Source organism: Metarhizium album (genome assembly GCF_000804445.1).
Source record: "Metarhizium album ARSEF 1941 chromosome Unknown scaffold_4, whole genome shotgun sequence".
Lineage (NCBI taxonomy): Eukaryota > Fungi > Ascomycota > Sordariomycetes > Hypocreales > Clavicipitaceae > Metarhizium > Metarhizium album.
This window is the reverse complement of record NW_024467578.1, coordinates 1,312,924-1,441,847: the sequence shown is the minus strand read 5'-3', so window position 1 is coordinate 1,441,847 and position 128,924 is coordinate 1,312,924. Positions and strand designations below refer to the sequence as shown.

At 51.9% G+C, this 128,924-nt stretch overlaps 31 protein-coding genes across 31 annotated transcripts; 19 read left to right on the top strand and 12 right to left on the bottom strand.

Moving 5' to 3' along the window:
- Nucleotides 1-606: 606 nt before the first annotated feature.
- Nucleotides 607-1,044, top strand: MAM_02706 (uncharacterized protein; the record flags this gene model as incomplete). The annotated part of the gene is made up of 1 exon (XM_040821505.1): nucleotides 607-1,044. One exon carries the CDS (start codon nucleotides 607-609, stop codon nucleotides 1,042-1,044), a length of 438 nt encoding a protein of 145 aa, XP_040680919.1.
- A 298-nt stretch (nucleotides 1,045-1,342) lies between these two features.
- Nucleotides 1,343-3,153, bottom strand: MAM_02705 (Calcium/calmodulin-dependent protein kinase type IV; the record flags this gene model as incomplete). The annotated part of the gene is made up of 2 exons (XM_040821504.1): nucleotides 1,343-2,251; nucleotides 2,332-3,153. The coding sequence occupies 2 exons, from the start codon at nucleotides 3,151-3,153 to the stop codon at nucleotides 1,343-1,345; spliced, it is 1,731 nt and encodes a 576-aa protein (XP_040680918.1).
- Nucleotides 3,154-23,612: 20,459 nt separating this feature from the next.
- Nucleotides 23,613-25,262, bottom strand: MAM_02704 (proline-specific permease; the record flags this gene model as incomplete). Its single annotated transcript, XM_040821503.1, has 1 exon — nucleotides 23,613-25,262. The coding sequence occupies one exon, from the start codon at nucleotides 25,260-25,262 to the stop codon at nucleotides 23,613-23,615; it is 1,650 nt and encodes a 549-aa protein (XP_040680917.1).
- Nucleotides 25,263-26,650: 1,388 nt separating this feature from the next.
- Nucleotides 26,651-27,910, top strand: MAM_02703 (flavohemoglobin; the record flags this gene model as incomplete). Its single annotated transcript, XM_040821502.1, has 1 exon — nucleotides 26,651-27,910. The coding sequence occupies one exon, from the start codon at nucleotides 26,651-26,653 to the stop codon at nucleotides 27,908-27,910; it is 1,260 nt and encodes a 419-aa protein (XP_040680916.1).
- Nucleotides 27,911-28,423: 513 nt separating this feature from the next.
- Nucleotides 28,424-30,264, top strand: MAM_02702 (Major facilitator superfamily domain, general substrate transporter; the record flags this gene model as incomplete). The annotated part of the gene is made up of 2 exons (XM_040821501.1): nucleotides 28,424-29,923; nucleotides 30,001-30,264. 2 exons carry the CDS (start codon nucleotides 28,424-28,426, stop codon nucleotides 30,262-30,264), a joined length of 1,764 nt encoding a protein of 587 aa, XP_040680915.1.
- Nucleotides 30,265-37,111: 6,847 nt separating this feature from the next.
- On the top strand, nucleotides 37,112-37,909 carry MAM_02701 (cell wall protein; the record flags this gene model as incomplete). The annotated part of the gene is made up of 1 exon (XM_040821500.1): nucleotides 37,112-37,909. The coding sequence occupies one exon, from the start codon at nucleotides 37,112-37,114 to the stop codon at nucleotides 37,907-37,909; it is 798 nt and encodes a 265-aa protein (XP_040680914.1).
- An 817-nt stretch (nucleotides 37,910-38,726) lies between these two features.
- MAM_02700 (Pyridine nucleotide-disulfide oxidoreductase, FAD/NAD(P)-binding domain protein) lies at nucleotides 38,727-40,709 on the bottom strand (the record flags this gene model as incomplete). The annotated part of the gene is made up of 3 exons (XM_040821499.1): nucleotides 38,727-38,864; nucleotides 38,936-40,041; nucleotides 40,112-40,709. 3 exons carry the CDS (start codon nucleotides 40,707-40,709, stop codon nucleotides 38,727-38,729), a joined length of 1,842 nt encoding a protein of 613 aa, XP_040680913.1.
- A 3,858-nt stretch (nucleotides 40,710-44,567) lies between these two features.
- MAM_02699 (GDP-mannose transporter) lies at nucleotides 44,568-45,888 on the top strand (the record flags this gene model as incomplete). The annotated part of the gene is made up of 4 exons (XM_040821498.1): nucleotides 44,568-44,858; nucleotides 44,918-45,008; nucleotides 45,072-45,428; nucleotides 45,488-45,888. 4 exons carry the CDS (start codon nucleotides 44,568-44,570, stop codon nucleotides 45,886-45,888), a joined length of 1,140 nt encoding a protein of 379 aa, XP_040680912.1.
- Nucleotides 45,889-46,541: 653 nt separating this feature from the next.
- MAM_02698 (mitochondrial 40S ribosomal protein MRP2) lies at nucleotides 46,542-47,074 on the top strand (the record flags this gene model as incomplete). The annotated part of the gene is made up of 3 exons (XM_040821497.1): nucleotides 46,542-46,648; nucleotides 46,773-46,944; nucleotides 47,012-47,074. The coding sequence occupies 3 exons, from the start codon at nucleotides 46,542-46,544 to the stop codon at nucleotides 47,072-47,074; spliced, it is 342 nt and encodes a 113-aa protein (XP_040680911.1).
- Nucleotides 47,075-47,545: 471 nt separating this feature from the next.
- MAM_02697 (pre-mRNA-splicing factor CWC25) lies at nucleotides 47,546-48,856 on the top strand (the record flags this gene model as incomplete). The annotated part of the gene is made up of 3 exons (XM_040821496.1): nucleotides 47,546-48,146; nucleotides 48,229-48,346; nucleotides 48,412-48,856. 3 exons carry the CDS (start codon nucleotides 47,546-47,548, stop codon nucleotides 48,854-48,856), a joined length of 1,164 nt encoding a protein of 387 aa, XP_040680910.1.
- A 1,372-nt stretch (nucleotides 48,857-50,228) lies between these two features.
- Nucleotides 50,229-51,227, top strand: MAM_02696 (rho3 protein; the record flags this gene model as incomplete). The annotated part of the gene is made up of 5 exons (XM_040821495.1): nucleotides 50,229-50,278; nucleotides 50,360-50,410; nucleotides 50,500-50,549; nucleotides 50,645-50,734; nucleotides 50,818-51,227. The coding sequence occupies 5 exons, from the start codon at nucleotides 50,229-50,231 to the stop codon at nucleotides 51,225-51,227; spliced, it is 651 nt and encodes a 216-aa protein (XP_040680909.1).
- A 3,165-nt stretch (nucleotides 51,228-54,392) lies between these two features.
- MAM_02695 (Concanavalin A-like lectin/glucanase, subgroup) lies at nucleotides 54,393-55,976 on the top strand (the record flags this gene model as incomplete). The annotated part of the gene is made up of 1 exon (XM_040821494.1): nucleotides 54,393-55,976. One exon carries the CDS (start codon nucleotides 54,393-54,395, stop codon nucleotides 55,974-55,976), a length of 1,584 nt encoding a protein of 527 aa, XP_040680908.1.
- A 1,992-nt stretch (nucleotides 55,977-57,968) lies between these two features.
- MAM_02694 (Glycosyl transferase, family 2) lies at nucleotides 57,969-60,458 on the bottom strand (the record flags this gene model as incomplete). The annotated part of the gene is made up of 3 exons (XM_040821493.1): nucleotides 57,969-59,225; nucleotides 59,299-60,000; nucleotides 60,078-60,458. 3 exons carry the CDS (start codon nucleotides 60,456-60,458, stop codon nucleotides 57,969-57,971), a joined length of 2,340 nt encoding a protein of 779 aa, XP_040680907.1.
- A 4,533-nt stretch (nucleotides 60,459-64,991) lies between these two features.
- MAM_02693 (Concanavalin A-like lectin/glucanase) lies at nucleotides 64,992-66,263 on the top strand (the record flags this gene model as incomplete). Its single annotated transcript, XM_040821492.1, has 3 exons — nucleotides 64,992-65,229; nucleotides 65,401-65,896; nucleotides 66,014-66,263. 3 exons carry the CDS (start codon nucleotides 64,992-64,994, stop codon nucleotides 66,261-66,263), a joined length of 984 nt encoding a protein of 327 aa, XP_040680906.1.
- Nucleotides 66,264-67,651: 1,388 nt separating this feature from the next.
- On the bottom strand, nucleotides 67,652-68,023 carry MAM_02692 (uncharacterized protein; the record flags this gene model as incomplete). Its single annotated transcript, XM_040821491.1, has 1 exon — nucleotides 67,652-68,023. One exon carries the CDS (start codon nucleotides 68,021-68,023, stop codon nucleotides 67,652-67,654), a length of 372 nt encoding a protein of 123 aa, XP_040680905.1.
- Nucleotides 68,024-69,690: 1,667 nt separating this feature from the next.
- On the bottom strand, nucleotides 69,691-72,206 carry MAM_02691 (Phosphoesterase; the record flags this gene model as incomplete). Its single annotated transcript, XM_040821490.1, has 7 exons — nucleotides 69,691-70,385; nucleotides 70,434-70,640; nucleotides 70,736-70,846; nucleotides 70,946-71,332; nucleotides 71,478-71,847; nucleotides 71,952-72,002; nucleotides 72,084-72,206. 7 exons carry the CDS (start codon nucleotides 72,204-72,206, stop codon nucleotides 69,691-69,693), a joined length of 1,944 nt encoding a protein of 647 aa, XP_040680904.1.
- A 1,764-nt stretch (nucleotides 72,207-73,970) lies between these two features.
- Nucleotides 73,971-76,402, top strand: MAM_02690 (Multicopper oxidase family protein; the record flags this gene model as incomplete). Its single annotated transcript, XM_040821489.1, has 7 exons — nucleotides 73,971-74,379; nucleotides 74,457-74,582; nucleotides 74,636-74,744; nucleotides 74,799-75,003; nucleotides 75,051-75,211; nucleotides 75,266-75,484; nucleotides 75,556-76,402. The coding sequence occupies 7 exons, from the start codon at nucleotides 73,971-73,973 to the stop codon at nucleotides 76,400-76,402; spliced, it is 2,076 nt and encodes a 691-aa protein (XP_040680903.1).
- Nucleotides 76,403-77,598: 1,196 nt separating this feature from the next.
- MAM_02689 (hexose transporter-like protein) lies at nucleotides 77,599-79,598 on the bottom strand (the record flags this gene model as incomplete). The annotated part of the gene is made up of 4 exons (XM_040821488.1): nucleotides 77,599-77,851; nucleotides 78,022-78,240; nucleotides 78,343-79,299; nucleotides 79,426-79,598. The coding sequence occupies 4 exons, from the start codon at nucleotides 79,596-79,598 to the stop codon at nucleotides 77,599-77,601; spliced, it is 1,602 nt and encodes a 533-aa protein (XP_040680902.1).
- Nucleotides 79,599-81,592: 1,994 nt separating this feature from the next.
- MAM_02688 (Glycosyltransferase, DXD sugar-binding motif protein) lies at nucleotides 81,593-82,609 on the top strand (the record flags this gene model as incomplete). Its single annotated transcript, XM_040821487.1, has 1 exon — nucleotides 81,593-82,609. One exon carries the CDS (start codon nucleotides 81,593-81,595, stop codon nucleotides 82,607-82,609), a length of 1,017 nt encoding a protein of 338 aa, XP_040680901.1.
- A 117-nt stretch (nucleotides 82,610-82,726) lies between these two features.
- On the bottom strand, nucleotides 82,727-83,566 carry MAM_02687 (Thioredoxin-like fold protein; the record flags this gene model as incomplete). The annotated part of the gene is made up of 1 exon (XM_040821486.1): nucleotides 82,727-83,566. One exon carries the CDS (start codon nucleotides 83,564-83,566, stop codon nucleotides 82,727-82,729), a length of 840 nt encoding a protein of 279 aa, XP_040680900.1.
- A 2,832-nt stretch (nucleotides 83,567-86,398) lies between these two features.
- MAM_02686 (peptidase S1 and S6, chymotrypsin/Hap) lies at nucleotides 86,399-87,835 on the top strand (the record flags this gene model as incomplete). The annotated part of the gene is made up of 1 exon (XM_040821485.1): nucleotides 86,399-87,835. One exon carries the CDS (start codon nucleotides 86,399-86,401, stop codon nucleotides 87,833-87,835), a length of 1,437 nt encoding a protein of 478 aa, XP_040680899.1.
- Nucleotides 87,836-88,198: 363 nt separating this feature from the next.
- On the bottom strand, nucleotides 88,199-89,452 carry MAM_02685 (UPF0261 domain protein; the record flags this gene model as incomplete). Its single annotated transcript, XM_040821484.1, has 1 exon — nucleotides 88,199-89,452. One exon carries the CDS (start codon nucleotides 89,450-89,452, stop codon nucleotides 88,199-88,201), a length of 1,254 nt encoding a protein of 417 aa, XP_040680898.1.
- A 345-nt stretch (nucleotides 89,453-89,797) lies between these two features.
- On the top strand, nucleotides 89,798-90,712 carry MAM_02684 (uncharacterized protein; the record flags this gene model as incomplete). The annotated part of the gene is made up of 2 exons (XM_040821483.1): nucleotides 89,798-90,031; nucleotides 90,113-90,712. 2 exons carry the CDS (start codon nucleotides 89,798-89,800, stop codon nucleotides 90,710-90,712), a joined length of 834 nt encoding a protein of 277 aa, XP_040680897.1.
- A 1,275-nt stretch (nucleotides 90,713-91,987) lies between these two features.
- MAM_02683 (chitinase) lies at nucleotides 91,988-93,479 on the bottom strand (the record flags this gene model as incomplete). Its single annotated transcript, XM_040821482.1, has 5 exons — nucleotides 91,988-92,924; nucleotides 92,997-93,112; nucleotides 93,170-93,183; nucleotides 93,246-93,311; nucleotides 93,371-93,479. 5 exons carry the CDS (start codon nucleotides 93,477-93,479, stop codon nucleotides 91,988-91,990), a joined length of 1,242 nt encoding a protein of 413 aa, XP_040680896.1.
- A 2,020-nt stretch (nucleotides 93,480-95,499) lies between these two features.
- Nucleotides 95,500-97,840, bottom strand: MAM_02682 (Tryptophan halogenase; the record flags this gene model as incomplete). Its single annotated transcript, XM_040821481.1, has 5 exons — nucleotides 95,500-95,644; nucleotides 95,716-96,202; nucleotides 96,278-96,817; nucleotides 96,891-97,618; nucleotides 97,716-97,840. The coding sequence occupies 5 exons, from the start codon at nucleotides 97,838-97,840 to the stop codon at nucleotides 95,500-95,502; spliced, it is 2,025 nt and encodes a 674-aa protein (XP_040680895.1).
- A 1,894-nt stretch (nucleotides 97,841-99,734) lies between these two features.
- Nucleotides 99,735-100,172, top strand: MAM_02681 (uncharacterized protein; the record flags this gene model as incomplete). Its single annotated transcript, XM_040821480.1, has 1 exon — nucleotides 99,735-100,172. The coding sequence occupies one exon, from the start codon at nucleotides 99,735-99,737 to the stop codon at nucleotides 100,170-100,172; it is 438 nt and encodes a 145-aa protein (XP_040680894.1).
- A 2,057-nt stretch (nucleotides 100,173-102,229) lies between these two features.
- On the top strand, nucleotides 102,230-104,332 carry MAM_02680 (nuc153; the record flags this gene model as incomplete). Its single annotated transcript, XM_040821479.1, has 1 exon — nucleotides 102,230-104,332. The coding sequence occupies one exon, from the start codon at nucleotides 102,230-102,232 to the stop codon at nucleotides 104,330-104,332; it is 2,103 nt and encodes a 700-aa protein (XP_040680893.1).
- Nucleotides 104,333-105,599: 1,267 nt separating this feature from the next.
- Nucleotides 105,600-106,199, top strand: MAM_02679 (uncharacterized protein; the record flags this gene model as incomplete). Its single annotated transcript, XM_040821478.1, has 1 exon — nucleotides 105,600-106,199. One exon carries the CDS (start codon nucleotides 105,600-105,602, stop codon nucleotides 106,197-106,199), a length of 600 nt encoding a protein of 199 aa, XP_040680892.1.
- A 5,193-nt stretch (nucleotides 106,200-111,392) lies between these two features.
- On the top strand, nucleotides 111,393-113,277 carry MAM_02678 (Regulator of G protein signaling superfamily; the record flags this gene model as incomplete). Its single annotated transcript, XM_040821477.1, has 5 exons — nucleotides 111,393-111,884; nucleotides 111,953-112,077; nucleotides 112,143-112,268; nucleotides 112,338-112,421; nucleotides 112,476-113,277. The coding sequence occupies 5 exons, from the start codon at nucleotides 111,393-111,395 to the stop codon at nucleotides 113,275-113,277; spliced, it is 1,629 nt and encodes a 542-aa protein (XP_040680891.1).
- Nucleotides 113,278-118,719: 5,442 nt separating this feature from the next.
- MAM_02677 (uncharacterized protein) lies at nucleotides 118,720-119,158 on the bottom strand (the record flags this gene model as incomplete). Its single annotated transcript, XM_040821476.1, has 2 exons — nucleotides 118,720-118,835; nucleotides 118,984-119,158. 2 exons carry the CDS (start codon nucleotides 119,156-119,158, stop codon nucleotides 118,720-118,722), a joined length of 291 nt encoding a protein of 96 aa, XP_040680890.1.
- Nucleotides 119,159-124,866: 5,708 nt separating this feature from the next.
- On the top strand, nucleotides 124,867-128,317 carry MAM_02676 (Amino acid adenylation; the record flags this gene model as incomplete). Its single annotated transcript, XM_040821475.1, has 6 exons — nucleotides 124,867-125,434; nucleotides 125,511-125,645; nucleotides 125,745-125,818; nucleotides 125,865-126,301; nucleotides 126,410-126,503; nucleotides 126,602-128,317. 6 exons carry the CDS (start codon nucleotides 124,867-124,869, stop codon nucleotides 128,315-128,317), a joined length of 3,024 nt encoding a protein of 1,007 aa, XP_040680889.1.
- Nucleotides 128,318-128,924: the final 607 nt, after the last annotated feature.

The window sequence follows — 128,924 nt, the reverse complement described above, 5'->3', positions numbered from 1 at the left end:
GTTTAAATTCCGTCTGTAAAATCCCTCATGGTCGGTCGGTCATTGGCAAGTTTGAGTTTGATAATAAATAAATAACTCGCTGTTGCTATATATAATAAATGCATTGACTAATATATTAGATTATTAGGCGTAGCATGAGTCGTGCTTGTACGCAGCATCTAGTAGTATAATAACGTCGCACAAGTTGATTCATTAAGAATTTCAATCTGAGTCAGAATACGGAGTAGTCTCGAGCTCTATAGTTTCATGTTTACAATTTTAACCCTTACCGCCAGCTCAAGTCCAAGGCCTTGCGATAACGCAGCCCCTATACACGCGTCGGGTACCACTTCCAAGGCATCGAATGCTTCAGTATAGTATTAGGTATTCTTGGCAACATTCTAGTCAGTTGGAGCTATGCATAACAAGTCAGGTGATTTAGTGGAAACGCAGCTCTAACCACAATACGGCGTCGTGTATAAATAACAAGTCTTGCTCCAACGTTGGTATTGAGATTCAAATCACACCACAAAGTCTATTCAGCTAAACACTCAGTATCCTGCCTACTTAGTTCCTCTTACATTTCCTCTTACAAAGAAAAAAGCCTTTTCACACTACCTACCAACAATGAAGTACTCTATTACTCTCGTTTCTACTTTTATTGCCGCCGCTCTCGCGGGACCTCTTGAGACACCGACAGCTGGGTGTCCGGGGGCCAACCGACTCGAGCTACTCACGCGTTTTCGAAATTTGGAAGGCGAGCTCTGTAATGGCAAAAACAATAAATTTGGGATATCAGACTCTTCTTGCAAGAACGAGGCTCGTCATTGTGTTAGGAAGATAACCCGCGTATGCTCAGTCCAAGATGGCGCTAGTCAGGTGGTAAACTGCATGGGCGATAAGAAGAAGGCCCATGATGAACTTGAAAATTCGAAAGGTGGGAAGACTCCCGGGCGTGCTAGTGGGGAGCTGCCCGAGGATGCCGGTGGAATCACGTTTGATGATGCCGCCCTCCCTCCCACTAATTTCGGCATGGACAAGGCTCCCTCTGGGTTTGAGAATTAAGCCCCCCCTTCCACCTTTCGGGATAATGTTGCCTGGCCTGGTTTCAAGAGGGATTATTTATATAGCCTAGGTACTAGACAAGAGCCAAGTAGCGGAGGGTTAAGATTAGGTCTATGTAGCTATCTGCTATATTAAAGACGGAATATATCAAGTGTGGCAGCTGTCGTGGTAACTACAGCCATCAACAAATAAAAAATCAGCCAGCCAATGCTTCGCATGTCCTGCATTGTAAGTTGTGGCATCCTCAGGAATTACCCTCCTTGTTTCGGTACGCAGTGTAAATTCCAACCAACTCTTATTATTCTGGCCAATCCTTCTCAAATCCAGACTCATCACCCGAACTGTCATCGTCTACACCACTCTCGCTAGCATCAGAAATTTCGTCATCTACGCGAGGAGTCGTCGCAGCTGAGAGTATCTCGGGTGATGCTGACCTCACCGATAATGTATCAGGGAGACTGACACCATCGCCAGAATGCTGCAGGGCGACACGACTGGTAGACGGCGAAGGATTTGGGCTGCGTAGGTGCCTTTTATAGCGCTCTGTTTCAAGGCCGCTAGACGCTGGGCGCTTACTACCCGTGCCATTCCTGACAGAACCATCCAGTTCCTGTTTACAAAGCCACTCCAGGCATCTTCTGGCACTCCATCTCTTCTCTGCACCTTTCCGCAGTAGGCCCTTTAACATGGGCCGGACTTTTTCTGGTGCCTTCGCGATGCATGGAGAAACTACCGTCCGTATCCATTTTCCAAAGTCGCTGGGGTCCCATATTTCGTCCACATCAGGTTCCCAACTTGTGAATATTTCCAGCTCAATGAGGCCAAAGGCCCACATGTCGACTTTGTTTGTATACGATCGGGGTTGGATGAATAGTTCAGGGGCCATGTAGATCTCCGTACCAGTGAAAGTTTCCATTTTTGATGAGAGGTTATGCTTCGATGTACCAAAGTCAGCCAACTTTAAAATCACTACGCCATCTTGCGTTTGTATCAAGGCGTTATCTGGCCGCAGATCCCGATGGGTAATGCCAGTCTCGTGCATGTAATGCAAAGCGCTGACAAGCTGAGTACTGATTGCAAGTCGTTGAAGTGAGTCTAATTTGGGGAGGGTGTCGCGGAGAGTACAAGGGACGTATTCGACTATCATCCAAGGCGGCAGGGTCAACTCATCGGCCAGGACTAACTCGTACGCCCTAACTATATGCGGCTGGTCGAGATACAAGTTACAGTTATTACCAAACTCGGTTCCTTCCTCGAACGGTGGGGAGAGTCGCGTCATCTACTTACATGTTGTAGGCGCATAATGAGTTTGTACTCGGCTTCCAACGTCTCAAAACGTTTCCTCGCGTAATCAGAATTGTCGCTTGATTTGTAGTAAGGTTCTTTAGCGCCAAAGATCTCCCCAGTTACAATATTCTTCACCCTCATCACAGAGGCATGCATCCCACGGCCGTGCATCTGCTCGACAACATACACGGCATCATTCTTGCCATAGCGGACCGATTCAGCCGATGTTGACTCGCGGCTCTTGGTAGAAGGAAGGCTTTTGGGATATGCAGCCATAATGTCAAGACCGTATGATCGAGCCAGTTCCTTGTATCGTTGAGTTTCCACCAATGTGCGTTCCGGGAACCAAGCCCAACAACGCACCGCTCCCCAGTCAATCACGCAAGGGCGTGGCAGTTCAACAGGAATGCCGGGTTTGCACTTCTCAACATCAGCACCCTCGCGAATGCGAACTCTCTGATCAGATAGCAGTGTCACCCTGGGGTAGTGCGTAATCGGGCTGATATCGACCCTTACTGATCTTCTGCTTATACGGCTTTGATTATCGCCAGCAATCTGAAAATCGCACACTTCGGAATCACCGTGAGAGCCCAGAATCCAGCCCGTCGGATCGAACAAGTGTTCCCCGATAGTCAGACAGAAAAAAGGGGGCTTAAGATGTGCATCCGATTGTCCGCCCCTCCACGCTGCATCGTCGCTGTTGTTTGGCGGCAGAAACAGATATCTTTTGTTATCAGATAACTCAGGGATCTCGTCAACACCCTCGAAGGATCCTAGAATCAGCACGATTCTGCACAGGTCAATATCCTGGGGACTCGTCATATTGACGATGCAAGTGAGCAAGGCTGGATTTTTAACGTGGAGCGGGTGAAGAGGAACCAGACTGAAAAGCAGCAAGTACGAGGCCCTCGAAGTGGTGAATATGGAGCCTGAGTTAATATGTTGATGTGAACGCTCGTGTGCCTATCCTAGGCTGCAGAGCGACCAGGATCCATACCCCTCTTTTGGCGCCTAGCTGCAGCTCTGGCACCAACCACAGCGCATCTTGTCTTGTGCTTGATTATGCGACCGTCTGTTGTTGTCCGTGATCTTGTCCGGTTCGCAACGCAGCTGCTTGGTTGGTTCGATGGTCGTGTAGCTAATGTAGACGATGTTGATATCGCTCCACTCGACTCCAGACACCGCTGGACGCGCGCTTGGCGTTTGCGCTGGATTCGATTCCTTTTCTCCTGAGCCGCCTCTCGCATATCATGCTCTTTTAAGGCGGCACGTTGTTGAAGAACCTCTGCCTCAGGCCGCCAATACTTGTTATCCATAATCGAGTACCGCAGTTTCGTAGTCTGCTCCGAGGATTGCCCACACTGCTGCAGAAAATTCTTGCATAATGCCGCGGCATCGCGCCAGTGTTGGGCTGTGGCTTCGCCGTCCTGTGAAGTATCTTGTCCGTACAGACTCGTTATCAAGGAAGATAGATAGTGCTCGAATTCCATCTTCCAGTAGTGCCGCTCAGAGATTACTCTCCGACATTGATCTATTTCGTGCTCAGTGAAATGATCATGCCATACTTTGCACTGCGACTTGTAATTCTCGAGGGTATCGTCGTCGCCGGATGAGGAACATTCCGGAGTTGCTTGTTGTCTTTCTCGAGTCTCATCATTTAACAGTTGGCAAAGGTACTCTTGCCCGACTTTCGAGGAGAACACATCTCTGGCGCATTTGTTGGAATCCTGTCTGGAAGGGTCGTGCTTCTCAGACCATTGTGGACTTTCTGCCATGGAAGTGTTGCTTTTGGACATTGGGGAAAGGTGGTAAGAAGGAGATGAACGGTCTTTCAAATGGTGCATAGTGAGCCACGAGACAAAAGGGTCAGTCGACTCGTCCTGGATCACGTGAGTGCCAATAAGAAAAGAAGTGGCCAATACTCCGTACAAGGCGCTGTTCCGGTGGTGGGACTATGTCAGAACCAGTGTCGTGGCCACGAATCCCAGCCATGGTGGCCACAGGGTTACCGCAACGGTCCGCTCACATCAAACAGGGGACTTCCTCGAGCGCTGCGGCTCAGAAAATTTTGGCGGAGCCTGAAAGCCATCAAGGGTCAATGGTAGCTGTGTTGTCTTGGGTCTGGGCACATGCAGTTATACTAAATTTGTGCCGCACTTGCTCCCGCCAACTAAAGTCGACCTCAACTCATGGCTCACAAACGCCATGGTGAAGCCCGTCCATCGTATAAGTTATAACACACCGAGTACTGCTGCGTGGTACAGTATTGTTCTGTGCAGAAACATCTTCCCCTTCTCTACACTCTTTTCAAAATTTGGCTGGAAAGTGTGCTTTTAACTGCTTCTCAATACTTGACTGCGGACCGTGCAGCTAGAAATAATGGCTGTATTACCTTACGGCGACTTCCCTAGAAGAGCAGAAGTAGAGGGTTTTGCGGCTGGTTCCTCAAAGTGGACTCAGGCAAGCAGCGTTTCCTTAGACTTAGTATTGCAAATAACTGTTGAAATGGATCGTGCCTCTATATAGCGGCTGCGTTAAATCTAATATAGAAAATTACGTGTAACGTGCCGCTCTACAAGATCGCCAGCTCTTTATTTTTATTAGAGTTTTACACTAAAATACTATATTTTTAAAAAAATTATATAATTATAAATGCAATATAATATAATTAACTTTTATAATATTAATAAATTATAATATATATTTATTACTCTAGATAGCTGTAGAGCTATATAACTAGTATATTAACTGTTATTTTAAGCAGGAAAACTCTCTAGAAAAGAAAAACCTACTTACCTCTATATATAAGCCTCTAAGCTTGTTATAGTCTGAGCTATACTCAACCTTAAAGATGTAATGCAATAGATATAATAGGCACTGCACGCATAGATAACTAGATTAGGGACAAGCCTATGCTGCGTAACTTATATAGTGCTAGATTAAGCAAGCTGTAGGCAGCTTGTTTAATACATACTCTTTTAACTTAATAGTTAAGAGCTCTAGTATTACTAGAATAACTATAGCTAGCACTTACTATAGCTTAATAAAGCTAGTCTATTATATTTAAATAAGCTTCCTAGAGTTATAAGTTTAAGCTGCATAGAGTGCAAGAGATACTTAACCTAGGCTTACAAGAGCTACTACTACTCTTAGGGGGTGCAAGGTTTAGAAGGCACAGAAGGAGGCTATATTATAGTCTAAGCTATACTTTACCTTAAAGATATAATGCAATAGATGCAATAGGCACTATATATATAGATAACTAAATTAGAGACAAGCCTATACTGTATAACTTATATAGTGCTAAATTAAGCAAGCTGTAGACAGCTTATTTAATATATACTCTTTTAACTTAATAGTTAAGAGCTCTAGTATTACTAGAATAACTATAGCTAGCACTTACTATAGGTTAATAGAGCTAGTCTATTATATTTAAATAAGCTTCTTAGAGTTATAAGTTTAAGCTGTATAGAGTGCAAGAGATACTTAACCTAGGCTTACAAGAGCTACTGCTACCCTTAGGGGGTGCAAGGTTTAGAAGGCACAGAAGGGGGCTATATTATAGTCTAAGCTATACTTTACCTTAAAGATGTAATGCAATAGATGCAATAGGCACTATATATATAGATAACTAAATTAGGGACAAGCCTGTGCTGCGTAACCTATATAGTGCTAGATTAAGCAAGCTGTAGGCAGTGTTATAGTCTGAGCTATGCTCGACCTTAAAGAAGAAGCAATGCAATAAATGCAATAGGCACTACACGTAATAGAGACATAAGCTTGTGAAGAGACCTATATAGTGCTAAATTAAGTAAGCTGTAGATAGCTTATTTAATATATACTTTTTTAACTTAATAGTTAAGAAGTTTAGTATACTACTAGGATAACTATAGCTAGTACTTACTATAGCTTAATAAAGCTAGTTTATTATATTTAAATAAGCTTTCTAAAGTTATAAGTTTAAGCTATATAAAAAGAAAGTATAAAAAATACTTAACTTAAGCTTATAAAAGCTACTACTACTCTTAAGAAGTATAAAGTATAGAAAGCATAGAAGAAAGCTATATTATAGTTTAAGCTATACTTAACTTTAAAGAAGAAGTAATATAATAAATATAATAAGTACTATATATAATAAGAAATATAAGCTTATATAAAGACTTATATAGAACTAAATTAAGTAAGCTATAAATAGCTTATTTAATATATACTTTTTTAACTTAATAGTTAAGAAGTTTAATATACTACTAAGATAACTATAGCTAGTACTTACTATAGCTTAATAAAGCTAGTTTATTATAAGTAGCTTATTTAATATAAACTTTTTTAACTTAATAGTTAAGAGCTTTAGTATTACTAAAATAACTATAGCTAGTACTTACTATAGCTTAATAAAGCTAGTTTATTATAAAAATTTATATTATATTATAATATAAAGTATTTTCTTTTTATAAGTAGTACTAAACTACTTTATATATATCTCTACTTATTTATTCTTAACTTTATTACTTTAGTACAATATATAGTAGCTATATTATATAGTAGCTTAATTTTCTCTAGCTCTAAAGAGCTCTAAGCTCTACTAGCTATTTTTTAAGGTAGACTTAGCTTAATTCTACTTTTTAATTATATAATAAAGTATATAAGTTAACTATTATAATTTAAGCTATATTTAACTTTAAAGATATAATATAAAGTAATAAATATATTATATTATAATATATAATAAGAGATATAAGCTTACATAGAACTTATATAATACTAAAATAAGTAAGCTAAAGTAGCTTATTTAATATATACTTTTTTAACTTAATAGTTAAGTTAAAAGCTTTAGTATTACTAAGATAACTATAGTTAGTACTTACTGTAGCTTAATAAAGCTAGTTTATTATATTAACTAAATTTCTAGGTAATTAAGCTAAAAATTAAAGTACTTTTAGCTAAGTTTAAACTAGCTCTTTATAAAGTAGAATAAAGCTTTATAGTACTTAACTATTATATTATAAAGACTATAAATTATAATAGTTAAATTAATTAAAATTAAAGTATTATTATTATAATAAACTTAAGCTAAACTTAAGCTATAAGCTTAAGTAAAAAGTACTATATTAGTACTTTATTAAATACTCTTTAAATATATATTAAACTTATATATATATAATAAGTAGAAATAGAAGAAATAAAGAGCTTTCTCTTTCTCTCTTTTCTCTCCTTAAGTTTATAGTTAATACTAGCAATACTTATATATAGTTGCCTATAAAGCTAGTTCTTAATAGTTATAGTTTAAGCTATACTTAACTTTAAAGAAGTAATATAATAAATACAATAGGCACTACACGCAATAGAGAACATAAGCCTATATAGAGACCTATATAGTGCTAAATTAAGCAAGCTGTAGGCAGCTTGTTTAATACGTACTCTTTTAGCTTAATAGCTAAGAGCTTTAGTATTGCTAAGATAACTGCGGCTGGCACTTGCTATAGCTTAATAGAGCTAGTTTATTACAACTTTATTTAAGTATAAGCTTCTCTACTTTTTTACCTCTAGTTTATATTAACTTTATTAATACTTATTATTAGTATATTTTTATTTTAAATTTAACTACTTACTAAAAAAGTTTAGCTTTTATTATACTAATTATAAAGTTTCTTCTTTAAGTAGTATAACTTAAAATTTATAGTAAAATATTATAGCTTTATAATTATTAATTAGTATAAAGTATAAAAAATATTTTAGCTAAGAATTACTTTATATATATCTTTACTTAAAGCTTAATAAAGCTTTACTAACTTAATTATATTAATTTAGTTTATACTTTTTATTACTAGCTTAACTATATTAGTCTAGTTTATACTTTCTATTAGTACTATTTTATTCTTAAACTAAATAAAGAAGTTTATAAATATTTTATTTAAGTATTACTATATTTAGTTTAATTTAATAAAAGCTATTTTTTATTAATAAAAGTTAAAATATATAATAGCTAAGTAGTTAAGAAATATAGTTAAGTTATAATTTATAAAGACTTTAACTTTATAATAAAAAGTAACTTATTTCTAGACTTTTATAAAGAAGTTTTAAAAAACTAAATTCTACTAATTATAAGTATTATTAATAAATACTTTATTAGCTTTTAATTTATATAATAAAGCTTTATTATATAGTAAATATAGACTTATTTTTCTTAAAAAAAAGCTTTATTTTAATTAGCTTTTATTTTAGCTTATATAGTAATATTAGCTATATATTTAAATAAAGAAAGTATAAAGAATTATTTAATATATTAAGTACTAATTTAAAGAATATAATATATTATTATATTAATTTATAAATTTATTATACTTAATTATTAATAGTTTTCTAAAAAGTAGCTATTTTAGCTTAAGTACTTAATAATATTACTTTACTAATTAATAGTAAGTTACTTTTTATAAAGCTTAAAAAGTATTTATTTATTATAGTAAAGTGTAATAAACTTAAGCTGTAGGCTCGAGTGGGTACAAGGCACTGTGTCGGTGCCTTGTCGAGTACGCTTCGGATGCACATTAGACCTACGTGTATATAATAGAAGGAAAAGAGGGGACAGAGAGCTTCTCCATTCCCTCTTTTCTCTTCTTAAGTTTATAGTTAATACTAGTAACGCTTACACACAGTCGCCTGTAAGGCTAGTCCTTAACATAAAGTAAAGTTTATAATATATTAAAAACTAGCTTTATAAGTAACTATATATAAGTATTATTAATATTAACTATAAACTTAAGAAGACAAAAAAAAGAAAGAGAAAGCTTTTTATTTTCTCTTTTCTACTAATTATATATATATAAATTTAATATATATTTAAAAAGTATTTAATAAAGTACTAATATAGTACTTTATACCTACTTAAGCTTATAGCTTAAGTTTATTATAAATACTAATAATACTTATATATAGTTGCTTATAAAGCTAGTTCTTAATAAAAACCCTACTATAAAAGTTAAATTTCCTTATAGTAAAGCTAAATTTTGCTGCCTTTAATAATAATCTCTTAATATATATTTAATACTAGTAATTTCTAAGAGGAGGTATAAGCTCTATAATAGTTGCATGTAATAAACTAGCCCTATTGGGCTATAGCGGGTGCTAGCCGCAGTTATCCCAGTAGTTTGCCGGACCCCTTAACTATTAAGCTAAAAGAGTACGTATTAAACAAGCTGTTTACAGCTTGCTTAATCTAGCACTATATAGGTCTCTCTCTAGCACAGGCTTGTCCCTCTATCGCGCATCGCAGTGCAGTACATCTATTGCTTTGCATTGCATCTTTAAGGTTGAGCTATAGCTCAGACTATAATATAGCCCCCTTCTGTGCCTCCTATACCTCGCACCCCCTAAGGGTGGCGGTGGCTCTTGTAAGCCTAGGTTGAGTATCCCTCGCACTCTCTCTTTTTGTACAGCTTAAACCTGTGACTCTAGGAAGCTTGTTTAAATGTAATAAACTAGCTCTATTAGGCTATAGCAGGTGCCAGCTGCAGTTATCCTAGTAGTTTGCCGGACCCCTTGACTGTTAAGTTAAAAGAGTACGTATTAAACAAGCTGTCTACAGCTTGCTTAATCTGGCACTATATAGGTCTCTCTCTAGCACGGGCTTGTCCCCCTATCGCGCATCGCAGTGCAGTGCATTTATTGCTTCGCATCGCATCTTTAAGGTCGAGCTATAGCTCAGACCATGACATTGCATCTTAATAATAGTTGCTATATAACAATAAAAAAAGCTTCACAAAGGATATTATTATAGACCTAGTTTACTGTAATGCCCCTTATTTCTCTAGGTTATATAACTGTCTCCACTTTCCCCCTTAACAGGCGGCACGTTACTTAGTCGACTGTACCCCGCTTTTCTTATCTCCTCTTTCCTGCTGCTGTCGCTAACGCAAATCCTCTTCTTGCCTATACATACCTTCATTATGCATCGTGTTAAATGACTGACGACAAACTTTATCAAGAGCGAGTTGAATGCATCGGCAACTGGCTCCGTAACGTGAACAGAGCTAGAAAGCGCGACTACTCCGATTACCACGAGACCGAGAGCACAGACGCCGGTGCATTCAACAGAATGCCAACTGAAGAATTATCTTCGTCTCTATCTTTTGCCAGACAACGAAATCAACAACGGGCCCAGTCACCGCCTAAGAAACGAAAGGTCGTGCAAGACAAAACGGGGAAACACGACAGCGAAGAAAACCTTGGCGATAGTGATACCTCACAGACGCCACGACTGCAGAGAATTTCTGTACGAACAAGTCAGCGAGGTCTGCCGCCTTCCTCCACATCCTCTGCTGGATTGTCAAGATCATCAAGACGCGCAAGCCCCGTGAAAAAGAAGCAGGCCTTGATAGAACTTGAAAAGCCAGTGCTGTTCAACGAACTTTACGCGCCAAAAGATCAACTTCCATCAGACGTGCAATTCTTGTACCAACGCATTCGTAACATCGCCTACTTCCGCTCTAATTATTTGCCCCCCTCTGACCGTGCACAAATTTGCTCTGCGGTCGGAGAGGAAATACCAGATTATTCATTCGACAAAGACATCAAAGAAAACAGTACAAGGGCTGCGAATAGCGATTTCAATGAACTCCAAGAGATCCTGTGGGAATCACACGAGTGCCAAAAGCTAGGCCGGGCAGAGCTTGCGAAAAACATGTTAGTCCACGGACCATTGTTGAAATTAGCTTTAAAGGACTACCATTACGTTGATGAGGAGTTGATACAGTCGGCAAGGATATGTTCTCCGTTCATGCCGCCTCTCGCTGATATCGGAGGCCAGGACGGCAAAGTTACTGAAGGCAAGATGGTTGATTTAGCGCTTGTTCTAACGCCTGCGGAAGATGGCTCTCGCGCTCTAGGTAGAATGCATAAAGGGAGCAAGCACGACACAGCTTTGGATAAGAGGCTATTACGGGCGATCCAGACCCATGTGCTACGGCGAGAGCCAATAGAGACGCAAAGTGTCAACCAAACGACGTACACACCAGTCATGTTCCGGCCTATCGCTACAAGTATCGAGACCAAGGCTGAAGGCGGGGCTGAGGAAGGGAAGTTGCAGCTGGGTATCTGGACTTCAGCGTGGCATCGCCGTATGGCATCATTGATCAGTGTGCTTAAGCGGCATGGTGAGGCAGACAGTCAGCCTCTATGGGCATCCGAAGCTCGTGAAGTGGAATTTAAAATTATTACGTTGCCTTTGATTCTTATTCTAGGCAATCAATGGACGCTTTTATTTGCTTGTGACAGAGGAGACAGCTTGGAGCTTTTAGGAGACGTGCCTATTGGCGATACCTCTACACTGCTTGGCTTATATACTATCGTCGCAGTGTTGCATCAGTTGGCGGATTGGATTGAGGGCCCATTTCGCCAATGGATAATGAATGTTTTTATGATTCACGCAGATAACGAAAACGAAGAAGAGACAACTAGTGTCAACAAATAACTATAGTGTAGTAAATATAGCATGTCGTTCTTTCCTAGCAGCTACAACTAACGTTGCATTATAGTAAACTTTTACTGGCTGTTAAAACTTCAGAGCTGTTCCACGGAAAAGCCTCAACTACATAACTAGCTGCACTGCACAAACGTTGCAGCTATCACGATGCCCTCATAGGCTACTATTAGGCTTAGGCACTAAGGCGATAAGGCATAAAGGGAATTACCCCTTGGCTGCCTAGTCAGGTTACACACAATGAGTCTGTCTTGTATATACAACTCTTTTTGGTTGGACCTGTTAGATCGAAGAACTAAGGACCTCTAGGACTATCCGATATTTTTTGCGAATATGAGTAATTTGCTCCCTAATCTCTATGACTAGCCCGTGTTACACCTCTCGCCGAGTGACATATCATAGAGCAATTGCAGCTCAGCTACCGCCCCGGACTATGTGGACCTTTAACATCAGGGAAATAGTTTGGAATGATGGCAAGGTCTTCTTTTGTGGATAGGCAGACTTGGATCCAATGAGGCTTAGCAGCGGACTAGTGAGCAGTCGGTTAAATGTTCCAGGTTGAAAGAAACCCGCGCAGACACACCTGGGGTCTGCAACCTCCCCCTTGCAATGCTAGTTGGTAGGCATTAGGTGTATTAATGCTTATCTTCTCTAAGTTTTTATAATTAAGTCTACTCTATAATTATGCCCCTTATTTTCCTAGGTTATATAACTTATCCTACTTTTCCCTCTAATAATCTAGGGGGGAGAGAAACTAGTATTAACTCTAACACTAATTTTCCTTAACTATTACTATTTCTATTATTATTATTACTACTACTACTATTATTAACTTTTAATAGCTCTAAATTTTAATTAGCTATATTTTAATAATTAAGTCTAGGTAGTTTTAGTCTTTTTTATTAGGGAATAAATTACTTTAAGTTATTAATATAGACTTTTTGTGTTATTTCTCCTTCTATAGATTTAATTTTATATAATACTAATAATACTACTTTAATAACCTTTAAAAGGTTTCTTTATATTCTTTAGAATTTCTCTTTAAGCTTATTTTCTTTATTCAGTTTTTCCTAAATAATATTTTCTATATAAAATATCTAAGAAGTTTTTTATAGAATTTTATTATTTATAGCTTTTATCTTTTAGGTATAAACTTATTCTCTTCTTTCCTTCTAAGAATTAATCTGCATTAAATTTATTTCTTATTTTAACTTCTTAATATAGTTTATTTAGTTCTTAATAACTTTATCTTTTATATTTTTATATTATAAGTATAGTTTAAATCTTAATATTACTATTACTAAGCTAGTTCTAATAGTTAATATATATTTATTATTAAGGTTTATTACTACTATTAGAATTATTTAATTCTATGTATTTAATAAGTCTCTATCTCTCTTTATTGCTTATTTTATTAGTTAGTTTTTAATAAGTTATATATTGCGTTCTACTAATTCTATAGTTAATAAGTAGAAGATTAAGCTAAATGTAATTTTTATCTTATGCTTCTATATTATTACTTTAAAGTTTAAGTTCTTAAAATAGAATTTATTATTATAATAAATCTTCTTTAGCTATTTTATAATTAAACCTTAAGATTTATTCTAAGTTTTTATAACTATATTTCTAGTTGCCTTATAATAGAATTAAGCTATAATAAACTAAGTTATATAGTTAATAATTACTAGTATATAAGTATCTTTATTCTAAGCTACTAAAGTAATTAGTTCTAAATAATTTATAGCTACTAGAGCTTATAGTTCTAAGATAGTAATTATTTTTAAATCTACTCTTAGCAAATGTCTCTCTATTTATTAATACACTAGATATAATAAATAATATACTTCTATATCTTTTATTTAGTCTAGCTAGAAGAATCTACCTTATAGTTTCTATATAGTAATTTCTAGTTTAAAATAGCTAGATATATTATAAACCTTTTGTATCTTTAATAGTATATTCTCTACTAAAATATATTCTGCTAAGAATTTATTTTATTCTAAATAACAAAGTATTTAGCAGAAAACTCTATACTTTAATAAATAGTATTTAATAAGTTTTTATTATTCTACTAGTATAACTTAGTATCTATAAATTATAGCTATAAGCACCTCTCTATACTATTAGGATTTAAACTACTTCTTAAGCTTGTCTGCTAGTTTCTATATTATATTCTAGTTCTATAGGCTTCTCTCTAGTAGTATTTATTTATTTATTAGATTTCCTTCTAGTAGTCTCTGCTTTCTATTATTCTTAATATTTATTAAAACTTATACTAAATATTTTATTATAGCTAAAGTAACTTTTACTTTTATTCTTCTTTTTACTAAGAGAGGTTCTAACTTTAAGTTGTCTAGTATTCTTAATATTCTATCTATAATTTTTATAATCTTAGTAGTATTAGTATAATAAATATACTCTACGTTTAACTTCTATAAAATATTAATTTATTGCGCTATCTTTCTATATACTTCTATAAAGTTAGCTATAAAGTTAATAATACCTTTATAGTTAGTATATACTTTTAAGGCAAATAGTAATCTCTCTACTAGCTATTATATCTCTTTTAATTCTACTATAATTATATATATCTTCTTCTTAAGTATAGTATATCTCTTCTCTATATTAGTTAACTTATAAGATATCTATATAATAATTCTAACTCTTAAAAAGTTAGCATTTATAACTAGTATGCTAAGTTCTATATTTTTTAATTAAAATAAAACTTCTTCTATCTCTATATTAAAAGCATTAGTTGCTATATAGAATTATATTTTAAGTTGCGCTCTAAATATTATATTTATTTAAATACTATTATAAATTTTTAGAAGTATAGCTTAAGCCTCTAGCGTCTATATTAAGTTATTCTAAGAGACTTCTTAATATTATATTAATTCTCTTTCTAGTTTTATAGTCTTTAGTACTTTATAGAAAAATACTCTCTTAATTACTAAAACTAAGTCTGCCTAGCTTAATATAAACTTTCTTAGAAATAGTATTAAGTAAATAAAAACTAAAATCTTATTTTATAATTTTAGTAGTCTTTAACTAAAATATTCTGCTAGTAAAGCAAAATATTCTCTATATTTATAAGTAGGCCTAATTTTCCTATCTTCTAGAGAGTAACTAATATAGTTTATACTTAATAAAAAGAGTTTTGTCTTTTGTCTGCTAAGACTAATTAGTGCTTATACTACTCTTAGAAGGTATTTCTTCTATAGAAAATTAAAATAATTCTCTTAATTCTTAGATTCTAAATAATAGTTATCTATATAGATAGAAAATAAAGTGTAAATATCTTCTATATATCTTAGTATAGACTTTATCTCTATTTTATCTTTAAAGAATAAGTATCTAAATGCTATATCTTTAAACTTAGCATAAGTAGCTAGAGATTCTATTAACTCTTAGAGTATATTATTATATTAATATATACTATTTAGTTCTATAAATACTATCTTATATTTATTTATAAGTTTAATCTCTATAGCTTAAAACTTATTTAAGGCGTTAGCCTAAGAGAAAATTAATAAATATCTATAATACACTAAGTTTAAATCTACTTCTATATTGTAATATAAATATTCTATCTTAATAGTTTTGCTGTTAATATTATAGTAGCTATATACTACTTAAAGTTCCTTTAAACTAGGTTTATCTATAAATAATATTAGTGCAACTTATAAAGAATCTCTCTGCTAGATAATTCTAGCTTTTTCTATAGCAGGGAAAACTTTATATATTAATTCCTAATATAGACTACTATACTAATATCGCTTACTAGAGAGCGCACTAGAAATTAATAGAATACAGTATTATAATAAATCTATTATATAAATATCTTTAAGACTAGCAATAAAACAATCTTAGTAGGTATAATATAGCCTTATAATTATATAGTATTAGTTGTTGTCTTCTGCTAGGTCTTTAAGTGTAATATAGAAGTTTTTAAACTATAAAACTATAGTTTTATAGTGTTAGCTAGTTAATAAGTAGTTTATATATAAATTTTAGAATCTTAAGAGGTAGGCCTTAATTTCTAGTTTTTCTATATAAATTAAAGTAGAGCTGCGTCTATATATATTTATAAGTTCTCTACTTTCCCCTTATGCGCTATATTCTATACTATAGTTAAAGCCCTACTACTTATTATTATAACTACTATTATAACTATTAATACTTATATTAGAAAAATAATATCTACTAAATAAAATACTATATTGCTATATTCTATATATATAAGCTTCTTTAATTAATGTTTTAAATTGCAATTAAGTTTGTTCTACCTTATTTATTCTAAGTACTATTAAACAAAACATTTTATTTCTATGTAACTATAAGCTTATATTAATATTCTATCTTAATATATTTATATTTATAGTATTACTATAGACTCCCTAGAATTCTATTAAGTAGCTTTAACTAGACTTTATCCTCTTAGTTAAGTTAGAGAAATTAGTATTTATATAGAGTTTTTCCTTTTCCTAGGAGTTATTCTTAATTTTTAGTTTTCTTATATAAATTAGCTCTCTATTATGTCTAGTTATATTTATTTAGTATTTATCTATTTATTTTAATTCTATGTTCTCTAAATAAGCAATACTATATTTATCTCCTCTTATAAAGAGGTTTGTTAGTTAATTTATATAGTAATTCTGTCTAGTTAAAAGAGACCCCTTAATTTCCTAATTCTCTATATAAATCTATTAATCTCTATATTATAATATATCTTCTAATAGTTTGTCTAGTTTCTTTATATTAGTTCTGCCCCTTAGTATGTTTAGTAAGTTTAGCATTAATTTCTTGCTAGAAGAATTATTAAAGTTCTCTCTATTACTTATATCCTCTTCTTCTAGTAGATAGGCTTTAATTTAAGCTTTTATTCTTACTATATTATAGTTGCGTCTTTCTATATAGTATTAATGCCTCTTATTATTATACTAACTAATTTATCTAGAATATCTATTAGTTTGTTTTATCTTTATCTCTAGAATTAAGTATTAGTCTAAGACATTCAAGTAATAATATATTCCTAGGCTTAAAGTTCTTCTATTTTAATCTGCTATATATTATTTTACCTAATTTTATATAATACTTTAAACTATATTTACTTGTTTTCTAGGCTTTTTATATAAATAAAGTAATAATAGTTTTATTTCTATTTAATTATTTAAAGATAGTTTATAAGTATTTATATTCTAAAGAATAGCTTGCGAATTTTTCTTATCTATGAATTATAACTATTTAGTATATACTATTCTTATTTTATCTATAAATTATAATTATTTAGTTCTTGCTATTTAATTGTAATAATTCTATAAGTTATCTATATTAGTTTAGTTAATATTTTATTTTAGTAGGTTTTACTTTATATCTAGCTTTAATTAGTTTATAGTTATTTTATTCTCTCTATATAATTCCTTATATTTATTTTGTTTTAATTCTAACCTTTATTGTTTTCTATATAAACTGTAACTTCTAACTATAACTAATAACTTCTATAAATAGTTGCTAGCATTACTACTTATAGTAGTTAATTTTTTTAATTTTAAAGATCTAGATTTTAATTTATTTACTTGTCTGTATACTTTACTATTAAGTCCTTTTAAAATCTATTCTACTTCTTTAATAATCTCTTAGTTGTCTTCTATAAACTCTATATTTTTGTCTAGTTTAGTTCTTATAGAAAGTTATTCTACATAAGTCTATATAAATATATCTAGATATAGATATAATAGAATAGTCTGTATTTATTCTCTAGCTCTAGTAATAGTTAGTTTCTCTTCTCTATAGTATTCTACTATATATATATAATGTAACTATATCTTTTCTAGAAGAACCTTTTAATTTTATTAAGCATTTATAATATAGAACTTTACTAGTGCTAAAATTCCTCTTACTATAGTATTAATATATATATATACTATAATATAGTATTTAGTATTATTTGCTATTTAAATTAGTTTACTTTCTTTTAATTGCACTAATAGAATTTTATGCTTTATTATAAAATAATAGCTAATTAGTTCTATACTTAATTCTCTATTTACTAAGACTAACTTTAATTAGTATTTTTCTAAGTATATAATAATATATTCTAGAGTAAATACAACTTATCCCTCTAGTTTTACTATATTATTATAAGCTATTAAATTAGTATATTCTAAGACTACTAGCGCTTTTATTAAATATTTAGGTTTTATAATATTCTAGAAAGGTATAATAAAGCTATTTACTACTGCTTTTGCTGTATTACTCTTTAATTTCTTGTAATACTATATTAAATAAGTTATTTATTATTATAAAATAGAAGCAAGTTAAAGAAGTTATAAAATGCTAATACTAAGCTTTATGTCTTTTATTTGCCTTTCTAGATTAAAGGCTAGAACTTAGTATTCTTTAGTTGCTTTAATTTTTTCTAATTCTAACCTTCTCTTTATAAGTGTTTTTATTAGTAGTGCTTCTTTTATCTAGATCTTCTTTAATAGTAGAATAATTAGAGCTAGTCTAGGCAGAAAGTCTAGAAACTATTTATAGAATTTATCTCTAACTTTCTCTAGGTATAATTACATTATTAGTCTAAGTTGCTTAAACTCTTCTAAAGTTATTTTCTAGAGCAGCAGTATTAGTTATAGTAATTAGAACAATATAGTATTTATTCTAGACTATCTCTTTAATATTTCTAAGTCTAGAAGTTCTCTTATTCTCTTCTAAGTCTAGTTATTAAAATAAACTCTAGGTTATTAAGATAGTTTGATTACTTTTCCTAATAGTCTATATAAGTTAGAAGCTTCCCTAGCTTTACTTTTATTTCTTATAGCTATATTAGTAGAATTTATTATATTTAATATATTATCTAACTTCTTAATATATAGTGTTTTATAACTAGGAAAATTTATTATATAAGTTTAAAGTAGAGTCTTAAGTATATATCTAAGTAGTAGAATAGTATTTTATTAGTTCTATTCTATATTACTAATATAGTTAGACTAGATTCTTACATTAAGTTCTTAATATTTATCTCTCTTTATCTGCAATAAATTCTATTGCTATTATTTGCGTTATTTCTTAAACTTCTCTAGAGGGCATTTGTCTTAACTTCTATAACTATACTCTATATATCTCTATTTACTACATAAGAAACACTAAAAGAAGTCTAGATCTCTCTAGATGTTATTTCTTAGTTCTAGGAGATTTCCTAGAGCTAGTAATAATAGGACTTCTTTTCTAGAATTATTATTATTATAGAAGTTTATGTAATTTCCTTCTTCTATTTATTAATTTATATTCTAGTTATTATAACTAGACCTTCTATATTGTCTGTATAGTCTAGTTAATTTAGAGGAGTTATTTTATGCAACTTAGAAAGCTTCTAACTATTTAATTAACTTATATATCTTTTTATCTCTCTTTACTTATTGTTCTGCTTATTATTTATTCTATTTTATTTAGTAGTTTATTAATGCCTATATTAAGTCTATACTAACAGCTAGAATTAGTTCTCTATACTATCTTGCAATCTTCTTTAAAGTAGATAACTAATAATTATATAAAATAATCTTAAGGTCTGCTATTATTAAACTTTTTGCTGCTATTCTCTGCGTCTATTTATCTAAAGTAAATAAGTAATTAAATACTTATTTTTATAACTTACTATTTATTTCTCTATTAGCTAAATAAGTAATAAAGTTTATAAGTAAAATTTATTTTATATTTATCTTTACCTTTAATGCTAGGTTTTCTGCTCTTTAAATATATACTATTAATAATTTACTTTTTTCTTTAGCAAAACAGAAAACCTCTTATCTTATTGCAACTTCTATATATAAGTCTAGGTTAGAAAACTTTTTAATAAACTTAGCTAAAAGAACATTCTATCTTTATTCTTTATAGTTTAAATCTTTATACTATACTACTACTCTCTCTTTTAACTTATAAGTAAAGTATACTTTTACTAAAGTTTCTATATATTCTAGTACTCTTACTAGAGCTGCTATAGTATTATAGTAGTTAATATAATTTTATGCTAGTCTATTCTTAGAGTATTTAGCAAAAGAAATTCTACCTATACTTTCTATTAAATAAAAACATAAAGTATTTATAGTTTCTATAGATAAAGATAATAACTATCTTTCTCACTTAATTAATAGTAGTAAAAATATTAGTAAGACTTCTTCTAATAAATATATTAAGCTAGAGAAAAGGTCTTTTGTAAAAATCTATATTAAAGAATAGTCAGAACTTAAGTCTAACTTTAATAATTCTATATTTAACTAGCGTAATATAGAAAAGAGTTATATCTTAAAGTCTTTTAAATATTTCTAAGTAGACATTTATCTTTATTAAATAAAAGAGAATTAAATTAAAGGTGTCTTCTAAGAAGAGTTAAAACAACCTAAATAAGTCTATCTAGAGCTAGTAGATAGTATGCAAACTAAAAGAAGTTATAGAATAGAAATAATATTACTATAATTCTTAGAATTATAATAGTCTCTATTATATCTATATTAATATAGGCAAAGTAGGTTTATTATTAGTTAGGTTGTCTGTCTTATTTAGTTAAGAAGAAGAAAAATCTAAGTATAAGTTTTTTAAAAGAATAAAGGTTAAAAAAACTATACTTATTTATCTTCCTAATTACTATTTCCTAGAATTACTAACTATTCTTTTCTATCTCTATTTAATTTACTAACTTCTTTCTAAGTTCTATTATAATTAAGTCTATTTTATTACTTACTAAATTAAACACTAATTAAATATTTCTAACTAGTTAAAGGTAGAGTAACTATAACGCAAAGTAGTCTATATACTTATTAGTTAAGTAGGGTTTTTTTGTGCATAAAAACTATTGCTTCTAGTTCTAGAGTAGGTCTATAAAGAGGTCTCTAGAGCTATAAGTTTAAACTCTAGTTTGTTAGTGTTTAGTAGCTCTTCTAACTGCCCCTCTAGATTTATAACTTTAGTGCTTATTGCTAGAACTCTAGCAGTTGCAACTACTAACTAGAATTCTAGCAGCTATAACTATTTATACTAGCAATATATAAATAATTGCAATTAAATAGAATAGTAATTTATTCTCTCTAAACTCTTTATTATAATTAATTCCTCTTGTTCTTATAAATTTATTATATATTATTTATTATATCTCTTATATATTTATATATATTATATAAATTATATATTCTATATATTTTGTTACTTTATTTATTTATTAACTTTATATCTAAAGTTATTTAACAGCTTTAATAAGCCTAAGTCTTTAATAGTAATAGCTGCTATACTATTTCTTTATATTTATTATAGCTCTTAAATTATCCTTAAAGTTAAATAAAGTAGTATTTTATTACAGTATATCTAGCTATCATCTATATATTTTCTTAGATTCTATAGTTTATTTAGTATTAATAGTTTATTTTAACTATTATTTTCTCTAACTTTAAAGAGTGTTTATAAACTTTATTTTAAACTAAGAGTTCTAGTTATATATCTGCAAATATCTAATTCTTATTTTAATTAGTTTCTAGTTCTAGTTTGTCTTAGTAGTATTATTCCTAGCAGTCTTCTATTAAGACTATTTTTGCCTAATTTCTCTTACATTCTGCAGTATATATAATTCTTTAGTATTCTAATTCTATAGTCTTATATTTCTATATATTATCTCTACGCTTTAAGTCTATTTATATTCTTTTGTAATTTTAATTCTATAGTCTTATAATTCTATATATTAACTCTAGAAGTCTATTCTTACGTTTAAAGTCTTATATATATAAAAAGTCCTAGTTTCTCTTATTATAATTCTAACTCTATAGTTTTAAAATTCTATATTATTTATAATTTCCCTTATCTTTCCTCTTCTGTTCTTAATTCTATAGTTTTAAGGTTCTAGAGATAATCTATCTATATATTTATATTAACTAAGTTTTAAGTATTTATAAATTAATTCTATTTAATTTGCTATTTCTTAATTATTTTATTATAAGTCTAGTTTCTATTTATTCTTATTATATTATATATATCTTTATTTTTGCTTCTATTAATTTATATATATTAATATATATATACATACTATTTATTCTAGGGGTTTACGTTTGTTTATAGTATTTCTTAACTTTATCTATATTAAGTAGCAGTAATAAAGCAATTAACAACAAAAAGAAGTCCTAGTCTTATTACTAAAATATAATGCTAGTTAGTAGGCATTAGGTATATTAATGCTTGTCTTCTCTAAGTTTTTATAATTAAGTCCACTCTGTAATTATGCCCCTTATTTTCCTAGGTTATATGACTTGTCCCACTTTTCCCCCTAACACCCTCAAGAATTAGAATCACACTCTAAACGACTAGGACATTCTCTAGTGGCACGGGAATCACGTCGGTTGAATTGCCCGAAATCCTCGTCAGAAAATTTGCGCAGGTCAGAGAGATACCCTGGTCTGCCGTAGCGCGCTTTATTGCGGTCAGGTTCCCACCTCTGGTCTCTTTCACCCTCCTGGCTTGGACACTTTGCGTTGTCGAGACATTGTCGACGGACTACGTCTCTGCTTCCAACTTCCCCGCAGCCCTTCAGCCCCAGACCCGACTGATCCTTGGAGTGGTATTGCATTGAATCATCTTGGGTTGTCAATATCGGCTGTGGGCGGCCTTCTACACTAACTCCGTCTTTTGTTTAGGATGCGCGTCTCGACTCGCTGGTCTCGGCGCCAGAGGGAGGCGACTGCCATCTTCCATTTGCGGAGCCGTTGGAGACACATATACGAGGTTCGTGTAGACTTATCTCTGACTTGTTTAACGGTTGGCCAACACAGCGTTGTTATTGACGGCTGGCTGCGCGACGCACATCCCCTATCAGTCTCTCCGTCAAGATGGTCGATACCTCCGTCCAAACAAAGCGTCAAAGGATCCAAATGTTGCCCAACTGCCATATCGCAGAACCATACAACCCTGAGAATCTCCGTCATCCTTAAATAGTTCTCCGTCTTGGGATCCGCGTCTCTAACCACAGACATCCGTGGAGGCTCGCAAGTTGTAGGCGATGATGATGTTGCTAGTCCCATCACCCTTGCCATGTTCATGGACATGCCAGTCGAAGATGCACGCCAAAACATGGCCTACTTCCGTACTTCCTGCCCCGTAGGAAGTAATAGATGCGCCGTCAGCGGCAAGGGGCGAGGACGGTGTGCCAGCTCAGCGGACCGGGCGTGCAAGCATGTCACGTCGTGCCCCGGCAACACTATCACGATATCCTGAAGCCTTCAGCAGTGAGCACAAATACAGTAATCGCTGCCTTGATGAGGCTTGGCGCCGCACATGGTTGGCTAAAAACGGCAAATTTCTGTCAAAGACTCTTCGTGAGCTGTCCGACCTTCGACTGATCTCCATCCATCTAGATACGCTGCGAGTCGGTATTTTTGTTCTATTCGATTTCTTGGAAGAATATCACGGCCGCACTGCCCAGCTACCACCGAACGTGGATCGCAGCGCTTTACGCCATCGCGAGGCCTCAACCTTTGTGCAAGTGCAGCCATTTGGCGGTGAAGGGAAAAGGGGCTCCGTTTACGTGTAACAACTACGTCGGCAGGAAGTGAGGGGCCGAGACGGCAGCGCTGGTGGAAACGCCTCGACTAGAAATAAATTCAGCATCTAGGCCGATTCGAAGGATCGTCTGAGGGTTTATGCTGTCAAACTGAGGTGCCAGCTACCCTTTCAACGTATGGGTCGACGTAATTTCTGATGCTAAAATATTCAAATCTCCTAGCCTTACTTGTAAAAGATGTGAAGCCTGTCCAAGCCCACCTCCACGGTTACCCTAAGCAATCCAGAACCATATCCTCTCAAGCCAGTTCCTCGGCTTATTCACCTCCCACGTCCCCTCCAAACGATCAATTTCCGCCTTTCCCGACCAAAGATCCATCTCGGCCAAGCTGACGAGCCGCGTCCCCACGACAGACTTGTACCCTAAAAATAGAGCCAAGAAGATGGGAATATCAATGTAGGGCGGCACCAACGTCTTTGCGGAGAATTTACCGGGGAAAAACGCATCAAACCCATTGAACAAGGCAACTGCGAGACAAAACACTAGGGCGAAATACGCGAGAAACGGCTGGAGCGGCGCCTTGTAGGGCAGCATGGCCCTCGAGACGCCCTGTTGGCGCAGGCCGTGATAGAAGCGGAGGTAGGTGTAGCAGACGCTAGCCCAGACGATCAGGGTACTCACGGCGCTGAGGTTGCTGATCCAGAAGAAGACTTCTGCGGAGCGATTGTTCGCGTTCAGGTACACGAGGCAGCTCAACGCCGTCGTGGCAGCAACGCAGCCGTAGGGCACGCCAAACCGCTCCCACTTGAGCACGGAGGGCGCCTTGTCGTCCAACGCGGCGGCGTAGAGCACGCGTGTGGAAGCGTAGAAGAAGGAGTTCCCCGCCGACCAGGCAGACGTCAGGATGACGGCGTTGATGACGGAGGGCAGCGTCCTGATGCCGGCGTTTTGGATGGCAATCACAAAGGGGGACTGCGCGGCGCCAGGGGCAGAATTCGTGATGGCGTTGAGGAGCTCGGGGTCCGCCGACGACACGCACAGGCCGACGAGGAAGACGGACAAGACGTAGAAGACGGCGATGCGCCAGAAGACGCGGCGGATAGCCCTGGGGATGTTGCGGCGTGGGTTCTTCGTCTCGCCCGACGCCACGACCACCATTTCGCTCCCGCCATACGCAAAGGTCGCCTGGACAAAGACCTTGCAGAAGGCGAGGAGGCGGCCCAGCGCCCCGTCCTGGAGGTACGTGTTCATGGGCCCCGGGTGACGCCAGTAGCGGAAGCCGATGGCGCGGCCGGCGGGCGAGCCGCCCAGGGTGATGATGAACATGAGCAGGATGAGGCCGACAATGGTGACGAGCTTGAGGGCGCCAAAGACGAACTCGGCTTCGGCGTAGACACGCACGGGCAGACAATTCACCAGCACCATGGCGGCGAGGAGGGCCGTCATCAGGGCGGCCTTGGGCACGGCGTTGGGCCAGTAGTCGACGACGACGCCGCACACCGTCACCTCAACGGTCACGCCAATGGCAAACTGGTACCAGTAGTTCCAGCCGAGGGTGAAGCCGAGGGCGGCGTCGACGTAGCGCGCGGCGAAGATGGGCACGGCGCCGGGGACGGGAAGCCAGGCGGCCATTTCGCCGAGGCTGTTGATGACGCAGTAAAGGTTGAAGCCCGTCACGGCATAGCATATCAATGCCGACAGGGGACCAGCGAGCGACAGCACTTGGCCGGTGCCGACGAAGAGGCCGGTGCCGATGGCGCCCGAGAGCGCGAGAAACTGCACATGGCGGGACTCGAGCCGTCGGTCGAGCTTGCCGATGTGCTGTTGGCGCCGTCGGAGGGGAGGTTCAGCCTCGGGCAAGGTTTCTGAATGGCCCGGTACTGTCGGGGACGTCGGCTGTATTGGGTCGGCGGGAAGGGCCATGACGGGACCTCTTATTATACAATACTTGGACGGCTGGTGGATGAGGGTACTCGAAGCGTGGCCATGATGGAACCCCCCGCACTGGTGATCTGCAGCTTGTAGTTGCACGGGGCTCGAATTCGGACGAGCTGATGCATGGTTGGAAAGGGGACTGAGTTGGTCCGTGTTGCTGCTGCAGCGCTGCTTGCCTTGTTCCCCGGCGCATCAACACCTGGGCGTGTTTGGCCATGATGAAGCCGTCGACGATGGAAGCTGGTTTGACAGTCTTTGTGTCAGCGAGTCATGGGCCAACAACCGCCGGGTCGAATTTGGCTAAAACATCAACGACGGTCACGTTTGGGTCTCGTTGGTCCCTCCCGATGGCCGACCAAGCCAGCATGGTAGGGACTGTGGTGGTTGGATACATGAACAAGGAACGTCTACTAGTTTCGCACCTTCTGGGTAGGTGATGGATCAAGGGTGCCGATTCGGCCCTCTTTGAAGCCGTATCAGGCCACGGCAATTTTCTTGCCATTGCGTAGGGCTTGGCCTGCTCGAGCTCTCCTGGTGGAATTTCTCTGAATACCGATCCGCTGCATCGCTCCTTTGGTCGTGCATTCGTGCGCCCAGGAAGCAGTACGCAGCGGCTTAGTAATACAGACTGGTCGTGACCGTCAACGTGACTCGCGGCGCGGAGATGGGAATGCGTTGGCCGGAGATGTGCATACACATGTGGAGGTGCGAAAATCTCGCGAGTCAGGCAGGACTCGGGACTCAGCTTGGAATCAAGGCAAAAAAAATAGACAAGAAAACAACCCAATGCGCAAGAACACGTGTGTCCTCCGTGCGCGCGCTGCGCTTTGCAAAACGTGTCGAATTGAGTTTTGGTTTACAGAGTAGTCTACGCCACAACTAGGCTTGGCATTTCTTGTCCAAGTGGCTTTGCGAGTCTGTTCATTGGCTGCGTTCTGCTGACTCATGGGGACGTTCCGATTTATTCCCCTTGTATGGTTTCTGCTCCCGCAAGGCTTCCGCGTCGTCGCCATCAGCCCACTTTCGACATCATGCCAAATCGCCGTTGTGACTACCCTTTTTTTTTCTCCCGCGTGATTTGCAACCTGAGAAGGAATCAGCCGCAAATCTAGCATCTCCGCATCTCCGTTGCTTGCAAAGTTGATTCTATTGCAACAGTCTGCAGCATATATAAAGCCCCTGGGCTTGCTTGCGTTGCGCACTTACAAGATGGTGTCCTCAATGAAGGATTGGAATCGGCCCCCGGCAAGCCAATCACATACTCACTTTTACTAAACCATAGTCCTCTTCCCGTCTTTGTCTTCGTCTTCGTCTTCGTCTTCGTCTTCGTCTCCCTCGACAAAAAATCTGGCTGTATGCGCCCCTCGCTGGTCAGAATGGCCCTCACAGCCCAGCAGATAGCCACGGTCAAATCGACTGTCCCCATCGTCCGGCAGTATGGCAAGACCATCACCGACACCTTCTACAGGAACCTGCTTGGTGCACACCCCGAGCTGAAAAATTACTTTTCTCTCAAGAACCAACAGAGCGGTGCGCAGTCAGCAGCCCTTGCCAACGCCGTCTTTGCCTACGCCTCCCACATTGACGACTTGCCCAAGCTGAGCGACGCCGTCGAGCGCATCGCCCAAAAGCACGCCTCTCTTTTCGTCAAGCCCGACCAGTATCCCGTTGTAGGCAAATACCTGTTGGGCGCCTTTGCAGAGGTTCTGGGGAATGCCTTGACGCCAGAGATTGCCGAGGCTTGGGTCGCCGCCTACGGCCAGCTGGCCGATGTCTTCATCCAGCGGGAGAGGCAGCTCTACAGCGACGCCGGCGAGTGGCAGGGCTGGCGCGAGTTCAGGGTTGCCGCCAAACGAGCCGAGACGGAACACATCATCAGTGTTTATCTAGAGCCTGTTGACGGGAAGCCACTGCCGGCGTTTCGGCCGGGCCAGTACGTGTCGGTGCAGATCCCGCTGCCCGAGCTTGGTGGGCTGTTGCAAAATCGACAGTTTAGCTTGAGCGTTGCTCCCGAGGACAAGATGAAGCAGTATCGTGTGTCTGTCAAGAAGGAAGCCGTGGAGCCTTACACCAGACGGGACCTCTCCGAGGGCAAGGTTTCAGGCATCGTCTGCAACAGGCTACATGACCGGTACGACGTTGGCGACGTGGTCAACGTCAGCCCCCCTCGCGGCGAGTTCTTCTTTGACGACGCTGCCGTGGCGCCCGCTGCTCCTGTTGTCTTGTTGTCGGCCGGTGTGGGTGCCACGCCCTTGGTCTCCATTCTCGACTGGGTTCTAAAGTCGCCCAACGCCTCGAGACGTGTGACCTGGGCGCATGCCGCGAGAAATTCTCACTCTGTTTGCTTCAGCAAGCACATTCGCGATGTTTGCGAATCCAATCGCAACGTCAAGTCTGCCTTGTTCGTCAAGAACATCGCGGACGTTGACGAGCAGGGCCGACATTATGACTTTGCCGGCTCCATGGACATTGACAAGCTTGCAGAAGAGGGCGCCTTGTATTTGGACAACAAGACGACCGAGTATTACACCTGCGGCCCCGAGGAGTGGATGATCAAGATGAGAGAGGCGCTGACGAGCAAGGGGGTGGCTGTGGGCAAGGTGCACCTCGAGGTGTTCAGGACAGGAGACGTCTGAGTGAGTGCAACCGCGTGCATTTTTGGGCGTTTTGGCATTGCATGTAGAATGCACAAGTAGAATACAGGCAAATTATGCATTGTCCCAATGGGTTGACAAAAAAATTGTTTCATTGGCTCTTGTACAGTCACCGTGGCCTGGGTGCGCGTCAAAATACTCCGTACAAAAGTACGTTATGCACGTTATGCGCAAAGTTTATTTGTGACAAATCCTCGCTCGCCCAGTAAGCGCGTCCAGCTCCACCGCCCACCGTGCACCACGCATTCCGAAGCACGACTGGTGACGTCGTCCAAACTCCATGGGCTGGTTCTCCATCCACCTAGTAATCCTGCAAACCAAGTGCAGCATTCATTCGAACCCAAGCCCCTCCGCTACCATGCATTTGACTGCGTAATCGACCTCTCCTCCCAGCATGCCGACGCCATCTGCGGCTGCGCGTCATCCCAGTCACTAGTCCCCGCCAGGAAACATCAGAGAATTCGGCATCCAGCAACTTTCTCTCCCGCGCACATCATGACCAAAGATCCGAGTCGGCCCCAACTGGTCACCCTCCAGAAGCAAAATGTCGGCAGCCGGACGGCGTCCTCCGGCTCGTTCCACGCCGGTGCTCCCATTCCCACGTTGAGCTCGTTCCGCCGATCGTCGTCGACGCACAAATACCATACTTTCCCCGTTCAGTCGCCAAAAACGCCACGAGGGCTTCCTGTGCCCGTCCAGGATGCAATCTCCGAGTCCTCGGGCCAGTCGTCCTCCAGCGGCGAGGGTGACGAGACCCCTCTGCCCGTGCGACAGCTGCTGCTGCTGGCCTTCCTGTCCATGTCGGAGCAAACAGCCCTCAATTCCATCGGCCCCTATCTGCCAGAGATGGTCGCTTCTATGCCCGGTGTGCCCAGCTCCCAGAGCGGGTTATACGTCGGCCTGCTGGCAAGCGCCTTTGCACTCGCCCAACTGTCTACCAATTTCCTGTGGGGGTACGCTTCTGACATCGTGGGTCGCAAACCGGTCCTGATAGCGGGCACCTTCTCTCTCATGGGCTGCTTCTGTGTGTTTGGCCTCTGCAAGGAGTACTGGCAGATGGTGGTTGTACACGCGCTCATGGGCATGCTCAATGGCAACGCGGCCTGTGTTCCAGCCGTCCTGGGCGAAGTTACTGACCGGTCGAATCAGACCAGGGCATTCACCTATTTGCCTGTCATATACTCGCTGGGCAGCATTACCGGTCCCGCGCTGGGGGGTATTCTGGTCAACAAGATGGGGTCAGAATATCCCTATCTCGGGCCCAACCTTGTCGGTGCAGCGATGCTCGCTGCGAGCATCGTCGTCGTTGGCATCTGGTTCGAGGAGACGCTCGACGAGTCAGGCAGGAGCCCCTGGAGGCCGGCTTGGATCAGCCGTCTTGTTGCGTGCGTCGACGGCTCCAATAAGCCCTCTGACCGTAGAGAATCTTGGAGTTCGCGCTTGGCAGAGGCTTCAGCATCACAGCAGCCGCTTCTGTCGTCAAGCTCATCGACGTCATCGTCAATTGACCAAGAACGTACCGAAAATGATGGCAACGGCGTCAAGGACAATGGTTTCAATGGCCGTCCTGTCTGGAAAGACCTACTCAACCGTACCACCGTCATCCTTCTCGCCACATACCTCGTTTTCCAACTCTCCAACATTAGTTTCAACAGTCTTTATCCCATCTTTGCGTCCGCCCCCGCACCAGCCGGTCGCGATTTGAGTCCTCAAAAAATCGGCTTCAGCCTTAGCGCCGCTGGCCTCGCAACCATTGCGTTTCAAGCGTTCCTCTTCCAGCCAATCAAGTCCAAGATTGGAAACTTGGGCTCTTACCGCTATGCTTTGCTGGGGCTCGGCATCAGTATGATTCTGACGCCCTGGGTGGGCTACCTCGATGACGATCCGCCGTTGAACATTGGCAGTGGTCGACTGTGGTTGTTCTCTGAGTTGGCTTTGGTCCTGATCTTGAAGAACATTTGCGCAGTGGGCGGGCTGTCAAGCGTAATGCTGCTTGTAAGTTTTATTTGACCCATCCCCCCCCCCCTTTTTTTTTCACACCCCTTAAATCCTCAAATCTAAACAACAAGCAGATTACCAATTCTGCGCCGTCACACGCCAGCCTAGGCACGCTCAATGGCGTCGCGCAGACGTTGTCGGCTCTAGGGCGTAGTTTCGGCCCGTTTGCGTCTGGCGGTCTCTTCACCCTCTCAGTCAACATTAGACCCAAGGGGGAGGCTCTGGCGTGGAGCTTGTTTGGTGGTCTGGCATTAGTAGGCTGGGTCGTCTCAATGTTCATAGTGGGGGAAGGACTCGAGAGCGAAGACTGGTCGGATGATGAAGCCGAGGCGGCTTAGAGAGGGGTGGAAGAGCCAGGCAACAATTCTTTTTTCTCTGCACCATTACGGGCTACGGCAACCGTGACTGGTACATATTCAACGATGCGTGAGAAGCTCGCAAGGCGCTGGACAAGACAGTCCAAGGGATTGTTCGGTCAAGATGTACACAAGAAAATGTCAACGCCTAAAGGAATGACATGTTCAAACCCCGATTTCGACGTCATTGTTCCGTTCTTCTTGTGGGGGCCATGCAGGGTTTCTAAACACCAATTCTTCGCTGCGACCAAGGCTCAAACCACCGACACGATACACGCAAACAGTTGGCCAGCTGGGCAACATCGGCTGCAGAGGGCATCTCGTTCGCCCTCATCGGTTTGCTCACTCCGATTCCAGACGTGCGGCCCCGGTGGCGTGTTGCTATTGATGACGACGATGATGGTGGTGGTGGTGGTCTCGGCCTTGCTGAATATCAATTTCTCGCTAGGACCCGGTGCGCGACATTCGCTGGCTTTCTGTACTTTCTATCGTAAGCCACTTATTATGTAGAAATACAAGGCTCGTTGCATAGAAATCACGTCGTGCCAACTCGGATCTTTTCTTGTCCTCCAGACAAGGGCCAGACCAAGGGGAATCCGAGCTACATGAGTAAATGATGGGAGCAAAGAGGAAGGATCATGAACGCCCTTGGCTCCTTTTTCCAGGGAAATTGAACGGGTTTGGCCAAGATGGTTCGCCCGAGTGTATTGGATGCATCTCCCTATGGCCAGCAAGGAGAAAACATGCATGTAGTCCTATCCTAGTTCGTTGAACGTGCCGAGGTGCTGTATTCTATGCGGTAATGCCTGGGGGAGACTTGCTAGATACTTGGGCGTCCCTAAGCTTCCTCTCTGGATGCTTGCTTTTACCGGCCGGGCCACGCTTATGCGCGTCTCGGCGAGCCCATATACGTCATGAATCATGATGCTTGCATAGTAGGGGGCTGCGGCTCTCTTCTGCCAGACGAAGCGAGCTCGACTCAGAATCTTGAGCATCCGCGCCATTCTCTCACGACAAAGTGGATGTCTTCGGACAAGGAGAGCATCTGCCCGGCCGGCAGCAAAGAATAACGTCAACCCCTCGTCATCCCGGTCCCAGGCCTGGTCCAACCCAATACCCGGCGCTGCCTCGACTTGTTCTGACAATGGCCTTGGGGGAATGGGGTGGCGGGGTGCAAAGGGACGACTCCGCGAGCAAAGCAAGCAAAAGTCGAAAAGGATGCTCGTCCCACGGCTGTGGGATGGGTTGAAGGATTTATTGGTGCCTCCGCGCGAAGCGGATCTGCATCCTTGCCGCACATTTAAGCGCCCGGCGCCTGCGTGACCAATTGGAGACACCGATCAAGACGGGACGGCGTGGCGTTTGTGCTGGGGGCGGAAGAACCGCAAGCAATTTCGCGTCCCAACTTTATCGTCCTCGCAGCAAAATGCCCCCCCATGGGCGGGAAGACGCCACGCAAGCTATGTGTAACAAGGGCTGGTCTTGTAGATCAGAGCTTGGAGCAAAAAGACTCATATTGCATATAATATCGTATCGTCTCAACGGTCCTTGGTTATCCCAATTTGAAGGACCTGACTAACGAGGGCTTTATATATATGATGGTGCCTGTGTGTGTAACCTGACCAGGCAACAAAGGGGTGATGCCATTTGTGCCTTATTGCCTTGGTGCCCGAGCCCACTGGTGGTCAATGAGGCCATCGTGATAGCTGCAACCTTTGTGCATTGCAGCTAGTCATGTGGTTGAGGACCTTTTCCATGTAACAGGGAGGCAACAAGCCAAATAAAATCCTGCACTAGCTGCTCATCAGGGCGGGTGTCGGGTCTTGGGTCAGTCTTCTCGGCCGAAAGCGTACTTGAGTAGTGTGCTTAGACGACTCCGGGAGAAAGCCATGTGCCGGATTCAACGTCTCGGGTCGACCAAGGACGCCGAGGGCGCTGCTAGTTGCTCGCCTGGCGTTTTCCGTCTCGTGTCCCGGGCAGAGGAAGGCGGTGTCTCGTCGGGCCTCTTGGTGTCTTGAACAGGATTCGAGAAGACATGTCCCACGTAGGAGCCTAGCGAGCAACTAGCCCGCATGCCAACTTGTGTCCGGGCAAGGCTTGGACGTTCTTTCCCCTCTCGTCTCGTGCTGGTGTTGCACATTGCTTCTACGGAGGGTTAAGCCTAACCCTCTTGCCTTGTTTTCCACGCTCCACATTCCACGCCGTGCGTGATGGCCGCACGCGCATGCTCTGATGCATAATCAGAACATGGAGAAGTCACAACTAGTACTCCCAGCAGGGGGTACGGTCTATTTCGGGGCCATCTTTGTACATAGCGGGTGGCCAGTCAGACGTTGTAGTGCCACCTCTTTATCTGGAGGCGCACTGATGGCGCGGCTTTCTTTGCGGGCTACATGATAGTTTATTCCGTATATGAGAGCAATATCCGTGGCGGAGTAGTGTACGGATCCCTGGGCCGTGCTTGGGCAGGCCATGAGAGTGATTGAGAGGATAACCTGTTGCGTAGCTTATCAACCGCACTATTGTCAAGCGTTTAAGGGCAGAATCAGGGTGTAATTCCCGACTTGTCAAGTACAGATATAGAGTAGTCCCCCGTGCAAAGTCCTTGGGAACCACAACATTGGACTTGGACAAACGATGAGGTCAGTTGCGTTTCATCGTGGCCACGACAGTTTCCTGCACGGCAACTTTGAACGGCCACAGCGAGGCAGCCCCAGGCAGGACGCGCACTTGGCCAACGGATCAATCCGAATCTGTGTGCTCGGGGTATAGTTTGGAAGATGGCGATGAACGACGGGGCTTGACACTTGATGCGTGGCGTGCATACTGCTGCCGCGCTGGGCAGTGCACTGCAACACCAGGTTCAATGGATGATGGGTATGTATGGAATGGAAATACGAGATGGCTGTGATGAAAGCCATGTTCGTGCCTCGATCCACTCCAGCCTTTCACAAGCAATGCGCTGCATGAACCTCGGACAGGCGAAGGCGTTCAGCAATGTGATTACTATATGGCAGCGTCATGTAGAGACTGAGCCAGCAAGGTCAGAGACAAGCAGAGAGGTTGAGGGATCATCAGTCTGCTGGCGAGCATTCCAGCAAGCGCAACCCATGCATATAACAAACACACATACATGGCCAGGCCAGTCCGGTGGGACCCCTGCACTTGCAGCAGCGGATGCAATGGTGATTTTGAAAGGGAAAAAAAAAGAAAAAGGCAACTCTGGAGGATGCACGCCAAAGGGGCACTGGAGAGCCAGGCTGCAAATGCCCGTAAACCGAGACGAAGCACAGCAGTTAGTCGGTACGCCGTCGCCATTGCATAGCGCCCGTGGGTTGGATTGGATTGGATTGGATCGGATTGGGTTGGATTCTTTGGACCATGGTCTTATTTTATTAGCCTTACCAGTCCACCCCGAAGAAAAGTTTTCCAAGGGGAGGGGCCAGCCCACGTCTGGTCTCTGCTTCCATTACTCGGAATCACCCTATTTCGATGCAACTACCCCAATCAGGAGCACAGCGAATCCCTCAAACATGCCATCCACTACCTGACTGACCATGGGTCGGAGAGTGAAACTGGACGCCGTGTCGTGTGTGTCGTCAATTGCCCCGACGGCAACAAGTCGATGGCGGCATACGAGCTTCTACTGCGGTGTCGAGGAGGGCGGCGGCGGTGGCGGCGGCGGCACGGCAATTTCCAAGTTGCGTCATGAGGCAGCGAGCGCGAGCGGCAGCACAAATCGTCGGCGCCCTTGTTCATCTCGCTTCCAGATGGACTGCCTGCCAGCAGCCAGCAGGCCTGTGCAACGTTACATGCCTCGCACCTGCCATGTCTGATGTGCGCCAGGCATTGTCGTCACTTGTTGGGCACTTGAGTAGGTACTCTGTCTCTGTACGGCACCACGCCGTTCTTTCCTTGGCTGCGGCTCTGCCAACTTGTTTGTCCACGACTCAAGACAGTCAGGACTCGGGAATCTACGAGTAGCGAGTAGTTGGGGACCGGGCAGCACGCAGCACATCATCTACCTCGGAACAGCTCGGCATTTTTTCCAAGCACCTCGCGACGACTCAGGCGCCCAACACGTCAGTCATGGCCTGGTAGTTGTGCCTGCGAGCAAACACCATGATGACCCCCTCTGGCCGGTTGCAAAATCCTGGTATTACGTGCAGCGGTTTGATGGCGATCCTGGCCCACGATTGGCTGGTTCTGGGGCGAACCTGTGCCCAGGCGAACAGGCGTTTCCGAGGCCGAGGGGCCGCGCCTTCTGCATTCTCCCCGACATGGAAACCTGGACATGGAAGCGTGGACATGGAGACATGGAGACAACTCCCCCCCTCCCTTCCTCCCAACAAACCCAAACTCTGGCGGACCAGGCTAGTCGATTCGCGGAGACTGTGCCTGCTGCTCATCTTCAGTCAACTGGCAGGCGCGACTCGATGTTGTCCAGCCTCTCCTTCCTTGTCTGGGCAGGGTTAGGTTTCCATTTCCGTGGCGGTGGAGCGCCTGGCCCCGGCAGACCAAACCAAGGTTACCAAGGTTCAGTCAGACGACGGTCAGGTCACTGGAGAATGCGGGGGGAGGTTGAGCTGACGGGCCAACAGCGGAGATGACGGGGCAACCGGGGTGTCGGCCACGATGCGCTATGTTTTCCATGATGGATGATGGGCTCCTTCCTGAGGTGGCGCCCCTCGCAACTCCGCAATCCTCTCCTTCCTGCGCACGCCCGTCCAGGCTGGCTGGGATCTTTTCTGGGGCTCTGGCTCGGACAAGACGCCAGAAATGGACATGATGAGCCACAACATGCAAGCGCGATTTCGTCAACGAGATGAGACAAGGGTCAGGGCTCGCGGGCAGAGACGATCGACGGACAATCCAGTCCAGCATTGTGTCTCTGTCTCTCGTCTACTCCGAACTTGCACGGCGCGACACCTATTGCGACCAACCACCCGTCTGCGTGGCGCAGTCACTCCAGCAATTCGTGCAGCAGTTGTCGCATTGGCAAAGCGGCTGGCCACCGGGAGGCATCATGCATCATCACGTCCATGATGCATGCACCGCATGTCCAGTGATTTTCTGGTCACGGAAACACCAGCAGAAGGAAGAGAAGGCGGAAAAAACAACACCAAGGCTTGTCCTCGCCTCGCCTCCTGTTTTGCGGGCGGCTGCATCTTTTTAGCGGCCCGAGATGGAGCGCTCCAGAAACAGACGCCAAATGGCATTGTCCCTTTGCACGTGCCGGTGGCTCGTGTGCCACTGAAATCTTGTTTCTCCCATACGTATCTTATTCCACGATTAGCACTGAACCCGTGTGGCGCACTCCGCCTCTCCTTATTTTCATGTCTTGTTGACAAAGCCCGCAGGGGTCTCCGTCGCCACAACCAGAAGAAGAGGAAAAGGCAAAAATAGCCAAGACAGCATTGGACTGGACAACCAACCCAATCCGTAGGTTCGGCGGCTGGATTCCACGCACATGCAGCCGTCACTGAAAATATCCCAGGTTTCACAAATCACCAGACAGCCCCGACACCCGCCTTGGGTGTGTATTTGGAACCTGCATCGGCCGGCAGCCCCGGACCAAGAATCGGGGCCGCGAACCGTGGCAAGCTTCGACCTCCTGGACGGTTATGGCAACTCGATTGGGCCTGCCCCATAACGCCGCTTCGTACGCCGCTCTGGACTGGGAATAAACATGCAAGCCAACGCCGCTCAGGCGTCATGGGAAAGAGTCCTTCTTGCGGCGCCGCCTTCTGGATCCAAGCAGAGCAAACCCCACAAGATCGTCCGCAGCAATCTTGTCAGGAACCCCAAACTCAAACCCCGGCTGCAGAGTTTTATTAGTCGACACCGATTCGAAGACCGGTCTCGCGCCGCCCCTGAATTGGTCGTGTGGACGACTTCATTACCGCCCCCATCGGCCAGGAAACAGAATACGCCGGACATACGGAGCAACACGCCAAGGCACTTTACTTGTATGTCCAGGACGGCCGTTTTCGGCCTCTTCTGTCATCCAGTCGTCAGTCGTGGTGTCGTGAAAGACGACGACGACTACTACTGGTGCATACCGCATACTTGCTGCCACTCTTGCGTGGGTACATACGTACATGCGCCCATGCGTCCACACATCACACATACATACATGTACGGACCACGGAAACAGAGTAGTATCAACTAATCCTAATACTAATACTACACGGAGTAACCAACCTGGTGTCCACACACACCATTTCCACTCCACCTGCGGAACAACTGTGGGCCATTCATTATGTTTGTTTTTATACAACCTACCCGACTAGACCCCGTACTCCGTCTTGTCCACATCGCGGGATGCGGTGGCAAGCCCCTGGTGTGCGTGCTGGATGTGACCTAGCTTGGCTCCCCATGCCGTAAAGGCCTCCTGTCGAGCGCCGGCCTTGGTTTAGGTGCTTGTTGGACCGAGTATGGAGTAGTGCATGGGCTAGATCGTCCCCCCCGTTTCCCCATCCCCAAACTCACCCCAGACGAGTCCTTGTCATTACGGCTTCGACCAGTCCATTGTCCAGGTCATGGTTGCGGAGCAGCCTCGGCAGGCCCGCACATGAAGGAATTCAGCATCCACCTGGAGCCTGTGAAGGGTTTTTTTTTCCCTCCAAGGACCGCAACAGCCATGACGGCAAGCGAGCAAAAAGGTATAAACACCCTTCCCCCCCCCCTCCTGCTCCCTCTTATTCCCCTTCAACCCGCCATTCTGTTTTCAACCGCACAAAAACCACAATCGTTTCTGTCCCGGTCTAGCAGACTTACATTCGTTCTCACCCACAGCCACTTGTTCACTCAAGCTTCAACCGACAAGATGAAGTTCTCCAGCGCCGTTGTCGTGGCTGCCGCCACTGCCTCCTACGCCCAGATCGATGTCATCCAGGGTGTTCTCTCTTCCGTTTCGTCCGGAATTGACCAGCTTAACTCTGCTGCCAATGGGTTCAACGGCAACGTTGATGCCGTCAAGACCAAGGCTGACGCTCTCGTCTCTGCCATTAAGTCGGGCAAGACCAAGGTCGATGGCTCCAAGGAACTGTCCCTCAACGAAGCACTTCAGTTGACCGACCCCGTTCATTCCTTGACCAAGAAGGGCCAGTCTCTTGCGGACAACTTCAAGTCCAAGATTCCTCAAGTCGAGAAGGCCGGTGCTTGCGGCACCGTCCGTGCCGAACTCAAAGACATCAACGACAACTCCCAGACTCTCATCAAGTCTGTTGTCAGCAAGGTCCCCAAGGATGCCCAGAGCATTGCCCAGAACCTCGCCAGCGGCCTGACCAAGGTCCTCACCCAGGCTCAGGAGGACTTCTCCGAGGCCAACTGCAAGAACTCGGGCGGCTCCGGCAGCTCGAGCCAGAGCGGCGGCGCTTCTCAGACCTCTGCCCCCGCCTCCGCCTCCGCCTCCGCCTCCTCCGCTGCCCCCTCGTCTGCTGCTACCGAGAGCGGCGCCACGTCGGCCCCTACCGCCGTCACTCCCCCTTCCTCTGAGACTTCTGCCCCCGCCTCCGGCGGCAACTCCACCAGCTCTGTCCCTCCCCCTGCCGTCACCGCCGGCGCCTCCTTCCTGGCCCCCGCCGGTGCCCTCGTCATGGCTGTTGCCGCCGCTCTGTTGTAAATTCACCAAGTCGATCCGAAGAGAGGCGCGTGGCTCGGCGGCGCCTCCAAGGTGCGGATAATTACTTTGCCGGGACACCGGGCTGCTGTTGCTCTGACGGATGCTGATACTGTCCCAACGAGCGAAGCCAGCCATCCGTGTCAAGGGTTCTCGTGTAACATGATGGTATAAAAGATGGGAGATTTTTTCTTGCTTTTTGAAACACGTCTTTTCACTGTTATAATGGGATGTGGCGTGGTTTTTCGATGGAGGGCACTGTTCGAGGGTGCGGTTCACTACATGGTCGTTTCGATGTCGGACTTGCTAGATAGCGTCAGTTCGGTTACCTAATACACATGTCGTTTGACATTGGCAGTAAGAATTATCCAGGGTGCAAGTCAAGTTACTCGGTACCGCGTGAGTGACAAAATCTGAGCAAGAATAGTCGCCACGAGAATAGACGCGCAGAGTTGACACCGGCACAATCAATGCCCTCTCGCCGCATTGGAAGGCTCTTTTCGCACGCAGGGTGGCGTTGGCGTGGCTTGCCATTTCCGATTGGCTTCCAATGCCACTCTGAACGTCGTACTCTTGAAGCTGGCTGAATAGAACAGTTGGCGGGAAGGCGTGATTTTAGGACATGCCACAACGCCCGAGAAGCCATGGAAATCAACTCCCAAAACCTTCAATTTTCCGGCGAGGAATTCCCCCGGGACCATTATCGACGGCTCGAGATGCAACTCGACAACACCCGCGTCACAGATTGTACAAAGTTATCGGTATCGGTACGTCGCCACAAAAGCTCATTGCTCCGCCCCCCCCTTCCCGTTATATCCACCTACACCGCATAATACTGGTCATTGTATCCCCTTTCGACGGCGTCAATCTGCAAAGCGAGTACCTTCGAAAACTGCCTAGCCGAGCTGATGGCGCCAGACATGCACCAAATGCCCGAAACGCCACTGGGCCGCCACCACTACAGGGCAGCAAGTGTTAGCATGTCACAGCACGAGACGGGCTGGCGGCTGATGGCGGAAAAGCACTTACCCCTTTGCGCTCGGATTCTTCATCAAGATGTCCCCATTCCCGCGAGTTGACTTGGTTGGCCAAATCCTTGCCAAGGAGCCGTTCGACGACGTTGCCGTTGCGCTCCCAGCCTGTGGCCAGAACAATCACATCCGACTCGAGCTTTCTGCCGTCTGCAAGCTCAATGCCGCGGTCGTAAAACGATTCAAGTCCCTTGCTGGACCTGTGGACCTTGATTCTCCCGTCCACAACCATCTGGGCCGCGCCGTGGTCAATGTATAGGTGGCCGGACTTTAGGAGCAGATGATCCAGCAAGCTGATGCCATCTTCGCCCTTCCTGATGGCCATGCCCGCCTCTTCTAAACCCTTGATGAGATCTCTGTCGAATTGTGCGCAGAGAGGCGTCATTCCAGCGGCCAAGGTAAGCGCGAGCACGTTGGGCATGGAAGTATCGATGAGGTCCGCGTCCTCGGTGCTTACGTTTCGAGTAGTCCAGAGACGTAGGATGAACTTCTCCAAAGAATCCGGCGTGACGAAGACGTTGGGGCTGCGCTGGATCATGGACACGCTTCCAGCGCCGCTGGTGACAAAGTCGTGGGCTATGTCGTGGGCGCTAGGTCCTACGCCGACGATGGTGACGCTCTTGTTGGCGAGGTTGGACACCTCGGATGCCGATTTGTGCTGACATGTGTGGTATATCTGTCCCCGGAAGGCTTCCTGGCCCGGTATGTCTAGCCGAACCGGCTGGTCACTGTGTAGGCCTGTCGACAGGACGACATGCTTGGCCTTGATCGTGTACAGAGTGCCATTTGTCTCCAGCTCAATTCGATGGCACCTCGTCCCGTCCTCGCGCACCACTCTCCTGACTGTGGTGTTGGTGCGTATCTTGAGGTTCATGATTCTGCTGTAGCACTCCATCCATTCGCCATACTGGTGTTTAGTCATGTATCTAGGCCAGCTGGTAGGAAACCGCAAGAACGGGAAGCTGTTCATGGAGGAGGGCGTATGAATCTTGAGAGTCTCATATCGGTTTCGCCACGAGTCACCAACCCTAGGATTCTTGTCTACCAGCAAGTACGAAAGGCCCATGTGCTCAAGATGAGCAGCGAGAAACACGCCGCATTGCCCTGAAACGGTCTATAGCGTCACCAACACGCACTGACTGAGAGGGAGCAGTTGGGGGGCGGACGAACTCACCACCGCCGACGACCAGAACCTGCAGCTCGTCCAACATTGGCTCTTTCTGTCCATTTTCAAGGCAATTTACGCGCCGGGATCCGTCCTCATTCGCCTCTTGGGCCTCTTTTAGATGTTCCAGCTCCGTGGAAGCGGTCCACGCCTTCCACTCATTAGGTCCGACGTTGGCCAAGCGAACCATGCCTCGTCCAGAGCCAAACTTGGTCGTGAAGGCGAATGCCGCCTGGATGAATGTTGCAGACCCCAACTGCTGTAGACTTGGGGCTAAGGAGGGCGTTTTTATCACAGTGATGCCTCCAAACCCGGAAACTGACCCCAGCACGTAGGCGCTGATGGCCGACGGGCCGTTCTTGGAGGTTATGTTCCAGGTCAGAGCCACAAGGTCGCGCCACCACGATTCCTGCACAAACAGACCTTCAAAAACTGCGACGTCGTTCTTGTCTATAGCCCGGCTCAGAGCTGCAATCCATCGGCTCACCACCTCGCCTGCGTTGATGCTTTCACGGGAGATTGAGGCGTCGAGACAAAGAGGCGGGACAGCAGTCCGTGGGGGGTATTCGGGAAACCCCTCGGCGGTAAGAAGGATCGGAGAAGACATCTTTCTGGTGTCAAGAAGCAAGAAGTAAAGATTGAGCTACGTCTGGTTTCAATGCAAGTTGCGAAGAGTCGTGTAGATGTGTGTATCAGCAGCTGTTACATGGAAATTTACGGTCAACAAAGCCTCAACCACATGCACAAAGGTTGCTGCCGTCACGATACCCTCATTGGCCGCCCATACGATGTTATATGTGAGTTTGCGTCTTTTGCCTCAAGCCCTGATCCCTGTGACCAGCCCTTGTTACGACGACTACGAATTTGCTTGATACCGGGCGCGACGAACCAGCGACCGCTTCTGTCAGACGCACAGAAAGCCAAATTCGACGCCATACAAGGGGGTCTATTGATACCCGGCAGTTGATAGCTCTGTATAGGGCTGGCACCCAGGGGTGACGGTTGAGCGACGATTTCGGGCTTGCTTGCATAGTAATATGGAGAAGAGGCCGAGCTTGACGTGAATTGGCACTCCACTGGAGCTCTACTACATCGGAGATTTGGAGACGCCTGACCAGACGGAAACTCGCGAGTTCACAGTGATGACGACGGCTGATACGAGTTCCAGCTGTGTTGTACCCTGGTTCTTCAATAGTTTGTAAACTTACGTCTTTGGACGTACGACTGCGGACCTAAATAACGACAGTCAACAATAAGTCAAGATGCAAGGTCTGCGAGAAACATGGCATGTCGTGCAGGCGGTAGCAACGTGAACAGACTGCGGCGGAGAGCTGACATGTACTTTGTCTTGATACACAGACACCAAGATACCTGCCCGGTCTGTAGGCAAGGCCGTGGACTCGCATTGAAAGGTGCATGGAGGTCGGCGACGGCAATACTGCTGTGCTACGCTGGTTGCGACCTTATTTCAGGGCACTATTAGAGGGGGTTATGGTAAGTATCGAAGCATGTTTTCGGTAGCAGCAATATCATCTCATTTCCTAATGTGTTCCCCTACCTTGTGTCCCCCCTTTCGTCCAACCATGGAGAGACACGACGCAGATGCTAAGGGCGGGTGGCCCATCTCCAATGTCACGAAGAAGACGTACTCTGTCCCGAATCGGGAGGCAATTTTTTCCGCGTGTTATTAATCTGCTTTCTATTTTCTAGGTATCTACCTTATACAAAGGCCATGGTCAACATTTCCATGTTTGACTACCCCGTCTGATAACGTGCCAGGTTACCGAGCCCAGGCCAGTCAAACCATTGCCGATCAGGCCTTTTCGTCTCTAGACGTACAGTTATGATTTCTGATGAAGGAGAAGCCACTATCAACGAGCAGCAGCTTAGGACTTAGTAATGCCCACCAACGGGCTGCTCACAAACATATACTTAAAACCTTTGTTTCCCGTCCGCAATCTTGGAGTTATCTACCCAACCAAACACTGCCAAGGGTTAATTCACGCTTCAAATCCGAGGAGCCGACTTTCTCAGTCCCTGCAACAGCTTCGTCTTTGTGGCATAGAGGTCCATGACCTAGGCAGATTCTCTGCCACCCAACGCGCGGATGCACGACAAAGCGGTTACTGTTGGTGCTATTCTCGCGTCACACAGAGGCGAATAGGAAATTCGACGCAATGCTACCAAGATGACAAGCGGTTTGAAGCTGTCATGCATTCACCCACGCGTGAAAGGACGTACACCCTCCTTCCTTATCTCTGGGGACGGCACGAGTCCAAGACGGTAGCGAGACTGCGCCAGCCAGGTGCGGGATTTTACTGTGTCCACGATCAGTACGAACACTGCTTCGGATTTCTTTAGATTGACGGCTAGTGTCCCGGACGTTGCGTTCTCATGGAGGCGCCGGCTTTGGTAGGCCTTACCCAGGCGATATCGAAGACAGGATCAGGCAGATGGCAACGACAATGTCTTGCATCGCATTCCAAGACATTATGATAAGCGAGACCACTGGCTGCGCGTCTCGATTTATAAAATCATGAATGATGCAGAATGCCAAGACGTGGCTCGCCATGCCGTCATAATGCTGGCCATCGCACGACTGCGCGCAGCGATGAGTGATTTGCCATAAGTCACAGCCTCAGTAATGGAAGCTTCTTACTGCTGGTTACGTCGGCTTTTCTTGTCCGCGGAACGCAATGATGGAACTACGGCTGTCCCTCACCCTCATTTTGTCTGGGCCCAGCAACAACTCAACTCGATTGTGTCAGCTCTCCGGTAGAGTTGGTATATGATTTTTCTATTGACCGCAACACTACAGGGTGGCATTGTTTCAACATTCAATCAGACTTGCTGACGACCTTCGAATACAGCATCAAACTGCTGCAAAATATCTTTCCAAGACGACACGACAGTCACAACTCCCAAGGCGGCACCACTAGAGATGGTTCACATATTTCACGAAGACTCTGCGGGCCGCCTTCAAGCAGCTTACGGCTCTTTTTGGGGCTGGGAAGTCAAATTGTATGTACACAAGTAACGTCCCCCAAACTAGATATTGGGCTAAGAAGCCCCCCTTGTGATATAAGGTTGACAAGTAGTCAAGGTGTTCAGTAACCAACAAAAGGGCCTCTTAGGGTTGTCTCTCTTTCCCCGGGTTTCGTAAAAGGTGACGGCGTTGTGGACTGCTCCTTTTCCTAGAAACATGTTGTACCTACCGCGGTGTTGGAACAGTCGACTACATCTATACCAAGAGGGATATTATCAGAACGGATCAGTTACCCCTGCCCGGTAGCTAAGCCGCCACGGCCGGGATTGTCGCTGCTCCTGATGCTTGCCATGAAAATCAGCTTGCTACGCTTGCGTATAGGTTTTACCCACCCAAGATGCTCGCGGACATGGCTGCTATCTAACCCGGATTTTCGAACCTCAACGTGGCTTTGACACACTTGGCATTAATCTTTCCACTTCTAGACATGTCTCTTCCGGGGGGGTAATTGTCTTACCCTGGCGGCTGGGACGAGATGTCCTCTGTCGCGGCCGTTTGAAATACAGCAGACGACAAGAACGACAATCAAGGGTCGTGAGAGCACTGATATATACCTGACATGAGGCTGACTGCCTATCTTGAGTAGTTGCATACAGTCAACGGTGGGGGCCCAGCTGTGAGACTTGATCTTCATCGGCGGCATCAGCTAGACATCGAATACTCCATTCGTGACTTGGATGGCTTTTGGATGTTTTGAAAAGCAGCAAAACGTACTGCAGAATTTGCTCATCTGCTTTCGGCCCAGCACCGACTTCACTACAAGCTTGTGACTGGGGCTGCGTAACGGGACATGGCGCAATAACGCAATTCAACATGACGCGCTTTCGTGTTCAAGGTTCTTGATTTCCCTTGTTCAAGTCTGCTAGTGCCCAAAGTCTTTTTTTTCGTGCAGTGGCCTTCTCTCGCCATCATAGCACTTCTCTGCCGAAGGAGGCACGAGGTAAAAATATGCGTAGATACCTTCTTGAGTAGACTCTTAAGTGAGTGGGCAAGTACCTAGGTAGTTTGTCACACCAAAAAACGGGCGTGGCCACGCCACATTAGTTGGTGTACTTAATGCCCCCTATATACATACTGCGACATAGTTAAGTACCTAGGTACCTAGGTAGGTACTTAGGTACTGTGGCTTGTGGCTGTGGCCGTGGCTGTGGCTATGCATGGAAATGTGGCGACGACTCCTCCCTTTTCATCGCGTACCTCCTTAAGTCCCATGTATGGCCAAATCCAAATTCCTGCCTTGCAAGGTTTTGCACTCTTCACTCGTTTTCGCTTGATGCGCATCTCCCCGTCTTTCGCTTCGACTTCGCTCCCTCCACTCGTTTCATCTGCATTGACGTACTCGTGACGCTTCCTGTGCTCGAGTCGGCGCCTTGCTTGTCCCATCGGCCACATCCTCAATTCCATTCAACTCGGCCCACCATGTCGGACAAGAAATCCGACGACACGGTCCTCATGTCCAATGGCCATGGAGACGGCATCGCCAACGGCCGCGACGGCGACGCCCGCAAGCAGCCCTTTGCGAGCTTCTCGCCCGCCCAGGCAAAGACGGATGCGCTCAAGGAGTTGGGACCGTCCATGGCATCGCTGGACAATAGCCGCGGCGCGTCCGTCTTGGCCTACTGTCTGAGTTCCATGAGCATGACCATTGTGAACAAGTACGTTGTCTCGGGCTCTGACTGGAACATGAATCTGTTGTATCTCGCCGTTCAGGTATGTATGCTCGTATTCATTTGAGAGAGTGAAAGTTGCTGCTAACCCGTACCGGCCAGTCCATTGTCGGAACCGTGGCGATTCTCATGTGCAAGCAGGCTGGCATGGTCAAAGACCTAGGTGCATTCGACGCGCAAAAGGCAAAGACTTGTGAGCCTTCTCTTGTCCACTTTTGCCCCTTCTCCGTTCTCGCGCGCCACTGACAAATGGTAGGGTTTCCTATTGCTCTGCTACTCGTCGCCATGATTTACACGGGCAACAAGGCCCTCCAGTACCTCTCTGTTCCCGTGTACACCATCTTCAAGAACTTGACCATTATTGCCATTGCCTACGGAGAGGTCCTCTTGTTCGGGAGTAGCCTCACTCCGTTGACACTCGTCTCGTTCATCATGATGGTGTTTAGTTCGGTTGTGGCCGCGTGGGCGGATGCCAAGAGTGCCGCCACGGCTGCCGCCATGGCCACCTTGAACCTGGGCTACGGATGGATGGGCATCAATGTTTGCTGTGCCGCCATGTATGCCCTCAGCGTGCGCAAGGTTATCAAGAAGACGGGCTTCAACAACTGGGAAGGTTGGTCGCACGCCCTGCACTCGGCCTAAATACGCAGCCTGCTGAGATGACAATTGCAGTCATGTATTACAACAACCTACTTACCATTCCTGTCCTCCTCATCTCATCTCTCCTTGTCGAGGACTGGTCCTCTGCCAACCTCAGCATCAACTTCCCCGCCAGTTCTCGCTACAGCATGTGCACCGGCATGGTCTACTCGGGTCTCGGTGCCATCTTCATCTCCTACTCAACCGCCTGGTGTATCCGCGCCACTTCTTCCACCACATATGCCATGGTCGGTGCGCTGAATAAGTTGCCCGTCGCAATTTTGGGCATCGTTTTCTTCGCCGCACCAGTCACCTTTGGCAGCGTCGCCGCCATCATCTTGGGCTTTGTAAGCGGTATCGTGTATACTGTTGCCAAGCTTCAGAAGGGCAAGGAAAAGCCTCAGCCTGCACTGCCGCTGACCAACAAGCGATAGACAGTCGTTATGCTGCGCTGTTGGTTCGATCGACGTTGGGAGCTTTGGCGCCCAGCATTGCAGGCTGCTGAAGCCTGGCTTCACGCAGAGGTTCACGTTTCTGGTGTCTCGTCCAAGATTTGTGCATTTTAAGGGGCAGCATCTAGTCGACTGGCGTTTTTCGGTCACGGAAGGGAACAGAAAAGAAAACGTCTCCCTCGCGATTACTCGGCAACACCTAATTGTTGAAACATGCATTATTTAATGGTTCTCTGATATGCAAATTTGAGTTGTTTTAGAATAGACCACTTCAAGTCAAGGCAACGACTTACGATTGCATCAATATACATACTAGCGCTGGGACTAGTTTTCAAGGTCGGAAGCCAAGCTGCCTCGGAAGCAATGAAGATGTCCAACGTTGCACTACCCAGCAAAATGACCAAAATGCATTTCCAGAGGCTCCTCGGTATCGTCATGTACTCTAATAAACCCAGCTTTGGCTGCTTGTGTTCCCTGACCATTCACCGTGGCGCGACGAGTGGAGGCGGGTCGCGGGTCGCGGGTCGCGGGCACGGCAAAATATCGGCATCTCGAAAACCATGCTTGCTCCCGACGCTCGTCAGAGACTTGCGACGAGCCTTTTGCAGCACACACCAGCAACTTGACCGCCCGCCATGTCCATGTTCCGAGCGAAGAAGCTCGACCTGGGCTGCTTCGTCAAGGCCCGGACGATCAGGGACCACACCAAGCGCAAGGTCTTTGAGCAGTTCGAGACGGAGAGGTACGCAGCATCCCTCTCATCCGTACGCTGCGACAGCGACGCATCGAAACATCGAAAAAATTCTCCACGCGACGCAACTGATCTATGCGACAGCCGGTTATAACCGGCACTGACTCATAAACAGGCAAGCCCTGCGATACATTATCCGCAACACGACCCTCTCGCCTCGTATCCGCGCCGAGGCGCAGCTGCAACTCACCCAGATGCACGCGTATACCCGCCCCACGCAGATTCGCAATAGGTGTATCATGGGAGGCCAGGGTCGTGGCGTACTGCGCGACTTTAAAATGACGAGAGTAAGTAGAGTCGTGACGGTGCCACGTCGACGTTGAGAGGTCTGTACGGGGCGCTAATCTCGTGCAGTTCAACTTTAGAATGGAGGCAATGGCTGGAAACTTGCCGGGCGTGAAGCGAGCAAGCTGGTAAAGGACGCTCTGTGGGTTCCTTTGGGCTGAGATTAATACTGTACGATATGAATGGCACGACGGCCGGGTACCATGGATTTGGTATTTGGAGTGTTCAGGTTAGACTAGGCGTATTTTTGTACGACCAATCATCTCCTCCGACAGTGTTTGATAGACTCATGGCCTGATTTTGAGCTGGTTCCAGCAGTTTATTTCGCAGGGTTTGTGTGTTCCATCGGCCGGATTCGCCGCATTGCTCCAACTTCTGGACACGCTTCGCCGCTTGGCCCGAGTACGTAGTGAGTCTGACGAACTTTCGGAGAAACAGCAAGGCCGAAGGGCGAATAGCAAGTTGCACCGGCCAAAGAAAAGCGGGCCCGGAGCTTCGACATGCTGCCAGCCTCGCCACTTGAGGGACCTTCTCCAGCGCCATCACTCATCCAACACCTGCGCGTCTAGGACTCCTCAGAGGATATCAAGAAGACACATCATCATGGGCGGCGGCGATCTCAACCTCAAGAAATCTTTCCACCCGACACTACGGCGAAACCAGCAGGCCGTCTACGAGGAGGAACAAAAGGCGCTCGCAGAGCGCAAACGGACCCAGCAACGCATCAATGAAATTAAGGAAGAGCGCGCAAAGGAGGAGCTGCAGCGGCAGCTCGAAGCTGCCGGCGGCAAGAAGAGAGAAGACCGAGTCGACTGGATGTATCAAGGCCCTACCGATGGCCAGGTTGGTACAAGCGAAGAGACCGAGGCGTATCTTCTGGGCAAGCGGCGAATCGACAACCTTATCAAGGGCACGGAGCACAAGAAGCTGGAGAGGAGCGCAGGAGAAGAAAGCTTCATGGCGCTTCAGAATGCGAACAATGCACGAGACACAGCATCCAAGATTCGAGACGATCCTCTGCTCGCCATCAAGCGACAGGAGCAGGCGGCGTACGAAGCCATGATGAACGATCCCATCAGACGGCGGCAATTACTGGCCTCGATGGGGATGGGGGATGAAAAGAAGAAGGAGAGGTCGCGGGACAAGGAGCACAGGCACAGGCACAGGCATCGGCGACACCGCAGCAGGAGCAGGGACGCAGAGGGTGAGAGGCGACATAAACGACCAAGATCATATTCACGGTCTCGGAGTCCTGTGCGCCGGCACGACGATGGCGACGGCGAAAGGCGAAGACAAAGACACGAGAGACCAAGGAAGCTTGGCGAGGATGGAAGCCCGCGGCGGGCACGATATGATTCAGCGGACAGAAGATATGGGAGTAGCCACAAAGGGGGTGCTTATCGGGTAAGTCACGGCCGACCAAGGTCCAGCAGTCCGAACTCGGGTGATGATGGACGGTGGCGTCGCAGCCCGTCCGCCGAGCGACATGGAAGACGGCGCAGCGGTGATTTTACCCGACGCGATGAGCATGATAATCGGCGTCGGGAATTTAGTAGAGACGAGGATCGGGGCCCATGGAACGGAAATGGGTCTCGTCATAACGGCAACAGACACGCTTACGGCAACGGGCGAGCAAGGATGCAGCCCCGAGGCAATGACGATGATGGAGAGGCAGAAAAGGCTCGCAAACTGGCTGCCATGCAGTCGGCAGCATCTGACATGGACGTGGACCGCGAGAAACGGCTTGCTTTCCTAGAAAAGCAAGACCGGGCGGCACAGGAGGCAGACGACAGAGCGAGAGAGCGAGGAGGTGAACGCGGCTTTGTCAATGGGCTACACCAGCAGGCCGGCAAGCTTGATCTGGGAGAGAGAATGGGACGAAACCGGCAAGGATATCAACGGGATGACGACTAGACTAGGGTTGAGAGAATTCAAAAAATGCGTACATATAGTATTTGTGGCGGGTCAAGCGATTTTGGGGACCTGGGAGGATAGACTGAACATGAGCATTGCAGGATTCATTACTGTCAAAACGGACTGATGTATCATTTTTGAGATTCTAGGGACCCAAGCACGAGGAGCACGAGGACCTGGTTTGGAGTGTCAAAAGGGATGCTGTCCTGCTGTCGGGATGTGGATTGGATGCCGACTTGTTGGTGCCAGGCTGCGTGTTTCAGGAACTGACTTTTGGCTGGATTGTAGATAAATTAGAGCGACGCCTGTGGCGAGGCTAGCACGATCCTCTATGCCAGTACTTAGTATTTGCGCCGGCGACAAGTGGTTGATTTGGTTTATTGGCTACGTGCGATGAAGCGCAGTGGCGCAAGCGATGAATTGATCAATCTGGCACTCGCGGGGGGCAAGGAACCAAAGAATCTTGGCTTGTACGCAATCCGAGCTCGAGTACTTCAGTGCTCAGTACTTGAGTGCCTACTTACTACCTACCCGGTACGTAAGGTCAGTAAGTAACTACTAAGTAGATGCCTGGCTGCTACTTGGGTAAGCAGGTACCCTAAAGCAAAGGGCTGGTACGGAGCACTTCCAATTTGAATATGTTGCTAGGGGAGTAGCTGGGTACCTACCTGTTACTCAAGTACTTAGTAAGTAGGTAAGTTCTTAAGTACTCAAGTAAGTACTGTCTAGGTACTTGTTCTAGATACCAGACCAGTCCGCTGGAAGAGCAGCACGTGTGCGCGGGCTGGTCCACAGTCAAGTCGTATCCATCAAGCCAATGTACACCGGCTTGTGGCTAATTTTGTTCACGTCGACTCGAGGCGCGGATGCGGATTGTCGTCGTTCGCCAGGCGCATTCGCACCAGCCATCTTTCGTCCCTCCCGACATCCGGAGCCTCGACTCGCTCCTTTTCCCATTCCCATTCCACTCCGAGTCCATTTCCATTCCCGCCCGCCTTGGAGAGCCTGCTGCCGACATTGAACCAGTTGACCCCGTCGCCCTCATCGTCGCCCTCATCCTCACCCCCAGCCCCAGCTCTCAGGCTCCGCCGACCAGCTTCAGGGCCGCCGACGCACCGCCGACGCACCGCCGACGACTCCTCGAGCTTCCCGCATGCATAAGCGTGCGGTCTGGCCCTCGTAATACCGCTCCTCCTCCGTATCCACCTCAAATGCCGACACCTTTCGAGTCGGCCACCAGACCAGACGTCTCTTGAATCCCACGTCGCCAGAACCATCCTGCCGACGACGAGACGCGCGCTGCCTCGCCCGCCAATTCCTCCCTCATCTCCGACTCTCGACATTGCCAATTGAACGATCTGGTCGCTTCACAATGCCTCTCTGCGGTGGGTCCAAGACGGTTCAGCGCAAGCTGGTGCTGCTGTACGTGCTTGCCCGTCACCAACGTCACGAGAAGAACCGAGTCGACACGTGTCGGCCAATGCTAACACGGCTTCATGGCAGAGGCGACGGTGCCTGTGGTAAGACGTCACTGCTCAATGTCTTTACGAGAGGGTACGTCTTGACACTCGAGTCGCCATTCTCCTCGCCAGCTCTGACACGCTCCGAGGGCGGATTCGACGTCGACTAACGTACATGGCTAGCTACTTTCCGACGGTGTACGAGCCTACAGTCTTTGAAAACTACGTCCACGGTATGGTACCTCCAAGCCTCCTCTGTGCACACGCCACACCGCGACTGGCCCGGTTGTTTGGAGTCACGAGTTTGCGCGCTGACGATTGCCAATAGACATATTTGTAGACAATGTGCACATCGAGCTTTCGCTCTGGGATACCGCCGGCCAAGAAGAATTCGACCGGTTGCGCTCGCTATCGTATGGTACGACTCTTCTCCCTAGCATGAGTGAAAGTCTCCGAGGTCGCAAACGTCCCTCCCTGTAACTAATATCCTCCTCCCTCTAGATGACACCGACCTGATTATGCTCTGCTACTCCGTTGACAGCAAGGACTCCCTCGAAAATGTGGAATCAAAATGGGTCGGCGAAATCGCCGACAATTGCCCTGGTGTCAAGCTGGTCCTGGTTGCGCTCAAGTGCGATCTCCGCGAAGCCAGCGCCGAGGACGAACAAGGCGATGAAGCAGCCACATCCGCTGCGAGACACGCCGACGGAACTGTCAACACGGAGCGACCCAAAGGGCCCCTAATCGAATACGACAAAGGCCTAGACGTGGCCAAGCGAATAGGAGCCTCACGGTACCTCGAGTGCTCAGCTATGAAGAACCGTGGTGTCAACGAGGCCTTTACCGAAGCAGCACGGGTTGCTTTGAGTGTCAAGAAGGAGAGGGAGGAGAACAAGTGCACAGTAATGTGATGAGGCGAAATCAAGCATGCGAAAACAAGAAGAGAAAAAAAAACAAAAAGAACACCGTCACAACCGCATACAAAACAAGACGCCTCCCATGATTCAGATACCCCTACCTTTGACGATTTCGTCTTTTTTTTTTTTTTTCAAATTTCCTCAACACTTTATTCTCGTGCTGCATGTCAAATTTCAGCTTCACAAGGTCAGTCTCGTGCCGACCTTGGTTCGACTTTAATTTCCCTGCCGCTGTCAGATCGCTCCCTATTTTTATTTTATTTTATTCTTTTTTGCTTTTTTCCCCGTCACAGCATGACGCTATCTGGAGTCGCTCGTTCATCCCGTGTTTGTACATACAGCTGCAGTGGGAATGTATCACGGACGACACAGTACGCGAGATGGAAACGATCGCCGGTATCTTCTTCTCATATGTTTCTTTTTTTCAACTCATTCCTTTTGTGTCCTTTGATTTATCATTTATATACATATATATCTTATTTGTCTGGGTGAGGGTCACATTAGCCCTGGCGTACCTTGTGGGCTGTTAGCACGGAGGATGATGGTGCGTTTGCACGGGCCACGGGTTAGAAATGCTGAATTTGTGTCACTACCGCTCTTTGCATTTGCTTGACTGAGTCTGTTTCTTCATTGCTCTCGCGTTGGGGGGTTTCCTCTTCCCCTGCTGTGATTTGTGATGCCGTGCGCCAGACGAGCGGGTGCTTGACACCTTTCGATGAGGAATGACAGCTCTTTGATGTATTCCCGATTCTGCCGCCATCTTGTCCGGCTCTCGACATGGCCTCGCCCCCCGGGTATTGTCTGTGGAAAGCTCGCCGGGTTCTCAAGACTCGAGATGGGATGACCCTTGGTGTCACCTTCTTGTTAGAGGGGAAATGGTCAGGTCATGGCAACCGACTACCCTACAGCAGCAATTTCTTTGGTGGGCGTCGCCCGGTTTGTGAGGACGCGAATCAGGTTTCCAGCGACAGCATCATGAATCATGATACGACCCATTTCTCGGATGGGGTTGCGAGAATTCAAACAGCCATGCAGAAACGTGGGTTGATCCCATCCCTCTTGACGTTGGACCTGTAGCAATGTAGTTCAAGGTCTACCACAAATCGTGCCTGGCACACTTGCCGACTGCACCATCCATCAGTCTCATTGTCCTCGCTGGTGCATTGTCCTTTTTCGTGTCCTCCTTCTCTCGCTCTCTCGTTACAATGCCTCAGCCAAGGTTCCCGCCACAACTCCTCGCCAGCTTACGGTCTGCAGTCACGTCGGCCGATAGCGCTCCCGCTGTGAGCTCTCGACACGACACGGAATAGAGAGGGGCGGCGGTGCTTTCTGCTGCCGCCTTCATCCACGCGCTTTAATGGCTGATTTTGCCAATACCATACATACCTGACGCCCACGGACAGGCGTCGCTGGAAGACAATGAGAAGCTACATTCCAGCGTCTGGCACCGAGCATGCATTGCATGTGCGTAGTACTAGTGGTTCACTAAAGCCAAGACCAGACGACGACGACGTCCATTTTGGCTAGGAACGAGTCCGCCTTGCCATGTCTCACTTTGGTGCTTTCACACACACGCGCACGTACCAAGTACTCGTTACTAGTTCCGCAACATGCAGCTCGTCAGTAGAGGCTGTGAGAGAGACGCAATGCTTTTTCTGTTGGTGCGGAATGCGGTGGGAGGCGACCAAAGGGTCCGGTCTGGCTCCAATCAAGCGCGGGAGGCCATCACTTTGCTGTTAATTAATCACGACTGGCGGGCCACAGTTCGCCTGCCTGATAAGGCGAGATAAACGGCAACGAACCCTGGAGAAACGGGTGCTTGAGGGCGGACAAGGAGGTGTCTGGTCTAGTTGGTGGGCGGTGTCTCGGGCTGTCGATCTGGTATTCTCACTGACCTAAAAGTGTCTGGTAGTAGGTACTTAAGAACTTAGTTACTTGAGTACTTGAGAACTTTAACCTTGCGCACTTGGGCTCTTAAGTCCTCTATACTCTGTCTGCTTACTTGGTAGTACGTGATCGTCGGTAACCGGTACGTACTGCCACGACGATCTCTCCACTTCGACTCGAGGCTTCCTGTTCGTCAGTCAGGCTTCAAACCCCTGACAATAATGCACCCGGGCCGGGCCAAGAAGCCACAACTAATGCAGTATTCGGTGGGTGCGTGTGTTTTTTCTTTCCTTTCCTTTCCTTTCCTTTCCTTTCCTTTCCTTTCCCTTCCTCTCCTTTCCTTTCACGTTTTTCCTTCGATTATATACCTACCGAGTGCCTAGGCGTGTACAACCTCTGCCTCGGAGGGAAAAGGAAAAAGGGGATAGATAGGAGATAGGATACTCCGGAGGGGCAGGAGGGTGGGTCGCTCAGCAGGGTGGGGGCGTCCTTGCGGCGGCCGATTGGCTGCTGTGTCGCTCCTTCCCTGCTTTTCACTGCCGCTAGCAGTACCGCTTGCCGCTGCCCCTGAGTCAAGGAGTCCCGGCGATAGTTGTTTCTCCTCCCACCGTCGTCAACGACACTCACGACCAGGGAAACTTAACATGGATGGCAAATTGGTCCAGCTTTGCCCGACTCCAGCGTGGGCCCCTGAATTGGTTTGCGACCACGTCCATGCTACGCAAGCATGCAGAGCGTTTCTTGGCCGAACCACACCGCCACCCGGCTTCCAATTGCCGAACGCCAATCCGTTGTCTGTTCTCAATGCTCACCACCAAGCCGTGACGACCTGAATCTGCTTTTGCCCTCGCCGTTCCTTTGCCGTCTTTTCGTCTGCCAACGACGTTCGCTCCTTGCCTCGCCTGCCTCAGCCCGACACTCCTTCACCAACCGACACTCGAGTTGCTTCACTTCACCCTAGCTTCGCACCCTCGACGGCATTGTTGTCACGATTGCCCTTTTCGCCCCTTCTCCTGCGCGTTCGTCTGCGCGTCTACGATTCCAATTGACCCGAGTTGTTGGAGCATCAGAGGTCCTCAGTCCTCGTTCCTTGAGATACTAGCACAAGACCACAGGCCTCTGCCGGATCAGAGGAGGAGGAGGAGGACGACGACCACCTTGCAGTCTCATCCAAGAATTGCCCCAGACCGTTTTGGCCTGTGATCAATCGCACCCTCCTCGCGGCGTCCCCATATACGCACAAAGTCACATGAGTCGAATCTAGACGACAACATGCTCTGCAAGTCAATTTTTGCCGCAGCGGCCCTTCTTGGCCTGGTGGCGGCTCAGGTGCATACCGACTGCAATCCCATGGAACGCGATTGTCCAGCAGATCCAGCATTCGGAACTGATCACAACTTCAATTTCAACGTCACCCCGAGCGGCGACCTCTGGGAGACCACTGCCGGCACCGTCACCTACGATGCTCAAACTGGCGCCGCCTTCACCATCAACAAACAAGGCGACTCCCCAACGATACGCACCAAATTCTACTTCTTTTTTGGCCGCACTGAAATCCACCTCAAGGTCGCCCCTGGCCGAGGCATTGTCAGTTCCATGATGTGGCTTAGTGACGACCTTGACGAGGTCGATTGGGAGTTCCTGGGCTCCAACAAGACCTTCGCCACGACCAATTACTTTGGCAAGGGCCGCCAGGATTTCAAGAACGGCGGTTCTCACCCCATGACCGGTATGCAGGACGACTATCACAACTACACCACCGTGTGGACCAAGGAATCCATCGAATGGTTCATCGACGGAAACCGTGTCCGCACCCTGAATGCCAAGGATGCCAACAACACGCTCAACTATCCTCAGACTCCCATGCGTATGAGCGTCGGCATCTGGGCTGGTGGTGACCCGTCTCTTCCCGAAGGGACCCGTCAGTGGGCCGGCGGCGATACAGACTATGCCAATGGGCCCTACACCATGTACCTCAAGAGTGCTCAGGTCGCCGACTACAGCAGCGGCAAGGAGTATACCTATGGTGATCGTTCCGGCAGCTGGGAAAGCATCAAGATTGCGAGCGGAAACTCTACCGCCCTCGCCGCCCTGAACAAACAGCCCGACAAGTCACTCGGCGAGAAATGGAACGACCTTCCCTCTGGAGCCAAGGCTGCTGTTTACGCCGGAGGCGCTGTGGTTGCTGCTTTGGCCGTGGGGACTCTGCTTTGGTACTACATCCGACAGCGTCGAATTGGAGCCGCAGAGGCCAAGGCCGCGGCCCAGCGCGAGGATGAGGAGCGACGCGAGAATGCAAGGTTCCTCAAGGACGGCGTCAATCCCGACGGCTTCACTGCCCATGGCCAAGAGTACAACGCTAGCGAGCTCCGGGCTGGTGGCGTGGCCGATAAAAACACTTACCACGTACTTGAATCGAGTCCGTTTGACGGGCCCTTTGACGAAAAGTCTCGCCTTGGAAGCAGCGCTAGCAACGTTAGCAGCCTTGGTGGTGCTGCCGGTGCTGGCGTCGTGGCCGCCGGAGCCATGCGAGGCCAACCCGGCCGAACGGCCAGTCCCGCGCCTTCAAGCCATCGTGGTTTTGATTTTGGTGTTCCTCCCAGTCCCGGCCACCCACCGCGCTCTCAGAGCCCCGGGATGCCTCAAAGCGCTCGTCAGCACCAGATGCGTGGCGACTCGTCTCCCGACCCATACTCACGAACGGGGTCCCCTGGACCTCGTCAGCAAGGCTATGGACTGCAGAGAATGCAAAGCCCAGGAGCCATGGGTCCCCAAAGAAGCTTCACCGACGACCAACAGCCAGGCTACGGATACCGGGGACCTGTGTCTCCCAGACGAAAAAACAATGGCTGGTAAGAGGGTTGCTGCGTCGAGATGGGTGCTTATAGGGATAATGAAACAAGCTGAAGAAATAGTTGCTCTCAGGGGTCAGTTTGGTGTCCTTTGGGTACAAAGGGCGATTTTGTTTTTTCGTGTTTATGTCTTTGTTGTAATCTCCCACGCTTTCTTTCACCACGCCATTTTCTTCTTTGTCTTTGCAGGCGGGGTTGGCCATATCTTTCTCTTCTCTTTCCTTTTATACAGGCGTCAACGGCGGCGTTTCACGTCGACTGGTGGCCGAGGCCGTCTCGTCGACGAGGTAGATAGACATTGGATCAACAGATCAAAAGTACACTCACCTGTTCAGTTTGGGCGCAGTTCATGGCTCCTCTTGGCGATGGTGCGTGTCTTTGGATTTCCTTTTGCGAGACTCGGTCCGTTGTCGCTTGTTCCAGTCTGGCCATATCCATGGTTCGTTTGTCACGTCAAAGACGGCCCTTCGCTCGAGCAGAAGACGGAGTGAAGAGGGACAAGAAACGACGCCCCTCGACGACAATCAAGTCCAAACGTATACAAGTGCGTCCTTGGCCGGCGAGAGGGTTTTCTGTCCCACTTGTCGTCAACTCACCTACGATTCGTCTTGCGGCCGATAGCTACTGCTTCGTCCACGCAGCAAGTTGCCTCGCCTGTCGCGCTCCAAGTAAACCCACTACCCCGTCTCACGGAAAGACCACGAGCACGAGCACGAGCACGACCGAGACCATCGTTCGTCATGGACGGCCGGCTCGCAAACACGGGCCAACGAGTGACCCTGCAGGAAGCGGGCAATAAAGTCATAGAAATGAACAGGCAAAGGATCAGGGAAACGAAGAAGTGGCAGGATCTGGTGCGGCAAGTTTTGCACGAGAACAAGAAGAAGATACCCGAGGCGCTGCGGGTGCCTGATCCGGAAGAGAGGCCGCCGACTTCATCGCCGCTGCAGGCGACTCACCCCTCGCACTTGTCCATCTCGGACATGTTCTAATGGCCCTTTGTCGAGCTTCTGCGTCAAGCCCAGCGGTGCTTGTGCTTGCGCCGTGCGATTGGCGTCCCGAGGGTCGGAGGACCTTGGTTTCTCTTTCTTCTTCTTCCTCTTTTTTTTTGGTGTTTGTCTAGAGGGTCCTTTCTCTGGGGGGGTTGCAACACCGTCTGATGACGCCGAGGGCGTTTCTTCGCTTGTCTATATTGCTTTTTTGCCCTTTCGCAGGGTGCTGGTCTGGCGGTACGCACGACGACACACTCCCTCACGCTTCACGTATGGCTAGTCTACAATGTTGAATACATTTCGCAGTACGACGGGCTTCATGTTCCGGCGTGCGTGCAGACCGACACACTACGTGTTCCTCGTGTCCATCCCGTGCTGTATCATGCAGCAAAACCCGAGTAACCACTTCGCGCCGAAACCGTCCGCCAGGTGCCTTCCAGCCAACGATACAACAAACACTCACATCTTTTGCAGCACACATCTTCTACGTCGGTCGTCTGATGATTCGTGACACACTACCCATGGAGTCCTGGCTCACGCGGCCATAGTTGTACTCAATCTCAATTCTGTCCTGGCGGCCTCTCACACCCCCACGGGCCCTACCTCTGTGGAAATATTACACTACTACACCATCTTCATCACTGACGCTCTGCCGACAATGTAGTCACAAATTCATGTACCCTTGACACTGAAATCAGAATAACCAATACAAATCTTCGCTGAGCACGTGCCAGTTTCATCGTCTGGACATGCGGGGTCTTCATGTGGTTTCCTCAACAGACTGCAGTATACTGTCTTTGTATCGTCTAAAAATATCCATCATTAATAATGCCCTCCGTGTTGCGCATACGTAATATGTAAAAGTCGCTTGGCTTTTCGCCGCTTCCCCCCCGGGGCGACAACGGCCTCCTGTGTCGACTGTGTCTTCCATCTTGATATCTGCATCCCTCAGGTCAGTGTACTTTTGGCTGATTCGTCCATTTCCCGCGCCTCCGACACGGGGTTTAGACTCGTACAAAGGAGAGCGCAAAAATCAGACCCGTATAAATGGTGGACGTGGTCAGCTCAAACTCGAACCAAGCAGCCTGGCCGCCAAAGGCAATCTTCTTGCTCTTGGCGGTAGGATGGGCAACCATGGTCTTAGGGTCGCGGACGAGGAGGTGCTCGCGCTCTTCTATCTGCGGCGGGTCGATGGCATAGGCGACTGGTGTCCACGCAGAGCTGCACAAAAACATAAAGGTCAATGGCGGCCAAAAGGCATGCGTCACCAGGCAGAGCAAAAGCGAACGTGTGCTGTCTGTGCGAACGAAGCATCGGTACGAGGTCAGCACCACGCCAACAAGAGTCGTGTAAACAAATGCCAGGTGGAAGAATCCCATGTAGTTGACGAGAATGGTCCAGAGGCGGCGGACCATGTTCTTCTTGAGTGCGGGGTGACGCTCGTTCAAAGCCGAGGCCAAGGAACCCGTAGGTTTGAAGGCTTGCACCTGGCCTCCCAGCCACTTGGGTAGCAGAAAGGAACGGATGAGACACAGAGCGATGTAGGGCGACATCCAAAGCTGGTATCGGGATTCACGCTGGCCGGTGTGGTAGCCGGCAGGCGCGAAGAGGACAAAATCCCATAGACGGTTGCTGATGGTGGAAACAAAGCACGCGCGAATGAGCCAACGGAGCTGCTCCTCCGTGGCGTAGGCAACCAAAGCTTTGCCCATGATCAGAATGACGGGAATGCCAAACATCGAGATGGAGACGAGTATCGTGTGTAAGCTGAGCGTGGCGTAGAGGAATCCCGAGAATCGCTGGGCAGCCGTCATTTTGCGAACCTTTTCACCCCACAAACAAAAATTGAGCTTGAATGATGTGTCTACGGTCCCAATGGCCCAACGAGTGCGCTGCTTCAAGTGACTTCCGAAATCTCCGGGGACGGTACCGAATTGAAGCGGTTCGTGAACGTAGGCAGTCTTCCAGCCCTTGCCCAGCATGAGAGAGGAAGTGGCGACATCTTCGGCCAACGATCCGAGAGGAAAATTGCCAATTTCGTCGAGGGCTTCACGTCGCACGACATAGCCGGAGCCGGTGCACCAGGCAACACCAAGCGAGTCCTTGATGGGCTCGATGACGTGAACAAAGAAATTGAGACTTTGCGAGAGAGGGTCGGACGGCGGCGTGTTATAGAACAGCTGGGGAGGGCACGCGAGAGCCATCTTGCTATCAATGAGGAGGTGAGGAAGAGTTGCTCGGAGCCATTCACGCTCGGGAATCTTTGGACGCTTGTCAGTCTTGCTGCGCGCACGACAAAATGTCGCCACGTTGTTGGGAAACTAAACAACATACCATGTCGGCGTCCAGGGCGGCCATAAACTGCCCAGCACCGCCGGGAAGCAGCCGGCTTTGCTCGAGGCCGTAGTTGAGATTACCAGCTTTGAAGTGGTGAGGCCTTCCGGGAATCTTCTCACGAGCCATGTAGTAGAGGTTACAATGAGACGTGGCCAGGCGGGAGATGGCAGCCTCGAGGGTCTCTGACTTGCCGTCATCCAGGACAATGACACGGAACTTGTCGTAAGGGTAGTCGACGTCGCACGCGCCTCGGACAGTGTCCATGACAAGATCATCGTCCTCGCCACAGCAAGTGACAAAGACATCGACGGTAGGGACGTCCTCACCTCTCAGGCGAAGCTTGGGTCTATATCGCTTCTTTACTGACATGACAGTCCAGCTGTTGTGCAGTAGTGAAGGAAGAGCGACAGCTATTTCCACGGCGATGAAAAGCCAAGCGGCGTGGTAAGTCGTCTGAAACGTCTTTTGCGCCGAGACAACGCATGCAATACGCAGACCCAAATAAATGAAGTAGAAAGCAGTGTTGACCACGGTCAGGAAGGGAACCAGCCTGAAAAGACGCCGTCTCCAGCCTTTCCAAATGTTGCTGTCATCCCGCTTGTGCACGATTTCAACGCCGCCATGCTCAGTCCAGTCCTTGCCGCCAGCTGGTGGTTGAGCTTGCTTGAGGAGCCCGGTGAGGCTGATGTGGCTTTGATTCTGATGATCCATTATCATTAGCAACGAAAGAAAAACAGGGACAGAACGAGCACATGAGGATGTGAAACTTTCCATACCATGGGCGTTGAAGGGCCAGAGTCAGTGGGGAATGAAACACCATGGCGAGTTGACAGGGTAGAATCGACCGGCGTCTGCCGTTCGGTTTGCCATGAGCGAACGCTGGACCGGGATCCAGCAGCACTGTCGACTAGTGTGAAAGATTCCGAACGGCCTGCAATCGAGGGCGGCCAGCCTGGTGAAGGTGATCGATATCCGGCGGGATAAAACGAATTCGGTTGTGCGAAGGAGTTTGCTCCTGGAACTCTCGGGGCACCCTTGGCAACGGGAGGGTGAAAATCTTCCATCGAGGCTTGCTGTTGCTCGTGGGGACAAGTTCGGTCATGGTGGTGGGAAGTGCCGATCTCCGATCTTTCTTCCGCGTCGGGGTAGCCCTTCATTGTTGCCGGGGCCAAGAGGAGGCAAGGGGGTAGAGCGAGAGGTCCGAAATGTATTCAACTGAAGCAAAAAAATCGGCGCACTGGAGTTTGATGGAGATGCTCAAAATGTTCCAACGGCCGTTTTCAAGGTCGAGGAGCCAGAAGGGGGCTAGCTTCAGGTTGGGATTGGGATTGGAGCAGGTCAATCCGATAAAGGTGGGTGACTTGCTGTTGATGGGCGTCGAGCTGATGATGGGAACGTTGAATGCGGCGAGGCAAGACAGGCAAGGATTTTCGTCTCTCCTTCTTCAGTGCTCCTGTTATTTTATGTGACGGATTCAATACAGTCTACTGAATACTGGGAATCCTCGGGCCAAGTTGAAGTGGCAGTGAACCGTTAGGGCCGTGGTCGGGTCGGGTTGGAAGCCCAAACGTTTGCTCGGCCGAATTGGCGTACATGCGAACAAGAGAGCCGGCACGACTTGCTGTGGTCATGGACCATAAAACGAGTGTAGAAGCAAGGTCGCGATGGAGGCGATGGTTCGCCTGGAGGTGATGTTTGGAAGAAACGAAAGGCGCGAGCTGGCGATACGAGGAGGATGACAGCCAGCTGCTGGGTGTTTTGAGGCGGCGTACTCCAACGGGCTGTGGACGAGGAGCCGCGGGAAGGAACGACGCAACAGTTTGGCTTTAAAGTCTACTGCTACGGAATACGGAGCAGCCTGCTTCTAAACTGGGCTCTGATGTGCACGGTACGCGCTACACGGACGGCCTGCAGGGCGGCGGATGGCGAATCAGCCCAGGTGCGTACTTGGAAGTAAGAAGTACTTGGTATTGAGTAGTTACGAAGTATGCAAGCCCTGAGCCAGTTGCTGCCAGTGCGCTCATGTCTCTGCACTGGCGCCCCCCCCATCCCCAGTACTCTGTAGGCTCGGCCGGGCTGCGGGCACGAGTCCTGTGGACTCTGGACTGGACGGACAAACAAAAAGACAAGCTAAAATGGTTCGGGTAGACTGGAGGGGGCGTGCTCCGGGGCGTGAGGGAGGGGCGTGTGTCAGATGAGTTCGTGGGGGGCAACTTGCCCTCTTCCGGTCCCACCAAAGCTGACGGCGTCGGGCGCCTTGTTTTAGCATCTCTGACCCTGCATGGTCAGAAAAGCACAACATGACGGCGAATCACAGACATCAACAGTGCCGGGCTGCCACGCGATTCATGTTGAGCGTCGGCCTGGGGAAACATGACACTGCAAAAAGACCTAGTGCTGCAGGTTTCAAGCATTTCTTTGTTGGATGTAGATCTATTAGTGCTGTTTCTTAGTGATTAAAATGCAGGAGTATTAGGTAGCAAGCACTATCCCGCCCCTTTTTCCTCTTCTCCTTTTTTTTTGACGTGTCATTAAAGCCTCTTGTCAACAGCATGGATCACAACAATACATTACTTAATACAGGCTTTAATATGATTGGCTAAGTATGCCGTCTAGAGCACTGACAGGGCAGGGCAGAATGGGGGCAGGCGCTTCAGTAGTGGCCACTAGCAACAATTGACATCTGCAGCCCTCTATGCCTTGCATGTCTAGACACAGGTAGGCGAGTGCACATTATAGCACGTACTCTGTACTCTGTAGTACTAGTTGAATGTTGTAATCTATTAGCTACCTGCGCTGCCGCAAGCATTACGATAAGTAGAGCTGCACTTGAACAATAATAATAGAGTTTGCCCTTTTTTTTTGCAAGACCCTATCTGCAAGCATAATAAACGCGCCTGATTATTATTAGTATGATACTGTATGCATGCACTCCTTACTGTATGTGAAGGAAAAAAATAAAAACAAAACCAGATAGTAAGTAGACTTATAGAGCGAGAGAGCAGAGCAGAGTAGAGTGAGTGCACGCCTTATGCTTAACTTAATACTAGTACTGCTTCACACAAACAATAATACGTAGCAGCAAGTCGCAACAGTCTAGTACATAAACGCCACGGTTTCTTAAAGTACAGTAGCTGACTGACCCTTGCACATGCTCCGTACTTTTTGTGTGTGTGCTGAGGAAGGAGGGATGCTGTGACCACACGCGACAAGTTAAAGACAAGGTCCAAGCACGCCACGTTCAACCACAGTGGACTAGGTGCTACTATTACGGGGCAGCCGACCCATCGAAACGTATTGTGCAATTCCGAGCAGACGGTGGAAATCGCCAGCATGCAATGTGGAGTCTAGACATTGTACATTGTGTTGGCTGTATCTCTCTCTTACTCTTTTGCTCTCTCTCCCTCTCTCTCTCTTTTTTTTCCTTGTGGGGGGAAAAGTCCGTCAAATCAATCCTAAACTAGTCTTGTTGGCATATCTTAGTGGTCCAAGACTAGCATCTTGGGGGAATTGCTTGGCAGGCTTTATTGCCCTATGGCGCTTAATTTTAGGACCATAGCAGCAAGGACCCCTAAACTTATCTATAGATCTTTCTTGGCAGTAGTGCAGCAAAAGTTGTCAGCGTCACTGCTCGTGGTGCAGGCGCAGTGTCACCACTAACCGCTGCCAACTTTATGGTCTGCGGCAGCCTGTTGCGAGGGCGGCACCCGACGGGCAAACTACCGCTGGTCTGACACGCCAACGTCAACAAGATGCGCATCCAAGTACGTAGTTGGGGTGGCAGTACGGAGTACGGATAGACGTTTGGGTGAATTTGGCCACGCCGGCTGAGTCGTTGGGGTCAGATATTGGAATCCGCCCGTGGAGTCCTCTCTGTTGGCGTCCCGTTGTTGGTGCCAGAGTCGACACTCGGTATTGTATTGCACAATACACAAACAGGCTCATGTCGAGGATGCCGACGTTCGTGTTGAAGAGAGTTGGCGCTTTGTGCGCCACGCTCCAAGCCCACGCACGCAGCACAAGTAGGAGATGACTCGCGTCGCTGCGCAGCCGAAGGTCGGCGTGTCGACCGGTTAAACTTTGAACTGGCAAGGGCACCACCGGCAAGCTTGCTTGGCAGCGGGCAAGCATGCGTCGCAGCCCAAGCGCCGTGGCCCCGTCTCGATACGATCCCGCCCCGCTTCTTTCCCCTTTGGCTGCTTTAGCCTCCCCGACCCTGGCCCGCCCCTCCGTTCGCACCGCCAAGTCCACCCTTGCCGGGCGTCGTTCATCCGCGTGCGTCCGGGCGCATTTGATTGGCCCAGGGCTGTCAGGATCTGGCCTGGTGGCGCGCGCCCCTGTTCCGCAGCTTTTCTTGTTTCTTTTCTCATGTCGCATTCGTAACTGAGTAGCGTACTCCGTGGGGCGTCCGGAATACGTTACTGCGGTGCTACGTGACGACCTTTACAACGGCTGCTTGCTTGCATGCTTGCTGCATATGCCGCGACGGTTTGTTTGGCGTCTGGTGCGAGGCTACTCAGATGGATAAGCACACGCGCCATCAGATAACTAGTCCCTCCAAGTACGTATTGTCCGTCCACCGCAAGTAGTCGATGGCGGAGAATGATGAGAAAAGGACGGGAATGCGGGCGTGGCTTCCATAACACCGCCGCCACAAGGCAGACGAGTACGGATTGCGGAGTTGGTTGCTCGCACGTACGAGCTGGTTGGCGGGCAAGGCGGTGCCGGTGCCGGTGCCGGTGCCGGTGCTGGTGCTGGTGCTGGTGCTGTCGCCGTCTGTGCTGCGTTTGTTGGTTGACGAATTACTTATTGCCAGCCTCTCTCTCCGTACCCAGGAATGTACCGGATACAGTATTGCATGCCGAGTACTCGGTAGTCCTCTGCTCGTGATGAATGCACGCCCCCCATGGCCCGCCCAGGCTTTCCGACTGGTCTGATGCTCGTTTCCCACCAGTGCTCGTGGATTGTCTTTGTTGTACTCGGAACGCAATGGAGGACTATGGTTGCGCCCTTTTGCTGTCCGAGCATTGTTGTGCAAGCAAGCATGCGGCTGCATCAGGATTCAGGGCCCAGGGCATAGGGAGCCGCATCCGCCAGACCATTGACTCGGTGCTGGTTTGCCCTGGGGCCTGTCTGGCTGTAGCCTGTAGCTGAGCCTGTATGCTGTACTCAGTATTTCAAGTACTCAAGTACTTACTTCGTACTTCTAAGTACCTACTTACTATACTCAATGCTGCATGTAGCTTGTACCTGCGCTGCAGACCAATGCCACCGCCGTTGTGCCCAGCAAAACAACTCGCAGGTGCCAGCACCGCCAGCACTGGCGACGGCAGGGGCGACTCCTTTTCCCTCGCACGCTCGCACGCTCGCTCACTCGAGTCACCTCGCTCACTCGTCCTCGCTCATCGCCGCCGAGGAGACCGTGCTTTTTGCGGCCGCTCTCGCTTCTTTTTGTATTTCAGACTCTCGCTCGCTCCTGGTACGTAGCGTGCGCCGTTCGCTTCGCCCGCCGCCGTTGGAGCCGTTGCGACCTGCACCGGTTCCTCTCCCCAAACCAGCTCAGTCAGCATACAAACTCGACGACTCTCAAATACTCGAGCCCGTCGCTCTCCTTCGCTCTCCCGGCGACGCAGCTCGCCGTCCGTCCTCTCGCCTCCAGTCGCCTCTCCTGCCCGTCCTACACCACCGCCATGTTTAGATGGCTTGTTAATGCCATCCTCCTGGCAATACCGGTCGGTACCACCATCGCCATCTTGTTGGGCTTGCAGGTACACAACAATGCAAACGGCCGCCCGCCTCCATTCTCTGGCGGTGACAACGCCGGCGACCTGCCTGGAGTAGGAATTCCTAGGGGCAAAGATGGCGTCTTCATGAAGTGCGATGAATCATTCGGTTTCGACCCCAAATCCAAGGGCCAGAACTTCATCCGTGAGTCTTTTGTTTCTGAGCACACAATCTGTGCCGTCGCCTGCCACCTGATCTACCTTGACTTGCCTTTCTTTCTTTCTTTTTTCTTTTTTGCCGCGCCTTGCCAACCTCCAAAACTCCACGCATGGCTCGAGAACTTGGCTGCTAACAATTCTCTCTCTTGCACAAAAGTAAATCCGAATCCTTGGGGTTGGAAAGACGGCGAGCCAGGTGCTCTTTGCATGCTCGTCAACGTCAACGGAAATCGAACATACGCCACGGATTTCTCAGCGCCCGTCTTCAATGTCACCTGGCAGTATCCCCGGCTTACCAATGGGCGGAACAACGTGCACGCCTTCCCCAACGCAGAAGTCGACAACAAAAAATTTCCCGTCCAGGTCGGATCTGTTTCCAAGTTTGAGCTTGACGTTGAATGGTCCCTGTCGCTCAAGAATGACACACGTCAACAGGTTACCGAGGACGACATCACAGCAAACCAGATCAACGCCAACGTGGCCGTTGACATGTTTATGGACAAGGACAGCACCAAGGCCGGCGAAAGTACCAAGGCCGGCTTTGAGGTGATGGTGTGGTTGGCCGATTTTGGTACCGATGCTTGGCCCATTGGCAAGACGACTGCAGCCGACAAGGGCCTGGTCAAGACTACCACCCTGAACGGCGTCGAATTGTAAGTTGGGGTTTTTTTTTCCCCATTTCCATAGGGAGAGACACACACACACAGAAAGACGCACACACAGATGGAGAGACACATAGAGTACAAAAGATGGCAGCTGACTGTTTGTAGTGAGCTGTACGCCGGGACTAATGCCCAGCAACAAAGGGTGCTGTCCTGGGTAGCAACCAAGCCCACTGCCAACTTCCAGGGAAACCTGAAGCCGCTTCTCGACGGCATCTTTGACTTGAACAACGCCAACTATCCCCAAAAGACGGACTATCTCGGCTATGTTGCCTTTGGACAAGAAGCCTACAGCTCGACCAGCAACGTCACCTTTTCCGTGACGAATCTGGCAATAGACATCGAGACGTCTGCATAACTCTGGATTGCAACACCACATCAACGGAAACGCCATTGGCAGGTATCTGATTCGGGCCATTCGAGACTGGCTGAATTGCCAGAAGGTGCAAAATTCAGACGCGACATGCATTCACTAATACGAATGGTGGCTTACCAGCGACGCCACTAATTGGCACGTGCGACTGGCATTATGTATATTCTTGGGTCGAACGACCAACATGGCGTGCAGCCACCATGAAGCGATACACGAAGTGCTATTTTATTGGCGTTTATTTGGACATGGTAGGTCCGGGCCGTGGCTCGCATGACACACTGATTGTTTTTATTTTGATATAACTTGTCACTATGCATAGGCAATACGGGATGACGTTGTATTTGTATATTACGGTACGCGCTTACTGTGGGCGAAAGCAGACACTCTGCAACTAGGACGGAGCCGGCCGGTGCGACATTGCACAGCATCACGATTCATAGACAGAATTTAGACACGTGTTTCTCAGGTGAAGGCATGACTGTCTGGGGCGTGGAGTATTGCCCCAAGGGGGGGGAATAGCCGAGCTGGGAAAGTTTGTTGGCGCATTGCTTGCTTTCCGGGGTTCTTGTCGTGGAGGGCCTGGAGCCACTTGTATCGTCTTCTGGCCGTGTTTATCCCCGAGCCAACCCCACGGTCTTTTTCGTGGAAATGGGCTTATGAAGCGTTACGAAACGCCCGCCTCGCCGTGCCTTGGTGCATGACTACACTGCCCATGTTGAATGACCCCCAAGACTCGTGAGCCGTTTATGAATCAATTTGGACAGACTGCTGTGCTGGTCCACCTCGCCCCCCTTGGGTGGGCCGGAGTCCCGATTAACCAAGCGTTGCCGGCCGTGGTGCTTCACAACGCTTCTAGATCGAGTGAATGAAACGTGTTCCAAATCGACCCATGCGGGTTGGCCCGCAGTTTACACGCCTCAAGCACAGCACCCATGTCCAGGGAATGAAGATGCGCCCAACTCATCGATAGATCCTCACGTTGAGCGCAGATGCGGCCCGCCTGAACACCACGCATGTATGTACATGCCGGCGCAAGCCCCGGCAGGGCAGGGCAGGGCAGGGCAGGGCAGACAGACAGACTATTCGCAATGCTCCCATTTATTCACTGTTGGACAAGTCCATGCCCGCAAGACAGCCAGGCTGCACAATATTTAACTGTAAATTGACGCGACTAGACTGATACCTTGGAAGAGAAGAAAAAGCAAGGGACAAAAGGGCGCCAGAGACCAGTCCGAGAGTTCTACCCGAGCCTCATTGACGTGCAGGGAAATTACCGCTCCGAAGGGGAGGGCATTTGCGGTTGGACAAGACGACTGCCTGGCGCGAGTCGGAAAGCAACCCCAGAACTGCCATGTTTGCCGGAACCCTATGGTTCAGGAGCCTTCAGTGCAGGTGTCGTACGCTTTCAAGACGGAAATTAAGCAGCCTTCGGCGGGTTCGTCGCCATGAAAGCAGCCCGGTGGTACCTCGACTTCGTTGCGGCAGCGGTCATGGTCGTCGTTGTCCACGGTATAATGCCTTTTCGAGTCGATCAATTGGAGCACGGCATATCGGCCGCGTTCGCTCTCGAGCTCGACGTGCTCTTTTTTGCCGCAGTCTGTAATTTTGTCGTTGGCCCACATTTTGGCCCCTTTCACCAAGCTGAGGTCGAGCTGGGAAACGTTGGGCTCATCGCTGCGGCGAGCAGGCGGAGCCGCGAGGGTTGATCCGGCCAGAGACAGGGCGGCGACGAGCGTAGCTTTCATGGTGGACTATCTTGAAACTGAAGGAAAGAAGGGGTGACAGGACGACGTAGTTGTTGGGAGACAGGAAAGCGAGAGTTGGGTTGAAACAGCGGCGCACGTATGAAGACCGTGCAGCATAATGGGTGTGGCCAGTCGATGGATCCTTATAGTCGTGTGCCCTGTCTGCGCTTCACGTAATCCTCTCCCTCCAGCGGCTTGGTTTTGCCGAGAGGCCACGAGTCTTGTAGGTTGTGCGCATCACGTCCTGGTTCATCCTTGACGCCGGTCCACAGTGCTGAATCGGTCGGCACCAGTCGGCGCGTGCCTCGTAGGTCGTAGGAGGCGCGTCGTGTAACACTTATATTGCAATTGGCGCGTGCCCAGGGCTTCTTCACTCGGTAAACGGAATCAGTACCGGCACGCGCGCCATGTCGTGCGCATGGAAGCGTATATTGACATCAAGCCATGAAACCCTTGGTATGCCTCGGCCTCCACTCTGCTGCAACGGCCGACCCTGTTGGCCCTGTCTGCTTTTCACCTTTACCGCTGTCCGAACCAAGGGAAGCTGGATGTCCAGGAAGTTTCGAGCACACCAGGGCCAGCCAGGTTGGCGACTGAGTCGCCACTTTGGACATTCGGCAAATCCGACGGACAGCGGTACCCTGAACAACACGCCTGGGCCTAAGGCACCAGGCCAGGCTTCCTGCTGGCTTGCGCGCCTCGCTTTGGAAATTACGTGACCCCATGCAGCAAGGCCACAGAAGCCGCGCAACACCTTGAAGGAAACGACTCCATCTCTCGCCTTGGATGGATGTTGCGGCGAGCCAGGGTCGGAAGTGCCCGGACGAGCATCACCTGGGCCGGAAACACGGCTACCGAGTATATGTAGGATATAGTTATACGCCCAGGCAGGCCCCGCGGGCGGCCTTGTTCACCACGGCATGGAGGCGCGGTAGCATGCGGTTGCCGTCTGCCAAGGGGCTCGCGGGCCGAGTCGACTCCATCCGGGGATGCGAATCGTGTTCACGCCGACGTCGTGCACCGACAGACGGCACGTTATCGGCATTGATGCAGTCTCGCCGGCGATTCTCGAGCTTTTTGTTGCCGGCATCCTGGTGCCCGAGCAAGTTTGGCGTCGCTGGGCTTGTTTTGTGAAAGATGTAAGCGGAGAAGACGAGGCCGGACGAGAAGGGACTATTATTATTCCCCCCAACCAGAACTGCTGGGTCCACTTTTGGGCCCACAGGAGACACTGGAGTTTTAGCTCGCGCTTCCCGCGGCTACTTGGTCTGGGACTTTTTGGGAAAAAAAAAAAAAGAAAAGAAAAAAAACACAAAAAGAGCATCTCGTCTGCTTCAATCCCAACAGCCAGGCCTCTGGGCAAACGTCGACGTCGACGCCACCCCGTCAGAATGCGCCACTGCTCCCGCAAAAGACGACTTTGGAATACAGCATACACCTCTCGATGCACCTCTTCTTGAGCGTTCAGCTCATGTATGCTTTGCCGTCTTGGATAGTAGGCGGCGGCCAAGCAAAACCCCGCAGGTGGCGTTCATAGGGCGTCGTGGCGCCTCCCAAACCGCCAATAAGGCCATTGCAACGCACCCGAAACAGGTAAAGGGGCACAAAGGAGCCGGCTGAGGAGGTCATCAAGGTATATTTATGCGACTGTTACGAGGGATATGATGTTACGAGGAATATGATACACTGTAAACGCTGAACCCTCCCGCCTTTGCCGCCCAGGAGATCCCCGACATGCTTCCATCGGCCGAGCGCCGTCTGCTGGTCGGACTGAGCTTGACGAATGCGTCCGATCTGTTGCCGAGACTCAGGCTGTACTTGGAGCCCCTCGGGTGGTACGTGATGTGAAACGCCTGCGCCTTGTTGGCATCCGACGTCAGCAGGCCGACAACAGGCCACGCCGAGACGTACTTCTTGTCCACGGCCGACTGCAGGTAGAAGTGGTTGCCGGCGCCGGGTCCGCCAACCGTGTGGACGATCCATCTCTGTCTGGCGTCACCGTGACTGCTCGTCGCGGGCGTAACGCTGACCACGGTTCCGTTGAAGTTGGTAAGGGCGAGCCCGAACATTTCGAAGGTGAGGTAGCGACCCTCGGTGAGCCGGCCGCGCACTCTCTTGAAGCCCTGCTCGACGAGCTGGGCCATGTCCTGGTCGGCGTTTTGCTTCCCATACGGAACCGGCGGCTTGTTGGTCTTGTGATCTTGGAGGCACTTGGCGGCGCCGACCCACGGCCCGGTCAAGGACCCGAGACTAAGGTTTCCTGTCCAGCGCGAGCCGTCGTCGGGAAGGGAAGGAGGCGTGTCAACCGGCGTGATCAGGGGCCTGGAGTAGTCGGGCTTTTTGCGTTCCGACGTGCGCGTGCCTGGATTAGCGCTGTGAACATGTCATGTAGGCGCGACGCGACGCTCACTCACATTGTCAAAGTCAAATGCATTCAGCAGGTTGGACATGTGGTCGCGCCGCCATTGCGTCAGGGCCTTGGTTCGCACGCCTCGATAGCCGTGGGCCGCCGCCCACTCCTCGACGAACTGAATATCCGACGTGTGATCGGCAAACTCGGTGAAGACGTTGCCGCCTCGTGACCATGGCGAGATGATAAACCGAGGCGTTCTCCAACCTGCTCGCGGAAACGTGCCCTGGGTCAGTACTCGGTATGCTGTAGGCGCGACGACGGCCTTGCCACCGGGCTTGTTTTGCAACGACGCAGCTTACCTGGACCGAGAGGCACGTCCCCGAATTTGTTGTAGGGATCCTTGAGCCACTCTCCGGCAGTGCCCTTGGGCGCAACAACTGGAACCACATGGTCGGCCCAGCCTCCTTGCTCTGGAATGTGCAATTTGACATGAGTTAGCCGACGCACGACGAAAGCGAGGTCCCCCCCAAAAAAAGAAACAAGAAAAAAAAGGCAAGTTTTGCGCGTACCGTCGTAGCTTATGATGAGCACCGTCTCATTGTAAGCCGGGCTGTTGGTGATGGCGTCAACAACCTTCTTTTGCAGCCAGGCACCGTCCTTGGGCAGGTTGGGAGGATGTTCACTCTGCTCCTGCGGGCCGACGATCCAGCTCACTTGAGGCAGGGCACCCCTGGCCGCGGCTTGGAAGAAGGCGTTCAGGCCCGGATACGAGTTACCCTTGTCCCGGAGGGCCGAGCCGGTCTTTGCCGTCTGGTACTGCGCAAAGTACGCAAGCATATTGTCCTCGAAGTTGTCAAAGTCCTGCCACACCTGCCACGAGATGCCCGCATCCTCCAGGTACTCGGGGAAAGTCTTCCACACGAACGGGAAGCAGTTAAGTCCCGGTGCCTCGCAGCCTGCACGCAGTCAGCCACCGCCGGACCAGTTCATCATACATCCGGCGCTGCAGGTCGGCGCAGCTCTCGTCTCGTCGCTCTCCCTCTGACGGTGAGAAACAAAAAGGGAGAGAGAGAAGGGGGGGCTGGTCTCGGGGGGTCTCACCCGGAGTTGCACTGTTGTCAATGATCATGCCGCCCTTGCCATCCGGATTGGTTGGCGACCCGGGGATATTCACAGAGCCACTCATCCATGTTATACGGTTCGGGTCCGTGGCGGCTAGAATGCTTTGGCTGGCCATGTCCGCGACGGTCCAGCCCTCGGCAATGTCAAAGTGCGTCGGAATATCAGCTCTTTTGAAGTATCCCAGGCTGTAGGGGCTGTCTGCGTTGGCCCAATTGTTGCCGAGCCCGCCGCTGTAGGCCGAGTGCATCGCGACCCAGCCATTGTCGCCGGCGCCCATGCATTGTGTTGCGTCGAGCCATTCACCACCGAGGTAGTTGATGTGCCAAGGCTTCAAGATGTCGACGTCGTTCTGACGAGAGATTGGCCTGGAGAGGACGTGTCAGCGGGGGACCGCGCTGAGCAGGCTTGAGGCTGGACTTGCTGTTCAAATGTAGAGCGACCGTCTGGGTTTACCTGCACGTTGGGGTCGCCAAAGCCACGAACACCGGCCATGGTGCCAAAGTACTATCCATCGACAGGCTGCTGTTAGGACGATGAACGGCCTGGGCCCTGGAGGAAGGGGCTTGTTGGCCGGCTGGGACTTACATGATCAAACGCGCGGTTCTCCTGCATGAACAGCACAATGTGTTTGACGTCTTTGAGCGACCCGGCCTGAACTGCCGTTGCCGCAGCCAAGGCGGCGGCCGGGAGGCAGAGTTTGCGGTGCATCTTGAATGGTCTGCAGAGTTTCTGGGGGCGGCCGAGCTTGGCTCTTGGGCTCACGCCGAGCAGACTGAGTGAGAGAGTCTCGAGACACTGGGCCCGCAGCGTCGTTTATTAATGTCGTCGGGAAAGCTCGTCGTTTCCGAGTATACACGGGAGGCTTGCAAGCTGCCGCCAGTCACGGCAGGTGGCTTTCTCTGCCTCTCCACCAGGTCCGAGATGCTGGTCCCAACTTCCTGGCCTCACAATGCCCGGGGATGTGAAGGCGTGTGCGGGGAGACCACGGTTGAAGGAACTGAGCACGTGGGTTAAGTCATGGGGAAGGCAATGATTGCTGTTGGGTGTGTGATGTATCGAGCCAATATTTCCATGCATGGATGAGAAGTTTCCCCCCAAGTGGTGTCCAGACGAACCATGTTGTGAGCTCCGACTCGGAAGCAAGACGGACTAGACTGATACGCGGTAGAGGCCGTCTGATAAGTACTCTAGCCACGGGATAATGAACGACTGCGCTCTTTTGGTCGAGGCGGCACCGTTGGCTCTGGGCATGGCGATCAACGACGGCGACGCAGGAGGGACCACGTAGTAGGGAGGAGGAGTACGTAGTAATCATTCTCGCCCCTAACCCTGACAAAAGCGTGCTCGCGGTCTGGTCCGTCCCCTCCCCTTGGCCCACGGATCCGTGGAGTCTCAGTCGGTAGTGCTTCAGGCACACGGACAAGGCCAGGCCGAATCCGGTCGAGCAAGCAATCACGCACAGGCGTTGACGGCCGGCCTGGTCGTGGGGTCATGAGGAGTATCTGGACAAGACAAGAGGCAAATGCAGACGTCCACAGCTGCCAATTTCAACCTAGTGCCGGCGTGGACGTGGGGTGGACGTTTGTTTATTTAGGCTGGTGGCGACGCAGCATGTCGTGGAAGCAGGCGGAGGGAGCAGCAGATGGAGCGCTGCCCTGCTGCTGCCCTGCACGCCGCCAGGCACGAGGGGCCAGCCGATTTGCCGATTGGCTCTTGGCAGCCCTGGTGGCACCTGGGTCCCGTCCCGTTGTCCTTGTCTCGTGAGACGAATTGCATCACGCATACATGCGAGGCGGAAGGAGTGCCGCAAGCGCAACCACGCATCACCTTGGTCGGGCCTCTTTTCCCCTCTTGCTCCCCGTCTTTCCCAATTATCCATTTTTCCATTTTCCGAGTTTCCTCCTCTCCCGTTTTCCCTTGCCTTTTCTTTTTCTTTTTCTTTTTTCTTTCTCCCCCAAAATCGCATCGCCCATCCTGCCCGGTGCAGACGGTGACCCACCAGTTCTCCGCGGAGCAACCGGCTGCTACTAGTTCGTAGTCTGGCTAGTGCGGCAGTCATTACTGTCCCTACTTGCCAAGTTAGTACTCGCCCCTCGTTTTAGCTCACAAGAAAGACATGGACGACCAAGGCAAGGAAGGGGCTTTCCCCTCCTTCTCGGACATGCTCGTGTCGTGCATGCAGCTCCCGGTTTGTCCTAGGTCTTGTGCTCGTGTGCAACCAATCCCACATCCCAACTCGGGCGAGACTGCCAAGAAGGACGCCGTGTTTGTCACCAGACGTCAACCGGTCCGTGTCTGTTTCCACGAGGCTCACGAGTCACAGACGCCGTCTAGCCATCCGCCAATGCGGCTCGCAGCCTCCAGCTTTCGAGAATCGCCGCTTCCAAGCATCAGGTGAATCCCTTCCATTCCTGAAATGAGTCCTGCCGTCGTGTACAGAGCACACATTTGCTTTGATGCGGCCGCGTCGTCATGTCTTGCCATGTCGAGCATCGGAAGGCGCCGTCTCGCCCATCGCGCCGCCGCCCGGCGCGGCTGATAGCGGTCGTTGCTTTTGGAGGCTTGGTTATCGCGGGTGTCTGCCTCTGCATGCTCTACTTGATCGACGCCCAGTCATTCGTCGACTCTAATCAGGCATTGTTTGCACCTGTGACGCCTTCGCCAACCGCCATCGGTGCCGAGGCTGGTGGTGCGGCAAACCAACATGAACAGGGCCAGCGCCCGGCTCAGTCAGAGCATCAAGACGTCTCCAATGACAGCAACGTCCTGCACCCCGAGCATCATGTACATCGCGCTCCGACAACAATCCACCTGAGTTGGAACATCACTCGAGAAACTCGCTCGCCCGACGGCGTATCGAAGCCCGTCTACCTGATCAACGGTGAGTTGCGATGCCTTCTTCTGCGACGCTTGGCAACGCGCCGGCCATGAATCATGGCGGCCAACTCTGTCTCCTAGGTCAATTCCCCGGGCCCGTCATCGAGGCCAGGTCTGGGGACGAGCTGGTGATCCAGGTGCATAATGCCGTGAACCAACATGACCACCCAGGCATTTCCATCCACTGGCACGGCCTGTCGATGGAAGGTGTGTGCTCCATCTCGTTCCTGAGTTGACTGGCATTTTGATCCATTGAGTAGGCAGCAACGAGTTGGACGGCGTGCCGGGCTTGACGCAGTGCGCCACTGAAGCATCCCAGACTTTGACATACCAATTTCGCATCGCCCATCATCAGCACGGCACATTCTGGTAAGCGAACCTCGACAACGTGCTTCCCTACAAATGCCTGATGCGGCCCTGCAGGTACCACGCTCACTCGGCTCTGCAGCGTGCAGATGGCCTCTACGGGGGACTAGTTGTCCACCGGCCTGTCCAGGACGGGAGTAAAGGGGATGAAGCCCTGTATGACTACCAGAACGAGCAACTTTTACTTATCGGGGACTGGTATCACCGGACGGCACAAGACGTCCTGGAATGGTACCTCGATCCGGACCATTACGGCATGGAGGTATGTCGTTTACCTATCCATCAAGTAACACGAAGAGCTAAGGATAGCAACTCGAGCCCGCCCCCGACTCTCTTCTCTTGAACGGAAGGGGCCGCTTCAATTGCTCCATGGCCGTCAAGGCGCGCCCAGTCGAGTGCCACGATGTTGAGAAGCCCCTTGTTCGACTGCTCAACGCCCAACGCATCCGACTTCGTGTCATCAACACCGGGTATTTCACGACTTGTACCCCGACCTGGTGTGAGCATGCTAACTGTATGGATAGAGTCTCAGCAGCTTTCAGCATGGCGGTATCCAACGCCACCATGGAGCTCATCACGGTAGATGGCGGATATCCCGTCGACAACGAAACGTCCAGCACCAGAGCCATTGGCCTTCTCTACCCCGGAGAACGCATTGATGTCGTCCTGCATCGTACCCCGGAGTACTCTCCATCTTCTACACATGCCATCTCAACGAATCTAACATTGGCACTCGACAGAGAGTAAGTTCTCGTTCCAGCCACGTGCCACCCCTGCATCGCGGCAGGCACCCGCCATTGACCACCAGTTCTAGGAACATGCCACTGTGGAACTTTGCCTTGACTCGCACGCAGTCTTTCCAGATGCAATCCGTCGGCGGTGTGAGAGACGGGGCGCAGAGGCAGCATCCTCGCCAGAGACCCCCGGTGGATGTCCTGGATTTGGCCCACGTACTCGGACAGCCCCTTCAAGAAGCACAGCCCGGGATTGCAAAGCAGCCGAGCCAACGGGCAGTTTTGTATTCTACCATGAAGATCCGAGCTGCCAACCACAACCGTCCAGTGGGCTCGATAAACCACACATCCTGGGTTGCCCCGGATGCCAGAGCCCGGCCCCTGCTGACCTTGGAACGGGAAGAGTGGGAGACGATTGTTCCACAGCCCACCAGAGTGCACAAGTTCCAAGTCCCATGGTTCCAAGAGTCTGGAGCAGACACGTGGGCCGATGTTGTGGTGAACAACTTTGACGACAAAGGCCATCCATTCCACCTAGTAAGCGCCCGCTCCCTCTTGTCTCCCTTGTCCTCACCCCGCACGATTCGTCAACCAACGCTCCAACAGCACGGCTACGAGTTCTTTGTTGTGGCCCGAGCCCAGGGGGCCGGCGTGTACAGAGGCTACAACCCCTTCGACGCGCAAAGCGTGGCCGACGCAGGGCCCCTGAACACGCGCAACCCGCTGCGTAAAGACACGGTCTACATTCCCGCCATGGGATACGTCGTCATGCGTTTTCCGCTGCGCAACGACGGCCTGTGGCTTCTGCACTGCCACGTTCTATGGCACCAGGCCGTCGGAATGGGCACGGTGATTCAAGTCGGCCGAATCGCGGAGTCTGTTAAGCAAAGGTCCAGAGAGACGTGCTTTTCCCCGTCTGGTCGGTAGAGGAGGATGGCGTGAAAGGAGGGGTGGGATGTCGACCTTTAAGCAACTGGCTCGCATGGCGACGGCGTTTTGGGTGCTATTCCCAAGCCCTTGGGAAAGAAGTGGCTCGTCGGACCTGATGTATCATCGCGCGGTCATGAGCCGCGAGTCCCGCGGCGACTCATGTAGGCTCGTCGCGTAGCTACTCCGCATTACCTAGGTACAACTTTTGTCTTGCATCGGACGCGTCCGTGTCCAATCTTTGGCGGCTAGTAGACCAATCTGGGCGGGCTCCGAGGTCCGCGTGTGTAACGCCACTTGATGAGTCTCGCCATTTCCTCTTCGCCACCACGCCAGCGGCCCATGTGCCGCCCGCCAAACAAGGGGGGGTTTCGTGCCCGCTGCGAGCTGTCCAAAGCAGCACCTCGGCCAGCCTCGTCGTGGATCCACGGCTCGAGAGCCACTGGGCTCGGGTCAATCCGCGGCAGCCGCCCCATGCACTCACTAGCTTGCTTGGACTGGCGCCGGGGGAGGGGCGGGGCTCGGCCGGCCGGCCCGGATCGGCGCCTGCCTGCCAGCCATGCAGGGGGCCGGGGGCCAGGGGCCGGGGGAGTCGGCGACCAAGGAGGCCACGCACGGCAGCACAGGCACGGCCACGGGCACGGTGATAGTGGCCGCCGGCCCCGACAAGCACACTACGCTTCGCTCCTCGACGACCACAAAGCCGGGGCGGCAAGCGAGTGGGCCGGCCGACAGTCACTGGCGCGGCGGACATGCACAGAGATGAAGAGATAGATGCCCGCGGTTCCTGCGCACGGCGACGGTCATTGTGAAAAGGAATGCATAGGACGGTGATGATGTGGTCGAGCTACGGAGCTACAGACGCCGTGAAAATGCACACAAGTCTAGTGAAACTGAAACTGAAGCTGCGTCGAGCAGCCTACAGGATGAGCGGGCGGACAAAAAACTCAACGGCCTCGGCGACGACGTCTGCCTTTGCCCTCTCCCCAAATACAGCGCAGCACGGCTCGGCAGGGCGCGGCAGTGCGTGCATGCCGACGGGGACTGGGCGCGCCCAAAAGCCAAGCAAGGCACCACGCTCCTGCCACCGTGTACCTGGCAGGCTCTGCACGGCAAAACAGGCCCAGGGGCGCCTTGGAAACCTGAACAGTCGGAGTCGGGCGCCGGCGACGGCGGAGAGAGGAGTTCAAGCAAATTCAATCGGTATCGACCTGCGCCTCGCCGCGTCTCCTGGTTTCCTGGCGGTACTTTTCGGCGCTCCACTGGCCGGCGGCGGTGTGGCCGGACGTGATGGGATTGACTTTGTGGACGTACATGGCGTCAATCTCCTCCAGGCTGCGATCTTTCGACTCAATCACGAAGAAGAAGACAACGAGGACCAGGGCGCCGCAGCAGCCCGCAAAGACTAGACCGTACAGGTAGTCAATCTCGTCGGTGATGAATCGTGTGCTGTGTGCAAACGGTCAGGATTGCTCGCTACGTGGCACCGCGGTGGCACCCACGGGGCAGGGTGGACGGCGCCGACTCACAAGAATGATATCAAACTACAGCCTGTCAGCGCCAAAGGTCGTACACGCATAGCACGGGGGAGGAGCGGCAATGGTCCTGTCTGTACTCACAAGTTCCACAGCCAGTTGGAGGCAGTGGCCAGGCCCATGCAAGTGCTGCGATAGCGGAGAGGGTACAGCTCTGCGTTGACGGCCCAGACCAAAGGCCCCCAGCTGACGGCAAAAGCCGCGATGGCCAGACACGAGAATGTGACGAGGGCCGAACCTGCCCCGGGCGTGTTCATGGGGTTGTCGTGGTCAAGGGCAAAGTGGCCGACAAAGGCATAAACACTACTCTGCGGTCAGCGTCGGCCCTTGGGACCCGCGTCTGGGAGGGAGGAAAGGGGAGAGAAAGAGAGAGAGAGGAGGCCGAGCCAGGCTGGACCGTCGTACAGGAAGCACATCATCATCCAGGCAGCCCCAATCATGAGGGTGTTGCGACGACCGAAGCGCTTCGCGACCCACAGCGCAATGATGGTGCAAAAGACGTTGACGGAGCCGAGGATGATCTGGGTCACGTAGCTGTTGCTGATGCCCGTGGCGGAGAAGACGGTGGTGCCAAAGTAAAAGAAGAAGTTGGCGCCGGTGAGTTGCTGGCCGGCCTGGAGCACGATGCCCAGGACGGTGCGGTGGAGCATGCGCGGCGCCGTCAAGATCTCGCTCATGCGGAACTCGTCGGCGCTCTTGCTCTCCTCGTCGAGGTTGCGTTGGATATCGGCGAGCTGGAGACGGACGGCTTCGGAGTCGGGGGCGAGGCCCGAGAGCTTGGCGATGGCCAGGCGAGCGCGGTCGACTCGGCCGCGGCTGCAGTCGAACCGGGGGCTTTCGGGCATGAACAAGATGGTGGTGCCGAGGAGGAGGGCCCAGGCAAAGGACAAGCCGTTGGGGACGCGCCACGAGGCGCTGCCCGTCGTGGCCTCGGTCCCCCAGTTGACCATCTCGGCCGTCCAGATGCCGAGGGTGATGAGGAGCTGGTACGAGGCGACGATGACGCCGCGGACGATGGCTGGCGCGCACTCGGACTGGTACATGGGCACGACGACGGACAGGGCGCCGATGCTGACGCCGCTGACCAGCCTTCCGACTGCGAACTGCGCCCAGGAGTAGGTGGAGGATATCTCCACGACGGTGCCGACGCACGTGAAGAAGGCGGCGGCCGATATCGTCCACCGGCGGCCCATCAGGTCGGCCATCTTGCCTGCCGCGAGCGAGCCCATCAAGGCGCCGACGCTCACCAGGCCGACGATCGTGCCCTGCCTGGCGGCGCTGAAGGCGTACTTTCCATCGGGCTGCAGCTCGCCAAACCGCCGGGAGTAGTCGTCCATGAGGAAAAAGCCGGATATCTGCCCGCTGCGGCGTCTTGGTCAGCACCACGCGCACACGCTCTGGGCAAATACACACGGTCGGGTCGGGTCGGATCCGGCCTACAGCCCGCTCGCTCAAGAGGCGACGAGGCCAGCGGAAGAGAGAACCGACCTGATGTAGCCAAAGATGAAGCCGCCCAGGCTGGCGACGCCGCCCTGAAAGCACGCCAAAAAGGTAACCCTTTGCTCGGCCAGCAAGGCTTGTCTGCGATCCTCTGGCTCCCCATTGTGCGCGTCGCCGCCTGCAACCTCTCCGTGTACTGAATGTCGCTTGGACGACGCCATGGTGGTGTCAGGGCGCAACCGAGGTGAGGGGGGCGCAGCAGCCGCGTCGTGAGGCGAAGCCAGCAGTCGACGATAGGAAGACGGACCCGAGAGCGGGATGGAATCAGGCCTGGACGCGTCGACAGGTTCAACGTGGAATGGGAACCGCTGGCGGCGAAGACACTTTGCAACGGCAAGAAGCAAGGAAAGAAGAAGAAGGCGGAAGGTGAAGAGGAGATGGCAAATGTGCCGCCCGTGTAGGATATATGGAGCGGCCCTTGCGCGCCCATGCATGCTACTTAGTAACTACATGGCATACAGGCACGTGGGCTGTACAGAGTCGCCATGGAACCGTTGTCGAGACATCGGGCCGATGCAGACAATCAATCCACTCCCGCCTAGCCCGAGTCTACTCGTCGTTGTTGTTGTATTCTGCACCGTCGTCGATGGTGGCCCACTTGGCACCTTGCCGTTGCCATGCGATTGCCGTTTCGCAAAAAAAACCTTTGATAATAACGGGACATGCCAACCCACCAAAGGATGACCAAGCACCAAGCAGGTAAACCACTCGAGTGGCGACTGAGTCGGGCCAGGGACGCGGGCAGACGGAGTCATGCCACGATCCACAGCTGCGGCTCGGTGTATACGAGGTCGACGGGCATGACTGCGGCGCGACCATCCATCTGGGGTCTGCTTCCCGTTCCTGGAAACGCCGGCGGAGGTTATTGGCGAGGCTTGTCTTGTCGTGCCGCCTGCCCGCCCGGATATCCAGTCCTCCTGAACCCATGTCGGCGCCGATAACCCTAACCCTATCCGCCAACCCTGAATCTCACGTGCATGTCCACTTCGGAAGTTGCAGGCGTGAGTGCATGCACGATGCGCTGCGTAGGAGAAAAAGCTTCCTGGGAGAATAGCTCAGCCTGATAAATGCAAAAAACCTCTGAGCTGCTGGTCGCCGTCCCCACGCACAAGTGGCTGACGGGTAGCAGTGACGTCACGGAGCCCTCGGACGAGGACGATGACGATGACGATGATGTGGCTGACCGGCAGCCTCGGGACGCACTTGACTCGACTCGTGTGGGGCTGGCAGGGGTGGGCGACCGACTCGGGCGCATTCCACACAGCCAGCCACTGCGGCGCTCCTTTGGGTTGTGGCTGGAGGGGAGGCAGGCTGCAGCTGCAGCGGTGGAAGCTGCACATCGCCGGCAGCGGGTGCGGGTTGCCCGATTTCCAATTTCTCCTTGTGATGTTTCTTTTGGCCCGGCCCGCATCAAGTGGCTGCTGGCTCGACAGCACCGCTCCCGTCCGTCAGCCAAGCCGAGCCGAGCCCAGCCAAGCCCCAGCCGAGCCGTCGCCAAAGTTTGTCGGCGCCCCGTGTCGTGTCGAAGCTGTTTGAGCAGCTCCGCTCGACATGCTTCAGCCAGGAAGCCGAATCAGTGCTCCTACTAGGCATGGCCTCGCGCCGTTGCCAATGACGCACTGCAAAGTGATTACCATTCCGTTGCTCCGATCACATCCAACGGCCCTGCCTGCCAGACTGCGTTTGAATTCACGCCCAGGCAAACCTCGAGCCGCCAAGCGGCAACGACTTGACGCCCCTGGCCAATGTACTTGGATCGAGTCGTCGTCATTCTCGACACCGGACCGCTAGAGTTGACAAGACCTTGTTGAAACCTACGCAGGCCGCGGGTTTTCGCATCACGACGCCTGCCATGGCGCAGCTCCATCAGCCTTGTGGCCGCGATCCCGACGCCGTGGCTTATTTCGCAGTAGCTGAAAGCGACGTGCCCGCTTCATTCGAGTGAATGGGGAGCTGTACATTTCACTCTTGGTCGCGCCCAGAGTCCGCGCAGAGCAGCCACCGAGACCTGCGAGACAAGCTACGCCCGCGGTGAGCATTGTTTTAAAGACGGGGACATCCGAGTCTTGCTCGCTTCTGGCCAGACTCGTGCCTTTTGTCACATCACCTCCATCTCAACACCAAGAATCTCGTGCTTCTTTTGACGACGGCTACCATGCTGAATCTTCGTACACCTGCTGGGCCCCGGCGAGTTGCGGCCTGTGTCCTCATCTCCGCATCCATCCTCTTGACAATCCAGACGCTGTTCGGGCCGACATGGCTGTTCAGCAAGGACACCAGTGGCGCTGCCAGTGGTCGGGACACTTGGGCACCAGGGTGGTCGTCTACACCTCAATGGTACAGACAGAATTCAAAGCAGCACAAACTCGTCGACTTCCCGAAAAAAGTGTGGCACATCGACGTCGGGGACCAGGTTGACCAAGAGGATTTGAGTCGCACAGCCACTTGGCTGGAGGTGAACCCGTCTTTCCGACAAGAATACCTCACTGGTGACAATGCAGAAGCTTTCCTCCGAGACCATTTCCCGGACCGCCCCGACTTGGTTGACCCCTACCTCGAGGTGAAAAGCCCCATCCTTCGTGCTGATATCCTGAGGCATCTCGTTCTATTAGCGAAGGGGGGTGTCTATTCCGATCTCGATGTCGAGTGCAGGCGCCCAGTGACGGACTGGATTCCTGAAAAATACAAGGATAAAGTCAATATCGTCGTGGGCGTTGAAGACGACATAGCGGGGCACGACCTCAATCGCTTGGCCAGTTGGACCATCTATGCCCGTCGTGGCAACCCCAAGTTCGAACGCGTCGTGCTCTCCATGTACTCCCGCTTAAGGGAGTATGCTGCGGCCCGCGGCGCAACGCTCGCTACAATAGGCACCGATGAGGCACGCATGACGTGGCGCGAGGTTATATCCATAACTGGCCCCCACAAGTTCACGTGCTCTCTGTTCGAAGGCATTGGCGCCGAGACCAACACCCATTGCGACATGACAAACGCAACTGATCTCAAGGAACCAGTGCTCCTGGGTGACGTGCTAGTACTGCCGGTCACCGGCTTCGGGACTGGCAAAAATGACCAACGAGATAGAATCGACATTTTCGTGCACCACAACTACAAGAGTAGCTGGCTGCATAACCTGAGACCCGAAGGGAGTGACCCGTCACCGAGGGAATGAAGGACAACATTGGCTTTTATGGAGACACCCGTCTATTAATCTGGCCGAGGAGAGGAGAGGAGAGGAGAGGACAATGCCCTCGCGCACGGCGTTGCGCAGACCAAAGTCGTCACTGGCTTACTTCACCTCGGCAAATGTCTCCAGTGCATCGTGCAGCCGCCCGAAAACACCGCCATGCCACTGCCTCACCTCTTCCCACTCTGGCTTGGGCAAGGTAATTTGTGCCATGCGCAGCCAGGCGCCGACAATCAGGTCTGCATAGCTAGCTTGCTGCCCGAGCAGGAACGGTCCGTCAGTGTTCCTCAGGAACAGCCTGGCGAGGTCGCCCAGCGTGCGGCGAAAGGATCCCGTGAGCTCCTCTCGCGCCTCGCCGGTCAAGGAGAAGTCATCCCAGGAGCTGACGCCGGCGCGGCGGACAAACTCGGCCCTTGTCTCGTCAGCGGTGGCGGGATCAAGCGGCAGACCGTCAACCATGAGCGGAACGTGGGTGGTGAAGGCGGCATCGACGTTTGTGTTGAAACGGGCGTAGTCGGGAAAGCCGCCGTCCGGGCGCTCCGACAGCGGCACCGGAAAGGCGGCGCTCTGGACAAAGGCGTAGTCGAGGGTTTGTTTGGGGAACAGATGGCCAGCGCCCGAGTCGGGATACGTGCGCTGCAGGTAGACGGCGATGTCGAAGGAATCTCCGACGGTGGCGCCTGTGGCAGCGTCTTGGATGATGGGCAGCGTGTAGAAATCGGTGCCGTCGGCGAACTGGCGACCGGCCGGCTCGCCGAGGCTACGACGAACTTTGGAGATGTCGGGCATGCCCACCCACGACGTCGAGTACGGGAGGCCCTTGAAGTTGAGCGCAAGCCGACTCTTCCACGGGTTTGGCGAACAGCACGTCTCGGTGACGGGGGGCCTGTGGGCAATGTCGTAGAGGATGATGGCGCCCGTCGAAGGTGAAGTGGAAGCCATGGCGAAAGACGGGCACGCGACTGATTGTGCTGCCAAGTGCGCGTTTGTGTATTGTGTTGTGCCGTGGGTGTAGATTGGGTTGGGATGGTTGCAAGTCTGGGTGACTCGAAGTGTGGCAACGGATAGGTAGCCGAGTCGGAATAAGTTTAGCCCGCGAGTTGGACTATTCCGAACATGTGACATGTGCAATACAACACCGTCTTGGTCTGAGGGAAGTCCCGGGCTCCCACTTCGTACTTGTGCAATCGTTCTGTGCCAAGTAGTGCAATCGAAACCGCATGGACACGCAGCAACGTCTTTGTCCTGGTTCTTTGCGGCATCGCGCACCTGACCAGCTGCTTTGTGGACGCGAGCATAGATTCACAGGCCGTGGGACTCGTGGAATAATGCAAGACTGTGAACACTTGCCAAAGAACGCCAGCACAGTCCAGGGCGTCAATCACGACTAATGAAACGGGAAAAAAAAAGAAAGGAAAGGAAAAGAAAAAAAGCGAATCCGCCCAAGCAGCACATGTATGTTCTTTAGAAAAGGGCCTGTTTGATAAATCCGCACACAGGCACCTCTGTGGTTCCGAACCCCTTTCGTGTTTTCTTAGAGACCATATTGTTTGCTTCCATCTCCTTGGACATCTTTGTAAGTAGCAAATGTAATGACCCTGAGCGTATTCGCAGCGCCCATGGGCGGCTATAAAAGGCGCAGCCATGCCCTGGGTCGCGCCTGGTAGTTTTGAACCACGACAAGTTGAAATCTTATCTGTTACGCATCTCGTAAAACTCCCACCGTTGAAAATCTCCAGATTCCCAGAATGGGCGGCAATTGTAGCAGAGACCGCCATAGTGACGATCACCAGCCAAGCTACCCGGCCACGTCAGCATATTCAGAAACGGCACGGGGTTTCCAGCCTGCCTACCCGGCCATGACGGCATATTCAGAAACGGCACGGGGTGTCCAGCCAGCCTACCCGGCCACGACGGCATATTCAGAAACGGCACGGGGTTTCCAGCCAGCCTACCAGGCCCCGGCAGCACATTCACAAACGGCACGGGGTCCCCAACCACCGCAGCGGCAGCAGCCAGACACGTCCCAGAGACAAAACACGTCATCCAATTCGGCCACGGCTCAAGCCCAAACGCTCCGGACAGACAGTGGAGACGACCCAAGTCGACTAAGCGCGCCATTTTCTCAGGACATGCTTCACTGCCAGCCTGAAGAAATGCGACGGACTCTTACAGTCAGACCAGACCGCCGCAGGAGAGCCGCCGGTCCCGTCTCACCAGTCTCTTCTCTCGGTCCGGACGAATGGGAGACGGGTGCGTACGGAGACGTGAGTCCGATCTCGAATGACGGTGAACAATCCTTCCCACGTATGGGGTAGACGCAAGTGAAAGAATGTCATGTTTACGAGAGCAGCAGGGAGTTGGGGAAGGGGGAAGGGGGGAGGGAAGGAGCTGATTGTGTATTGAGGCGAAATTATTCAGTCGCCGCTCTATGGCTTGTCCAACGCACGACCACACCCACGGTTGTTATCGTGAGACCCAAGGCAGAAGGGTGCTGCAGAAAAATAGAGGACTCTGGGGCCACAGAGGGATCGTAATGGTTGACTGTTGAATAGAGTTGATGCCGCAAGCGCTGTTGCCACATAGCCCCGGTCAGTCACAAGTCGCCTGTTTTGATTGATTTAAGCATAGTCCCTCGGACTGCTAGCGTGTGTGAGACTTGAAGAGTATGCAATCGTGTATGCCTTTGTTCGAAAGTGAACGAGCTGGTCACTACATTGTCTATTCTCAAGGTTGCCAAGGCCATTGTTCAGAGCCCAGACGTAGTAGCACCGTCCTGTGCTGTTAAAACCAACAACACGGCAGGCCGGCCATGGAAACAGCGGATAACTGCCAAGGTGGGTGATGATGGCATAAAGTATACTTGGTGGCCACGCATCTTTTGTATGAATTATACCAAGCACAATCTATAAGCGAGAACAGGCTCGCCTTGTCGATCAAGGCAGGCATGTCTTGTTTAGAACCATCCTTGACCCAGACTGCATATCAATACTCGAGGGGTGAAAATTACCGGATGCCACTGCACACCGCCCAACGTCAGCCAACAGCCGTGCCATGTACAAGCTTTCAAGGCGGCGAGTGTACTCCGTAGTGTAGATACTAGAGCCAGTATACGGTTGTCGTGTTGCAGTGCCAAGGAAATACTATATAATATTGCCCCTGTATTACCGTGTACATGCCGTATTAGGCCAAGCGGGGTTCTTATTTATGCATGCACACGGCCTTGGCTGCGACAACGCGGTTGTGATTGGCTGTGCACACGAGTCGAGGGCACAGGTCCGGAGTATAAAGGCGTCGAGTTGGTAACCTGAATCCGGTATTGCCTGGGGACCGGTTCGCTTCGGACGTGTATTTGCTATTGACTGTGACTCCGAAATGGAGCATCCACCTGCCTTTCGGAGCTTGGACGACCGCGCAGGAGTGAGAAATGCAATTTACAAGGCTTGCCGTTGTCAACTTGTACGGGGGAAAAGTCGTCTCGGGCGAGGAATGTGCTCCCAATAAAAGCTGCGCTTCGGTTGCTATGCCAAGAAGCAGTGGGTATGTTCTGCGAAGTACCAAGTAATGTTGGTAGCTTTGCAAGGCTCGTATCAAACATGTATAATATATCAACACATGTATGCATGCACATATGTATATATATATATATATATATATATATATATATACGCAGCTCACTGCCACGCCATGCCGAGTTCACGTTTTGACAGTCATACAATCCGTCCGGGGCGTATATGTGGAAACTGATCTGTTGATATCGTGCCTAGGGGAGCCATGACAACCACACTCCGGAGCGTTGGGCTGGTGGCGATGACGGCGTGGGCCTCGGCTCAGGCGCTTGTCATCGACGAAGCCACCTTTCAGAGGCACGACGGCAACATGACAAGCATTGCGTCCAGTCTCGAGACGCGGAACGAAGAGCTGCGCGCGGCTAGCTACCAAGCGCCCTGGCTTGTTGTCGGCAAAGTCGGCGGCTGCACCGCTACATGGCTCGGCGACAAGGAGGGCTGGAGTTATGTGCTCACTGCCGCCCACTGCGTCAAGTACAAAGGTGTCGCGACGGCGACGGCCGCGACCTTCACCGCGCCCGGAGGTCGCGTCATCGCGTCAGGCCGAGGAATCGCGCATGTGCCGCCGCAACGGGTCAAAATCCCCAAAGGCATGGGCGGCGCGTCCACCGACGTCGCCATTCTCAAGTTGCCGACTCACAGTGCCATGGTCGACAAGAACGGCAAGCCGTTGGAACCGCCGGTGCTCAACGACCAACTAGACGAGCTGGGCAGAGACGTCATCTTTGTGGGCTACGGGAGCTGGGGCGTCGGCCTGGACGGCAGCGGCGCGTACAAGCCGGCGCAGGGGGAGCGGCGGCTGTACGGGCGCAGTCGCATCGACAGCATCTTCGAGCTCGAGCACGGAATCGCCGCGAGCTATAAGCCCGTTGGGCCCTCGCCGTTCTGGGCGCGGTTGGCCCCGGGCGACAGCGGCTCGGCCTGGTGGCAGCTGCGCGACGACAAGGCGGTCATCATCGCGACAACCAACGGCGGCCGCTCGGTGGAATCGACCGGGGCACGCATATCAAAGCATATTGGCTGGATCAGGTCCGTCTACCCCGAGGCCAGGCTGTCGTCGGCCGAGAAGCCCCGGGGCTGCATTGTGAGCCTGCGGACGAGCGCGAGATATTGCTTGTCCGCCGACCAGGAGGCCGAGTACTCGCTCCCTCCGTGGATATACGAGCACGACGTCTACGTCGACGCTGCGCCGGGCACCGCGGTGCAGCTGTCCGACTTTGACAATCTCTCGTACCACCGCATCGCGACGTTTGTTGGCACAGTCGACAACGGCAGGCTCAAGTCGGTCCGGGCGGCCAACGGCGTGTTGCTCGACTTCTCGAGGCCGCATTCGATGCGCGTCGTCAGCAACACCACCGCCGTGGGCTGCATCACCAGCCTGCTGTCCGGTGCGAGATATTGTTTGCCTCCAGGCCAGCGGTCGGGCTACTCGCTGCCTGCCTGGATATACGCCCACGATGTGCAGGTTCACGCCGCGCCCGGAACGGCAGTCATGCTGTCAGATGTTGAAAACCTCGCGTACCACCGGTTCGCATCCTTTACCGGATTCGTCCAGAACTGGGAACTAACCAAGGTGAGAGCCCGCAATGGGAAACATGTCGACTTCTCGCGGCCAAGGTCCATGCGGGTCATCCAGCAATAATGCCAGCATACGGCTCAAGGCCACAAGGTCAGGTGAGCCTATTCCAATGGGCGAGAGCGGGCAAACACCAAGGCGCAGTGCCATTTGACAGACTGTGTTTTGGCGGACAGAAGAGTATTTTCAACGAGAGCAACTGCCAAGACCGTAATTGTGCAGAACACATGGGCTCAGTGTGACATGATAGACTGTGTTTTAGAGGACCAAAGAGTATTTTCAATGGGAGCAACTGCCCAGACTGCAATCACGCAAAGACTTCTTTTTGCCACAAAACGTATCCTACACTCGGCATTCTCAAACGTGCTCTTGACCCCGGCGCTTCATACCCCATACGCTCGTGGGCAACTCAAGGCTGGCGCCAAACGTTCAGCCAGACAATTGCATCATGTGCGCAAGAGCCTCTGCGACATGCGTGGCAAACTGCGCATCGTTGATATGCCCCGGCTCTTCCACGACCCGGATTCCCGTCCGGGCCAGGCCGGACCTGAGGGTGTCGAAGAGGGCGGCATCGGCAGCCTCGTCGTAGAACGGGCCCCCGGGGACAGACAGCATGCTCACGCCGCCTCTAGGAATCCAAAGCTGAATCAAGGAAGAGTTTTTTGCCCGCTTCAACTTGTCGCAGATGAACTCGGCAATGGCCTTGCACTCGTCCTCGGACGACCGGACCAGCGTGACGAGGGGATTATGCCGCACCCGGGCCCGATGCTTGTACCTGTCGGGGACGGAGGCCTCGGGGCCGAAGTTGGCCATGTCCAGAGCGCCAAGCGAGAGGATGTTGGGGATGCCGGCCTCGATCGCGGCGTCGAGCCTCGCGCTGCCGGCGGACATGTGTCCTCCCATGATGAGGTCGCAAATCTCGGTGGTTGTCAGATCGACGACGGCGTCTATTTGGCCGTTGCGGATCAGGCGCTCCATGGCCATGCCGCCGTGGCCCGTGGCGTGAAAGACGTACGTCTCGACGGGGAAGCGGGATTCCAACAGGCTTCGTAACGCGTCCACGCCGGGCGTCGTCACCCCGAACATGGTCATGGCAACGCGCTTCCTGGCCGGCCCTTCTCCCGGCTGGTCTTGTCGTCGTCGCCGGCTGGAGTAGGAGCACGCGGCGGCAGCGATGGCGGCTGCGGCATTGGCCAAGATGCCCCGGAGGAGATGGTTCAGACCGGCAATGTCGACAACCGAGTACATGAGGGTGATGTCTGTCTCGCCGACAATGGAGGCGGTGTCGCCGCTGGCAACGGTGGACACGATGAGCTTGGGGAATCCGATGGGGACGGCGCGGCGCATGACGGCCGAGGCCACGGCCGTGCCGCCAGACCCTCCGGCCGAGACGATGCCGTGGATAGAGCCGGCGGCGAACATGTCTCGAACCAGGTCGGTGGTGCACTCGGACATGTCTTGGATGAATTGTCCGCGGGTCAGGTGCGCGGCGTCGACGGCCGGGCTGCGACGAAGCAGCACGTCTGATACCGAAACATGGACATGACGGTTGGCGGCAGTCTTGCGACCGACGTCGATGAGAAGCGTCTTGACGTCGGGGTGTTTGCCGATTTCGTCGCGAAGAAATAGCAACTCGGTCAACTTTGTGTCGCAAGTCCCGATGATGGCAACCGTCGCCGCCATCCCGTCAGCTGAGCCATTGGCACAACGTTGGATGGGCTGTGATTGCTGTTCCCGCAGACGCGACTTGCTCTGCTTTGCTTTGATGGATGGTGGCGAGGACTTTTAAAAAAAATAATAATAAAAAACACGGGGGCTTTTTGATATTTCCCTCTTCTTGTTGGCCTTGATCGCCTTGACGAACTGCCCCACAATACGCGGGGGCGGGCGTCGGCGGCAAATGCAGGAACGCCATTCATCGTCCATCGTCACTTCCTCGTCTCTTTCCAACCCTCAAGTTCCACACCACGATCCTCGCGGCCATTGTCTCCCGCGAAAGCCAGCGAGACGCCGCGCGCTCTCTGCACCATGCCGCCGCCCACCAGCAGAAGAGACATCTTGGCCGGTCTCCGGTCACAGATACAACAGGGCAAGCCCATTGTCGGCGCCGGAGCAGGCATCGGCCTCTCGGCAAAGTGCATCGAGCAAGGCGGCGGCGACCTGATCGTAATCTACAACAGCGGCCGTTTCAGAATGGCAGGGCGCGGATCCTTTGCTGGCCTCATGCCCTACGGGAACGCCAACGACGTCGTGCTCGACATGGTAAGACGCAAGCAAGCCGCAAGTCGCAAGTCTCGGCGCTCCAAGGCACCGGCGTTCTAACCGGCATGGACCGAAACCTAGGCCGCCGAAGTGCTCCCGGTCGTCAAGTCGACCCCCGTCATCGCCGGCGTTTGTGGTACAGACCCGCTGAGGAACATGGCGTCCTTTTTGAGGCAGTTGCACGACATGGGCTTCTCGGGCGTCCAGAACTTTCCCACCGTCGGACTCGTCGACGGTCAGTTCCGCGCCAACTTGGAGGAGACCGGCATGTCGTACGACCTTGAGGTGGACATGATTGCTGCGGCGCACAACATGGGCCTGCTCACGACTCCCTACGTCTTCGACGTGCAACAGGCCGAGAAGATGACTCGGGCGGGCGCTGACGTGTTGGTCGCGCACATGGGCCTCACGACCGGCGGTTCCATCGGCGCCGCCACGGGCAAGACCATGGAGGAGTGCACGTCGCTTATCCAAGAGATTCGCGACGCAGCAGTTGCCGTAAACCCCGACGTCATAGTGCTGTGTCACGGCGGACCCATTGCCGCGCCGGACGATGCGCAGCACGTCTTGAGACGCACGACTGGAGTCCATGGCTTCTTTGGCGCAAGCTCCATGGAGAGACTGCCGGTCGAGACGGCCATTGCAGACGTGACGAGGAGCTTCAAGAACATCCGAGCTTAGGGCGGCGTCATCTGTGCTTCCTCATCCTTGAGTCGAGCAGAAATTCGTCACCGAGAAAACACCATGTCTCCGCATCGAGCCATTGCTTGCTGTCGCATAGCATACAAGGTGGTCCTGGTCTAACACACACGAAAAGTGTGGCGTGGGCCACGCCCAATTTTTGGTGTGACACTTGCTGGACAGGCCCATTTTGATCGTCTCGTCTGGTTGAAAGTCATGCAAGCAGATCTGTGCGTGGTCGATGATTTACGCCTACGGAACTCTTGGATACCGCCAGGCCCCAAGGGAGCCCGACCTCGCCTTCACATGGCGGCTCCCGCGCCAACAGAGACCCCGAAGGGTGAAGCTGTCTCGTGTGACTGTTTGAACGGTCGCTAGGTTAGGCCGAGGATGCCGGGCTAAGCAGCGTCGAGGCTCCAGAGCTCGTCCTACTACATGCCGCCGACATACATATAGATTAAGCACCCCCTCTGTACCTACTGCCGTCCTTGTTCCTAGAAGCGGATATTGAGACCTGCTTGCCTGTCGTCCATTCTTCCCAACACAGACCTTCTCATCGTCCACACGAGCATGTAGCACTACCACACCGTAGTCCTGGCCAAGCATGCCCCGAGCCACCACCGTCCTGCGACTGCTCAGCCTCGCCAGCTACGCCAGTGTCTGCCTCTGCCACCATCGTGACCGGCCTCCTCGGCTGCTTCTTGCACCAAACGTCCCACCAAATCAGCCGCGTGGTGTTTCAGGAAGCCGTGGTAAGCACCCGATCCCCCGGCGCTCCCAGAGATTATCACCATCGCCAACGAAGCAAAAGCAGGCACGCAGCGACAGGGGCCATTCGCAGCAATGCTGACCCCCAGTGACAAGTGTACAGCGCCACGCCGGCGAGTTGTGGATTTTGCACAGGAAAAAAACATACTCGGGCAGGGCTGCTCATCTTTTTGGCCACGGCTTCGTGGCTGCTGTGACGTCGCAGCTGCCAAGTAGATGCTCTTACGGCACGGATAGTCGAGGACCCTGGATGGGTACGTTCTTTGTATTGTCATGTCTGCCAAAGATGTCGCCGACTCGCTGCTACCCGAGCGCGAGACAGCATATACCACGTTCTTGAGATATATACAAAGAAAGATATCAATTCACACCGTGGTGCCGCGATGGGGCATACTCGAGACCGCTGGGCTGCGTTGGCCCGCTGCTGCCTCTTGTCTCAAACGGACTGTCGACACGACGACCAACCGCGGCCCGCCCTTGACAAACGTATGCGGATGCTGGCATTGATTACAGCCCACGTGTCCCTCGGCGCCGCGCTGACCCCCCGCGGGGACAAGAAGTTGCTTCACGGGGAGGAGCGGAAGATGTGGTTGTCGTGGTCGTGACGGTGGTGCCGGTGGTGCCGGTGTTGCCGCCGCACGGGCGCACGGTAGACGTCAGGGTGGCCGATGTCGACGTTGAAGACGTTGAAGACGTTGAAGACGTTGACGTTGAAGACGTTGACGTTGAAGACGTTGAAGACGTTGAAGTGGTGCTGTTGGTGGGGGAGCCTGATAGAATCGACTTGACTTCGCCAAGAAGGCCAATGTTGGAGTAGAGCTGAGACATGTCCCACATCATGATGCCGCCGAAGTTGGTGAACTTTTGAGAGAACTTGATGGCGGCCGCTAGCTTGGGGCCGCTCGTGTAGCCGCCTCCTGCGCCGGAGGCAGCCGGGATGCCGACGAGGAGCTTGACATTCTTGTTGGGGCTGGTCTTCTTGGCCCAGCCGTCCCAGACGTCGAAGTTGAAGGCGTCTTGCGTCGTCGAGTCTACCCTGAAGTTAGACACGCCGCACCAGTTGTTGTAGAACTGGATCATGAGAATGTCAAACGGCACGGCGTCGAGGGCGGCGCCATTAGCGGCGTCCGGGAAGACGCATTGAGGAGCGGCAGAGAGAAGGCGTTTCTTGTCGCCTGCGCCGTCCATTAGACTGCGAAGCTTTTGGGCAAACGCGGGCAGGTCATTCGTCGTGGCCTCAAAGTCCAGGTCGAAGCCGTCCACGACGGCGGTTCCGAACGGCCTCTTGACCGCGTTGCCGGGGGGAGGGCCAAACATGTCCCAGACGAGCTGAGCGGCTTCTTGAGCATCGCCCTCGTTGCGCCACCCGCCTTGGGAGTAGGTCGCGCCGCCGAGGGAAAGGAGAATTGTTTTGCCGTCGGCCTGGCAAGACTTGATGTCCTCCCTTGCGCATGTGTAAGCTTGCGGGGCGGCAGGGTGAGGGTGAAGGAAGGGCGCGGGTGCTTGCATGACTTACTCAATCTGCGGGCAGCTCAGGAGATTGGTGTCCTTGAAGACGGTACAGTTATCACCGGCGTTGGCAAAGTTGGTGATGGGAGGGTCGATGCCATTCATAAAGGCGATGAGGATTATCTGAGCAAGTTAGCCTGGGTTTGCAGCGAGGCTCGCTGTCGCCTGCGGTAGTCTCACGTCAATGTCGGGGTCTGGTGGAACGAGGATTAGCATTCCGACTCTGTGCAAACAGTCTTGGGCTGGCGTCTCTTACTGGAGCAGTATTTGCTCAGACGCTGTTGGGCAAGCGGGCCACTGCCTTGATTGTACGAATTCTGACCTGTTTCGAGGTTAGGCATGGCGAGATGCAAAAGGCTCGTCGGCGGTCGAGGCGCTCACCCCAATACACGGCGACATTCTTGGAAGATGCAGGATCGAAGCCAGCGAGGGCTTTCGGAAGCATGGCCAGCATGCCGGCGACAGGCCACAGGGCCACGGAGGACAACATGATTGTAGAGACAGGTGGGTGTCTTTTGATTTGTACAACAGTTGATAGGGGCTGCAAAGCACGGCGCGAGTAAAAGAGACAAGAATGTACTGAAGAAAGGATAAGACTTCTACTAGCTAAGAGAACAAAGAAGAGCAGTAGGGACCGGCTGTTTGAATCATGTCGTCCCCCTTTCCAATGTCGTGGATAGGGGCAAGATTGGCGCGTCTATATACCTTTTGCAAGAGGAATGCAGGAGCGAAAAGGGCGGCCCAGGTGACGCGTCTCCTTGATGGCCGCCAAGCCACTTGACAATATAATTATTAATTATCACCAGGTCACAGGGATGTGTGACGTTGGACACAGCCATGGTATCGACTCGGCCGTCTAAGCCATGCGACAGGCACGCGTCAGAACTCAGGAGTGTAGGCTGGCCCATTTGGACAGCGTCAGCTACGACCTGGAATGTAGGTAGGACTGGTTCTTGGGGATTTGAGGATACCACGTTCTGGATGGAACGTAGTCTTGGTCAATCTGAGTTGCCTTTCCGTCCACGCGGCGTCTCGCAGCAGACTCGTTGGTCGTCAGTTGATGTCTCGCAGGCCGGTCAGGGGGGGGGGGAGACGGGGGAGGTTGAGCCTCTGCAGTCGGAGCCGCCAGATGCAAAATCGGCGCCGTCGGTGGACCGGAACTAACGAGGTACGCGGGCGAGATGAGTGGTTGGTGTTGACGTTGTGGCAGGCAGGCAGCACGGCCCAACGCCGTCCCATGTGCGGCCTTGGGTCTTGCTCCCGCAGCTTGGCCATTCCGGCCAGTGCGGCAAGAATACTCGAGTCAGATCGTTTGATTGTGATGGAATCCATTGCGGAGGGATTCCCAGTCGGTCGGTGGCGAAGCCAAGCCATGTTGCCTTGGGTAGATGAACATGGCCACCACCATCAGCATGGTTCCTGGGACGTGGCTTCGACTTCACTTTCCATGCCGGCAAAGAGGCTGTCGCGACACACGACAGCAGGTGGCGCGCGCAGCAACGGAGCACGGACTCGGCCAGTGCATTGCTGGCCGCTGACCAGCGCAGCCAGCACCTCATGAAGTCTGCATGTCGATGTGGTGGTGATGCCGAACCAAGACTCGGGATCGAAGTCGTCGGGAATCGCGACACAGACCGACCAGCCCCGTCACCACCCGCCGCCTTTCCACTTTGAGCAAGCACACCAGCAATCGACTTGCATGTTATTCGCTGTTCCGCGCAACGTCCCCACATCACGCCACCCGATGCCCCCGTTGGCAATGTAGCTGCTGCTGCGCTAGCCTACTCAAGTAAAGTACCTGGCCAGGCCTAGAGCCAGGGCCGAGGCCGCCGCATCGGTTCCCAGTGCCTGCAAATGGCTGGTTTGCCGCGGGCTCCGTTTTTCGTACCTGCCTGCCAGACAGCATCAATTGACGTGCGGGGCAAATTCCCCACACCAATCAGCCGGTGCAAGGTCTGCCTGACATTGCCGGCTCGTCGGCTCTCCGGCTTCTCATCCGCCACCTCTCATCTCTCATCTCTCGTGGCATTAGTTAGTTAACTACATGCTCTCGCACGCGAAACCCACCGACGTGAAACAGCCTGCCCCGCCGCCCCGTTTCGCCCGCCTGGGAATCTCGACGACAAAAGTCACGCAGGTTATTAGACGGGGTGTCTTGTGAGGGAATCAGAATCGAGTCCTGGCGGACCTGGACGACGCCTCCCCCGCGTATTTGCCGGAGGGCGCAAATGGACGCAATGGAATGGACAGCTTGCTAGCTCGCTTGGGCGGCCTGAAACCCGGCTCGAACGTGACCGCAAACTTTGAAGGCACGGGGGAGAGATGTTCTCGCTGCCCGCCCGGGAGCCCCAAGTGCTGCTACATGGCAATGGCAGTCTTGGTAACGTTACTTGTGCCTTTGGACCTGGACCTTGGGCAATTTCCACACTTGCTCCAGTCCTTGCATTGATTTCGACCCTGTTGATTTGAGCCGAGACGTGACGTGCTGTCTCAGCCCAGGCTCTACTTTGCTAATCTGCAGTCTCCAGTCCGTCGTGCTCGTCACCGAGATATTTCTCTCTTGTACGTTTGTTGCTGCCGGATCTAATCTCGACCTTGTTGACGCTCTGCTGCCACGAGGCAGCATTTGCCAGCGAGACGCCCCCGTTGCCAAAACTATCAAGGCCTCGTAAACGTCAGCAACGCACTCGTTACGACCAGTCTGCCGTTTCGCCCGTCCGCCTCACTACTCAAGCCGGACTCTCGATGCGGGCATGTAGACACTGCCCTCTCGTATCCCCGGGTGTTTGCCGTCCAAAAAGTCCTCGGCGTAGAAGTGGGCTCTGTCAATCTTGGCCTGCTCGGAGCGCACAAGGCCCAGACTGCCGCGCACTAATCGAGGCGCCATCCCGTCAATGGTGTCGAGCGTGAAGCTGTCCATCTCGAAGGGGTCCTCGCGAACCATGCGCCGGCTCCGCAGCGTCTCCAGCACCTGCAGCTCATCTGCCGTGAGGTGCTTCTGCATGTCGTCGTGGTCGAGCGTCTCGGCTGCCGCCGTCGCGTGCGCGTCTTTCCGAGCAGACGCCGAGTCGAGCCGCCTGAGCTTGTCGAACAGGGCGTCCTTCTTCTCCGGCGGGACGTACGTGAACGCCTTGAAGCAGAAGGCGAGAATCTTGGATATCTCGGCCCGGGACACTTTGCCCGCCGTGTCGGCATCGGCAGTCCCCTGGATGACTGGGATTCAACAGGCGCCGGTTAACGCAGGCACTGGGGATGACGGGGGAGGGGGGGTCTTGTGCAGTTCCATACTAGGTTTGAAGAGGTCAAATGCCCTTTGGAAGCCGTCCTCGTCCATGTCCTGGATGACGGGCTCGTGCCGCGCGCGGATCTGCTTGGTGGCACTGCTCACCGCCAGGAAGAAGCGGGTGTAGCTCTCGACCGTCTTCTTGGAGTGCCACGCGCCGGCCGCCTCCTCGCCGCAGTCGCCCCTGATGGAGGCCGCGATGGTAGCCGCCGCCGAGAGGCCCCCGGTGACGGCGAGATGGACGCCCGACGAGAACAGCGGGTCGATGAAGCTCCCGGCGTCTCCGCAGATGCGCGCGCAGGGCAGGTGGTAGGTGGACGCCGTGTAGGACCAGTCGGCCGCCGATCTGACGTCGGGGACGAGCTCGGCCCCCGAGAGAAGCTGGCTCGTCCGGGGGGCCATCTCGAGGCAGTGCCGGTAGAAGTCGACGGTCGAGGGGCGCCCCAGCTCGCGCTTCCTGTCGGCCGCCATTTTCTGGTCTTGCACGATGCCGACGGAGCGCGTGCCGTCGTGCAGCGGCATGAACCACGCCCAGCCGCTGGCGTCTGTCTTGCGTCTTGTGTCAGCCAACGGCACGCACGTCGCCTCCCGTCCAAGTCGTCGGGAGCGGAGCCTCACCGTCCAGCGCCTCGAAATACGGCGACCCGTGCATGTGCGTGCCTCGGCCGTAGACGTTGTCGCTCCTCCAGTACGCCCAGAGGGCGGCGTTTTTGAAGTTTTCGTTGAACCTGCGGTTCTTCAGGTACTTGGTGCTCAGGATGCCGTGCCTCCCGCTCGCATCCACGAGGTACTCGAAGCGGATGGATCCCGAGGTGCCGTCTTTGCGGACCCACGTGGCCGACACGGGCCGCCCGGGGTCCGAAGTCCCGTTTCGGTTCTCGGTCGAGTCCGGCCTTTGCGTGCCGTCCGTCTCCGACGCAAAGCGGATCGCGTCCACCTTGGTCTCGGAGAAGACCCGAGCACCACAGGTGCCAGCGTGCCTGAACAGCAGGTCGTCGAACTCGGACCGGATCAGGTTCCAGGCGTATCCGCCGGGGCCGCCGGCCTCGAGAAAGTCGGTGTCTTGGCACATGTTAGCTCGGCTAGCGGAATCGGAATCGACACACGGCCGGGGCTGGTAGAGACTTGCAGGCGTCGGGCTGATCTTGAGCGAGCCGGAAAACAGCACCGTTCTATGATGGGGCATTGACTTGTTAACTCGAGACCCCGGGCGAGGCGCGGGCGATGCGGAGCAGGCCCAGGGGAGTACCTTGCGGTAGAAGCCGTGAGCGTCGACCGTGTCGTAAAAGTCGATGAACTTGAAGAAGTGACGCAGAGAAGGAAGCGTGCTCTCGCCAATGTGGTACCTGTCCCGGGGAGAGTGAGCCCGAGGGGAAGGGATCAAGGCAGCCCGGCTCGCCCGACACCAGGCCTGCGTGAGGCCGTGCCGTTGCTGTCACTGACCTGGGGAACTTGTCTGCCTCGAGCACCACCGTGTCGATGCCCTCGCGAGCCAGGGCCGCAGCGGCGTATGAACCGGCGGGGCCTCCTCCGACGACCAGGACGGAGCAACTTTGCGGAACAGCCATGACGGGCAGCACAGGAAGAGTCGGATGCGAGGTGGCCACGGTCTGCGGCGAAGCGTGTCAGCCCACGGGCCTTTAAATGCCAAACCGTGTTGGTGTCATCTATCTGCCGAGCCCCGTGCTGGCCATGCCCAGCTGAACAGCCGTGACCGGCAGTTGACCTCGAGATGGTGCAGTGGATCGCAGGCTGAGCCATCTAGACTGGCCGAGTTACATGGCGCACCTGTCCCCCAGACGGCCGTTGTAGACGGGGCATGAATCCTAGCTTCACGGATGCAGACCAGATACCGGTGTCGCACACGATGCAAGGTGGCATACTCCGTACACGCAACGTACTGTGGCGTGGCCACGCATCTCCTTTTAGTGAGACAGTTTGGACCCCCGCCTCGAGGGCGAGGAGGTTACACGACCCCATGTCACTCAGTTTGCTCGGCGTCGTGTGGGTGGCTGACGGCTCTGGCGTCGTCTCTCTCCAGGTTGCAGCAGCATCCAGCTTAAGTCACGCGCTATCCATCTGCCGCCGAGCCTCCGGCAATGCCTGCCGAGCGATTTGTACGGAGTTTGTGTCATGATTCTTACCTACTCTAGCATGAAACGGGCGTGCCCGCGCCGCACTGTCTTGTGTGTTATGCCACCTTGTGTCCCGTGACAGTATGTGCCTCTTCTCACCCAGGACCCATCGACTGCGCAGGCCAAGCACTGACTGGCGTGTGCGTATGGGGAAAAGGGACTTGCTTACATGGCAGGATTCATGCGCCTGCATTCCTGGTCGCATCTGTGCCGTGCCTGCATGCCCTATTACGTTTCTGGCATTGCGCTCATTTCTACATCCAACGAGGTGGCGGGCAGGTGGCGTCTCTCTGGTCACCGTGAATATATCCGTATACATATACATGTATAATACTACATGTACTTGCGGCACCTCATGCTGCACAGATCATGCCCGCCACGTCACCCTGCGTCCGCGGGAGTCCCTACAGACGGAGCAATGCCCCAGGGCCACGGGGTATCGAGGGTGGGTTTTCTCAAGCCCATGCGATGTTACATGCTGGTACGAGTCTTTGCTCCGAGCCGTGCCTGATCTCAGTGACCAGCCCTCATGGCAGTAGGCGCTGAGGCTTTTGCGCCGCGCAGACTCCAATGCCTCCGGGGACAGCAGCCAAAGATAGGCATCGCGCTGCCTACGTCCTGGTGTCTTGTTTGCGGTCCTCTTCCTCTTCCCGAGTGCTGTAGTCTCGTTCTCGTTGCGTCTCCGTACTTCTCGAGAGATTCCAGTATGCCTCCTGCCCTGGCAACGGTAGCCCGCCAGGCGACGGCTGATTCAACAGTCCGAGCGGGAACACCCGCGTGCGGACAGGGGCCCTCGTCATCGCTCAACATCTAGAATCAGCTCACACAATGGCAACGGCCTCGAGACAATGGCATGTTCTGCATAAACGTGGGACTTGAATCTCATGCGTACGGAGCCAAACAGCAGACTGGGCGTACAGGGCTCGGCACGACATTCTCACACATTGAGAGCCGGCCCGAAGGGGCCTCCCGGGGCTTCCCCCTGGTATGTGAGCGCAATCGATTTACGTAAACGGCACTGCGTTCAACGAAGCCCAGCGGAGCGGACCGCGGGGCACGGCATGGGTCAGAGGGCAGAAAAAAGAGCGAACAAACGTGCCAAGACGCCCGTCGGACACGGCAATCCCCGAGACGAGCGGACGAGCTTGGCGGGCTCCTGGTTCTGAAGCGTCGGCGAGTTTGAAAGTCATATATAGACGTGCTTTTGGCCCGCAAGCTTGGAACGCGTCGAGTGACAAAGGCCGTCTACTCTGCTTTCACGTTCTTACCCCTACTCGCACTCTTCCGACTCAGGCCCGGGACGGGACGGAACCACTCCACGCTCAGTATGCATTTCACCAGGGCGGCGGCCGTGGCGGCCATGGCGGCCCTGTGCTTCCAGGAAACGGCTTCCGCACCCGCGAGCTTTGACGACGCGGCGTCGACATGCGGCGCCCTTGGGGTCATGAAGGTTGACAAAGACTCGCTCCCGCCCAGTGTCAAACCCGACAATGTCCGCAAGTGCCTGAACCACCCGGAGAGCCTCTCGCGAGGAAACGAGGGCGGCGAGATATTCCGACGCCAATGCTGGCCGGGCGGAGAATACGGCTGCAGCAACGGCGGCTACTGCTGGACACAATGCGCCGGCCCGAGCGGAGAGTGGTGCTGGGCGGCCGAGGAAGAGGGCTTCGGCCCGTGGATTCGTTGTTCGAAATGGCAAGATTGCGACGCGAGCATGGCTTGCGGCCAGGGCAAGGTGTGCGATAGCTGCGGGTGCAGTTGCTAGTGGTGAACATGGCCGTCTCTTGTATCATGCGGGTGCCTTTTTCATGGGAACCAAACTTGCCTTGAATATGCTGTACTTTGGAAACCGCCAGGGCCACCGCGTGTCTCTGCAACTTCGGCTCATGTTGACTCTCACATGAGATGAACACACATGGCTGCCACAACAGCAAGTCAGGCGATTTAGTTGCACACGCATTGCCTCGCACAAGCTCAGTGTCACCTCAAGTCGTGCCAACCGAACCAGCTCCGTCCCCAACACAGTGATTTTCTCCAATGGCTACCGGCGCCAGTAAAGACACGGCTACTGATGACGCCGGGAAGAAAGCCGCCGGTGCGGGTGGGAAGACGGCTGCCACCGCCACGCCTGCATGTTGACGTTGACGTGATGAATTCGTCGAGGAGCTCCGACACCTTGCGGTGACTGCAGCGCCTCCACAGGTTTCTTTGCCGTCCCGAAGCGCCTCTAGGGAGGCCTGCGAGCTGAGGCTGCGCCTTCGGTGATGCGTCTTGGTGAGCCACGCCGAGATTTGAATTCAACTTGTCAACAATGCAGGTAAGCTGATGAAGCCACTACAGCTTGATGACATGAGGCTCATTTTCCTCGGGTTTACTGCCGGGTATGTCTTCCGATGGAAAGCCGGCAAAGCACCCCGCCTCAAGCTTGTCAACAACTACATTGTTGAAGGACTACATTGTTGAAGGGACTACATTGTTGAAGGGGACAATTGTTGGATGCTTGAGGCGACGTCCAAGACCCATGTCATGCCAATCGAAGCCTAGCAGCTGAAGAAGGGAGAAGTATTTGCAAAAAATCTAAATAAACGTCAGAGACCAGTTGGGTTACGCGAGTTATTTGCGTCTTTTTCGCTATACCTGGTGTTTTGGGCCCCATGGACTTGGAGCATACGACTGGATCAACGTGCGGACCAAGACTCGCAACCTCTAGGAGTTTGGCGCCATAAATGGTCGCAACGCCTTCCGATAGCTGTGCCGTGTCGAGCAGTGGCCGGAAGACACATGGAGTCTCGTCATGGTTTGAGATCTGGCGGAGGGAGTTTGGTTGGAAGAGACGATCAAGGACGATGGACGTTGTTTTTAGTGGGCAGCTCAGGTTGGCCTGGGCGCTGCTAAAGAATGTAGGCCTCCGACGTCGGCCCTGCACGGCGCCAGGTGCCACTCGACGGTTGGGCCAAGTCACCAGGGCACCACCAAAGCCCGAAGGAGTGACTTGTCGCAGGAGTAGTCAAGCGGGATAAAATAGTGTGGGCTGATAGGGGCGCCTGTCTCGTCCGCGCAGTGTTGTGCCACGCCCGTTTTTGGGTGTGACATGACGGACTGCGGAAGCTTAAAAATAGCCCGCCCTACTAGGTATCTTCCCCAGGCTTTTACATCAGGCCGGGTCCGAAAACGGCGCTGTTGAGGATGGGCCTACCGGAGCGAGATGGACCAATTGCGATTTCCGCTCCGTCTACCTGACGAACGTGTGCCGACATTTCCAACGACGGCAAGAGAAGGGGAATAAACACCGAGAGCATAATCAAGACTATAACGCTACCAAATATCACAACATTGCCTGCAGATAAATTTCATCTTCCTCTCCCAACAATACAAGAGTATGTCTTACGAAAGGGTATATTAATATTTTACCAAATTCTTTCTTTACATCTAACAAGGTAAACTACTTCCCGTCTTCCTATTACCGTAACACACCGCACATCTACTGTCATCTACTGTCATCTCCAGATGACAGCCCCGCATGTGACGTTTAAGTAGTGTGTCACACACAATGGGCTTGATGCGCACAGGGCCACAGCGTCGGTGCAATGCGTACGGAGTACGGAGTAACAAGCGAGTAACTACTCCCCACTTACCCGCGCGCCAAAATACGTACCTACAAAGGTACTCCGTACCTGCAGCTTACCGCCCGTCTCGGCAGAAATATTCACCGCTCGGCAGAAAAGTTGCGACGCCGAAATCCAAGTCGACAGCCTCGATCTGGAAGCCCTCTCCCTCCCGAGACCGCTACAGAGGCCCGCCCACTCGCAGCTCCGGTTGGCCATGAAGAAGGAAAAAAAGGGCGGCGGCCCCTCGGAACGCATCGCCGATGCGCGATTCTCCAGCTTCGAAACCGACCCCCGGTTTCGCCTTCCGTCCAAGAAGCGCACCAAGACCACGTTGGACGAGCGGTTTGCCGGCATGCTCCACGACCAGGATTTCACGGCCACCGCTAGAGTAGATCGCTACGGGCGCAAGATAAAGTCTGACGCGAAGAAGAAGGCGCTCCAGCGACTGTACTTGCAAGAAGAGGAGGAAGGAGGACAGTCTCGAGACGCCGCGGCCGACCGTGATGTCCGAGTCGACGACGACGAGCTCGTCCAGCGCGAACTCCGGGCCGCAGACGAGAAGGAAAAGTCGGCCGCCTACGACCCGGCCCGGCATGGGGGCTTCTCTTCTTCGTCAGAGTCTGATTCCGACTCAGACTCGGAAGAGGACTCGGAAGAGGACCAAGACGAAAGCGATGTCGGTCTCGTCTCCGAGGGCGACGTGCAAAGGTTGCAAGACGAGCAATCCCGTGTTGAGACTGGCCATGTCACGAATCGAATCGCCGTTGTCAACTTGGACTGGGACCACGTGAGAGCCGCCGATCTCATGGCACTCTTCGCCAGTTTCCTGCCCACCGGCGATGAGAGGAGCCGCGTTCTCAAGATTTCCATCTACCCCAGTGAATTTGGCAAACAACGGATGCGACAGGAAGAGCTGGAGGGTCCTCCCAGGGCTTTGTTCAAAAGCCAAGGCAAAGACTCCGACGACGAGAGCGACGGCGCGAGCGACAGCGAAGACGAGAGGATCAAGAAGGAGCTCATGCAGGAGGGCGACGACCAGGATTTCGACAGTGACGCGCTTCGAGCGTATCAGTTAGACCGGCTGAGATACTACTACGCCGTCATGGTGTGCTCAAGCCCCGAGGCGGCTCAAAAGATTTACGAAGCTACGGATGGCACGGAATACCAGTCCTCGTCAAACGTCATCGACTTGCGCTTTGTCCCCGACGACGTCACGTTTGATGACGAGCCTCGTGACGAGTGCGACAAGGTCCCCGACTCGTACAAGCCCGTCGAGTTCGTGACCAATGCTCTGCAGAGCTCCAAGGTCAAATTGACCTGGGACATGAACCCCGACGAGGCTTCACGCAAAGAATCCATCAACAGGGCATTCACCGGCAGCCGGGCCAATATCGAGGAGAACGACCTTCGGGCTTACCTTGCCAGCGACAGCGACAGCGACAGCGAAGACGACGAGCAGAGCTCTGGTCAGGCCAATGACGAGGACAGGCGAGACGCAACGGACGGGCCCAAGTTGTCCAAAAAAGAGCTGGCCCGCAAGAGAATGCGCGAGGCTCTGGGGCTGGGAGATGAGGCGGCTCCTAAAAAGTCAAACGACGGCCCCCTGGGCGATATGCAAATCACATTCACCTCGGCCCTATCCGAAAGTAAACCGAAAGACGCCGACCAAGAGGAGACGACAATCCAGAAATACAAGCGCAAAGAAAAGGCGCGCAAAGACCAGAAGCGACAAGCACACAAAGCCAGGCGTGAAGCTGCCTCGGGCCCAGCCCCGGGCAATGAGGAGGAACACGCCATCACCACCGCTGCGGCCGACAAAGACCTCGGTTTCGACGACCCTTTCTTTACAGCAGAAGACACGTCCGCGCCGTCCAAAAGCTCCATCCGCAAGGAGGAGCGTCTCAGAAAGCGCCAGGCCCGCGAGGCAGCCGAAGCAGAATCAGCTGCTGCAAAGAGCCACCTCGTAAAGGTCATGGCTCAAGACGCCCGCGACACACAAGCGGACCGCCTGGATCACTTTGACATGAGCGAAATTGTACGTGCAGAGAAGAAGAAGAACAAGAAGGGCAACAGAGATTCTGGTGACGGCACGGACAGAGGCGGATTACAACAAGACTTCACCATGGACGTGGAGGATGATCGGTTCAAGGCTGTGTTTGAAAGCCACGAGTTTGCGATTGATCCATCCAACCCCAAGTTCAAGGCGACGGGTGGCATGAAGAAACTGCTGGAAGAGGGTAGGAAGAAGAGGCGCGTGGGCGACGGAGAGGACGAGGCGAGCAGGAAAAAGGCGAAAAAGGGGCGGCGGGAATGCTGAAGAAGGAATGTATACAACCTCGTTCGGGGGACAGCCTCCTGGTGTCGGCGTCGTTATCGCTGCAGTTGTTGTTACCATAGCACACGTACTTTGAGTTTGCAAGTCCAGTCCATGCATGCATGCACGCAACAGACTGTCTGGATTATACTGTGGGACGACACCAGATTGCCAGTTGCCCAGGCCAGGCCGGAGCGGCACATGGAGATTCACCTCACACGGTCTCGCAGCCGGAGAGAGCTCGCGACCACAACCACACCCACACCACCACACCACTCCCGCACCCACCGTCGCACCACATGGCGGCCGGTTGCACAATCGACGGTGACTGGCAGAGCCGGACGGATCTGCAGCTCCGGTCAGCACACCGAAGAAGCTCTGGGTGGCTGCACCGTTGCACGGTACGGCCAGCGCGCGGGGGTAGCATACTCCGTAGCAACGATGCAAAAATGGTGTTTCGGAGCGTCACCCCTCACCAGACGTTTCGAAAGGTCGTTTGCATTGCCGGAGACGGCATCTACGCGTGCCGGATGACCGCTCGGGCGGGGAAGTGTCGTGTCTCGAAGCCTGGGTCAGCAGCGGTTTGCTGCTTGCTGCTCGTGCGGGCGAGAAGGGGAAAGGGCTATTATTCTATTTGAACGCTCAGTGGGTGGAGATAAGCATCTCTCACCCACGCGCCTGTGTGATCTGATCTTTTGCCATGGTCGACTTGTGATGGCAACCACGAAGACAAGCGCCGCATCCAATCGACGCCGCACCCGCAAACCGGCCAAGTTCCATCCTGGCCCGCCCGCCCACGGGGCTTGGGGCACTTGACGCCGTTGACCATCGTCGCGAGGCTGATGCTGGCGCACACCCACCCTATTCCGAGCTTCGCCACCGAGGCGACTTCTCTTGACAGCACAAGGTGGTTTGCATTTTGTGGTTCGTCTTGTGCACTTCAGACCGCCATTTCGTCTCATGACGGCATGAAAAAAATAAAGGGTAGCACGTTGCACCTTTATGAGTCCCCGGCCGGAAAACATGTCTCGTCTTTCTTCTTCGGGTCGGCGGGGGCCATCTCACGCCCTCCTTTTTTTTTTTTTTTAAACATCTCGCCCGCTCATCAGTGCTTTGCGAGATGCCGGCTCAAATCTAGCCCGCATCGCACCATGATGTACGGCCTCTCTTGCACCAGATGCTCTCTGTTCCTCCATCGCCCCAACATTCACCCGTGGCTGTTGTTCCGTCGTTGAATCAACAAGTCCTACCGACTGGCAAGAAACTCACCATGGCGGACGCATCGCCGACAACTCCCCTCATCCGACGGCAAGACCCGCCCCAGGTTCTGCCTCAAGTAACGAGGCTTCAGCACATCTCAGTCGCCGCTGTTGCGGTACTGCACATGCTCCGGGGCGCTGCGCTTCTTGCCTGTCCAGCCATCGCATTATCAAGTTTTGCCGTGTCGAGATCCAGCACAGCCATCTTCTTTACGAGCCTGCTTGGGGTGCGAGACATTGTCCTGGGAGGCTTGTTGGTCTTGGCCGATCATCGACGAGGCTATGAAATGCACAGGGCGCTGGGCATTGCGCTCTTCAGCGATTCCGTCGACACTTTCGTCCTGATATTTGCCGTGGCTTGCTCGGCCCGTCTCAAAATCCCTGTCCCCGAGATGCTGTCCGTCGTGTTGCTGGCTATTCTAGAACATCTGACCTTGTGGAGCTTTGACGACGAGAATGACGATGTGCCGGGTCCTTTCCACGAAGCAACCGTTCATGTCTCGAGACTCGATGATAAGAGGTTGAGATTGGGCATGTGGCTTGACGACTTGAAAAGGGCAGAGTCGCTGCAAGAGGATGCATTTTCGTCCTCCAAATCGCCACTCTCGTAAATGCGAGCCCCAGAGCTTTTGGGGACCAGCGATTCATCATTCAACTCAAGTCGAACAATACTTTTTTGCTCGGACGCCTAGACATGCATCGCACCAACAGCGTTGTCTCCGCCACATTGCTCCGTATTCAAGACACAAGGTGAAGGCAGAGCCGCTGGTGCATGCATGCATTCGGACTCGCAGAGTAGAGCAGCAAAAGAAGCGCTACGTCTGGTCGAAGCAAAGCATGCGCCTTGAAACACGGAGAATCCAGACGACGTTGCCGAGTACGGAGCCGGAGCACTCAGTAGTTGTGTCACAAAAATGTGAGACTCATCATCAACCTGCAGTTTTGTGCAGTGGAGCCAACCCCTTCGTCGCAAATCACTTTCATGAATTGCTTCTTTCAGTGACGTGTCAGAGGCTGGATGCCGCATCGTCCAACAAACGGGTTGCAGATGGCGGCCCCGCGGCCGCGGGCTCGCCATCTGCGCCTCCACAACGAGTCTCATTCTGAGCATCATTACTTTGCCCAATTTTTTTGGGTGTCTGTTCTGTAATGACTTTCAGCACCAGCGGAACCAGCGGACTCATGCCAATCATACTGCTTATAGGAGGCGAAATAACTTCAAGCGTGGTGCAGAAATCACGAGGAATCCTGCCAGGGCCAACCGGGAAAGCACGCCGATAAATATATGACAGGTGACATGGTTATCCTTGAAATATGATGATATTGAGCTGTCCAAATTTCCGAGTTATTAGATCCACGGTCGCAGCAGCGTAAATATGGACAAAAATGTGATACATTGTGCTCAAGATTCCGTGCCAGCTCCCTGTCATATTGAACAGCTTTTCCTGCGGTTTAATGCAGAAATCCCTTTTTCTTTTTTCCTTCGTCAATGCTTTTGGGCAGGCCGAGGGTCCAGATGTCTGTCCGATGCTGACTTGTCTCTCCCGCTCCATGCGCTCTGAATATAGTTATGACTTGCTCCTTTACTAGGCCGGACAAAGTAGGCTTGGGCTAAGCCAGAAGCCAGGCGACCAGGTCCGGATTCCACCAATTCCGCCATTTTCCGGTTCAGGTTTGGTGACTGCGGAAAGAAGGGTTAGAAACGTTGCGGTGCAGGTCACACCGTGATTTGACGCCCGTCCCGAGCGCCATCTTCGACTCAGCTTGAGATGGGAACAGAGATTCCGGTAAGCCACAACGGCTGCTACCTGGCAAGATCAAGGAGCTGTCAGTCTGCCCCATGCTTGTACATGTAATAGTAACAGAAAATCGGCGGGCTCGCTGGAATGTTGGCTAAACAGGACCTGTCACGAACTCATGGCCCGCTCACCAGCTAATTCGTACGAATAGTAAGCTGTGTTTATTGACATGGCAGGCCAGCCGATCATGAGTCGCATATCAGCCTATGATGTAAAAGCGAACGTGCAGTCGTACTACTAGTAGTAATGAGTGCCAGCCTGGGAGACACTCAATTCTCAATTTCCGGGAACCACTGGTATGGCTAGTAGTCGTCGAAGTTGCTGCCAACAATTACGGAGAGGCAAAGCTATTGGGGCCGTCAATGCCCACGGTCATGGGCTCGGTGATTGTGAATTCAAGCAAAGTCCGGCACTCTGAGAAGTGAAAGACCAGAATGGCTGGAAGCGTCCCGGAGATGTATTGTTGCAAGAAAACGTCTTGTACTAGTGCTCCTCGTTGAACGCACAAGAGCGACCATCGTGGGCTCTCAAGCAAGATCTCGTCAACAAGTGTATCGGTATTGCGGCTGCATCAGCATCTTGCTTTTTCGGGCAGGCAAGGGACCTGCATTGCTTTCCTTGTTTGAGAGAGGCAAACTGAGATATGACCAACCAACGAGGGTGTCCTCCACAGCAAACCAAGCCGGCCTTTTGACATCCAACACATAGAAAAGCCTCGCAGTACCGGCTAGCGGCTAAGTGGCTTGTCCAATTTTTAGTCGCTGACGGTAATAGTGTCAGACTGGTTACTAGTTGTACTAGTTACTACGTAGCACTAGATCGCCATGCCGACTTTCTTCTCCTGCCGTGTCTGTGCGCCGGCACGTCTCATTAGCAGAACTGTGCCGTACCCAGATCGGCGGCGTCAAGAGATGTCAAGATTAATAAACCTTTGAGGCTAGGATCGATCGCGCCATGTTGGCACCTGTAAATGTCGGCGCGCATTTTCCAACGACGCGGATATCGATTTGCTGTAGGATATTCGTTTTCCCGAATCCGTGGCTCTGGTTGAGACTGCGACGATGAGAAAGATGAGAAACAATTTTATTGTCCAACCTCGGATGACAAAATTCACAGAGAGATCCGTGCACACGCAAGGATTTTTGCGACCCATGGTTGATGGAATTTTAAAGCCGACATACGAGCTATGACGATACTATCGCGAGCGCTGCAACGTGAGAGTCTTGCGTTTCATGTTCTGGTTGCTCCGTACTCCGTACTTGTTTTGGTTTGTTTTTGCCAGCAGGGTCGCGATGATAGCCGCCGCTTTTGGCCGCAAAAAGCAAAGTCAGCGACGCTCTGTAGCAGTTGATTCTTTGCGAACCCCCACGCAGCAGAAGCGAGGAAACTAGGCTGCTCATTACCCGCATGAGTTACGGAGTACTGCATAACACTCCGTAATAGGAACGACAACGAGACAGGCGTCGAACATTGAGATGAGCTGCGTGCGATATATGTAGGTGTCATACACGCAGTTGCAAGTGGAAGGGGCTCTGTGCACGCAGTAGACGACCGACTGCCCGCTATTTCGTTCTGTATTCCGTACCACTTCGGTCGTCGGAAATTTGAGAAACCAGACAGTTCTCGTGATTCATTACGGAGTGCGGATACCGCCTCGTTATCTCTACCTCCCACGATATTAGCTGAGCCCTGACAGCCAACGCCGTACGTACAAGGCACTGTGCAACGGCAAAATTCGACAAGATCAGGGCCCAGGGGCCACCTGCAGAGCAAGGTGGCCCCGGCCCCCTGGCCCCCGGCACGCCAACGCTTTGATAAGCAACCTTTCGGGATGCAGTTGTGCGTCAAAGGGCGCTGAGGTGATAGCTCGGGCGTCATTTGCCAAGTCGTGAGGCCGGTCCAAACACATTGGCGGCGGCCTAGCAGGCTTGATGGCTGGCTGCTTTTACCCTGCCCTGCTTTGGCCACGGCGATACGTATATGGAAGTGGTGCGGAGGAAAAAACGATGGCATGACATCAACAGCATCGCATGCTAGGCGGAGTGGCGTGCCAGTTCGAGCTTGATTATTCCAACTTTTGGGCCTGGGACTCGTCCACTTTTCCATGGAGGTGGAGGCTCAACCACGTTGGAAGGTGCGCTCTACGGTCTACCACCACCACTGACCGACCAGTCAGCACGTGCTTTACATTCCACCAAGCCGGAAGAGGGAAAAGGAATATTCCGTAGTGGTCTCCAGTCCATGTGGGAGGAAGAAGAAAAAAAACCAGAATTGCTGGCTTGTTTTCGATGCTACTCCATACAATACTGTTGTTTCGGTCAGTTGTCCTATTAGCCAGGCCAGTTTGCGGCCACTCCTGCATCATCGCCTGCATCGTTCTCCGACCCGCTTGCTTCAGGTTTTATTGCGGATGGGTCATTTCAGTGCTGTCCTCTAGGTTAAGCAAGCAGAAGAAGGAGAGCCACCGGCAAACAAGTCACAGGTGCCCATCGCTGCCGCCCGCCGTCCTGGTCCTCGTGAGTCGTCAACGTCTGCCGCCGCCGTGGTCGAAAAGACCACGTATAAACCAGAAATCACCGAGTCACAAGCCAGTCTTGACATGGGCCAACAGGCCCGTCACAATGCTCCAGGTGGAATGATCCCCGGGCTTGTCTCCTCCGTTCTCCCCACCCTCGCGCACGGTGATACTAGCGAGCGGGTTAAACACGCAGGACACTACGGAGTTCCTGTCTTGTTCAGTCGAAAATGGAAAGAAAGCGACGTCGTTTACCAATCGGCTGACACGAGAGCATGCAGTAGGCGGCCACTAAAGCTGTGGAGGGAAAAGTATGTGGCCTCGCTCACTTGCTTCCCAAGCATACATGGGCCGTTTGAGGGGCGGCGCATTCACAACGCCCCAAAAGGGTTTGGACCCGTGTCTTTTCATCTACTAGCTCTGTCTCTTGACTCTTTTCGTCTTGTCCAACCAGCCATTCTTCACGGCGGGATCCACCACCCCTTGCGGCACTAAGATCGGACCCAGCAGACAGGCAACGAAGTCGGCTAGGTTTGGACGCGCCAAGGTGATCAGTGATCCGCGTGGCGCTGTCATTGCTTCAAGTCCGACCGGAATTCTGCCTCTGGCGAAACCCTAAAATATGGTGAAATCAGTATGTAATCGCTGACGAGGAGGCGGGGGGGGAGGAGACGGGACGCGGGCTGACTTACCAGTTCATTGTTCAACGGTCCCAAGCTCTCGCCCGGTGACTAGCGAGAAGGGGGGGGGATCGAAGGACTATGGAGTGCTCGTACTCCGTACTGTACGGTTGAATGTTACCGCATGTCGACTACGCCTTATGGCACAGGCACAGGTGGTACGACTCCCAGCCCTGTCTTGGTTGCCACACGACCTGCCAAGTGATCTACATTACAGCCCCTGGAAAAGGTAATTGCTTGAAGGTTCTCCTAGGCAGACCCAAAAAGCAAAAATTGGAGACAAGGGACTGGCGTCCAAGTTATCCGCGCGAACATGCGGATACTAAGTGGCCCCAACCAAGATGCACCCACTCACTCAACACGATTTCAACAGCAACATTGCTTTTCTCTCCTCCGAAAAAGCAGTTTCTGATCAAGTCCCAGTGATGGAGATCGGCACATTCAGCAACTTGACTTGGTGTCCAACCCCGCGATAAAGCCAGTGCCGTCCTCATTGCACGGTCCTCGCAACGCCTGGCAACCCTTCTGCGTGGCTTGCCGGCCGCGGTGAACGGATTCGAATATTTATCAAGCTAAACCCCCCAATACCTCGTCGTGTGGCCCCATCGTCCAGTGTGTCTTTGCTTGACAAGATCCCACCATCCGGTTTGTGCGCTCTGGCGTCGACAAGCTCCAGGCATCGACCCACGCGTCCTTTCGTTCTTTGGTCCATCTTAACCTTCATCCCGTCATTTGGGCCGTGAGGCATGTCCTGCTACCATCTTCCTTTCCTGTATTCTAGGTTGTGAGAACACAGTCAACACCGACCCAATGGGTTCGGAGTTTGGTATCACCCCTGATACCAAGCCAGCGGTCCGGCTTGATGGCGTGGGCGTCTTTTGGATCGTCTTCGCCGTATCATGGACCATTATCCTTGTTAGTGGCATGACATTCTTGTGGACGAAGCGCGATATGCCCATTCTCCGAATCAGAGGTCTCGGCTTATCACTTGCGGCCGTCACTTTTCTCCATTGTTATTGGTTTGCTGTCACCACAGGATATGTGTACGGTCCTTTAATGCCCGAGGTGGCCGAGTTCTGGATCATGAGCATCTGGTTTCCATTCGGTATCGCACTCTTCCACGCCTCCAACAGTCGATTCTTGTACGTTGCCAACGCCCAAAGGCAGTACGTCAAACGGACACTTGATTTGGAATGGGATGGCCAGCGTCCACGGATCCGCAAGACTCTTGTCGCCAGGTGGAAGATGCTTCCTTATACCCATAGGACGCTGATACCTGTTGGCTTGGGTATGGTAGCGCACGTTAGTATTCTCATAACAGGGGAAACCGACTCGGCATGCTTCACAGACTAACCGTGACCAAACAATAGCTTTCTCTTACCATTTTCATGTTCCTCATTTCTCGCAAGTTCCATCCTGCTTGGGGCATCTCTGGAACCGAGGTTACTGGCACTGCTATGGAGCAAAAGACTGAGCAAGGTCGTGGCTGGGAATGGTACGTTGCATTTTTAACTAATTGAAAAAAAAGGATCCCTTGGAGACTAACAAATGGGGGAAAAGGTGGCCATCAATCTTCTGGCAACTGTTTTGGGCCTGGATCGTTGCTCCCGTCATTCTGTGGCGCTCTCGAACTCTACGAGACACCCAGGGTTGGCGGACGCAGACTATTGCTTGCTGCGTGTCTGGGTAAGGAAACTCGTCTTTTTGCAGCCAGTTTTGACCAATTTTTTTTGTTCTGGCTAACTGTCATGATAGTCTTCATGCCTCTCCAATGTGGCTCATCGCTCTCTATGTCCCTGGCATGGCTCCTGTCAACAATTATTTCATCCCTCCGCAATGGTACGTGCACTGTGGGCTGGACTGACCTGTCATGTGGCTAACCATTCCCTTCAGGATTGCCGTTACAATCATGATGCTCGAGATCTTCACCGTATTCATTCCCGTCTGGGAAGTTCGAAGGCAACAATCCCTCTGCCAGGAGACCCTCGACTCGATTGCACGCTGGGAGTCTCGACAGAAGTCTGTTCAGCACAGCGGAAAGTCTCTCCACTCTGGCACCAGCTCCTCGTCATGGATGGGTCGTACCAAGGCTGGCTCAGTATCTACTACTGGGGGCAGCATCTTGACCATGGACGCCCTGGAGCACACCTTGGCGAAGAACCCCGAGCCCTTGCAGGAGTTCTCTGCGCTTCGAGATTTTTCTGGCGAGAACATTGCCTTTCTCACCCGAGTGCGTGAGTGGCGTGCTCGGTACATTGTCAACCCCACCCTCAGGGAACCCATGAGGGACGAAAAGGACAGCGAGAAAACCTTGACCCTCTCGCGGGAGTGCTTCGAGGGCGCTCTCCGCGTCTACATCGACTTCATCAGCAGTCACAGTGCCGAATTCCAAGTCAACCTGTCCTCGCAGGACTTCAAGAACCTCCAGGGTATCTTCGAGGGGGCCGCGCGCGCTGTCTGCGGCGAATGCAGCACTCCAGACCCAGCCACTCCTTTTGCTGACGCTCCCAAAGCTCCGAGCGAATCGGGCGAGACTGCTCGATACTGGGGCGACATCCCCGAGGCTTTCAACGAGGGTGTCTTTGACGATTCCGAAATGAGCATCAAGTACCTCGTGTTGACAAACACGTGGCCCAAGTTTATTAGAGAGAGGCGCTCATTCGACAGCGTGAGCAGCGTGGAGGCTGGTAAATAGGCGGCGACAAAAAAGACATCCGACGTATCTGATGTTTATGTATTTGATGTGTCAACATATGGGAAAGAATGAAATACCGGCATGGCCATTTTATTATTCTAGAATATGTATTTAATAGCCGCACGTGATACATGTTCACTTTGGTTCCCGAATCTCCGCACTCGGTATGAGGGGAGGTTGAGAAATCTTGTATATAACATGGAACCACGTCAATGCGAAGACGGCTCTATTGTCCGAAACGTATGCTTTCGTGTGCCGCGAGCATGGCTCGAGTCGAAACATAGGCAAGGTAAACAGTGCAAGGGAAGGCGGGCCGGATATGACGGGATGGAGTGACTCTGGTCATGGCCAGTTCACGAGCGTACATGATAACATGGCGCGATCCGACATACCTTTTCACAGTCCATACATGTGTCGACGGAGAGAGACCCGGAGACTTGTCGTTAACAACTGCTCGCTGACGGAGCAACATGCCATGCTTGATATAAAGACGACGGCCAAGCGCACGAGTGTTCCAAGCGAGGGGTGTCGGTAAGGAGACAAGACCTGCCAGACCTGAGGCCATTGCGGGAAGCGTCGGGCCAGACCCGTCATGTTTTTCATGGTCATGAGACAAGGTCACCGAAATAACCCGCGACAAGTACGTGCACTTAGTTGTAGTTGCATGTCCAGCCGGGGCGTTGAAATTGCATAAAGAATCATGGTTTCAGCCGCCGAACCGAGTCGGCTCCTGTAGGGTAGTGAGTAGCCATGTTGAGACGGAACTGTCGAGTTTTACCTGCTGATTGTCGATGAGGACATGGCGGCTCCCAATGACAGACGCTCGCTGGGTGAAGTGGAATGGGTGTCCGGAGGGCAAAGCAAAGCAATTCAAGGCTTCAAGAAGGCGTATCCTACCAACACGGATGGCGGATGTTGGACGAGCCGGGATGCAGATCAAGACGATGTGACGGGTACCTGGTTTGCGCGCGCTCTCAACAGGTCCGCTTGGTTGTATCGAGGAAGTATCAGGGCACTGCGACTTGGCCATATGCTCTGTCCCGTGAACGACATGTGCCTTTGGCAAGTGTCGCCAGTCTCGGGATGCTGGACATTGTTTGAGGCTCTGAGGAGAGAATTGGGGGGAGGAAGGAAGGAAGAAGGGAGAGAAAGAGGAGAGCGTCCGTCCACCACTTGGGTCGAAAGAAGCACCCCTTGCCTTCATGTCCATCCATGTCGACAGGCTCGCCCAGAACTCGGAAGGTGCTCGGATGGGCAACGGGCCAACGCTCCTGCCGCAGATATTTTGCGCACGCAGACGCACAGCCATCGACAAGCGACGAGGAGCGCCGCAATTCAGTTCTCGAACCTCGACAACGTCGCGGCCGGCGGGCTCGGTTCCCCGTGTTTTGCGCGGCGGCATTGTTTCGCAGAGAACGGCAAAGGCCAATCATGGCGTATTCCCAGTCGCGCACCACTCACGGCCGGGTCCCTTGACACGACGATCGAGGAACCCAAAACAGTCGCGGCACCAGGCAAAGTCAAACATCAAACATGCATATGAGAATCTCAGTCTCTGCAGACCCTCGGCGAAGGAGGCAAAGAAGAGAACTAACCAGCCAGCACGCCAGGACAAGAAGAAGGCGAGATGATGCACACCTGGGCGACGACGACGAAAAAGCACCGACGGCGTGCCTCCATCTTCCCCGCGTTGTCTGTACAACACCAGGCAAAGACAGGAGAGTGGATTGATGGGCGGGAAAGCAAATCAAGGGCGGTATTGATAGAGCGCATGTGGTTTCACTTTTTTTTTTGGTTGTCGCTGCGACGGCACGGGTAATTTGCATGGAGGCTCAGTCTTTTTTTCCCCGCGTGTTTCTGTATCCCGCTGCCGTTGTTGACATTGTATCATATCGGTTCTGTTGGGAGCTGCAGGTCCACGGACCATGCCCCCCCCCCCCCCTCAGACAAAAAAGGTGCACCGCACGGATGAAGACGGAGCACGGCTGCGGCCCGGGGAGGGAACTTTGGGGGTGGACATCGGGGACGGATGAGGCAGGCTGGTTGTGTATCACGGACGAGTGTGATTCAGGCCGGACGGAGAGATGGAGAGAGACGAAACACGACGAGCGCGATGCTGCTGTCACACTGGCCGACGTCACCCTTCTCCCTTTTGCCCTTTTTCTTGCTCGGTTCGTTGGTTTGCTCGTGATTTGACGCGGGACAGACGTCGAGCTCGGGCTTGGCTGTTTCGTGCCCGGGTCAAGAAAAGGGTGCCTGCCAAGTACGTACCATCCATCCATCGTGGGCAGGGCGGCGATCTAGAACCTTTGCACCGGGCGTTTTGGAAGTCTACCGAGATGAGACGGAGGAGAGGACGGGCATCACGAGCATCACGAGCCATCGCGAGCCATCGCGAGCATCCCCACCCCGCTGAAAGGAAGGGGAAAAAATAAAAAAATAAAAAAAATCACCCACATGGCAAATCTCCGATGCTGGGTGTTGATGCTTCTTTTTTTTTTGCAGGTCGCCGGAGGAGCCGGTCCTTTGAAACATTCTTCAATCTTGGTATTCGGTACGCAGGGCCCGGACGAGATTTGGCAAATCTCTCTTTTCTCTTTTCATCTTGGCCCTCGTCCGGTCGCCCGCTAATTAAACGGGCGTCCTCGTCACAATCCTCGTCCCATTCATCACCATTTCCCTGCCTCTCCGTGATGCCTCCCGTGCACCCAGTCCGCCCGCCCGCCGGGTCACCGGGATGATGTACAAGCAGTTTGCATCTGAGACAAGACCACGCACGCATACCGATCGCTGGGTACTCGGTACTGCTACTCTGTGCTCGGCGGTAGCCTACCTACCCTATCCTATGTATGATGCATCGAGCCTGCACTCGAGAGAAACCGCCGGCGAGCAGGACCTGGGACGAGGAGATGACCGGCGGAAAAGAAGGAAGACGGCAATGCCAAGCAACAGAGGGAAAGGCGCGCACCGGCGGCGACGGAGCTTTGGCTGGTGAGGCCGCTTGCCGCGTTGTAGAAACAAAAAGACCTGTCCCTTTTGTTTACTCGTGAACGGCAGAATTCCAAGACAAGGGCGTGTGCGTCAGGCACAGGAGACCCTGGCTGCTGACACGTGGATACGGAATAATAATGGTGTCTCGAAAGCCATGGCCTTCGAGCCAACAAGTCGCACAGCTCGTCGCGAGGCTTGCGAGCAAGGCCACGGGGAAAAGCAAGCGAGAGAGGAAGAGGCGGAGAGGCGGACGGGGAGGGGAGGGAGAGGAGGAAAAAAACAAAAAAAAAAAATTGACTTGCCCAAGCACACGAGGCAACGTGGTGAAGCAGAATGAAAGAATGCAGCCTGCCCAAGCATGTTGCGTGTGCGATCCGGGTGTCCGTCTGGACTTTGTTGTCTTTGCCACTGGCGCCGGCCCTGTCTTGGAGTCTTGGGCATTCGCATGGACCGAATTCCGCGGCAATGGGAAAAGCTGAATATGCACCGGCAATGGTAGATGGGCGGCGTTTCCCCCCAGCCAGCCAGCACACTCTCTCTCCCTCCCTCTTGTTGGTGTCTCTGTTTGTTTGCGCCAGGGCCCAGGGCGAACCGGGCGGACGGGGCTGCCGGGCTGTGCTGAAGATGACCTGTCAGTTGATGCCTGGTTACATGAGAGCATCTCGTCTCGCGGCCGGTGCATTTCAACCCGTCTTGATCACATTTGGGACCATGTGCGTCAGTCAACTCGAGACGGCGTTGCACAATTTTTTTTTTTAAAAAAAAATCCATTTCACAGACGAAACCAGCGCAGGGCCAGGACTCCCGTGGCGAAACATGTTGGAATGCCGTGCTATTAGCCATCTATTAGATTGTGTTTCTTGGGGAAAGGAACACGGGGCGACCCCAGGGGGTGGGGGGTCGGCGTGCAAGCAGCAGCAGCGGCAGCAGCAGCAGCATCATCTCGGCGTCTCAGCGTCTGAGCATCTCGGAGTGTTGGAGTTTTTGGACATCCAGGTTTCTGCGTGCGTGCGTGCGTGCGTGCTTGCCGTGCCCTGCCCTGCCCTAGATGCTCGCACGGGACGGGCTGGTATATCGTTGACCGTTGACTCGGCGCGCCTGAGGCATCAAGGACGTGCCTTCATTGTTCATCGGATCGATAACTACGTACTCCGTTCTCTGGCACACACGCATCGCATGACATTGCGGGCTGCATGCGCAAAAGACAAAGACTGCCGACCAGATGGGCAGGTACGTGAGTACGTACCTACTTGGGAAGTTGGGTGCCTACCGCACGATGTACTCCGTACCGTACGTTGCATGCAGTCTACTTAAGTAGTCTGTACTTGGGTATTAAGTAGTCAGTGTTTTGCTGCAGCGCCCTCGATTGCGCGCTCTCTCTCTTGTCGTTTCTTTCTTTCTTTCTTTCTTTTTTTTTTTTTTGGTGCGTGTGTGTGTGCGCGCGCGCGAGGGGTTTCCATGTTTCAACAGGCTTTTCTAGGCTCTAGCCACGTGGATGCCCTCGGCCGCTTTCGCACCACCAGCCACCAACCAACCGACAACATCTTGCGTGTCCCGACTCGACTCCTGGTTGATATCTGGCAAGCCGCGCTCAATGCTAACGTTACTACTTGGACTGCTGCGTCTCTCGCCCCGTTCAAGCCCCCCTCGCTCACTCTGCTGGCCGCCGGCGTCGAGCCGCAGCGCTACCGGACGTTGGAGCCGAGGGACCGCGTGGCTTGCCATTCGGAGCAACTTTGGGAAGCCTGCGGTGCGGTGCGGTGCGGGGGAGTCTGGAGGTTTTGGGTTTTGCCTACGGACTAGTTACTACTCAAGTACTTGGCTGCTGCGGAGCACGGCCAAGTTGGTGCCAGCGCGACGTGATGTGACGTGACGTGACGTCTTGCTGTAGATTGTGCATGCACGGACACGACAACGCCGTACGGAAATAGACAACTTTGGGGTCCTGACTCCTACGAGGCGGAGCCGGAGCCGCGCTGGCCACGGCGGCCAGGCTTCCTCGCATCAAGCGTCAATCGTCAATCGTCACTGGGCCGCGGAAACCGGGGTGGTGGGGGGGCAGTGCAGACTGCAGAAGTTTCGGCAGGACAGCACGGCCAGGCGGGTTTAAAGTGGTTCTTGTTGACGAACCTTGGCATGAATGCACACACATACATACACGCTGCAGTCTCGCCTAGTCCTGCGGGCCTTGCTTCAATCGCGAGCCGGTGCATATCTTTGTGGCAGCAACAACAACGGGGAAAAGCTGCTTGACCTGGGCACGGAGCACGGTAGGAGTCATGGTCCAAAGAAGCGCCCCTCAGCCACGCGCCATGCAGCTTAAAACCGGGCGCCAGAATCATGTCGTCGTCTTGCCGACGCGGCTGGTGCTTGCCCACCAGCCAGACAAGCGCAGCCCCTCGTCCGTCGTCCGTCGTCCGTCATCCGTCGTCTGTCGTTGCCCTTGCTGCGTCAACGGCTCCGCTTGCTAGCCAGGAACTCGTCCACACCCTTCCGCTTCTCTTCCGTGCCGAATGTGGTGTAGTACAGCTGTCGTTCGAAGAGATCGTCTCTGCATAGCACGTCGGCTGCAAAGGCAAGCATACAAAGAACCGTTAGCCTCATGGCTCTTTCTTCTTTTTGATAGTTTGCTTTTCAAAGCACTCTGTGTTTTCCAGTGGGGAAAAGAAAGAGACGAAAAAAGAAAAGAAACAAAAGGCCGAGGCATGCCCTCACCTCTACAAATGGCCTCCCTGGCCAATTCAAGCGCCCGAGGCCCATGGGTCGTCAGCGCCCTCGCGGCTACAATTGCTCGCTCGAGCAAGGCACCATCGTCCACCACGTCGCACGTCAGGCCCCATGCCAATGCCTCGTCGCTCGTAATTGGCTCGCCCGTAAGAATGGTGCGCATCGCCTAAAGAAAAGGGAAAGCAATGGAACAAAGAGGAAATGGCGCTTAGCAGTATTCCCGACTGCCCTCCAGAACCGTCAGGGTGACTTGCTCGAAACTTGCCAACCGCGGCGGTTGGTCGCTGGGTGCCGCCAACACCGGGGATGAGTCCGCGCTTTGTTTCTGGAAGCGCAAAGTATGCAGACTTGGAGGCGAAAATCAGGTCACACTAAAATATCCATGGCTCCGCGCGTCATGTTAGCCACATGGTTGCCTCTGATTCTTCACGCGGCCGAGGCGACCCAGAAACGGCCCGGGCTTGCCGCAGCATCGGGGACGGGGGCACGGAGGAGAGAGTCAATGTTTCTCACCATGAGGGCCACTTCGAATCCGCCGCCAAGCTACCAAGACGCAGCGCGTTCATGTCAGGGGGGGGGCTTGGAGCGGGCCGACGATCCCCTAGAGGCCGTGGGCCGCACCACCAGCGAGCGCACGGCTGGGGAGAAGGGAGGGGGTCTGCCTGTCTGCCTGTCTACCCGTCTGCCCGTCTGTCTGGTGGCATTTCCTCACCGCTGGTCCATTGACGGCGGCCATGAGTGGTTTTGCGAACAGCGGCCATGGCGACGCACAAGTCCTCGAGGAATCGACAGGACCGGGCGCCAGCGGCGTCGAGCTCGGCAATGTCTTTGAGATCGGCGCCGGCTACGGAGAGCGACAAGCTCCCACAGGTTAACAAGTCGTCGCGAGAAGCATCGTCTTGCACGCCTAGCTGGCCGCAGGTGGGGCGACAGCAGGTGAGACCGGCAAGCAAGTCGTGAGGACTGGGGAGTCGGGACAGCTGGTTCAAGTGGCTCACCTGAAAAGAAGGTCCCGTTGCCGGATATGACGATTGCTTCAACTGCCGGATCTGTTGAGGCGCCCTTCAGCTCAACAAGGAACTCGTCCAGAAGCCGTCGAGACAGGGCGCTGCGCTTGCCGGGTCGGTTCAAGGTGATGAGCCTGACGCCTTGGGCAGGTGACGTGGCTTGGACAGGACAAGACCAGATGTAGACATGTTTGCTTGGTTGATGATGGATGCTTTCGTTGGACTGGGCGTCGGGACCTGGAAAGGTGACGGATGCGATGAATGGGCGAGTAGACACGACTTGTGGATCGGCGCGACCAATGGCGTCGTCGGAGTTTTTGGATATGGGTCTGTTTTTATGGCCCCTTCCGTGTCTGCAGCCCGAGGAGAGGCGAGGCGAGGGGAGGCGAGGGGAGGCGAGGGAAGGCAGGGCAGGGCAGGGCAGGGCAGGGCAAGCCCAGGCAAAGCGAGGTGACAAGGCGTTGAAGATGCTGTTCGGGGAGCTGTTCTGGTGCACGAACCGACGACGAGGAGGAGCCTGAGGGAGGAGGCACCGTAGCTTTGTAGATGGACAGAGGACAGATGGACAGATGGAACGGGGGCGGGGGAGGCAGGCAGGCACAGGGATGGTTGATGGCACAAGCAAGGAGGCGCGTAGTACGGAGTAATGGCAATGGCAATGGCAATAGCATGGGCAATGGACCATGGGGCCATGGGCAATGTGTGCGCGATGAGGTGGAATGCGCTGCCACCTCATACCAAGATTCGATGTCTGGCTCGATGGGTGCGTGGTCAGAGGTGGTGTGTTCGTGGTGTCGACTTCTCGAGTCTTGATAGCCCCTGTGAGGCGTGGCGGAGTCGACAGGATGCGGCTAGTAGCTACAACGTCAACGTACGGACGGACGGAGCATGTACAAGTCCAGATGTGGCAGACCAGCCACTTGCAAATTGGGCATTGGGGCGCCGGGGGGTTTGGCGGACAAAGGGGACCAGCCGGAACATCGAGCAAAGGAACCGAATGGAACAAGTCATTTGCGGCTGACGAAGGGGAGGGCAAGAGTCTACACGTACACAAAATAGTCGAGTGCTATTATATAATAGCTTGGAGCTGACTGGACGCCAAGGCAGGGCAGAAGTAGACGCCGAAACACCATGTCGGGATGTTTATGGATGCCAGCAACCGTGAATGTGAAACAGGATGGAAGCTGAAATGCGAGAGAACATGAAGAAGAGACGATGGAAAATTACGCCATCAAGGACGAGATGGAACAAAATGAAGAATTAAACATAAACAACAGCATCAATCAAACAAATAGATACATGAGTAGCGCGTTGTGACGCTTTGCGACGCCTTGGTGACGCCTGGTGACACCTGGGGTAAAGTTTGCCAAGTTTGTTGCGTTCTATGTAACTACCTAGGTAACTACGTAACTTGTCAACTGGTCCCTGTCTAGACTGATCCAATCCAGGGCCCACGGACCAGACCACCAGACCACCATGCATGTCCTTGTCCCAGTCCGACGAGTGTCCGGCAAGGATCAACTGCAACGAATTCGCTCCTGCCTCTCGATGTATTTACACGTGAGCACGCCCGTAACAGCGGCTGCGGGGTTTATCTGGAAACACGCCAGACTCGACAGACGGACATTGACAGACAGACGAGAATCAGGCGAACCGTTCAGTTCAATGCAATGCAATGCAATTCGATTCAATGCGATTGATGCTGGACCTGCTCCTTCGTACTGGCAATCGATCGGGCCGTGCTCCGTAAAGGGAAGGAAGACAGGGAAGACAGACAGACTAAGCAGGGCAGGGCAGGGCGGGCAGGTGCCAGTCTCAAAGGTGGGGCGGCGGCGATGGCATGGAATCTTTGTTCAACATGGCAGGAGCGACCAAACTAAAAACTAAACTAAACATGTTCTCTGCTCCCTCTGTCATCTGGCCTTTGGCATTTGACGTCTGCCATCTGGGGTCGTGTCCATCATGCCCATGCTCGTGCCCATGCCATGTCTGTGCCCATGCCCGTTTGCGAACGTGGAGCTTCTCCTCTTCGCCTCGCACCAACATCCATCGCCCTTGCTTGGCTCCTGCCCATCACCTACGTACCGAGTATATGCTGACAATAATCAATAATGCAAACATGGCCTTGGTCAGTTCTTACTGCAAAGACTGCGTACTCCGTACCCCAAAGTGCCTATGCGGCATTCTTTATTTGGCATCACCCTTTCAATCTCACTTGACAGCCGCCTGACCTGCATCGACTGTTCCACCCACCGCAGGAACAAAACGAGACAATACGTACAATACCATCCGCCTTATTTTGAGCACCTCGGAACGTGTACGCAGAGCCGCATCGCATCGCATCGCATCGCATCACGTCACGCCGCGAGGCACCGCCAAGTCCGCTGTACGCGCCGGTGCGGTGCTCTGCGGACAGGTTGAACTCTTCAACTTGGCGTGAGCTACCTGGCTGGCACTCAACTCAAGCTAACACGACACCTGATGAATGGCTTCATCTCGTCCCGCTACTCTTCATTGCCATGGACGTGTGCCAAAGGAAAGTTAAACCGGGCCAAGCACAAGCAGCCTGGGCCACGAGTGCATAATCATATTCTGTCACCCAAGGATCAGCCAAGTCGCAAGGGCCAGCTCCAGGATCATCCAGATAACCGAAACAGTTTCTGGTCTGATTGCCTCACCGTGTGTCAGAACCCACGCTGACTGTATGCGACAGCGCGAAAGCCACGTTTGATCGGCCGATGGACCTGCCTGAAGTACCAGGTGACTTCTTCAAGTGCGAGTAGAGATCATGCAGGCAGCGCGCCACACACACATACACACACACACACACACCTCGACACCTCGACACCGGATCAACTACCTAACTGTACAACGCTCGCTGCCCCGTACATAAGCTCCGTACGCTTGTCCTACGCACATTGTACGCATATCCTGCGACTTCTCCGTACCTAGGTACCCGCCTGCCTTGACGCCTCCCTACTAGGTAGCTCCTAGGTAGGAAAAGCACAGAGATCTACATCCACGGAGAAGAAGGGGTGAGGGGGGTGAGTTTCGGCGGCGGCTGTTGCCACACACGCCTCTCCGGTCAACTCTAAGTTGCTTTCGCCAGCGTCAACTCCGACCAACTCGCCTTGGTTAGTCTGTGGTACCGGCCGAGTGGATCTCTCCGTCACTGGCTCTTCCAGTAAGCCACACTCACCTCACCCCTGGTGTCTACCCGGAGTCGTGGTGTTGTTGGAGTGTGGGGGCATGTGCAATTGACTGAGACTTGAAGAGACTCTCTACCGAGTACATTGATGGAACCAATGCCAAGGACAAGGAAAACGTTGCACACAAAGAAATGCAAAGGAGCCGGGCTAGACTTCTCACATCTGCAATATGACATGGGTTCCTCCAGATTGCCAGTATGAAAGCTGTCCCCATGCTACTTTAGCATACCTTGGAGGGCTTCTCCATCCCACGACACACGGACAGACGGCCATCCTCCCATCCAACAAGCCAACCCATTTCTCTGCTCCTCCTCCGCTGGTCAATCCATTTGGCATCTGGTGGATCAGGGCTAACTGGAGATACCTGGCATGTCTCACCCATAGGTGACTGCGCGATCGAGTTTTTCTGAATTATCAACCCGGCAAAAACACCTGCACTTTGAGAGTCTCATAGAGCCCTCAAGCCTTCTACTTCTGGCTCAAGTACCCGTCACTACTTTACTACTGGCCCTTGATGGACCTCCCGCTTCCCGCAGCGGCATTCCAATTCCACACGAGATTTGCTCCTCCGGGCTATAGCAGTTTGCCATCCGGGATACATGTACAGCCCCCCCGCCGGGGTTTCGCCATCGACATACACCCCCGGGCCTAGCTACGGAATACTATTATTCAATCCTCTGCAAGCACTTTTCAGTCCAATTATTTGTTTTATTCTATTGCGTCTCATTTCACCTTGACAAAAGATACTTTCGGGCAAAGGGGACGGGATTTGGCAAACATACACAGGAGCGTATGGTCCGTGGTTGCATCGACTGAATCTGGGTGCTGGGCGAGTGCCTGCATCTGCCCAGGGAGCAGAGTGGTTGGTGGTTCGTGATAGAGCCCGGATCTGAAGATGAGCGACAGGAAAAAAGCCCGAACAGCAAACCTTATAGCCCAAATGGCAACCATTCCACCCCCAGCCCCAAGGCATCATATCATACCCTGCTCGTCCAGATGCACGACGGACAAACCGTTCTTTCTACTATTATTTCACGCCATCGACACCCCGGAATGAGATACCGTCGACCCTTGCACCCCTCCCCACTCCCCACCTCGCCAAAAGGTTGAGATGGGGGGTGCGCGAATCAAAGCCCGTGGCCCAATATGCCTCCAGACGTCCAGTCCAGTATGCATTATACTGAGGTGTATGGCTACTCTGCTTGCCTGCGCGGATCCTCTATGCTCACGTCTCCAAGAACCATCGGTAGTCGTTGGGGACCCATACGTGTTCACGCTCCCTGAGTTCAACTGGTTCAACTTGAGCCACAAACCAATTACCCCGGTCCAACAAACATGCGCTTTCTCATGTAGCATGTAGCATGCGGCATCTTTGTATGCGGGCCCGGTATCAGACTAGGATGTGCGATGCCAGTATTCTCGCCCAGCAGCTTCCCACAGCCTACCCCAATGACCCCGTTGATATGACCGAGTTGCCCGGGGACGGAGCGCCTTTTGTGAGGAGGAAGAAAGGCAAACGAGATCAGGGAATGCTCTGAAAAACTATTTAAAGGGCCATTCCCGCGGCACCTGCCGGCGACGGAAGCTGCAAGTCCAAGTTTTCCTCTTCAGCTACTACTGCATCTCTCCCCTCAGAGTTGACCTCGGCCGTCATCATGAACAACTCTAGGAAACCTCATGATACCTGCACCTCACCTACAAGGGACTTCACTCACGGTGAGGCAGTGTACTGTCCCTTCCCAACAGTCACGTCTGCCTTCTTCCACCATGCTGCCACTATCCCCTCAGTCAAGGCCGTCAGAGACCTGTCTTCTGGCATCGAGAGGGTGCTTACATACCGGGAGCTAGCCATCCATGCCCAATCACTTGCTGCGCGGCTGCGAAGGTTGGGCGTGGGCCCTCACCAAACCATCCCGCTGGTTGTGAAGAGAGGGGCTGAGATGGTGATTGGCATATTAGCCATATTATCCTGTGGTGCGCAGTACGTGCCTCTGGATGGTGGTGTAGTCCCGGATTCTACAATCAGACTTGTTGCAGAGCAGTGTGGCGGCCAGACTGTGGTCTGTATAACATCAACCGAGGGACGCATCAGAAAGCTCCTGCCCACGCTGAGCCCCGTAGTGGTCGAGCACACTCCAATTGAGGACGAGAAATATGAGACCCCCGAGTCTTGGGTTGATGCCGCGTCCGCCGACTCTGGATGCTACGTCATTTACACTTCTGGTTCGTTCAAACTCCTCGTTTGCGGGTGCCACAAGTCCATTTGCATAAAGCAAATGCTAACAAGAGCCGTGTTTAGGAACCACGGGCAAGCCCAAGGGTGTGGATGTCACGCATAAAAACGTAACCAACCTTGTGTGCCTGTCTCCTGGTGGGTTGGGCATCCGGCCGGGAACGGCAGTTGGACAAGTTCTGAACATCAGCTTCGACATGGGTACGATTTGCCGTCCCCCCGAGAGTGCGCGTCCTCTAACAAGGGCGAATTCACTCTGAAAGATGTCAAAGCGACTTTGTGAGCTAACCGATGACGCAGCCGCTTGGGAGATTTTCTCATGTCTTTGCAATGGTGGCACACTTGTCCTGAGAGGCTCCAAGTGGGAGCGTACGGTGCGCCAGGTAAGGAAGGGTCTCCTCGCAACGAAATTCCAGCCAGTATCGGAAACAAGCAGCTTGGCTGACAGCAGCGTTCCTGTCTTACCAGATTGACGTATTCATTTGCACACCCACGATTCTGTCAAAGTACCACCCCAAGCTACATCCCAACATCAAGGTTGTCGCAACCGCTGGAGAAGCTACCTCGCAGGATCTGGCCGATCTCTGGGCAACTCATGCAACATACTGGAACTGCTGCGGACCAACCGAAACAACCATTGTCAACACAATGTCCAAGCATGTCGCTGGCGAGCCTATTTCCATTGGCCGCCCGACTCCCAACAACTCGGTTTATATTCTAGACAATGATGGCCGAGCCGTACCTGTGGGTGTGGCTGGTGTGATGTGGGCAGGCGGCCACGGTGTGACTCGTGGCTACGTGGGGCTCGAATCCAAGACAAAGGAAACCTACATTCCAGATCCCTTTGCAAATGACGGGTAAGTAAGGCACCGCAGGAGGGAGGAGAAGGGGAAAAAATAAAAAAAAAAAAGTCACCCACCCGGCTGGTGTGAGGCAAGACGGGCTAATTGGTGTCTCACATACAGATCCAACATGTACTGCACGGGCGACCTGGGGAGGTGGAGAGAAGATGGGAACATTGACATCTTGGGCAGAGTCGACGATCAGGTCAAGGTCAAGGTAAGCTCAGCTCAGGTCCTCCCAACATCGACGGCGGCCTCGGACGTTTTTCCATGGCCGTTTCAAAGGCTGACTTGGGGCCTTCCCGACTACTCTAGGGTTTCCGAGTGGAACTGGATGGAATATCGTCTTCTCTGGCTTCCGCGCCTGGAGTTACCCGTGCAACCGCCCTTCTAATCGAGGGAGACATCCATGGGTTCACAACGCCATCCGGCCAGGACGAGGAATCGATCCTCGCTCACACCAAGAAATTGCAGCCGTACTATGCCATTCCGTCCAAGCTTCACCAACTGCAAATGTTCCCCACCACCGCCAATGGGAAGATTGACAAGAGCGCTCTTCGTCTCATGGCTCTTGCGCCTGAATCAAGGCACGAGACAGAGAACTACGACGAGGAAGCTGCAATCGGCAGCGACCAGAGCACCCTGGCCGAGATCAGGTCCATATCGTCCTCGTCCACACTGACAGAGCTGGAGAAGCCCAAGCTCGACCTTTCGAGAGACATTCCGGAAAAGAAACTGCCGAAACACTTGCGAGGGTTTCGATACCGGATTGCCATTGTTTACCGATTTCTCTTCAGTCTTGTCGGCCTGCTCAATATCGGCGCCCTTGTCGCCCTGCTGCTGGTCAAGCCGGGGGCGGAGTGGCTCGCCACCCTGACGGCGGCAAACTTGGTCCTGGCCGTCCTGGTCCGCCAGGACGTCGTCATCAACGTGCTGTACACGGTGACTTGCTCTCTCCCCAAGACGGCTCCCTTGTGGATGCGAAGGCGCTGCGCAAAGATTTACCACCTGGGTGGTGTTCATTCCGGCGCCGGAGTCTGTGCCACCTCGTGGCTTCTCGGGTCCACATTCCGGTCGACAGTCGCCTACACGCAGAATAAGACGAATGATTCCATCGCGACCCTCATGGTCTCATGGATGCTGTGTACACTGTGCTGCGGCTTGGTGGGATTCGCCCATCCTACATTCCGCAAGAGGTACCACAATCAATTCGAGGCAATTCATCGGTTTGCTGGCTGGTCAGCGCTGGCCCTGTTCTGGGTGCGCACCATGTTCTCGGTGCGAGACGTCACGCCTGCCGGCGAAGACTTTGGGCTTGCTCTCGTGAGGACGCCGGGGTTCTGGATGCTCGGCGTGGCCACCTGCAGCGTCGCCTCCTCGTGGTTCTGGCTGCGCAGGGTGCCCGTCAAGGCCGTTCCGCTCTCCGACCACGCAGTCGTTCTCTCATTCGACTACACGGTTCCCGTCAACGGCAGTTTTACGAGAATCTCGAGGCGCCCGCTTTTCGAGTGGCACTCGTTTGCCACGATCCCCGCGCCCGAGCCATCTGCCATGACGGAGAAGCCCGGCTATTCTCTCGTCGTTTCAAACGCCGGAGACTGGACCAAGGATTGCATCCGCAACGCCCCTACCAAGCTGTGGGTGCGTGGTCTGCCCACGTGCGGCGTCATGAGAATTGCCACCCTGTTCAATCGCATTGTTGTCATCGCCACTGGCTCCGGAATCGGCCCTCTTCTTGGTCACATTGGCCAGCCCAGCTGCCCGACTCAGCTCATCTGGTCAGCTCCCAATCCCGAAAAGACGTTTGGCAAGAAAGTTCTCGACACGGTGTACGGCTCCATCCCAGACGCCATCATTCACGACACCAAGCAACTGGGCCGCCCGGATCTGGTCAAGATGGGCTACAACCTCGTCAAAGACTTCGGAGCCGAAGCTGTGATTATCATTGCAAACGAAAAAATTACCAAAAAGGTGGTTTACGGCCTCGAAACACGAGGAATCCCCGCATATGGCGCCATCTGGGACAGCTAGACCGTCGCGCAGCTGTCCTTGCACTTGCTCTCATTTTGGCCAATTCTTTTCCTCGTCTATATTTTCTACTCGATTCTTTTTTTTCTGTCCTTACACTTCTGGCCCGTTGGAGGCCCATACCCTGGCCCCAGACCCTATTCAATTGATACCCTACCACTCTCTGTACAATGCCCGAATGCCAGTTTTTGCACATATCAACTGCGATTGAACTATGGGCGGTCAAGTCAATTTTTCTCTTTTTTTGTTTGACAGATTCATTGTCATTCGCAATCAACAGCATGGTTATATGGAGCACGGACGAACATTTTTGATCTAATATAGAACTTTGCTTTCCCTCGCTCTCTCCGTCTCTCTCTCTCCCTCCCTCGCTCCCTCCCTCTCTTTGTTTATTTTCCCTTGTTCTGGCATGGCGCATCTTTCTTTTGGTTGGGTCATCATGGCGCATCTTGTACTTACAATGCAAATCCAGCTGCCACAGCGGCACAGTTATTAACAGGTATTTTTTTCCTGGTCATTCATTCGTATTCTGTATCTTGTCCGGATGCATTCAGGGCCCCCCCTGCTAGTCGTGAGTAATGTCGGGGAGGTGACCGGGGGGGGGGGGGGG